This window comes from Rhamphochromis sp. 'chilingali', assembly GCF_963969265.1.
Source record: "Rhamphochromis sp. 'chilingali' genome assembly, chromosome: 9".
Lineage (NCBI taxonomy): Eukaryota > Metazoa > Chordata > Actinopteri > Cichliformes > Cichlidae > Rhamphochromis > Rhamphochromis sp. 'chilingali'.
In genome coordinates, this window is record NC_137936.1 from 9,031,678 (window position 1) to 9,153,573 (window position 121,896).

Below are 121,896 nucleotides of genomic sequence, written 5' to 3' on the forward strand. Positions count from 1 at the left end.
CCTCTTACGTTTTATTTATTTTTGAGTTACAAAAAAAAGAAAAGAAAAAACACAAAGTTTATATTTAGATTAATCTATGCACATTTATTTTAAGCACAGAGTTTTTATCAGTGCACTTTCTATGAAACATGAGACAATAATTGTAAGAACAGCAACCATGGCTGAAAAGCTGGAGCTGCTGATGAAAGGAAGTGGGTGATCTGACCTTGGGCCACTAATTTTACCTTCTTACCGGCATGTGAGAGCTCACTGTACATCTGTCATCTTGCCCAGGATCATTGTTATGATTTGAGAGTTGGATTACACGCTGGCAGTACCTTTTTCTTTGTTACTTTCTTCATGTGGGGCCCTAAAGTTGATACTCTGTGGTCCAGTCAGACCATTCTCATTCGCAGGGCATCAAACACTGCAACTTCAAAGCTGTATCACTGCGTTTAGATGTAGGATTACAGCAGTAAAGGGTTAAGCCACATGTGGTACACAAAGAGATATTAATCATTTGGGAAACAACTTGAGCCAGCCAGGAGTCGAACCTGGAAACTTCTGATCCATAGTCAGACGTGTTATCCATTGTACCACTGGCCCATGAGATGAGGAGCAACGCATCGCTCAATTAGCATCTACATCCTGAACACAGGCTATCCTGACATTTAGAAGAACTTTGTCTGTAGTTATAAAATGATATCATCCAATATCGCTGCAGCCAGTGCATCAAAACGTCAACAGACACCTCGTTCATGTTTCTGCAATGTCAGTATGAGACGTCTTTTTTTTTTTTTTGGTTTTGTTTTGTTTTTGTTTTTTTGGCTTATTCAAAAGGCCACCCACTCCATGAGCTCCATATGAGGAGCTTTTGAAGTTTTGCTTCAGTACATCAGTCTGTGTCTTTGTAATCAGATTGTGGTTTGAGCTGTGTTGTTACTATATCCCTCCGCAAGACTACATGTCATGCACATTATGTCACTGACCACAATTATTGTTTTACATCATTCATCCCTTCACTGTAACCGCTTATATTTGGGATACATTATCAGGCTGGAACAAAGAGCGGCTCGTGCGCGGCTCGTTTTAGTTTTAGTTTCTCTTTTTTTTGTTCACCTAAATAGAATCCTGCACCTCATCAATCTACCTCTGTCTGTCGTGTTCATTCAAAATGTATGTTTGCATGACGATAAGACAAAACAAAAGATGCGTATCTTTTTCACATGATCTCATCACAGTTCAAGCTGATTAGGCCTGTCCCCACTTTATCCATTTTCCCCCTGCAGACAGGAAAGTTATGTATTTTAAATCAGTGTCATCTTGATTACGAAGAGGAAGAATCCAGTCTTTCATCTGTTTGAATGACGCGAAGCAGACGCTATTGTGTGTCGTGTCAGCTGATATCAGTCGGGCCTCTGTAGCGGTCGGACGGATTCACCCTGTTTAGCTGAAGCTTTATCTCCCTGTCTCGTACCATCATTCTGGATCACTGCGTTACAAGACAACGTTATGTGGGTTGCCACTTCTCATTAAATGTGTCGCCACTTAGGGGAGGATGGAGATAAAAAGCGGCATGTTTTTGAAAAACTATCTGTGTACATACGCAAAAACATCCAGGGCGCTTACGGGGAAAACAAGTATGTACAGCTGCTTGATGGAAAAACAAGGTAATATGGAAATAAAATATTTTTAAAAACAGTGTGTTCATGTCTGCATGGTGAACTGCTTTCTCTAAATATAAAAAACTAAACTAAACTAAATATAACAGCAATTCTGTCCAATATTTGGTTCTTGGTTATGGAGCTAAAGTCTGGATTACCAAAGTTATTGAAATACATCCTGAGAGAAACATGAAAGTTGTAATGAACACAAAGGTTAACTTCATAATGGAATGATAGGAAAGTCATGTGAGAAGGATTTCTGTGCCAGTCTGTCATGTAGCTGTTACATGGACCGATTCTTAATTCTTAAGCGCTTTCTACTCTGAGTACTTAAAGTGCTTTACATAAATTGTACATTCACCCAATGACTTCTTCCCCCCTTTTTCCTACATGCATCGTAGAGCAACATGGGGTTAATATCTGGCGCAAGGATGTTTAGCATGCAGACTGGGATCAAACCACCAAGCTTCCAGTTAGTAGGTGACCTGTTCTACCATCTGAGCTACACCCACACCATAGCAACAGAAAAGCTCAGGAAGCATCATAGCTATATATACAATAGTTGTCAAGAAGCAAACTATTTAAACTTCAACACTGGGCTTGAGTGAGTCCCTTCTTAGATAAAACTCTGTAACTGTGTCAGATTAGATGAAATAAGACTCATACAATCAAGTATAGCTTGCTGTTCTCTACATAGGAAGTGCCAAAAGCCAGTTACAAATAACAAGTTAGTGAGCATTAGAATCAGTGAAACCAGCTAGATTTGTTTTATAAAAACCAGAAAAAAAAGAAAGTCTGATTAGGGACATATGCATGAGTAAAAAGGACCGTAAAAGGTTATTTGCCTTTAAGCATCTTTGAGTCATACTGTTTAATTTTGTTTTGGATCAAAATGAAAGTTTCAAAACCTTCTGGCATGCCAGTCCTTCTTTCTGGAAGTTTTGGGGGGTCCCACAGGCAGTGTTGGTCAAGTTACTTGAAAGAAGTAATCAGTAACTAATTACTGATTACTTCCCCCAAAAAGCAATCCCGTTACTTTACTGATTACTTATTTTCAAAAGTAATTAATTACTTAGTTACTCAGTTACTTAGTTACTTTTTTAAAACACGATTTACAACCTGAGGAGGTGATAAAGCGATAGATCTTTCAGCCCAATTCTACTTTTTCTGCATAATCCATCATACAAAATGTAATCAAATGGAAAAGTCTCTATAAAACTTGTTTTATTAGTTTTAATCTTTTAATTGTATGCATGAAGCAAAAATAAAATTATATGCACCATTCTCTGTCTTGAATAAATTTGTTTAACATTTAAACCTATTTTCTGCACATTCCAGCACATAAAATAAAATATTTTTTGTGTTTACACTCAGTCTTTCAAATAGATGCAAGTAAAACACAGCAGAAAATAAATAAAATCAAAGACTAGCGGTCCTTTTGCTCTATTTTCACCTGTAAAGCAGGAGTGGGGTAGGCGGAGGTTTACCCTGGTGCAGGTGTGCCGCGGTCAGTGGAAGAATCCGCGAGTTTCTCTGTGAGTTTCCCATTACCTCGTTGCGCACTCGGTGCTTGTTTAGGGTTTTTTTTTTCGCTGTGAAAAGAAGTTTTCTTCCCACACACAACGGACACTAATGTTTTTGCCACTTTTTATGGAATCAAACTCAAAGTAAGGTCAGTACTTCCACGCTTTAAACGCTGCACACTCATACTCTCTCCCACAATCGATATGTGATCCACTGTTGATCTGCACACAGCTGTTGTCATGAACGTTGCACTCGCTTACGTCACTGTCATGAGACATTCTCGCAAAAAAAATCACGGTTTTAGTAACGCAGCGTTACTACGGAAAGTAACGTAATCTAATTACCGTTTTTGCAATAGTAATCCCTTATTTTACTAGTTACTTGAAAAAAGTAATCAGATTACAGTAACGCATTACAAGTAACGCGTTACTGTAATCTGATTACTTTACTGCCCATCTCTGCCCACAGGGGCCGTTGTCCGATACACCAAGTCTGTTGTTGTACCAACAGACTATATATAAAAGATGGATTCAGTGAACATGATGTCACCCACTAGTGTGACTGCCACCTTTTTAAACTAGATATCACCGTAGCAAGAGGAGGATCTGACTTACCCGGCACAGCACATTCATACAATAGCAGCTCATAAATCATCAAGTGAAATGTCCCAGTGAAAACTAGAAACTGATTCAATGAGTCGTTACTCATTGAATCAGTAAATCACTTTCTCTTTTATGCAACTAAACTTCCTTTTGCAGGCTTTGTACACCTTTGTATACAGTCTATGTTACTGCCGGATACTCGTTTGCTCTCCTGCTTCACATCGCAAAGACTTCTCAAGACTCTGGTTGTTTTCACCATATTGTGCAGTGTGACATCAACACAAAGCAATAACCACGCCAGTTGTTGTTACTTTACTTATGTGAGAGATCATTGAGAGTCGTTTACACTTGCAAAGACAGAGAAAAAGGGAAAAAAGAAAAGTGACATTTGGGTTTTAGAGAATATAGTTAATCATACGGAAAAGACATTTGTCTCCGTGCACCACTGGAGTCACACAGCAATAACAAAGAACAGTTCAGCAGCTGTGGTCACATTTGGCGCATGATATGCCACTTTGTTTGTGTCCAGTATCCAACAGGACTACATAACTGAGTGAGGCGCAGAACAGGACCTGTTTTCATTAGAGCTTTTCCTGAAGGGAACTGCAATTTTCCTTTATTAAGCTTTAAAGTTAGAGATGAAGATGGATTGTGTTTCCTTCATACTGGGGAACGAGTGCCAGGCATGACTAACTTGAAGTCATTTTAAGGGTTCCCCCAGTGTGTACACACAGCATGTAGGCATGCACAATCTTGCACATACTGTGCGTGTGTATGTGCAGCGGAACATATTTAAATGCATATACACAAGTGGCAGCATTTATTTTCCTTTCACACACTTCGCACGCACGCCCAAAGCACTTCTGTTCTCTTTGAAAATCAAATTAGGGTTGTCAAAAAAACCAACCCCCCCCCCCCCCCCCCCCCCAAAAGAAAAAACAAAGAAAAAAACAGGCACTGTAAGTTAAAGAAGACTTTTAGACTCTGTGATGCAAAACAAATATCACCTTAACCTTTTCAAGCTGACAAGCTGTTTCAGCTGCACCTATTACTCTGAAAGGAAACCACATTTTTGATATTCATCTGACATGTGCTAATTTATCCGTCTTTACATGAGATGCAATGGAACATGATGCATTATTAACATGGAGAAAGGAGGATTTCAGGTTGGATTTACGCTTTTGATCCTTTTGGAGAGTCTTTTTTTTTTTTCATTTTCAAAGCCAGTTGAGGAATATTTGGGAAGAAAGGAATTTTAATTTCCAGAAATTCAAACCAACACACAAAGTGATATACTCCCCACTCCGTCTAGCCCCCTGCTGGTTAACTAATAGGTTAGGAGTGATTGACAGGAGAGATTCACGCCTCCTGCCTCTCATGCGTCTGCTTGTTAGGATCCATGGCTTTCTGCACATTTCAGCTTAAAATTAGGAAAGCACTGGGATGTGACCGGCTCTTTCTCTGAGATGCACAATTCAGTTTATCTTTTGGCTACCAACCTTTGAATCTCAGAGCTTTAATCTGAATTCCAGCCACTAAATAGCCATGAAAAGATATGATCTAGATTCCCCAAAGCGTTAACAACTATCTTCACGCTGTTTTACCTCTCATCGGCTTTTCTTTGCTTCCTGTGTAGCATGCTTCTGATCCCACATTTCCTGTTGTTTCATTATTATCCTGCTTCAAGATTTAATTCCCAGAAGGTTTATGAGCTCCGTACTCTGTTACCTGCTGACACTAATCTACATTGAAAGTCTCCAGCTGCTACAAGGCCCAACATCTAGCTGCAAAAAGCTTTTCAGGTCCCTCTGTACATCCACTTCCTTTCAGCTGAGTTGTAATGTGGCTTGTATGTCTGCAAATATGTCCTTGACATTGGTCGACCCGCTGGTGACATGCATGAGTGTGCATTTCCCTGCAGTCTGTGGTCTTTAGAGGATGAGTCCGTCAATAAAACAACAAATCTTTTTTTTTAAGTTTTTCTAACATTTGTTGAATGCACCGTACATGTGTAATTTTCCTGATGAAAGCCTTGTGCTACCTCTGGACTGGCAACACTGCCAGATTCTGTCCCGGGATAGGCTTTCAGCCCCCTCAGTGACCCCATTAAGTGGTTAAGAAAATGGACTGATGGAAGTGACCTGACAACATGACACAAACACCTTTAAATGCTGTTTCACAAGTGCTGAGCAAATTTTAGTGTCTTGATTTGTGCGGCCTTGTGTGACAGCTCACAATCAGCCTTGAGAAGACTTCACCGTGTCTCTTAAAAGTCCCAAACTTCTAAAAAGTTTTTTTTTTTTACCATGACTGTTATAAATATGTCAGCACGCACAAGTTGTGTGTACAGGCATCAGGAGACCCGATACTGATCGATGAGGAGAAAGCGTTGCTGTGAAACAGGAGAGCTCGTGCATCACAGTGATGTTACGTCATCACAGTTTGGACGTGTTTTCAAGCTCTGTTTGCAAATTCTGCATCATAATCATGTGCAATTTGTTAGAGCTGGCATGGAAAAAATGTCCTTTTGTCAACAAAGGCCCAAAAAAATCATCACGTTTTAGTTATACTGAATTAATTCGTAGCCAAAAGTTCACTAAACATTCTCTGATTCGAAGCCTGACGAGGAAATGATGTGACGACGGGCGACAAACATGGCAGACACGACGTCAGCTAGAATGTTTTTTCAACATTAGCTTTCATCAGCCAACCAAAAATACCCACATTTTTTGCCTTGAAAGATTACAGAAATAGCGCACAGGGAAACATTGCCCAGCATGTAGATTGAGTGATAAGCCATACAGTGAAGCCATCCTCTTGGGTATAATCACTGTAACATTTGCTTTATGGGCACATGCTAAAGCTGGAAGCTGTCAGCTGAATGGACACAAACGCAACTCTTTCAGGCCTAATGACTTGTGGAAAATGATGCTGACTTTTTTGAATGGGATACTATTTGAGGCAGAAAATATTTTGGGTGAGCACCTAGAAACAATCAGTAGTATTTCACTTTAAGGTATTTTGCCACCGGCTTCACTTTTTAGACTCGGTGACTACATCTGATATTTTAAACACAGTCTCTTTGTGCTATTCATTAGACTAAGTTGTGCTTTCACACATCCTTCCATGGCCCAGAAGTTGTTTCCCTCCACCATCATGGAGAATTTCCAATTTCATAGACTGTACCTTGAGGACAATGGGAAATACTATGGGAAGAGCTTAGAGTGAGGAAACAAAGGTGTGTGTGTGTGTGTGTGTGTGTGTGATAAAGTGTTTTATCGTGTGAGGTGACGTAGATATAGATTTATCAGCTTCTCCACAAAATTCACTCAGTGTGATTTTGATATAGTCAAATATGAAAATATAAATGATTACCAGAGTACCTGAGTATTTTTTTTAATGTATGATATTATCTGCAGTGGGGACATTTCTAGTTGTGTTTTCTTTAACATATAGGTGGCTACTCATTACTTTTTCTATTTCAGCCATTGTGTTGTAGATTTGCTACTGTTCTTGGGATCATTGGCCTTTTGCATGAACCAGTTTGAGCCAAGCTTTATGTGTCAGACAGATGGCTTCACGTTTGGCTCTGGAATACTTTGGTATTCAGAGGAGTTCCTATCCGACTCAATCACTGCAAGACGCCCAGGTACTGTGACTGCAATACAAGCCCAAATCATCATCCCTCCACCACCGTGCTTGACAGACGCTGTGAGGTGCAGGTGCTGATATGTTATGGTCAAGCATGGCCGCTTCGATCTCATCTGTTCAAATGACATTGGTCCTGATCTTACAGTTCGTTCAGATGTTGCTTTTCAAAGGGAAGTCTTTTTCTTTTTTAAGAGAAGATGTTTTTCTCCTGGCAACTCTTTCAAGTAAGGCATACTTCAGTCTATTTCTACTTGTACTGTCATGAACTTTAATTTTTAACTTGCTAACCGAAGCTTTTAGAGTCTGCAATGTAACTCTTGGGTTTTTTACAGTTTCTATGAGCATTACTCGGTCTGACCATGGGGTGATTTTCCTGGGACACCCACTCCTGGGCTGATTGACAACTGCAGTGAATGTTTTGCACTTAAAAATGATCTTTTTCACTTTATTTTACTAACACATGTGCTCCAGAATAGAAAAACTGCCATAACCCCTGCTTTTATATGCGGTGCTCACACTTTCTGATCATCAGTGCATTTGATTAGCAGCACCTGGCTGCTACTTATCCTTGTAATTTCTATGGAAGCAGTAAGGCTGTTCTTAGTTTTTGCACACACCGCTTCTGCACTTTGTCTGAATTCTTGGTGAACAAATAATGACACTGTGTAATATGCCATGTGTTGTGCTTCACCTCAGGATGCACCTATTTTTACCACCTAATTTTAAGGATCGGATTATTTTCATTATGTTCTTATACATAAAAACCATAGAATTTAAAGAGATTTACTTTCTTTTTACAATAACTATATTTTCACCACACAGCTTATTGCCAGTGGGGTTTTTTTGGATTAAAAAAATACCCAAAATAAATACAGTGAAGTGCTACAACAGTAATAGAGGCTACTGCTTTCTACATTGCAGTCTGAATGGTAAAGTGCATTTATATATAAATAGTCAACAGATTTGGATAATGGGTGCTTGCTTTATGGGAGTAAACGACTACACTAAAATTATCTTTTGAGCAGGGAATACCAGAATTATCGCTGTTGGTACTTGCACGTGCTTATTTATTGTAATTCAGGCATAAAAGTATTATAACACTTGCCCCAAACCATTTTAACACTCTCACTGGGCTCTTTTATTACATACATTATTAGGTGTATCTGCTGGGCCTGCATTTTCTCTCTGATTCCAAGGCTTCTCTTGGCACATAAATGTACCACGAGTCAAACAAACGTGGCGCAAAATGGATTAACTGTAATAATTTACCTGGTTTGAGCAATTTGCAGCAGGCCTCTGCAAGTTCATTTCCTCAGAGTAATCAAATAAAACAGAAACCAACGACTGCTTTTGAGGCTAAAAAAACACAAAAAACACAAACACAAGTTTGTAAATATATTACAAGTTTCGGAGAATAAATGGGAATATAAAGAATTTTTGATGTGTTGTTTAAACATGCAGGAGCACTGGTTTATGCAGAAAGAAAAAGTTGTTTGTCACTAGAGTATCTATGTTTTTCTCTGCTCATCGTGCAAATACAAATTGCTAAGCACACTGGGAAACTTCTTTGTGATTTATCATTTGTGCTTTGCGAACAAGCATGTTAGGATTTGGGAAAATGCATTTGTTGCTCAGAAACTGGCTGCATACTGTAGCTGCAATTAGAGTGTAATTTATCAAAGCAGAGCTCAGTCAAGCCATGGCAGAGGTAGTGTGTTGTACCCCCTGCTACCAGCTAAATTTCCACATTTTTGTTCAGCCAGAATGACTTCATCTGGATGAGGAAAAATATAAAAATATGGGGAAGGAACTCACTTTACTAGGCAGTCTTGGTAATTAAAAATGATTGACAGACAGCCAGGTTAATCCTTCAATCCAGCCTTTGCAAAAAAAAAGAAAAAAAGAAAACCTCCCCCAGAGCTGTTTTGGGTCCTGGCTTGGTTCCACCCAGGTCCTGAACACATGTGGTTTCCAGATGTGGCTCCTGGGATGGATGCAGTCAGGCACGTGGATGACTCTCTGTAGAGAAGCACTAAGGAGAGACTCAGTGGTTAAAACACTCACACATTTACATCCCTCATGTGTGTCCCTCAAGGGAGGATCCTCCTGCCAAGACACAGTGGTTTAAGGGGAGCTGCAGCTCTTATAATTGATATTTTGGTAAAAGCTCCCCCCCCAGGCTTTATAGAGCTTCACTGAGAGACTAAGTAACCAAATCTGTCATAAAGTTGTTTTTGGGCAGTTTAAATATCTGTGAAACACCACTGTAACACTACCCACTCACTGTCAGTCACTAGGTGGTTAAACTAGGAGAGCATACAGAGGTAAACATCTCCCTTGGGGGGTTTGAAGAGGACATCAACAGTTAAGGGATAGCTGGGTCCAGAAGTTTAATTTCCCCCAATTCTCTAGTCCTATTTTAGTTTTTTGTTTGACCAACATCCTTATCTCATAGATAAACCACGTACATTTATATGGCTTTTTCTTTCTTTCATGCTTTATATATCACTCTGGCATAGTGAACAGATTTCATCACTATAATACACACTGTACACGTTGTCCAGGACAACCTCTGGAAATGTAAAAAAAATGCAGTGAAACCCCAAACATCACTTTGGAGAAACGTTGCCAAACTTTTGACGTGGTTTGTATTTGATTAACTGGTGATTTTATACAGATGAGGACAAAATGATTACAGTCCCGTGTTCCACCCATTCAAAATTTCATTTTTTTTTAAAAAAGTTTTGAGGTTCTTTTAAACAGAGCTTAAAGAGAACACTGGTTTTCAAAAGGATGCTAACATTGTTTTACACAGAAAAACAAAAACTACCAGGTTTAAAATTATTAACTCGCCTGGTTCTAATAGTAAGTTGTTTTTCATTTTTTTACTGGATAACAGCCTGCAGTGATTTGTTATAGTTTTCAACATACCTCCTGAGCAATCCCAGCCCATTCTTCTTTGGCAAATCTTTCAAGCTCCTCCAGATTTGATGGTTATCTGACATGGACCTTGTCTTTAGTTCACCCCACAGATTTTCAAAGGGATACAAGTCAGGGCTTTGTGCAGTCCAGCCAGTAATGTTCACTCTGGTCTTCTGGAGGTAGTTTTCCACTAAGAATGATGTATGTTTTGGGCCGTTGTCATGTTGGGCTACAAAAGGAGTTTTGCTGCTGACTGCTTGAAGTTTTCTTTAGAAGTCTTCACACATCCTTCTTTCTTCATGATTAATTCAACTTTGACAAGGTTCCTGGTTGCAAATGTACTGAACCATCACCACAGCATAATACTCCCACCACCATGTTTCACAGTGGGGACCGTGCTCGTTGTATGGCTCTCTCTTCTAAACATAAGCAGGGTTTCTGTGACCAAAGAGCTCTAATTTTGTCTAATCTGGCCAAAGGACACACTTCTAGTATGCAATATCTTTCTCCAGGTTTTCCTTAGGATACTTTAGTCTGGCCTAAAAGGGTCTCTTCTGCAGACGGGGAGTTTTCTCAGCATGCAACCTCATAGTCCATTCCTGTGTAGAGGCTTGTTCAGTGCTGTGTGGCACTCTTTGAATTTTTGGATGTTATGTCTCACTCCAGTTCATCAAGTGCCCTGATAATTCGTTGTTTCTTTTCTGAAATTATTTTGTTACTGTGTGCAAATAATAATTTATGCTTTGTAAAGAAAACTAGTTTGTTTAGAAATGCTATGCTGAAAATCCCTCAAAAACTTCATTTTCAGAGGGAAACATCTAAGACAATATAACCTCAGCTTGTAGCCTGCCACCATGAGCGTTTGTGGACTGAGGGTGACAGGAAATACTTAAGGTTACATCTTACCAGAGTGGTCAAAAGCAAAAAGAGTGCTTTTCTTGAGGCCTTAGATGAAGGATGCTCCAGGCACAGAAATCATAGCTGTTATCTCTGGGACGAACGCATTAAAGAACTAATACTCCTTCCTCAAATTCAGACTTTTTAGTTTGGACAACTGGACAGCTCTCTCAGTTCAAGAGTTTGCAGTTCTGTTTGATCATTTTTTGAGTTTTTGCTAACCCTAGCAAGTCTTAGAGACATCCTCACCATGTGGCTCCATCACAGTTTGAGAGAAAAGAGTGCACATATCTCTGATCTCGACCAAAATCCCCAGAGAGCAGGTTTTCATCTCTATTCTTGATAAATCTCTGAACAAAAACAAGAGATTCTGATGTTCTTCAAAGCGGGCTGAGAAAATCTATAACCCGTCTGGGCGGAGCCTTTCATCAATATCACATGAGGATGTTAGAGCATTCTCATATGAAGCTGGCAAGGGGAGGTTTTGTTTCTCCGCTGAAACTCTGGCCACGCAATGCTGGCTTTTCTGTGTGGAGCTGTGGGAATGTGGCAGTAGAGGACACACTGTGGCCACTGAAAACCAAGCAGGTCTTGACAGGTTGAAGGTCTCGCTCAACGAGAGATTGTAAAGGTTTGCCTGCAGCTGTAGCTGTTTTAATTGGCTGGAACTTCCACGTGAGAAGAAGTAGTCGTCTTTTTCGATTGTCACAAGTTCTCCTTCAAAGGAACAGATCAAAGATCTTAACATACCTGCCTGTTGAGGGCTAAATGCTGGATTGATGGATGCAGACCTGTAACATTTACTGAAAGTTGTAGTCATTCAGTTTGGATTTCTGTACTGACAAGGAAAACAAAATAATTTGAATCATTAAATAAAATAAAATTGTAATTAAATACAATGAATTAAATAGATGAAGTCTCTTGGAAATAACCGCATTATGAATCCCCCCCCCCTCCCTTGTTTCTGGAGGTCTGTTGAATTTTTGTCTCATATTTCACTCTTTGGTCAGCTCTGTTTTGCTTCAACCTACTAAATGTTCCAATTATTTTGAGCAGCAAGTTGGAAACATCAACTGTCTTCTGTTTGGAGTTGGACGGGCAATTAACATTTAGATTTTACAGGTTTTCCAGTGAAAATAGGTGCAAGCAGAAGTTTAATGTGTGTCACAGGCTGGAAATTCATAACACTGAGCTGACATGTTTTGTAAACGAAAACTCATAATTAAATGTGCATTCGTTACCCTTTGTACACGCTTGATCCTTTAAAGTGGGATTTTTTGTACTTGTAGAGTTTTTGCTCTATATTAAAGAATCACTTTGCTATAAAAGAAACTTTCTCAAGTGGAAACTCAAAGCTCCAGCTCCCTCCACAGATTTTCTCCAGGATTGAGATCCGGAAACTGACTGAGCCACTCAGTGACCTTAATGTGCTTCTTCTTTAACCATTCCTTTGTATGTTTTCAGGACCCATCTTCAGTGTCCTGGCTGAGGGAAGGAGGTTATTGTCCAAGACTTCACAGTACATGGCCCCATCCATTGGTCCTTAGCTGTTATCAGAAAAACACCCCCAAAGCATAATGTTTGCACCTGAGGGGATGATGTTCTTTCCACCAAAGAACTTGATTCTGATTTCACTTGACCACAGCATTTCAAACCAAGCCTTCTCTGAATCATTTAGATGCTTAAGAAGGTACAGCCACAATCGCGTGCCAGAATTGTGGCTGAGTTCAAGGAAACCAAGTACTTATTTCACTTAAGTTTTTTGTAATGTGTGTTTTTGTGGATTTTTGTTTGATATTCTGTCTGTCTCTATTAAAATTAAAGTATCATAAAAATGAGAGACTGTTTATTTCTTTGTGAGCAAATTTACAAATTTAGCAGGTTATCAAAAAACTGATCTCCATGTACATGTTTACATCAGGGTCCAGATGCATAAATCTGTGTGGGGTTTTATGTATGTCAGTGGATTCACTACCCTTGCTTGCACTCACACAATCAGCCACAAATGAACATGTAAACAGCGTTGTGGCAGCTCTACCACTCAGACCTGTCAGCAGGAAAAACAACAAATGAGGTAGAGTCAACCACATTGTGTCTTCACATCACCTGGTAGATGTGGTTGTGGTTTGCACCACTAATTTATCACTATGCATGCCTGGTCCGAGGTCTAAGTGACTCATTCTTACTGTGATTATTTTATAAATGTTAGTTTTTGTGTGGGAAAAGGTGCAAACATGCTGTATGCTTCAAGTTTTCTCTTGAAAATGTACGAAACAGTTTTCATATAAGTTATAAACACATATTTATCTCACAATTTGCCTCAAAATAATAAAAACAACCCCAACGAACAGTTCCTATCAGCCGTATGAATGCCTTTCCTTCTCCCTGTCATCTGTTAGTGAACCGTTATCTGTCTTTTCATACTTGGCAGCACCGCTCATCAACAGCAGCCACACCTGTACGTCTGTCAGTGTTCCTCCCTCTCCACTGCTCTCCTCTCATTACATACAAAGCATGCACTGTATGAACCAGTGCCCAAGGAACAACCACCTTTATTCATCTTCACTCATCTATTTGTTCTTCTGCTCCTCTACCCGCTTTGCAAAACACAGACACCAGAAGAAGGTTATTATCTGGAGGAAGGATGATGAAAATCACAACAAATCTTTCATTTCAGCAGTCCCGAGGACTAGTCTGGGTCTCGCAGGCAGGACATTCTGATCGCTTGATCTGGAACTGATACTGTTTAGGGAAAAACATGGAAGGAAATCCTTGAGTCTTACTGAGACAAAGCGAGGGAGTGCAGCATAAAGACCTCGTGTCAGATATGGAACATTTATGTTGCACAAAATCCTTAAGTCTTCGTGCTTCAGAGCACTTCCTGGCATTATCTATATGCACTGGTACACACATTGTCATCTTGTAGATTAAGCCAGGAAAGAATAACAACGCCTGACCACACATTATATACAGTGTTGCTTTCTTACTGATGGGTCCTGTGACACGACGGGATAAAGAGGACCAAGTGCACTGGCCCTATTTGTGGTTGCACAGAGTCTGGTATGTGCAGAATTTGTCTGAAAGTTTCTGTGTCAGTGCTGTGGCTTGACCTCTCTCTGGGTCTCATCAGGGGTCTCTCGGCCTGAGACGAGGAGGCAGGAGGGGACTGGCACTTCACTCCAGAGGAAATGAAAGAGCCAAAGGTACCCAGTCCCTGCTGACCTCTTACCCTTTACATTGTCACTCATAGTGACCTCATAGAACCTGCCAACAGCTTGCCCTGTTTTAAATGCTGCTGATTTAAAATGCATACTGTGGTGCCTCCCAGTGATTTCAATGGGAGGAATGAGCCTGATGTCTGTCAAAATGAGCGTTTCCTCTCTTGATTTGACAGATGAAAAAAATAACAGCTATGTGACACAAAACAAACCCCATAGCCACCTTTTCAAACCATCAGGCATTTGGGTTGGTTGCATTTCCGACTCATATATAAAAAGCACCTTTCTGTGCCACATGTGCACGCACCATGACATTAAAACTGCACGTGTCCAGTCTAGCCAAAAGCACAACTCAGTTTACCATGACAGCGGCACCATATTTGCCACTCTGAATTTGTGGTCCTAGAAACTGGAAGTCCCTGATATCAGAGAGAAGGCTTACAAAAATAATAACTGGTCCAGGGAGCTTTTACTGTATTAGCAAATTGAAATTGAATGAAAATCAGTTTTCATTTGATCTTTGACATCATCCTTTTTCTAAGTTTAACATACAGATTTTAGGTCTGACCAACAGCCTCAGCTGTCAAAGATGATGTCTAGTGATAGTTATTAAAATATATATATATATACATATATATTATATGTTATTTTACATTTTTGAAATATAATTTATTATACAAATCTCACTAATCAAAATAGTCCCAGGTATAGTATTTGATGCATAAACTTAAGTGAGAAAACACAAAGTCTAAGGTCAGTGCAAGCTTTTGCCCCAGGTTGGCTAAACTCTTCAGTATCCTGAAAACTTCAGTTGCTGTCCTCCCTGATGGACCACCCTGTATGTGGCCTGCACAGAAAAACAGAAACATGTCCAAGTAGTCAGCTGGAACTTAATGATGCTCCTTTACAGAAACATGAATGAATGTCTACTATGAAATTTTTAAAAACCTAAATCATCTTAAATCAATACAACATACCTGCACAGAGGAACAGGAAAATGTGGCATCAGTGTTTGCAGTTTGAAATGGTAAATAGACTGGTTCTTGTATAGGACTCAAAATGCTTTATACAACATGTCTCATTAACCCACACATCTGTACAAGCACCTTTTTTTCTACATCTAAGTGCTTTCTATCTGATATTCTCATACATTCACACCCTGATGACTCAGGTCAACTCAGCGCCCTATATCTCACTCAGTTTTACAATGACGTGCAGACTGGAGCAGCCGGGGATTAGACCATCAGCCTTCTGATTAGAATATGCCCTGCTCTACGTCTTAAGCCACAGTGTTGAGTATGAGTGCAATCAAATACACCTGCCTTTGATTAACCTAACCCAAGCACATCCATTGCCCACAGCAATTGGGAAACACACACAAAACCACTCTCAAATAATTGACAATTTCCTGCTGCAAAACAGAAGTGAGGCAGTGTGTTGGTCTACCACGTTATATGACTTTAAAACCCTTTCACCCCATCACAAGGTAGATGTTGGCATTTTCACAAGTTGTAGATCCATAAAGAAGACACTGAAATAGAGCTGTAGCACTACAGAGCATCAATGTGTGAAAAAAACTTATCTCAGAAAAGAACATGGCAACATGGCAAAAACAAAACAACCAAGATTTCTTGAACAATGTCCTTTAGAAAGATGAGACAAAAGCAGAGATGATTGGCCATAATGCAGAGTGCTGCGTTTGGAGATAACCAACCACAGCACATCAGCACAAACACCTCACACCAACTGTCAAACACGGTTTTGGAGGGGTGATGATTTGGGTTTGTTTTGCAGCACAGGACCAGGGCATCTTTTAGTTGTTGAGCTGACCTTGAACTCCTCTGTATACCAAAATAGTCCATAGTCATACATGAGGCATAAAGTTTGGCCTAAAGTCATGCAACAGAATAATGATCCTAAAAGCAGCAGAAAGGGGGAAGAAGGCGTTGCAATGGTCCAGACCCACTGCTGTGGTGGGACCTTGACAAAGACCTGGGCATAAATGAAAGCCAGCAAACCTCGATGAACTGAAGCAGCATAAGAAGAGTGGGCCAGAGTTCCTCCACAACAATGTGAGAGACTCGATGAAGTCAAAAAGCTAAGTTAGTGCTGCTAAAGGTGGTTATACAAGCCTTTGAATCATGGTGTGTATTAAGTTTCACATGAATGTTTACCCCAGTATTAGTGACAGAGGAGACAATGAAACATTCAGAGGTCTGGTTCGATTTTGCTAGAATCCATTTAAAAATTTTGTGCATAGTGTGAGTTTTTCTGTCACTCTTGTGCGTTTAAATGAAACCGTGATGAACATTAAAACAAAAGTGACCAGTGTCTGAAAGAATGCTATCACTTTGCTAGCTTGAAGAGGCTAGCAGTACCACTGTGCCATGTCTGAAAAGGTCTACAGCAAGTCAGGTTAATATACTATAAACTGTTCCTGTCCTATGTCACAGGGTTAGTGGGGTGCAAAGAGGGTCTGAATGGAGCGTGTGTGTGTGTCCATGAGTAAACATGGAGTCATTAGCCACTTCCTCCTGTGTCTCCTTTGCACAGCCACAGCTACTTGACCCTCATAAAAGTGATTAACAGCGTGTCTAGAGATCCTTACTCATATGAACGCAGTGAAAGCTAAAAAAGTTTAAACTTTCACCCTGTAGGACACATTTACTGTTGGCTCACCTCATATTGACAGAGACAAACAATAACTTCTCAAACTCACATGACCTAACTCCCAGTGCCTCATCAAATCAGTCTATAAGGCTTCACGCACTTCCTTTGAGTCATGTAGAGGTTTTAAGATGTTTCAGGACAGAATAGCCCATCGCCCGACAAACATATGACATCGGTTAATGTGGAGCCAGGTTTGTTTCATGGGCTTCACTGTAACGTTACACCACAAGTTGGAGGGCATTTGCTGTGCTTGTGTGATTTTAATGGAACCAAGGGAGAATAGAGGCTCCGGCTTCCTACCTCAACTCTTCCAGTGCACAGACTAACAAGTTTGTTCAAACATTTTCCTTCCTTTCTCACAAAAGATGTATACAATTCCCGTTAGTGTCTGCTAACAATGACTTTTATAGATTATAGATGTCAGCCAGCACATTGGTTTCTATATTGTGCTGCCTCATTTTTCATTCTTTAAAGCCTGTCATGCAGTATGGAGGGATGTGGTTAAAGTTTACCGTTTACTATAAGCATGTCAGCGATAGTATATGGGTCTACTCTAGTTATATCAACTTGAGTAAGTAACCCCCTCAACAACCACACGTTATGATAGTATTAAATCTTGAGATCTGTAAGTGACATACAATACCAGAAGAATGAGTGTGGAGACCACATTTTTATGATTTTCTTCAATAATTAATCCTCCTAATCCAGCTATCATCCTGTTGTATACCTTGAAAACAATTTTCAGTCTTTTATTTGACTTTAGGTTTGTTCAGCAGTCGGCCTGCACCATCCACACCTAATTAACATCGTTCACTTTAACGGTGGAGTAACTCGACACTAAGCAGAATACCCAATAAAGGCAAAACATTCCCACCCTTACCTGATCCAATAAGCAAGAAGTGGTAGGAGGGCTCATTACGGCTCACACGGGGCACAGTGTCATAGCACGACTCATAAAAAAACATGGCCACAGCAGCTGTGGGGGCTACACAGCTCACTTACACAGGCTTTATTTGTGTTTGGTGTGTTTGGGGGGTGGTAAGAGCATTTTGGTACACTGTCTGTTATGCTGCTGGAGGGGTCCAACCTGGGCTTCATTTTATAAGTCCTTGGTGCCAGGGGCCCCTGCTCACATCAGCGTGGGAACGACGCCTAGGTTATGTGGAAGTTTTTACAGTGTATTGTCCAAAGGAGTTGGAGGAGGGTGCCTCAGAGACCATGACCTTTATAACATCCATATAGCCATACAAAATTGCTCACAACCCGAAACTCAAACTTTCCTGGTCTTTGTGTTAATTAAAACATAAACAGAGACGATGATTTATATGCATGTTAGTTGTCTTGATGGTAAGCCATAGTTTTTCTTGCTCATCTCTGCCCTGTAATGGATGTATTCAGCCAGGATGTATGTGAGCAATGCGTCAGTGGGCTTGACAAATCCACATCTTAGAGTTTTAGTTGTATTTGCTCTGGTCCACCACTGAATCATTGGTCTTTGGTTAATGAATCAGCTTTGACCAAAACCCAGACATGCCTTTTATTATGTTGTCCACATTTTCAATTTAAGAGTCATTAAACATCATAAGCAAAGAATGTTATTTTGTTTTTGCTCATTATAAGAGCAAGACAAGTGAATCCCTGGATTATCTAGGGTTTCATTTTTAAAAGTTGCACATGGTTCAGCTTTTAATATTTGTTACATAAATGAAGTGGGAGGTTACAGACCAAAGGAAGTAAGAAACTGCTGTGAGGCTGTTTCTCAGTTACAGACAAAGAGCTTTTAGATAATATACTAACTCATCATATAAGTATATTAGCTAAAAGGTTAGCTTATAAGCTAACTTAGATGTTAGCTTAAACATGATTTCAGTTTCAAAGTTGACCAGGATTTAAGAACTGCACTGCAGAATTAATGATAAAATAAAAAAACAAAGAAAGCATTAAAATATGTGTTGGCTTTGCCCCGCCTCCCGCCTGCCATGCTAATACATATTATTTTACTAAGGTGACAAGTAGGTATTTTCAGCCACCACACAGCTGAAACGACTCTACTGCGAGATTCTGTGCATCTGTGAAATACAGAGCAAAACAAGGTGTTTTACACTGGGATCCAATAACAATTAAATCCAGCATTGCAATAGAAATAACTGCAACCACATTGTTAAGGAATTTGTCACCATTTAGTTTGTTATTCGCACCGTAAATCTCATCTTTACCCACACATGCAGTTATGGCACATTATTTTATGTAGTGATTTATGTGGAAACAGGACATTTTACTGGTGTGAGTTAAGAGGACACAGCTTAGCGTGTATCCTAGCAGGTGTCTCTTCTTCCAGCAGTCTCTTATGTCCCATGTGTCCACTCCATCAAAGCTTAACATTTGAATGGACCTCCCTGTTCTCATGAATGTACATATATAGAATTAGGTTCCCAGGGTAGAGCATGAAAAAGCCTTTAGCAAGATGTGTGCATGCACCTGTTGAGGGGTATGCTGGACTGTTTGCGTGTGTTTGTGTCTGTGAAGTGTATGTATGTGGTCATTGAAAGAATCTGCTAAATATGCCAGTTCAAGACAGGCTGAAGACTGATGTTGGAAGACATTTGTTTCAGGATTTAGATGTTTTTTTCACCTGCTATAGACATTACTTGTGTTACAACTGTCTTGTAATTGCAGTAGAAAGAGGAACCTCCAGCATTTTTTCTATTTTTATAGAATCAGATTAAAATATAAATATTTGATATTTTTGAATATTTTGTTATAAAGTCTCATAATTTTTAGCAGGTAATCGAGCAACCCTGTTGCCTTAAAAACATATTAAAATGTCTGTAGGTATTGTTCAGTGGGGCTTTTATTTTGATGTACTTGACATACTTTCTATAAAAGTTGGGAAATATTTAATATGGCAATTCTTTGTAATTTATCCAAATTGTTGTATTTGGAAGTATTTGTTGACAAAAGGAATTATTTTTTGAATAATATTATTTTATTAATTAAAATTTGCATAAATTTGACTCACACATGGATTATGCCTTGTTTCCACAGATGTTTCACGAGTCCCATCTGGTGATCTATATTACATTATAATAATCCTGCCAACTGCCACTTATCTACTTCTTAGGCTAAACAATCTAAGATATCCCCTGAGCTTTTAATTCATCTGTGTTTCATCATGACATACATCTGGGACCAGTTGTTTGTGGCATTTGAAGCCTCACGATGAGCGGATGGAACCTGAGACTGTGTACGTTCCCATGAGTTCAGGATGAGCTTCATCTCCACTGCTCTGCTGTGCTGCTTCAGCCCAAACCACAACAGATGTTACTGAGTGCACATTAGTAAATATTTACCCTGGTGAGGAGCCTATGAAACTGAGGGAGGTGCACAGTCGATGGCGACGCTGACAGAGCAGCAGATTCTGGCCTCTGAATTAGCCCGGTGTTTTCAGTCTCAGAGGTCGTGTTGAAAACGCACTGTTGTTATGCAGCACGGTCCAATTTTGTAGAAAAGGCTCGGAGGAAGTCTAAACCCAAACTATGGGAGGCAGCCATTAGGGCTGATTTCAGAACTGGCAGAACATGCTCTGAGCTGAAGCCCACAGCCGGAGGAGACTAAGTGAAGAGAGCATTATGCTTCTGATAAGTACTTTCATAGTGCCCCCTATAGTGATTTCACATTACAGAGGTCCCTGCTGAGTGCTGAGTGGGGTGAGATGTAGTGATAAACTCTTTATGATATAAATCTTTGAGCTGATTAGGCTGATTTGAACAGCTAATGTCATGCTTACAAGGATTTTTTAATGAATGAAAGGAAAAGGCTTTGGAAAGTTTAAAAAAAGCGCTTTATTTAATATCTCCCAGGAGAGTTTTCAAGAAATATGTGCAATACATACAAGAAAAGGGAAAAAAAAGAAGATTTACTTTTAGTATGATATGAAACCTGACCTGCTGCCAAGTAATATCCCAGGAGAGGGGGGGTGTAAAAATGTGCCTCACTGCTCTCAGCCTCCTTCTTTCTAATGAAGATAAAACAGGCACGCTGCACTGAAGTCTGCCTGGATGCAAGTCATTACCAAAGCTAATTGGTAATTACTAGATTAATCAGCAAAAGAGGTACCTTTCAACATGTGGAAGTTTTGAATTGAGCGCTTGCTGTGTTTCTGCTAGTTGCCAGCATAAACGCATTGCAAAGTTAATGATAAGACAAGATAAAACAAGCCAGCGACGCTGGTTTTATCACATGTAAATGTGTACTGTGAGCATTTATATATGCAAACATAGGCTTCCGTGAATGTTTCTGAGATGATCCTTCTGCATGCCTTATGAATGTTTGGAGTGTTTCTGACATGCCTACATGGTGTTAGACATGATTTGCGTGTTGTGTCCATGTAGCCGGCAAAAAAACCCACTCCTCTGCTTCCCAACGTGTATCTCCAGAAGGGAATAAAAGCATTAATTATGCATTATTTGAATGATTATACAAGCATATGAGATTAGGAAGTGCAGTGATCTTCCATGTTGCAATAACAGCCTGTCTATGTTGGTACAGCTCGTCTCATTAGCACCATTCCCACAGCTGGATGTGGGCTAACAAGATAGCCGACGTTCACTCTCTAATTAGCTCCTCTGGCACCCCACATTCGCCTCTTGGAGCTCGGCACCGGGCTTTGCTATTGGAGGGGGTGAGAGATATTGATCGCTTCTTTAATGATAAATTCCCTTTGTGCTACGGAAGCCAGTTAGTGAGGTCTGTAGGACTGGCCAGACCTTTTCCCTGTAAAATGGTTTCGGTAAAGAATGAGAAAAATATCTTTGGTGTTCAGAATAAGGAAAATCCAAGGCACCTTTCAATGTGTTGTCTTCAGCTGGCCTTGAGTCCTGAAGCAGAGTGACATAAAAGGGAGGCGGGTCAGTAGTTTCCTCATATGCAACAGGCAGAACATTTGCTTTAATTTTGCTTATGAGTACTGGATTGCAATAGCTGATGTGTTTTCTCAGCAAATCTGCAAAGTTCATTCTTTCATATTTTCCCTATTACTTATCTGCATCCTTGTTAATGACCATGACATTGCAGTTAGCAAGTCATTGTTGGCAGGTCAAACATGTCAGCGGCACTGGGCAAGACAGAATGATAGGTCTCAAAGAGAAAAGGGAACCAAGGGGTTAAAAGGGCACAAGGATGGTCAGAAAGTGGGTACCGGGAACAACTCTTGGTAAGGAACCCTTTCAGCCATGGTGTAGGGTGTCTCCAAACTACATGCCAGTGGTTTATTTAGCACCAGGCAACAAGTTGTGGGGAAACCCAATCTCCTTGCCGGCAAGCGGCTGCTCCGTCTTCGGAAAGGGCCGCCCTGATCTTCGTGGCGTCTTCTCTCTCACTTGTCTGTCTTTCCCTGCATGAAGTCCCCCATTAGGTGACGTCTGAAGCCTCTTATAGCCCACCGCTCAAGCTTTTTCTCCCGTGGCCAAGTTGAAACCTCTCATATTACACTGGATGGTGGGTATCCTGTCAATGATGGCCCAAGGGCAGATGCAACGTTGTAAGGAGGGAGGGTTCATCTGTTGGTTTCCAAGTATGGTAGTTTGAAAATACTCCAAAAGAAATGGGACCTGGTGGTAGACCTTGCTGGTCTATGGGCTTCTGGACCAGGTTAAACATACCAGACTGTGTACTTTTGACCATAATAATATAAATATTTTGAAGTTATTTAGAGGTTCGTAGCTGACCTCTTTAATATATATCCAAAATAAAAACAAGCACATAGCCAACATTTATCCAGGACGACATAACTGAGTCAAAAGCAGTAGTGTTAACCAGCAAGGACTGGACAGGAATGACCGTTTGGATTACTCATATCTCATTAGCATGCAATGAGAACACACGCATGGTCATGGCTGGACAGCGTGATTAATGATGGGAAAGGTCAGTCAAACATGTTCCCTGGCTTTCCACATCCAGACAACAATTAAGGGTGTAGGGTTCACTGTTTGCTATCACTGGTGGATTTATCAGTACTACGCTATCACTGCTGTCTGTTGTAAGGGCCAATGATGTGGCTACAGCTGGTGCCCCTAAATAGACTTGTGACATGAAATTGGATGATCAGAATGAAACTTGGATGGGCTGACCTATTGTTTTAAGACTATCACGTCTAGATAGTATGTGATGTATTACACTCTGCTGTTATTGGAAAAGAAACGTCACTATTTTGGTCTTAGTCAATAATGGCCTGAGAGATTAGTTACTATCTGCTTTGAGAATTGAAACTATGCATTACATGTGCCAGGATACTGATATACTGCACAAGGGCAGTTGCAGACATACTGGTGGTCCTGTGCTGGCCCATGTGTGGACTACCTCTGGCAAACCTAATCTGGGTCACCAAAGGGCCGTCATTCTTTGCTGTATGTGGGCCATGTGTAAGTTGTGTGCAGCCACGGGCCAGTTGCAGACACACTGCTGGCCTTGTGCTGGCCCAGAACAGTTTTAGCTCTGGCCCCAGATGTCAGCCTAATGTGTACCTTCATCAAGCTATGTAATAACAATATGTGCCGGAACATGATAGTGCAAAAGCAACTCTGTTCAGACAGTGAATGGACTGATTCTTATATAGCGCTTTTCTACTATCCCAGATTACTCTATACAACATGCCAAATTTACCCAATCACACACTTTCTCTAAACTAAGTGCTTCCTAACTACATTCATACACATTCACACTCTTGACATGCAGATTGGAGGAGCCAGGAATCGAACCACTAACCTTCCGATCAGTAGGTGACCTGCTCTACCGCCGGAGCTACAGCCTCTCACTGGCAAAGACGAGTAAACCCTCACCAGGTTTTGGATAAAGTGTACACACACAAACCTGGCAAACCTGCACAGTATTGCAACACAACATTTGGGTCTTCTAATTAAAATAGGAAAATAGGAACATAAAGAGTGCCATCATTGCCAAACCTGGCCCACATCTGGTTGACATACACTGTACCATGACACCAGTCAGTCTGAATTGCCAGCTTGACGCCGGATCTGGGCCAGACCTTTTTTCTATGCCTGGGCCACATAAACCAAACCACAATCGGGCCAGTTGTGGCATGCCATCACATAAACAGTGCCATCTATGCCAGGCCTGGCCTATATCTGGATGACATACCACTTACCATGCCAGAAGTCAGCCAGGAGTGCTGGCTTGACACCAGATCCGGGCCAGACTTGTCTGTTATGTGGGTATCTGTTGCTAGAACAATAGCTTTTGGGGAACTGGTTACTCAAAGATGATGTAAGTATAACACATTCCAAAGTATTACTATAACTGTAACAACTGTTGAGGATTTCTAATAAAGGCACTACTTTTATTGTATGAATGGACAAGAGAACGATAGTGGTGTTCAAACATCGTCTAGGAAAGAAACATCTGCACTGCTAACAAAACACTGACTCATGCTAACACAAAGCTAGCAAAGAACCTAGAGCAGGGGTGTCAAACTCAAATACACAGTGGGCCAAATTTCAAAACTGGAACAAAGTGGTGGGCTAACATTAATATTTATTGAAAAAAAAAAATCTTCCTCCAGATATAAGAATGAATCTTTTCTAATGGACTCAAACACGTTTTGCTGAAAAACTGAATATGGAACAAGCAAAGCTTAATACTAAACAATATACTGTATATATTAGCTGTATAATACCAGTAGGCTAGCTCTAATAGTAATTTGGTATGGCTTCGCGGGCCAAATGTAATTAGGCTGCGGGCCAAATTTGGCCCGCGGGCCAGAGTTTGACACCTATGACCTAGAGTGAGCATATCCCAACCTAAACCCAAAAGCCAAAGTCGAATCTTCAACAGGTAACAAAGGCAATGATGAACAGTAATGTTCATAGCATTGTAGCCTCCATTTGTACATACACATATTTCTACACTAGAATTTAAATCACTTTGAAGTATCTTCAGGCTGGTTTTAAGCTTTACTTTGTGTTGTCAGCTTTGTGTTCAAATTTAAACATGTGTGCCATTAGTACAGGAATTTGATCCTAATGTTTATATTATTAACTTGTAATCATGTGCATTTCAGGTCGTGTTACAATGTAATGCAAAACCAATGAGTAGTGTAACAAATTACTATTTTTGGGGACTAATTAAGTACTTTAAAAAAAGTAATGTGGCAAGCTTAAGCATAAGAAGGAGACAGAGATCTCTATTCTGACTTCAGTTCCTGTGTTCCATACACTGTTCGGCTACAGGAATGCAGCTTTATTAGCATAACACTCCAAAATACAAACAGTGGTACAGCAGTCTCATTCGTGGTGACCATTGCTAGCAATACAGAACAAACAGCTACAATTTTCTTATAAATTAACAATAACAAGGAGAAATCAACATGAGATAACTGGAATAGCTGTTATAATACTGTAACTTAACACATGAACTTCAGCACGAACAGTCCCATGATTCTTTCGGCTAGTGGCCCCTCCCCTTGGCCCACTACATAGCACCCACCTGAAGGCGTCGGTCGTCCGCTACAGTAATGAGTAATGCGTAATTCATATTGTTTTGAGTAACGACCCCAATAATGCATGGAGTTGTTATCACCCCCCACCCATCCTACCCCCCAGAAATAAACTACTTCATGTTTTACAAAGACAAAAGTTTTCAAAAGAAAACAGACAAAAATAAAAAACATGCACATTTGTGTAAATTGCGTGGTGTTACTTACATGCAACTCAATAAACCTGGGTGGCCTGGGATAGCCCTGTATTTATAGAGTGTGATAATTGCTGTAGATTCAAATCCAATTAAATTCAATTCTGTTTTATTAGATAGCGCCAAATCACAACAACACTTTCTTCAAGTTGCTTTATGTTGAATGGTAAAGACCCTACAAAAATGAGTCTGCGCGCTTCAAACATTCAGTGTTTTTCCTGTCATAAAATGTTCTGAGCTTACAATGATTGATGCATGGCACTAAAGCTATAAATACTATATGCACAGTATTAGTAGGAAATAAGAAGCAGACATGTAACATCCCCAGCTTCCATTACATGTTGTACTGGAAATGTTCAGCATGGATATTTTCCTATTTTTTTCATGTTCAAAAACACTACTTCATCAGCAGTTTGCCATGAACCACACTTTTTCAATCATCCGCATACGACTTTTATTTTCACCTGATAATCTGTTAAGCACCGTTTGCAAATGTTGAATGGTGACCTGATACTGTGAAACTCTGTGAAAAAATCAAGCTTGAACAGCTGTCTGATGAAAAGCAGATGTACTGAAACAAAACAAAAAAGTGTGCTGTGAAGATGATGTACTATGTGGCAAAAACCCTTGCGGTCACATGACCCCATCTGACTGACATACAGTTAGCTTCTGAGCCAGATAACGGAGAAGCTCTGTGGATATGTGAGGCCTGAAACCTGTGTAAGAGTGCTTTAGTCAAACAGGGCTGCATGTGCAAGTGATAAGTGTAAAACCGTCTAAACAAAAAGAATATGAGACATATCTATCTGTGGGCACCTCGACATTCTAACAGTAATGATGAGCACTGGTTCCTTGTGTGACTAAAAAGTTGGGATCAGTCGTAGTACATAAGCCTAGGAACTCATAGAAGAATACACAGGCAGTCTGACATAACAATTAAGGATGATCTAAAAGAGATGTAAAGATACAGCACTATTTTCAGTATAACGAAGTTTAATTTTAGAGTATATAACAACACTGGTGGTATACTGTATGCTCGGCTAGGAAATTAATAACGCTTGTGCTGAAAGCAATGCTGATCCATGCATTCCACAGCAGAAAGCGATTGAGAGCTGCTGCAAATGGTGTGTAGCCACAGCCCACAAGCAATCATGGAGATCTAAGTCAAATACCCCTATTCCCTATCATGGCACAACAAAGGTTTTCCCAGCAGCCACTTGGTATTCCGTGCGGAGGACTTGTGTAAAGATGCCTCGACCCACAGTGGGGGAGAAGCCTCCCCTCTTTTATGTCAGGCATTGTTTTACATATGTCTGTTTTTTGTTTTGAAGTCCAGAGATTAAGGCTCGCTGTGAACAAGGCAGGTAATCCTCAAAGCAATACAGGCAATTAAGGTGATTAAATGATAAGATCAATTTATGAAATATGGTTGTTTAATGCCAGTTATCACGAGGGATATAACTGGCGACTCTGGAGACATGCAGGTAATTAACGGGGCATGAAGGGTGTAAACACCAAGTGGTCACGCGGGAGGCCTGCTCAGATGGAGCTGTGCTTTGTTCATTTACTCACACAAGCTCAAATCGCAGTGTTTTGATATCGTGCAGACCTCAGACATGGAGTAGGTTGCTTATTTGCTTTAAGCAGACGTTGTACAAACATTCACATTTGGTGATGCTCAAGTGCCAGGAAAGTCTGCTTTTGCAGAAGCCTGTCTTCAGTTTACTGTGCAATGAAGCAGTGGCAACTTACAGTGCATAACAGTAGTTAGATTCTTTGCTGGTGCAGCCCACCATACAGATGAAAGGTAAAAACCTTGGGATAATGTCCATTTTTGGACATCTATGGTTTATAATGTACGCTAGGGCAGTATTCATTTGCACCCTGTGCAAGAAACAGTGTGTATACATGCTTGAATAAGTATGAAGTATCCAAAAAAAAAAGTCTCGTCCCCCGTGGAGCAAGAAATTAATAATAATTAATGATTAATTTTAAAGTTGTGTACTAGAGTGAAAACGGGTGAGTGAATGAGTGAGTGGCGTTGTGCGCAAGAGTTAATTGTGTATCTCGTGAGGCACAAAAACCCACACTGAATCAGTGATGATGCCTAGCATGTTTGAATTGTTTTGACTGTCTTACACTGGTAAGTTGAGCAATGTGAGCACAGAGCATCCTGCCAGCCACTGAGTTTTCTTCTATGGCTTGGCTGTGTACAACTGTAGACATGGCTAAGGTAATAGGGAATGATGTCGCCACTACAGGTAGCTGGAATTGTGAAAGGTGGTAACACAAGACCAGCCAGTAACACACACGCAGCTTTGTTTGTCTAGATTCTACCTGCCTGCGAATTACATCATGCAAGAAAGCAGCGAGACAAAAGCCCTGTGCTTCTTTTTGTAGTCCACTTACCATTTGAGTAGTGTTCACAATTTCTGTCTGAGCAGCCTTTGGGTATCAAGAGCAAAAGAAGAACACATTGGCAAAATTTGATACTGAAATCATCAGCCTCATGACACTGTAAAAAACTGCATGCCGCAGCCTAAGCTGCATTTATTAAGCCATTTTCTACCTTCTTTTCACTGCGTTTGTCACTTTGTCACCATTAAAGATATGTTGGAGGATGCAGGTACTCAAAAACCTGCATCACTGAACATATTTGTGTTGTTTTTGCAGGTTGGGGCATGTGGATTGGTTTTCATCCCCGTGAGTTCTATTATTTAATAATGTTAAATTGGATAAATTAGCTCAAATTAACTCACAACAGATGGACATTTGTACACCTGCAAAGACCACCCACCTCAGATTATAGCAAAATTATCTATGATCAGAGAGTACAAAACTTACAATATTTTTAGAATAAGAATCCATCCAGATCATTAGGAATGTGCTCCAGTGGAGGTAATTGAACTTTGCATGCCAAGCATCATAAATATAGTAGCGTGAGTTGGATTTAGTCTTGAGTTGTTTTGCTTTCAGAGCACGCCTGACTGATAAGATTGTTGGAGAGATGGCGGTTGTGATAGCTAAAACCCTGTACTCCCAGTTTGGAGTTTTGCAACTTCACCTGAGTCATAGAGACTCATCTCGGCAAACTAGGAGCATTTACTCACTTTTCAGTCAGTTCTGTTCCGGGAATAACCTTCACACACTTGTGAGCAAACTCAGACACCTTATTTTCTGTTTGCTCTGGGAATGTCATTACTTTATCTGTGATTGAAATATGCATTATTTAGCACAGCACCATATATGTAATTCTTTGGTAAATATCTCTGAGGTTGCATAGGAGACATGGAGATTTTTTAATTTGAAGAGTATGGTGAATCATTTTATTTCCACAGAGAGAGTTAAAAGGTCTTTGTGTACATGTGTGTTTTCTCTGTTTGTGCATTTGTGTGAGTGGGTGAGAATGCATTAGCCAGACCCAGACCCATGGGTCTGACAAGTCTTTAGAAGGAACAGGAACCAAGGCCTGTCGTCACGGCACATTCAGCTGCCACCAGCTTACACTAAAATCAGCTCTGCTCTGCTCTACATCTACTGAGTTTAACTCTACAGGCTGCAGCCAAAGGTCAGTGTCTAAAAAGGCAGATATCCGCTGCACTGTAATATGATGAACTAAAAAAAAAAAAGTGGTCACCTTTTCTGTCAACATTAAACACCGAGACCTGCTTTGGCTCTTCTTTCTTTCCAGTCACACAGTGTGGAATTCACGCTCGCACCCTGATGAAAGGACGTGGAGGCTAACTCATCTAAATGCTAGGTCAGGCCTTCACTGTCAAGGCTGTTTTTCTGCTCGTTCCCTCATTGTGACCTGGCACCTTTCTCAAAGTTCACTTCTTTAAAAATCCCCCATTAAGCCCCTGCTGGCGTAGAATAGTTGGACCTCTACTCCAAATCACCCAGCGATGCCTATCCTCCACCTTTTATTTCATTCGTGAGTGACTCTGAATGCAAAGTATCTATTTATAGATTTGTCATTCATCCCTTTTCCTTAATCAAGCCGTGCTGTTTCGCCAACAGTTATGCTTCCCTACATCTGTTTCTAATTCCTTGGGGGGAAAGCGGGATAATAAATCCACCTCTATCAGTAAAGATTTAGCGAGAAGGGTTAATTGAGATATGTGGATATGGGCATCAGATTACTTCGCTAAAAGCCTTTATTTCAAGAAAGAATAATGGTTCACTTCAAGTACTTTAGTTCTAATTTTGATCTATGTATGGTGTTTAAATTATGTTGTTTGGGTTTTAGCCTTGCTGGAACTGCTGTTCCCCAAAATTCCTATGCTTTTCTTTGCATTACAATATGCTGAGCACTCACAAACAAATATGGTTTTATCGATCAGATACAGAAGCTGATTTATTCAATTAAAGTTCAGTTCAATACAGTGTGAGCTCCACTGTATAGTGTGAGTCAAGATATTGAGCATGTTAATAAAATTGTCCAGTATTCAGTCAACAACAACTCATAAACTGTTTGATCCATAGGTACGTGGGCATAAAAGACTCAATTAATGAAAATCAAGCAACATACCTGATTTCAGTTTGGCTGTCCACCCCTTCAAGGTCATCCTCTTGTGCACCTCTGCACTGCTGCTATTTTCAGATTGCTCTGTAAAATCCTGCTCTGACTCCTTTTACTTGTGCACCTTTGATCAAGGTTAGTATAATTAACTAAAACTAACAAAAAAAAAAAAATCAAAACTTTCCGTAACAGGCTTTGATAGATTTATAGAGATTTCGGATATCTACGACAGCGGTCCCCAACCCCCGGGCCGGTCCGTTAGTAATTTGGTACCGGGCCGCAAAAGTTGAGGCTCGGGTGTGAAATTCATGGTTTTCAGGGTTTTTGTCATTTTTAGCATCATTTTTTTAGCGTTTTTATCGCTAACTTGGTTTCCCTGGGTCCTTTCCCGTGTGTTATGAATGATTTTTTTTGGGGGGGGGACTTGGTTTTATTTTGTTGTATTAATCCGCGACACCTTAAAGGCGGATCCGTGAAAATATTGTCGGACAGAAACCGGTCAGTGGCTCAAAAAAGGTTGGAGACCGCTGATCAACGAGAGTGTGAGTCAAGTGCTTTCGAAAAGTTTGTGTTTTTATTGTAAAACTGATTTTCCTAAATCTTGACTCTGGCATATGCCCTACATCCAATAATAACTAAACTAAAATTAAGAGTAAAACTAATAAAAACTAAATTGAAACAAGCAAACTCACTCTGGAAACTTATTGAAATGAAAACGAATTAAAAGCAAATAATCAAAATGAACTAAAAATAAAAACTAATTACAGTTTATAAAACTTTAATAACTCTATTTGTGACCTCAAACTTTTGATTCAAACTGACCCTCCTTACTGTCACTGCCACTGCTTTTATAAATAAGATGTAAATCTTAAAAATGCAAAATTAAATTATCTTTAGAAAGCTGCAAACACAACTCAAACAGGACAAAGCGAGGCATTTGTTAGGGGATATTTATAGTACTGTTCCTTCAACAGGAACATTTTATGTGTGACTTAAGCAAAATAAACTGTTTCATCCCTCATTGTGATGAAGGAACACAGACTTCACTGTGTGTCATCCAAAGCACTGGGGAAATGTTGTCACAAGCTAAAAACAAGACACCTCCCTTTACCTGTTTCAAATTCTCTTGAGTCAACTGACCTTTAAGTTGACAGGAACCATGGCCTTATTCCTTCTTATTTATTTATTTAGTCAGAGGTCATAGCGATATTGTCCACTGGTGAATTATAAACCGAGATCCTATCAACCTAGCCACACTGGTCCCTCTCCTATCCCATTATGTCATATCTCTTCAACACACTATAACTCGCTTTACACTTTGCCTAGTAGTTTTTGTTGACCTGCACATCTGTATTTGATGATGTTTTCAAGCTGAGTTCAAAGTAAGGTCACTACAAATTACAAGGAAGGTCACCACAATGCTTTTCTGAAGAATGACACCTGGCATTTAAGCTGAAGAGTTACAACAACAAAGAAAAGCGGTTTTCTTTCAGGAAGATACCATCTTTGATAGGCTAATAGTCCACATTATTTCAGTGCATGGGACGCATTGCTGAAAAATGCTTACAGCTGTCACCACAGTATCCTGCGCATCTAACTTTGTGGAACAAGTGTGGATTTTAATTGCATCCAGGAATGGGGGGGGGGAGATAAATGATGTCAATACAGTAGCATTAGTTCGTACAGTCTCCATAACAAGTAATTTTAGATGACATCAGCTTGCTCCTTTGAATAAATTATTTTATAATCCTTTCTCCTTTGGACAAGGCTCACACTAAGCCTGGTGATAATAGGCTGCCATAAGTGAAAGTAGACAAGGACTGAGCTTGTGCAGATAAACAACCAGCTGAGGAAGACGGGAAAGTGAAGAAGGAAAAAGCTCTGACCAAATTCAGCACATTCAGCAATCTGCCTTTTGAGTTTCTTCATGTCTAAACAAGATCATTTTTCATATATACTCATGTTTATGCAGATAATAAATATAAGATAAATACATGCTTTTTTGGTACTTTAAGACAAGGATGGTCTCTCTACTAACATTATGGCCAGAAAAAGCAAATTGAAACGGCACGACCTGGATGAGAAACAATAGATTGCTCTTCACTGGTTTATTCTGTAGCTGGATGTACTATGGTTTCTATTTAATTGACATGTTGGATGCGTTAAAGTTAATGCTTTCACTTCAAAAATCACCACGGGCCAAAAATATGCTTTGAGAGTCTGAAATACAGAGAAAAGACACAGAAGCTCTATATTTATTGACATAACACTCAAACAAACCCCAGGCTGAAATGTTTCATTTCACTATATTGTTATAATGAAGACCAAAGCAAATCATCAGTAGGACTAAAGAACATGCGCATGAAGAAAGTTGTAACATAACAATAACACAAACAACACAATGGTTGTAATTTAAATCAACATCCTTGCTTTAGGACAGTGTTCATCCACACCCGTGTATTGATGTAGCTAGCTACACTAGGAATTTGTTCTCTCCAGATGATATTGTAACAGCTGTACTCATCTCCAGAGTAAATGTGTGAGAGATGCTGTCTTTTGAAGTATGAAGGATAGAGCCAGGCAGTCTTTGCAGGTCAAAGTAATTACAGAGCAACCTGAAGAGAAAGGCCAGAGAGGTCAGAAAGAGGTATCTGGTCTGGCCTCAGATTACCTGCTATGACCCACCACCCCTCAAATCTTATTGTTAACACCACAGATTTTATATTGAGAAATATATTTATAACACACTATAGCTTGAAAATCATGAAAAAGGCTTTTGTAAAAAGGGGAAGACTGTCTTAAGAAATTCCAGGGTTACCTTTTTTTTTTTTATAACATAGTAACCTTAATACAGGACTCTGTGTGTGAGCTGTGTGTTTTTTAGACTACCCACCTTTCTTTGTGTTGGTGATCAAAATCACACTTGCTGTCCACCAGAACAATCTTTTCCAGACAGCATTTCAAGAATTGTCTTTTATTAAATTCATCCCTGTATTTAATGGTTCTTTCCACTCATTTACATATCATAAAACATTCCTCTCAGCCCTGCTAGCTGCTTTAAAGGGCAACACAGAACGTTAAATTTACAATATCACATTTAAAGACATTTCAAAAAGCATACTTTTCTTAATTTAAGGAGATTCATAAAAACAAATACTGATATTACAACCCCAGCTGTCTTAGGGCAAGAGGCATGAGACACTCTGGACAGGTCATCAGTCTAACACATAGACACAGACAACTATTCACATTCACACCTATGGGTAATTTAGAGCTTCCAATTAACCTATCCCCACTAACTGGACATCTTTGGGAGGAAGCCGAGGTACCCACGCAAACACGAGGAGAACATCCGAACTCCACACAGAAAGACCCCGGCCTGATGGTGGATTTGAACTCAGGCCTTTCTTGCTGTGAAGGGACAGTGCTAACCTCCGTGGCACGGTGCTGTCCGACTAGTACAAATGTCCATACATTATTTTCCTAAATAAAAAAATGTAACTGTGTGGGTCTCTTTGTCACTCCTCCATGCTCTTGTCTTGCTGTATGTCATAATGGAGCTGCTGCTGTCTTCACAAACACATTGTAGACAAAAACACTGTAGCATGTAACATGTGAGCCAGCAACGAGGTCAGTGTGTGGGAAAACATGTCTATCTGTGAGTGAATGTGTGCAGAGGCAATGACCCTGACAAGCAGCATTTTAGCACATCCATAAATCAGTTACATCAATGTTTTCTTACGTGTGTGTAGAGTTGATCTCTTCCAACCAAAAACACACCATGCATATCTCTGTTTCAGCAAAAATGACATACATGCATAAATGTCTGGCTTTTATATGTTGACGGGGAGAAAGCCGTTGGTCGCCAAGATGACATCTGCCACCGGTGTCGCTGAGATATGAGTGACTCTCTGTCTCCCTTTTTCTGCAACTCTCTCTGTGTGAGACTGAGACCCAATGACGCCAAGATAAAAGGGGATGTCACTCAGCATCTGCAGCAAGGCTACCCACCTGCTCCAAATACCACACAACTCAACAGCTAATGAGATACCTGTCTGTATTAGCAGAGATGCTGGAATACAGTATTTCATTAAGGGTCACTGCCGGTTGGCTGATTCCAGCCCAGCTCTGGCATTGAGTGGTGGCAAGACATGGTTGCAGGACAATGAGGTGATTATCTGTCATTTGATAATGCTGCCAAATACCAGCAGTACCATGTTGATTGAGCTGCTATCAAATGCCAAGATCTGCGGCTCTGGGGAACAGGTGGTAAATAGTTATCGGAGCCTCATGAGACCTCCTCCACCTATAAACCCAATCTTCAGTTGCACATTAACCTTGCTATAAGCTAGAAATGTCATGGTCTTTTTTTTCATCTTTATTTTTTTATATATAAGCCTTCTTTTATACATATATTCTCCAAGTGTCTTCCTTATCCTTCCTGCGACTCATGTATTTCCCTTTTCTGCATCCCACTGTTGGCTCCGCAACATTTTTCTTGGTTCCTGTTTCAATTTCATCTGTTTCAGCTTTATTTTTTCATGGTTAGTCTGGTATTGTGCGTTCTTTACTGACGCTCTAGTTACTGAAGCTCTAGATGCTTCGAGTTTACCCGAGCTTTATTTTCCCTTTGCTCGACGTTTATATTTAGTCTGTGTGTTCTCCCTCAGTTTTTGTCAAGTTGTCATCTGGTCTGCTTTTTGTTACCGTTATCTTTTGAGCTTTACCAGCATGCCAAGAATGGTCTTCTCTGTTTTCAGATAATTCATGTCAAAGATATACCTCTAAATCTCGAAATTTCCACCAAGTGTTTTTGTGGTCATCGAATACAAATTCGTGTCCATGCTGTGTCTTCAGCTCGACTGAAACCACATCGCTTTGTGCAAAAAAAAATCCTATTTCCGAGACATCACCCTTTATGCCATTTATGCAAGTAGCAGCTTCCAAAATGTGACGGAGTGGAAGCTGGTTTTGCACTGTTTGAAGCACTAGCCGAGCAAACTGGCTAAACATGCTCAGACATGATATGGATTACGTATTGTGACTAACCAAAGAAATACTTTTGTAGTTATCAGCAACTTACTGCTTCAATAGATTTAAATGAATCCGAATGCCAGTGTCATCTGGGTGAAAGAAAAATGTTTCAGCACTGAGAAAACGAAAAGGTGACAACACACTGTTGACACAGCAATGGCCTAAGTTCAGAACAGATGAACAACTAAGCCTGCAGACAAGAACAGGTGGCCCAACATTCATGCAGCTCAGTCATGGACATGATCCTTTAACCCTCAGACCCTTGAGGAGACATAAGTAACCTACAGTTTGTTTCACATGTTAAGGAACAGTTGTCCTCTGTCAGCGTTCTTAGAAATAAACAGTTAACTATTAGATTGAAACATTAACTAAGAATAACCAAATCCCCTATGTTACTCTGTGTTTTATTGTATGCATTATACTATGTGAGTCTTACCTGAACCCCTTTTAAGCTAAACAAAACTAATCAGTGAATACATCCATAAATGAATTTTCTATTCTAGCAAAAATAGAAAGGCACTGAACTGGTTCAATTGGAGGTGTCATAAGGTCTCCAAACACAACAGAAAATCAAGATGACATACAAACAAGATGTTATTTGTTTGTATGTGTTGATATAGTGCAACAAATTAAGCATTTCATATTTATTAATGGACGGAGGTCTGCACAGATGCATACTATGTTGTAAAGCACTTTGGGTTTGCATATAAAATATATGATTTTTAAACAGTGTATCACTGTATAACAGCACCGTATCAAAAGGTTTCTCTTGATCTTAGTGATAAATATGCACATTAGAGCACAAGCATGCTCTTGGACGTGTCTGCTCACGGTCAGGTCGAATATTTGGCAGGTTGCTGAGGTGACAGCGTGGTGAATAATAGCTGTTTATGAGAGAGACACATCAGCTCTAAAAGTCACAAGCTGTAAATTATTATTGTTATTAGGAGGGCTATAAAGTCTTCATGTGAGTACAGGCCCTGTGAATTTGAAGCATTAGAACCACAAACTGTCTTTAGTTAAAGCATGGGATCCTGAGTGTGTGATTTACAGAACAGGTCATTTGGTGTGTATCACATCAGGACATTTATAAACACCCATAAACCCTCTCTCCTGGCTTTACATGTCTACAGAGAAGTTATTTATGGGAGCAGTTCCTTCGTACTGGTTAAAGTCTGATTTCTCTTTTAAAGGTGGACCTTTTTCTGTCTTCACTGGCTTATCCCATTTACTTTGTCATTAACAGTTCACATTTAATTCAATGATGTGGTGTAGTTTGGCAAAATGGATGTGTTCTTTAAAAAAAAATCACTCATTGCAGTTTATCACTATTTGTAAAAAGCAAAACAAAAAAACAGTTTAAATATTCATTATCTTTTTTGTTTTGCACATTTATTTATTTATTTTTAAATTTCCCTCTGAAAAATCACCATAAAGGACGAAAGATTTTATTTCATACCATTTATAATCTCTCTGGTTTATTGGCCTGCTGGTTTTGGCAACACTCTCTGGCATAGGCAATCACCAGTTGCTATGGACGCTTCACAATTAAAAGCGAGCGTGAGCTGAGTGCTGCTAATACTGCTCAGAGTAGCATTAGCATGGCTCTGATCTAGGACATGAAAGTGAAACGCGCCAGACTTGCTTCACCCAACTGGGCACATTTACACAGTCTGCACACAATGCTAGCAGAGAATCCCTCCCTTTAAATATGGGGCGGTTGCCATGGATACCACAGACTCAACACCAATTTCAATTACTCTCCATGTGGCACTGTGTGAAGGCCACACTACCTCAGAAATCCGACTCAAAGCAGCAGAAATGAACGCTTTGACCAAACTGACTGTTATTAACTTCATCTTGTCATTCATGAGCTGCATGCATATGGTGAAAAATTAAAGGCATTCCTGAGCTATGAAGGTTTTGGGATTTGTCTTAATCAGGCACATTGGTAACTCCAGTATCAGCCCATGAGTTACCACAAACCCTCATACACATTTATTCATGAGAGCTTTGTGCATAAATACAGTGTTAGGCACACACTACAACCTCAGAATGTTTCAATAATTCAAAACCAAAAGTTTCTCTGCCTGTGTCTCTTCTCTGTTTTTATCACATATTCCTTTTGCTTGGTTGCTCTCCTGGGAGCAACATGGCAAGGCTGGAGATTTTCAGTCTGGTTTATTCATTTTCCTCCCTTCCCACCTCGGATCAAACAGTGACACCTCATCGGTTCTAAATCACCCTACCTGCCATAACCAAAGACTTGGCTTGGGTGCTTTTGAAAGAATCGGACATATTTATTTTTCCGACCCTATCTTTGTCATTGATTAGAGGCCAATAAAACTACCACACTGGGTTGTCAGCATACAGTAAACATAATAATTTGACCCACATGTACAGACCTTGTGGTGATCCAAAAATGGAAACAAAAACATCTAGAATGGATTTGTGCCAGGCAATCAAGTAGATCTTGTGATATTTGACTGGATAAGGGAAAAACCTGGATGTGCTGCTATGACTGACCAGTGAAGTGATTCATGTTATTCTCTGAGGCGACTCAAACTAAACACTACCATGTCATGTATTGGTTGTCCAGGTAAAAGCTCGCAATAGGTGTTAAGGTCACCCAACTCTTTGATCTCTCAAATGTTACTCATGCAGCAGCAGGAGGGTAGTTACCAGCATGTGCACAGGTAAAAGACAAAAAAAATCCCTCCTGCCTCAGTCAGTATTAACTGTTCTCTGTGTGTTGCTGTAAATAAGACTATTTCCTGGTGACAGGCACATTTCCCTGACAACAGACCACCACTGTCCTTCAGCTTGTAATGTAAATACCCACTGTGGAAAACCCCCTCAGGGTGGGGTATAAGTATGAAAGTGTGTGTTTTTATTTGTGTGTGCAAATGTGAGGTGGTCTAGGATGTGGTTGTGTTTGCACTATTGTGCATAACAAAGAGAGTAGAAGAAAGAAAGTGAGCCTTCTGGTTGGGTCAAAGTTCACTGCACAGCTTGCTCATTACAACCTTCAAGGATGGTTCAAGCTGTTTGCTTGCTCAGGATGAAAGATTTATGGAAACCTTTTGAAATTCTACCTTCGGTGACTGACAGAGGTTATTTAACATGTATCAGATCTATAAATGATCATTCAACTCATAATGTTCATATCTGAAAATATTATGTTTGTAGATATAACTTGCTGACAAGCAAGAAGCTTCTCTAGTTCAAAAATACCTTTTTTAATAGTTTTACATTTTCATAATTGATTGATCCAGTCCTCAGTGAGATTTATGTAAACTGTCATGTAGTTGTAAAAAACATTACTAGCTGATTCAGCTGTTTCTTTTTATTAATGACAAGCAAATATTAGCATGCTAACTTGCAAAACTAAAGATGGTCAATATGGAAAACATCAACTTGTTGGCGTTGTCTTTTTAAGCATGCTAACATTAGCGTTTCCAAGCCTTGTTCCATACTAGTATAAGCCATATAAGGATTACATGTTGTGTTTTTTAAACTGCATCCATCTCTTCCACCTCTTTTGTCATGACATATTAGGTTTATTCTCCTCTTTGCTTATCTCTCTTCTCTTATCACTCAGCTGTGTGACACTATCCAGACCTCCATCAGAGAGCTGCTTGCTAATACTTGAGTGTACTGTTGGGCTGCCTGCTGGGATAGGGGGATAATCTGATCACCTGTTCCACGCTGCATTCCCTCACTCGCTATCTGGGAGAGCTGCAGGTTTTAGTTGCAGGTGGTGTTTTCTTCTACAGCCCCCCTCTGTTATATTTTTTCTCTCATTAGCTTTTCTCATTGAAAAGGTAATGAGGGTTGCTACTGACACCGTAAATGTCCATGAATCACCCCAGGTATTTCTCACAAGAAAACTTCTGATGTAATACCAAAGTTTCCCTGAGGCCAAGAACCATTACCACAGAGCTCAACAAATGACTGTTTTATCCTTTCCTGTTTAAGAAGAAAATAGTCTGCATGCCATAGAGATATTTACTATTATGCTCTGGTGGTGGGTGATTGTAGTATTTCCAGTATTTCGAGTAAAGATAAGTTAATGCTACATTTCAGCCAAATGGCAAACCCTTAGCTGGAACCATAACAGTTTGCTTTATTTCTATGTCACATATCTCAAAGTGATATTGCTGTCCAAGCTGGGACTGATCTCTCAAAGTCACACCCCGAGACATGCAAACTGTGATCGCCCGCCTTCAATGAGAATCAGACCAGCATGCTTACCTACTGGCCCGAGTCTGGGCCGTTGTGAGTTGGTCATTCATCACATAATAACTTAAAATCTGAGATCAGGACATTCTCTCTATACAGTGGTTTTATTTTATCCCTTTTCTTTTACATTTCATAAAGCGTTTATGAAGCAAGCTTATCCTGTCATCAATATTGCCTAGAGAGTACTAGCAACAACAAATCCACCCTTGGAAATATGTCGTGTTTTTAAAACTGATTTTAATGACCTGGCACCGGCACGACTGGGTGACATGCATATATTGTCCTCAGACTCCCTTCACACTCTATAACGTAATTAGATAGAAACTCCTGAGGCAGTCTCACAAATATGTTTCTCTCTTTATGCAAACCAAAGAAGCTGCTTTGAAGTAAGTTAGTATTTTTAAACTGCGGGTAAAAGAGCGCTTTCTGTTTCAAGTGTGAGTCATACTAACGTGACAAAAGTAAATTTTGTGCATGAGACTAATGTTGATGCCAGGGAGCAAGATTTGTCCTGGAAAATCCTTTAGAGGTGACAGCGCCAATAGGTCGTATTAGGAGAGCACAAAGGGTTTTCAGGGAAGGACAGAAATCCAGCCAGGCCTAGAAACCAAAACAGTTTGCGGTTCAAAAGGTTCATGCGGAGTACTGTTTGATGAAGTCTCCTGCTCTTGTTTGAAAGGAATGAAAGTCAGTATAATTTCCAGCAGTGTGTTACTGACAGGATTGCTGCGCTGATACTAAACTCGAAGCCATTAAAGACCTTGACAGATGGTGTCTAGTATACACAGGCCTTCACATACGGCAACCTGCTCACATATCATCTAGGTAGAGAGCTATTAATTACTGCCAGTAATTAGAAGTGCATAAAACTCTGTGACTTTATCACCCTTTAGAGCCCATCTGTAAGATATGAACATTTGGATGACATCTGATCATGATGTCTGTTGCAGCTGGGTCTCCCACGCACACCTGAGCAAAATTTCAGTGGCTCTGATAGTGCTGCAGATGGAAAATAATCATTCCTGACAGGAAAAGTCTGGCTGCACTTGATTTCTTCACTCAGGGTTTATAAAATAAACAGCAGCATGCCTTTAAAGTGCCCTTTAAACCTACACACTTCTAAGTTATTAGGAAGAACTTTCACTCAGTAATCAATCATATCCTGGTCCTTGAGTTTTAAGGTGTTCCTCTTTGTTCTGTTTTAAGTGGAAGAGCTGTTTATTTACTGCCTGAAGAATTGTGTAGTTGTAAGCTACAACATGACAAAGTTGTACCGCACAGCTGCATTGTCACTGACAGGAGAATGAAATCATTCTGGAAGTGACCTCTGTGCATCTTCAAGGCAGTCTGGTTGCACTGCTTGCATTTTTTATTTATTTAGAGCTTTTTAATCATACATCCCTGAGTCCTCCACGGCACTGCGAACTATACATTTGTAGAAAAACACAAATGTTGCTACAGACATCTAGGGGCACACAATGTTCAACCCAGCAGCCACTCCCATGACATCATGCAATCCCACTGAGCTCAGTTCACACCCAAAAGCAGCTAAAGATTAATGTGTAAAAAAGGATTGATCGTGTTTGTGTAAACTTTGCAAAAGTCAATTTTACTGATTAAGGACAAATCCAATCTTGAAGCTGTGTATCATTTGGCGATGTTGACAGTGTTACTTAGTTCCCAGAAAATTAATTCAATCCAGGCTTTGGCCTCCTGGCGCTGTGTAGTCTACAAACTGAGAAGCTGCGCAGCTCAGACATGCAGGACCCATAGCCCCTCCAGCACTATGGCAGACAACACAAGTGCCACACATAGAGAGCTGGAATTTTAACAGTACTTAAAACACAATGTCACTAAGTCTCTTGATAGTCACATGCAGGTATGTTTCTAAACTTTTCTCCACACTTTTGGCAATGGGGGGTTATTGTGCTCAAGCTGAAGGACATCAAAGTATTCACGCATCCTGCAAACGCTACAGTTGCAGATAGTTTCAAGATAATTTTGAGCATGACTGTGCACATCCTTCCTGTCAGTCTTCACTGGAATCTTGCTGAGATATTTATGGATGATAAGGGGCGTGCTGATATGTGCATTTTTGTTCTTTCTTCTGGCTCAGACCTACTGTATTCCAGTCACAGTAGCACGGTAACTAAGAGATAAAATTAGTCAGCAAATGTGGATTTGGCACAGGTGAGAGAAATTGGTTTTTGGGATGTCATGTCATAACAAGATATTCTTTTGGAATAACAAGTGAGTTTTCGTCATTACTGGGTGGTGTGCGAGGCAGTATCACCCTCACATGTATGTAAGGCATACCCTTGACCTTTCACCAGGGTAGTCGTATCCTGTGAGCTGGCAAAAGGAAAGAGACAAACGTCAACAGGGAGAAGCGAAACAAGGATGGTGCTTCAGCATCCTTCCTTTGTGTTTTGAACACCTTTTTGGAAGAGTAAAATCTGTTTATATGAGACCTGACAGCATTCTCACTTCACTGTTTGACCAGTTTTTCTCCCAAAGTACCAAGAAAAACTCTTTCCTAGTGGAAGCCATTGAGCCTGCCTCAGCTTTTGTCTACAAAAAGGCCAGAATAGACTGGTCTGGAAACTTTACCCCTGATTTATCCTCTACACTGGATTACATTTGATTTGAAAGTTTTTGTAATTACTTTCAGTCCTAATCCTACCGACATATTTAACATCCTTTGTGTCTCTTGCTTAAATACATCTTTAACACCTTTTCACTGTGGTATCACTTTTCAGTAATTTCAAGTAAACTGTGTTTGTGTTTTATGTATATGATGAAGCCAATTGGGGTCATAAAAGAATTTAAATGAACCCACAGTAAGCCATCCTAGATATGTAATCTCTCCAACATGTCCAGGATCGGCCTGGTTTTCATTACATGTTTGAAGAACCTCACCTAGAAGGGTCCCAGAAGGGATCCTGGTCAGGTGTAGTAGCATCTCTACTCTGAAATCATCCTAAATGACCAAGCACCCTATTTCTAAGGCTGAGAACAAACACTCTTTCAAAGGAACCTCATTTCTACTGCTTGCACCTCTGATCTCATTCTTTCAGTTGCTACCCAGAGCTTGTGACCATAGGTGAGTGTAGAAATGAAGATCAGCCTGTAAATCGATAAGTTTTCACCCAACAGACTGGTATAGCATGTGCATCAGTACCACGATGGCACCAATCTGTCTGTTAGTGTTCACTTTTGCCTTCTTTTGGGACAAAAGCCAGAGATACTTAAAGTCCTCCACCTGGGACAGCAACTCATTCCAAACCTGGAGTGGGCATCCAGGCTATTTCTCATGTTAGCTGATTCACCTTCAGCTAACAGTCACAGTCTTCCTTGGGGAATGAGGTAGCTTGCTGGATGTTATACTAATTTTGTTCTGTTTTATGGATGCCTATTCCTAGAGATCTGTTTATTGCCTGAGTATTGTTTTTTTTTAGTTTACATATTATTCTATGGAAAATACTTCATAAAAAAAAGGGACATTTGGTGATTTCTCAAAAACGTTTAAAAAATGGCAACAAGTGATAATATAGACTATATTTTGTTAATTAATTCACTCAATTTACTAAATTATGAACTGAAATCTTATACACTTCTTTGTGGAATCAGACTACATTACTCAGAATAAACACCTAAACTATCCAGTTTAGCCCTTCACCAACTCTTGCATCAAACCTTTCCTCCAAAGGGGCTCAGCATTTAGATGGAGGCAGCAATATGAACAGCAAATAGTTTACCTGTGAACACTTGACACATCCACCCATAAACACTAATATTTGGTCTATTAAAGTGCATGTGGAATGTAGCTGAAAAAAAATTTGATCTGGAAATGTCTCGGTACACAGACTGTTAAATCCTGCTCTAAAATGATAGCTGTAATTGCTTGCAATTTTGCCATGTATTTAATGTCTTTTAATGTTGCATTTAACTTGAGCTGGCCTACTCAAGTCAGCTAAAGTAGTTTGAGATACTGGGAGTGTATTTGACTTCATGGGTGAGAAAGGTGAGGATAAGGGTGTGGGAGAGGAAGGGAGTATCCTGTCTCTCCAGAAACAATACAAGTTACACAAGCCAGTATTGAGAGTCTGCAGGATCAGTTCTCTTAGGGAGTTTAAGATAACCCTTCAGCTCTGGCAGCGGCACCACCTCAACAACCAGGTTTACGTAGTTGGCATGGAAATGGTGAAACAGAAAAGTATCAACTCAAGGGAACAAAAGTGGCACAAGGTTTGTGGTTTTGCTGGGTGGATTCATTCCACTGGTGGTTGAGTATCGTGTTTTCATTATGTTTTGTAAATGAAACCCAGCCAGTTTGTTGTTAAGGAGGCAGAATGTAGAGATGGGTGCAACAATTTCCAAAACTGTACTTGACCTGAAAAACTAAAACAAAAAAAAAAAAATGACAACTTCTAAATGTATTGGTGAATTTAGCCAGTTGGAAGAAGTCACAGGTAGAGATGGGTATTGATAAGAATGTAGCAATGACGATTTCATCATTGATATTAATTTCTCTATTGATTCTCCTTGGATTCTCATTGGCTCTGCTTTGAGAGTTACCACCATTGCTAAGCAGTGTATCAAATCCTTAACGTGGTAACACTGTGTGATCAAATGTTCATTCATGTTGGAGGTATTTCCCCTCTTGGTTGCCATCGGTGTTGGGGTAATGCAATATATTACTTAATGACTCCCAGGAGAAAGTAATTTATTACAATACTCTGTACATTACTTTCACTCTGAAATATGACTTAAAACACATTGCCTCATAATTACCATTATTATAAACCTATAGGCTACAGCCTCACACACAAACACTAATCCCTATCCCACGGAGGACACAAATATGATCTTTCTCTCAGTATTCACATATGAACACAAAGCTGATAGCATGACACAAAATGGTAAATGGCCTGTATTTGTATAGCGCTTTACTAGTCCCCAAGGACCCCAAAGCGCTTTACACATCCAGTCATCCACCCATTCACACACACACTCACACACTCATAAAGATGAAAATCAGTACAAAGAGACTTCAAAGCAATCACCACAGTGATCCTACTATTTTAGAAACATGAACAGATAGAAACGGAGGCTGCAGCCTGACTGACAATCACTGATACCTGCTGAAATTCAGGGTCTGGTTGCTTGGCTGGGGCCAGCGTTCACTCCGCTTTAACATCATTATGAGTTCTTGGTTAGCTTAGCATTAGTGTCTTGATGCAGCTGCTTCCAAAGATCTGAAGTTGTGCAAGAAGCATAAAACTGTTTTTTTCCTCTGTATTACTCCTGCTGCAGTTTCCACTTTACAGTAGTGCTCTTATCTTTTTGTGCAATTAAAATAAAAGTAACGTTCACATCCATGATGTAGACGGTAGATTGCGACACTAATTCCTCCAACCGTGCACAAACTAATTGTAGTGCAAGTGGAACCAATAACAGGGATCGATAGGCAGGCAGACTAACAATTCCAAGGAATGGCATTACCGAACTGGATTCCCATCCCTAGATGCAGGTTTACCTCAGCCATAGACCTTATAGTTAAGGCTAGTAAGGCCCAGATACCTGAGGGACTTCATGCACTAACTGTTCCTTCTCCACTCATCTATTCTCACTCCCCACGTCTACATACCATTGCTGCATGTCAGTACATTTCTGTCTTCTGTCTCCCTGAGTTTGTGTTTTGTCCCGTCTCTGTCTATGCTCTCCTTTTCTGTTTTCTTCTCTTTCTTCTTTTCTTGCTGCCCTCACCTCGAGGTGCTTGTCGCATATGGCTGTCTAAAGAAGATCCTTTGATCGTTGGATTTTTCTCCTTGGCTTATAGTCTAAATCACTTTGAGGCCACTGTTGTTGTCATTTGGTTGTATATAAATAACCTGAATTGATTCAAGTTGAATCCAGAAACGGTCTCCTTTTTTTTACCCCTCTTCATAAAGTGCGATATTTTGTTTTGGGTGTAACCTGCTTGATGGGTAGAAGAACACAGAACATTACTGACAATCAGATGCTGACTGACCTGTTGTTGGTGTTGTCAAAGGAGCTGGCAAAGAAAAGCGTCTGGACTTCTTTAAGTTACTTGAAGACGTTTCACCTCTCATCCGAGAAGCTTCTTCAGTTCTAAGGTCAAATGGTGGAGAGTCCCAGATATAAACCTAGTGGGAGTATCCCCCCACAGAGGGACAAGAGGACCCCCTGATGATCCTCTAATCGCCTGAGCCAAGGTGTGAAACTGGGTGTGGGTCCCAATCAGCCAGAGTTTCGGGTGAGTTCATTGTGAAACCTGGCCCCACCTTATCATGCGAATTCCTGAGATCAGATGGCCCAGGATGTGAGTGGGCGTTAAGGCGTCTGGGAAGGGATCTCAAAACTGGATTATAGATGGCAGAGAGTTGGTGTCGTAAACCCCCGCCTCTGTTCAAAGATGGTCGCTCACAGTGGACATAGATGGCTTCTTTCACTCCTCTTTCAAACCATCTGTCCTCTCTGTTGTTGGTGTTAGTGTGTTAGGGAAACAGGATCCATAGTAAGAAACAGCATCTATTAAATTTTTGTGGATCAATTATATTGACTGGACACACTTGGACAACAGTGATACTGTCTGAGATTACTAAATGTAAATTATTGTAAATTATTGCTGGTGTCATTTCAGTCACTGGATATTGATAGCTGCATGTCTCCACTGCTATGTCCTGTATTCTCCACCCTCCCACATGGACTCCTTCATCTTCAGAAGTCTACAGTTCTTTCAAAGTTTTTTTCCCTGAAATTAAAGCATGGCAGGAAATCAGCTGGTATTAGAAGATGAGTGCAGCAGATGAGGTCATGACCCCCGTATCCTATTGAAAGGAAGGAATGACAACCCAGAGGAAATATCGTGCTATTACCCACTAGGAGTCCCATGACATCCTCAGGAAGTGACCACAGCACAGATTAGTGCCAAGTAAACACCACAGTAGACAGCAAGACACTGGGAGAAGGTGCAGAGCACAGACTGTTCTTCATATCGCTGGTCTCCACCCCTTGGAGTGCATTCATGTTCATCCATTATTATATCAGACACACTTAATATAGTTTTGTTATTACTTTTCTTGTCTTTTTTTCAGAGAGTATAGCGACAGTAACTACACATGCTGACAGAGGCATTGTTAGTTAGTCATGGATGGTTGTCTAATGAGTTTTGATACGTATTAAAGAGTTATGCTAACAAATAATGCAACTGTCACAACAAAGTAAGTGTCATGTTGTCTGCTGTTTAATTTCAATAAATCAGAAAGTATGAAGACACAAACTGATGATGTCCTGAATCTGAATTGTAAATTAATGATCAACACAACAAGTATTTATTAACCTGGCTGTATGTATTATGCATGTATTGGAACCAGTAGCTGGTTCACTTAGCTTTGCAAAACAGTGAAAACTGTGAGATGTAGCAATTTTTATTTTATTTTTTTTATCTTCTAGGAACATTACTTTTATCAGCCTACCAGGTCCTCTGACACTCACTAGTTAACTTGCTATATCTTGTTTGTTTAACTCATAAAAAGGTGTAAAATTACATGTTGTGAAATGTGGGATTGTTTCTAGCCTGGAAGCACTTGTTAAGTGTCTGACTGAGACTCCAAGATGCACATACACATACCTCCTATAAAACAGTAAATTGATACTTTTGCTCTTATGAATTCAAAAGCAAAACACATCATGTTAATTATTTCGGTTTAGCAGGGGATTATTGCTGCCTTTGGACATAGACGGGTTTTCTGTTTCCCTCTAAGCTAATGTAGCTGACTGAGCTAAATGTCTGTGGAAGCTCTGAGTCATGCAGGTTGTAGCAGCCTTCAGCATTGAAATTCACTTCAGGTCCAATTGCCTTGAATTTCAAGCACTCAAGACCAGAGATGCGTTATTGTAATCCGATTACTTTTTTCAAGTAACTTGAGCGACACTGCTAAAGACTAAGCTACCTATTTATTCTCTAAGCCCTTATCTTATTTCTTTAAAGCTGGGGGTTGGCCCTGCACAGACTCCCATTCAGCCCACTGGAGAGCTGTGATAAATGTGAAGGAAGACATACATTTTGAACTTTTAACTATATTTTAGAGTTTTACAGCTTTCGTATCGAAAAGACCTTGCTTACGGCCATTTAAAATACAGGGAGTGCAGAATTATTAGGCAAGTTGTATTTTTGAGGAATAATTTTATTATTGAACAACAACCATGTTCTCAATGAACCCAAAAAACTCATTAATATCAAAGCTGAATGTTTTTGGAAGTAGTTTTTAGTTTGTTTTTAGTTTTAGCTATTTTAGGGGGATATCTGTGTGTGCAGGTGACTATTACTGTGCATAATTATTAGGCAACTTAACAAAAAACAAATATATACCCATTTCAATTATTTATTTTTACCAGTGAAACCAATATAACATCTCCACATTCACAAATATACATTTCTGACATTCAAAAACAAAACAAAAACAAATCAGCGACCAATATAGCCACCTTTCTTTGCAAGGACACTCAAAAGCCTGCCATCCATGGATTCTGTCAGTGTTTTGATCTGTTCACCATCAACATTGCGTGCAGCAGCAACCACAGCCTCCCAGACACTGTTCAGAGAGGTGTACTGTTTTCCCTCCTTGTAAATCTCACATTTGATGATGGACCACAGGTTCTCAATGGGGTTCAGATCAGGTGAACAAGGTGGCCATGTCATTAGTTTTTCTTCTTTTATACCCTTTCTTGCCAGCCACGCTGTGGAGTACTTGGACGCGTGTGATGGAGCATTGTCCTGCATGAAAATCATGTTTTTCTTGAAGGATGCAGACTTCTTCCTGTACCACTGCTTGAAGAAGGTGTCTTCCAGAAACTGGCAGTAGGACTGGGAGTTGAGCTTGACTCCATCCTCAACCCGAAAAGGCCCCACAATCTCATCTTTGATGATACCAGCCCAAACCAGTACTCCACCTCCACCTTGCTGGCGTCTGAGTCGGACTGGAGCTCTCTGCCCTTTACCAATCCAGCCACGGGCCCATCCATCTGGCCCATCAAGACTCACTCTCATTTCATCAGTCCATAAAACCTTAGAAAAAACAGTCTTGAGATATTTCTTGGCCCAGTCTTGACGTTTCAGCTTGTGTGTCTTGTTCAGTGGTGGTCGTCTTTCAGCCTTTCTTACCTTGGCCATGTCTCTGAGTATTGCACACCTTGTGCTTTTGGGCACTCCAGTGATGTTGCAGCTCTGAAATATGGCCAAACTGGTGGCAAGTGGCATCTTGGCAGCTGCACGCTTGACTTTTCTCAGTTCATGGGCAGTTATTTTGCACCTTGGTGTTTCCACACGCTTCTTGCGACCCTGTTGACTATTTTGAATGAAACGCTTGATTGTTCGATGATCATACTTCAGAAGCTTTGCAATTTTGAGACTGCTGCATCCCTCTGCAAGATATCTCACTATTTTTGAATTTTCTGAGCCTGTCAAGTCCTTCTTTTGACCCATTTTGCCAAAGGAAAGGACGTTGCCTATTAATTATGCACACCTGATATGGGGTGTTGATGTCATTAGACCACACCCCTTCTCATTACAGAGATGCACATCACCTAATATGCTTAATTGGTAGTAGGCTTTCGAGCCTATACAGCTTGGAGTAAGACAACATGCATGAAGAGGATGATGTGGACAAAATACTCATTTGCCTAATAATTCTGCACTCCCTGTATAACAAAAGTATATAAAAGATTAACAGCTGTTTTTCACTTTTCACCCGTTTTTATTATAAAAATAAACAAACAAACAACAGAACATTTTCTGTTAATTAATAAAAATGTTCTGTTTTCTTTTTACAGGATGGTCGATAGTCTTTTTAGCTATATGTGAGTAACTAAGTAAAACATAATTAATGTTTCTGCTACAGCAGCCCTAAATTAATGGCATTGTTATTTATCCAGAAAACATACACACAAACTTTTTGATCAAAATGATATTTTTAATGTCTTGATCTCTGCTCAGTCATCCAGGTAAGGACATAACAAAAAGCTGATTATGTTCATCTAGGAAAAAATGCTATGTCAAAATAAAAGTATTCTTCGTATCCATGAATTTTAATGTTTTTTCTATTTAAAAAAAAAGCTGAAAAAATTTGATGCACATTGCAGTTTTAATAGGGTATTTAAGTATGATTAAGATGCCAAATCACAATTATTTACATTTCTAAACAGGAAACTTAGTTTAAAGGTTGAATGTTTTATTTGATTGCGCACAAATGCATTAATTCAGTTTGTTATTCACCTAATGAATGACAATATAAGTTTTTGACACATTTCTAAAATGTTTAGCATTTTCTTTTTTTTTATTATCACAGGTCGTCTAATAAATTTGTTAAGCACTGTATGTCTAAATATATCACATTAGTTAAGACGAAGCATTGGAGCACTGATATGAGAGGATTAGAGTCAGCAATAAGGAGCTCAAAACAATGTGTCTTTTATGTGGAGCAGCACAAGAATTTAGTAATTTTTTTTTTGCATCAGTTCAGTGGCTGACAAATTTCAAACTAACCCAAGCCTCATTTCCATTTTCAAATAAGAAACTCTTTGCAATAGTCCTTTTGGTGGTGTAACACTCTGACAAAGTATTGGGTAATGCAACATCAGTCAGAGGTAGCTGACAATCTGTGTGGCCCGTTCCCCTGTCTCTGTAGCTTTTATTGCTGCATTGTGTTGGGATGGTAGCAGGACCTCCCAGTTCTGCAGATTCTGATATATAATCATCGTATGTGTGAAAACGAGTGCCGTTTCACGCACATGTCAATACTTCAGTGGTTCAGTGATTCAGTCCTGCTTTTACCTCTCCCATGGGTAGCAGCAACACAACATCAACTCTGTCCTAGTATGGTACCTCCCAGAAAATTGGTGTGAAGGGGAAGTATGACACAGTATGAATCATGTTTGACCCACCTAGAGAACTTGTGTTTCTTTTTTCATAATCAAACCCAGCACTCCACTGAATGAAATCATCATTTATACTTTAGTAGATGGATTATTTGTTCAAATTCTGACACTCAACTTTACAGAGGTCGCCTGCCTCAGACAGGCAGTCTTGGAGAACAACGCTGTATTGAGAATCTTAGACTGGGTTGGCTATTTCTCCTCAGGCCGATGTGTCGGTTTGTGATTTTATTCAATTACAGAATATTTACCTTTCACATTATGTCAACACTGATGTAGAGCTGTGTTGTATAAAAATGAACTCACCTATTCCTCAACGCACACATTATATTATGCCCAACACACACACAATTCAGCTGACACAGTTATAAACGTGCACACACCCACACACAAACACACACACATACACTGTGGCATAAGTTTGTTTATTCAGCTAGGTCAAGCCCCGTGTATGGGTTTCTTTCCCTTGCCCATTTGATGTGTGAAAAGTGGAAGGAAATCAAAGTCATTTCCTTCGTTCTGGTTGCTGTGGGTTGTGGTTCCCCGGGGCAGCAGGGGCGACACTGGCAGTAAAGCGTCGTTAGGGCCAAAGCGTCTGGGAAGTGGATGGAGTTCCACAGTTAGCCAAAAACAACAGAGGAAAGTGTTACTCAAAGCCACCAAACACAGGTAGGGGAAGAGGAAGGTGGTCCAAACACTGAACTTTAATCATCAGTCTGAGGAGTCAAATCCATGTATTCATTATGATTAGAAAGTTTGAAATCCCCTTCTTTCCATCCCCAAAGTACGTGTTATACTAATTGACTCACACTCAGTCATTTAGCTCAGGAGATGAGAAAACTTTAGTCTACACTTTTCCAGTTGTTGAACAAGTTTTACTCTGTTGAGAGTTCTTCTGTGATCTAGATATGATACTTTTCCTTTCTCATTTAAATGCTAATAACTTTGAGGACATCATCTAGAGAAAGTGCTGGGAGCAAAGCTTTTCTCCTATCTGGCTGCAACACAAGGTGAGCTCTTGTCTGCTGAATTTGAAATATCGCTAAGTCGTGTTGTTGGAGAAACAAGGCAGTTTAAGTTCGGAGGCTTTGTGCATGTGTACGTGTACAAGTATGTGGGTGTGTTGGTAACACTGTGTGCTAGCTGCAGACCTAATACTTTTAAGGATCAGTATTATATCCCGTAAAATTAGGTAGAAGTAGCCAAAACAAAGAGCACTTTGTAATTTACATTACCTTTTTGTTCTCAAGAGGAACAGCACTTCAGGTTTGCAGAACAATGTGACTTAGTGACAATTTATAATGTGATAACGATGCACTTACATGATTGTTTATATTCCCAATAATTTGGTGGTCAGCGTGTTTGTTTTACCTGCAGGGAAGAACTGATATTGACACATTTTTCTCTGCATATGTTGACAGCACACATAAGTCAAAAAACACTAATAATGAGCATCTTGGTGTAGAGCCACAATATTAAAAAGAAGAAAACAACTTGAGTGTTGTTTATATGATTTAAGTCAATAAAATCTAAAAATCTACCAACAATTTATGAAATATTTTTAAAAATGCAAATAACACTGGGTAGCCAATGTAGCGGTTAGCACTCATGCTTCACAGGAAGAACGTCCTGGGTTCAAGTCCACTGTCCAGCTGGAGCTTTTCTGTGACAGTTAATATGCGCTCCCTGTATCTGTGTGGGTGCTCCAGGTACTTCAGCTTGCCCCCACCAGCCAAAGACTGGTGATTCAAAATTGACTGTGGTTGCCGGCTGTGTTAGCCCTGCCATATTATATGTCCCGGGTGCACCCTGCTTTTCTGTCAGTGACCTGTGAAATAAACTCCAGTCTCCCTGTGATATCAGGAATTGGGTAAATGAAAGAAAATGAATGGACAGATGAAATAAAAAGCAGCATTAAGAAATGTTATATAAAATACAAAAAAAAAATCACCACAGAATCCATTTAGTCTTGAAAGAAAAATGCACAAGCTGTATGTATGATAAGTTACAAAATTCCATTTTTTTGAAAATATTTTTTTGCATGTCTTTTTAAATCGATTTAAATTTGAGTATTGTTTCCATATTATAGCACTCAGTTCTTTTAAAAAGAAACTGCATTATATTAGAAATATTGCACTTTACCCACTAACATTCTGCATTCAAAACACATCTGAGTGTATACAATATGATGCAAATATGATGTTGTAAATGACGTTTAACAAATGTTTAGTAGCTTCTTCTCTAACCACCAGAGGTGGGACCAAGTCATTGTTTTGCAAGTCTCAAGTAATGTCAGGCAAGTCAGAGTCGAGTCTCAAGTCACTGGTGTAAAAGTCCGAGTAAAGTCACAAGTCTGAAATTTTGAATTTCAAGTCCTTTCGAGTCTTTAAAAAAAAAAAAAACGAAAAAATAATGTTGCAGTTATGCTAAATGTAAATATTAGACCATGTAATTTTTAAATCTGTGTTTTTCTCAACACATGACAAAATAGTGAACTTAGAAAATATACACAAATTGTGAAATTGCACCTCTTTAAAATGCAGCTCAATTAAACTTAGCTCCTAGAATAATTTTCACCGACAGTTCTGAGATAAGCTGCATGTTATTCTTGGATGCGCTTGTAGGACCGGCTTTAAAATCGCATGACAAAAATATCATACACATTAAAAAAAACTGCATCACCAACGTAGCCTGGAAAACATTTGCTAGTTAGATGAAGTCAGCTATCTCATCGTAGCATATTTATATGCATATTTATAATTATACGGTTCTTGGAGTGAGTGCACACACTCATGAAGTTTAGTAACTTCAGGTCACTGCAACAAGCCCAGGTACAGTTTACCGACGGATGGGTGCAGGACCTTGAAATGCACCGTGTAGAACGAAAGACCATCGTACCTATCATAAGTTTACCAGTCTCACAAATCGTCGTCATAAATACACATTCGTTAACCGTTTATTAATAGGATCTTTGAGCTCAACGGTAATTAATTAGCAGTGGAAATAATTTCTGGTACGCATCACAGAAATGTAGCAGTGACAATAATACTGTATGCTGTAATCGTACTGGGCAATTAGTGATACAAAAAACCTGTTTTATCCTGTGAATAAAAGCATATGTTTTTGTCAATGTACCATAATAACAGAAGCGAAACACAATATTGTGTCAGGACAATTCACTATTTATGCACAATAAATAAAGGAGCATAGTGCGACAATTTCTGTTCAGCGCCAGACTTGCTTGTAACCTATATCACCAATTATGTTATGAAAATGACGTATTAACTACTAAAAAACACTGACCTTCGTGTAAATGCTTGGAGCAGACTAACCTGTGAGCTGGAGGGTTCTGGGACGTTATATTTGATCTTTGAATGGCTGCAATCCAGGCCACCCGTCGCCTGTTTGTCACTTCGGAAACATGGCTCGAACAATTTCTCTTCAACGACGTAATCCGATAACAACCGATCTCTTTACCCGTCGGCTTCCCGTGGCTGTCATGCGACCGGCTATTGCAGTTAATAATACAACAGCTTCTTGGCGTTTTTGTGTTTCTTTTTATCGCTGTGTGACTGATTTCAATTGAAAGCCTGCGTGCGCTAGTACCTCTTGCCACGAGTTCCCAGAATCCTTTGCGGTTTTACCCCTGAATGATGTCACATTTTCAATCTCTATATAATATGCATGTTAAATTTTATATTTGGGGTGAAATATCAAGTCTTTTCAAGTAAACCGGTTCAAGTCCAATTCAAGTCCCAGGTCATTGGTGTAAAAGTCCAAGTCAAGTCACAAGTCTTAGAACATTTTTTCAAGTCAAGTCTAAAGTCATAAAATTAATGACTCGAGTCTGACTCGAGACCAAGTCATGTGACTCGAGTCCACACCTCTGCTAACCACGACATCAAGATGCTGCTTACATTTTAATGTATTAGTATAAATTATTAAACCAGTCCTGTTTGCATAAAAAGTAGAGTTCCTTTTAGCTTCAACTACCTGTTTATTAGCTTTTCTTTTACATAAGTAGAATTTTTATGGAATTAGAATATTAATTGTTTTTACTTGTAATGGATTTTTTTTTGTATTTCTATGTTCACTGAGGTAGAAGATCTGAGCACTTGTGAAAACTTTAGAAATATTTTGAGTCATACAGTCTCTTACTTATAGGTTGAATGAGAAACATAAAGTAAATCAACTTTATGTAGCATGTTTTGATGTGTTTCAATGCCATTATGTTATGTGATGAGTATTTAACCTTTCCAAACGTTGGGTTGATAAGAACATCACAATAAAACTAAAAAGAAGATTTATGGTCAAAGATTTGCAAAGTAGACAAAACAGAGTAAAAGCAACAGTCACGACATTTTTTTTAATCTCAGATATGGAACCTCAGATCTTTTACGGTTCAAAACAAGTATAAAAACCACAAAGAAGTGTCTATGGGGCATTCAGTGTGTCACATCTCTCCACACATGAACTTTAGATTGCATTACAGATGATCCCCTGAACAAATACTGATATAACACCTGGCATGTCTTCCTGCCCTGCAGGCAGAACCACCAAAAGCACTGTTCACACCTCACCTGAAATGCAGGGTCTTCTCCAGAACTTTAAAACAACTTCATGCATCTCTAAGATAGATGTCAGCAGCAACTTGGAATCAAGCACTGTCAAGATTTTTATCACAAATGTTGCAGTTCAGGGCTCGCTTAGAAACAATGTATGAAACTCGATGGTATGCATGCATAAAATATATGCAATCAAGCTGACAGATGATTGTTTTTTCCTTTCAACAAATTGGATAGCTTGTGTAGGATATCTTTGGAGAAGCATGAGGTCCTGGCTCGTAGAAAATCTGCCATGTCTTTACTGAATACCGAAGTTATTCTGAAGAGGAAGAAGTCTACTTGCACTCATCAGACTGATCCTTTTCTATTTGACCTCTGCCAAGTCACTTTAAAAAAGAACCTTTATGTTGAGTCAGGCTGCAAAATGAAGGCTGCAGAGCCAATGCCACGGCTTCATATGCGAGAAAAGTCGAGCGGGACAGCTTCTTTTGACAGCATTGAGCCAACAGCTGAATTCTTTTGCAAACTTTCAAACTCCCCGACAGGCTTAATGGTGACTCGCCATTAAAGCTCCAGATTGAATGAAAGGCAGATAATGCAGGTGTGAAAGGACACTGAATGGAATATGATTAAAAACTGGAAAATGTTTAATTTTCTCAACGAGCTTTAGAATATCTTCACAGGCGGTAACTCTGTGTTTGAATAGAGGAGTAAATTAACCATTTTAATGTCATTTTCCATGTACCATCAAATGAATTACATTACTCACCCTTTTTCAAATCAATGGGTACATAACGAAGATAAGAGTTTTAATTTCTGATAAGTCAGACTCGACAATCGCGACATTGTCTGTGCTCTAAGTCACAAAAAAATGGACTTGACGGGTCAAATATTGAGTAGAAAGAAATCAGTGTAACCCTGTAATAAACTTGCATGCACAAAACTTTTAGCTCGTGAATGGAAACTAATAGGAGTGATTTTTGTGTCGTTTTGATAAACACTTTAAAAAGTATGAGGAAGGTGAGCTAAAGTGTATTTTTGGGCGTGAAGAAGAATCTGAAAAGGATTTAAGTTAAAGCCGCTCACTTGTTGAAAGAAAAAAGAAGACATGTATGCACCATTTAGGCCAATTCCTCTTGAAAATTTTCCCTCCACACCTCATGTGTGGGTGGCAGATGGTGCCTCGTTGGTTGTCAGAGAGATAGAAGATGGAAATACAATCGACTGATTTAAAGGAAAGTAACAGCTCCTCTGTGTAAGACTCTTTGCTGTACTATAGCGGTTGTTGAAGAGATGGGAAATTCGACTCAGAGCTGTTCACACAACAATATTTTTTCCGAGTCGTCATGTGCAGCTAACTAATTTGCATATTAATAAACACAGAAGTGGTATCAAAAGCTTTACATCATCATACTTGACAATTGCTTACCTCGGTTAGCATTTGGTCTTTTCTTGGCAAACTGTTGTTGCTTCTGCTGCCACTTTTAAAAACGTGCCTGTCATCTTCTTCCCTGTACTATTTTCAGGCATTACAGTTGACATAATTTATAATTTTATATCACAGTTGACGAAATGACTTTGTGTGCTATGAAAGGTGTTGTTTGTAGTGACAAACCCACAGAGAATTCTCACTTTCTTTCATCTCATTGGTTTGTATTTACGGCCTGTGACAAGTGTGTTTTACAGGCTCCAAGTAGCCCAGCAGAGTGCAAAAAAGCCGACTAATTTTTAATTTACAAATACAACTGCCTGCTTTGGAAGTTAAAATTAAGCATTCAGGGTGACCAGTGGAATAATTAACTATAACGTATGCCAAGTTTTGAGCCCAAAATCATTTAATGTAGCTTTAAATTCCATGCAAAAAGCAGCAAATCTCACATCTACCTGCATTTAATAATAAAGCTTTTAAATGCTAACCACTGCTTTCTATGAATGATTATCAAATAACTTTCTGCAGCCATGCATTAAACACGGTTTCCAAGTAAACATAGAACACAATGCAGACAAAAGAATGTAAAACCTATCAAAACATATCTGTCATCATCTAAGTTTTTTGAGATTCTAGCTGGTCAGGTCTTCCTTTATTACGTTTTCTTTTTAAAATTGTGCCAGATCTCTTCGGTGGGTGCCCTACAGCTTCAAATCCATAATGTTGTAGTAAGAGGTTTGGGATCATCTTTCTGACTAGCCAAGACACTTCCTGACCAAAGATGCTGTCCTGATGACCGTCTGTGATGCTCCAAAAACTGTGTACACTCTTTAACATTATTGATGCCTCTGAATCTGCAGGTTACCCAGGACAGACATAAATGAAGCCTCATGCAGTCATGGATGATGGCTCTTCAACTGTGTGGTGATAGTAAATCAAATGCTCCCTCTTCTCGTTAACCTGGAAAAGAGAATTTCAGTTTTTGATTGGTCATCCCACAGGACATTTTCCCCACTTTGCCTCAGTGTTAGACACGTTTGGAGAAAGCAGCTCTATTTCTAGTTTTCATGTGATTTTCAAGTGATTCTCAGCCTCTTGTGGGATTTCCAAAAAGAATCCTACCTCTCTGTGGGTTATGAAAACAGTTTTGTTTTTTGGCCATGTCCCTGCCTACAGAGATTGTTATTCACTTTATGAATCTTTTAATTATGCAGTGCATCATATATGATAAAAACCCCAAATTCTTGGCAACTTTAGATGAACAAATCTTTATTTTAAACAATTTAAATTTAATATTAAGAAACTCAGCCCTGCTGAATTCTTTTTATGCCCAGTCTGTCACTTATCATCTTAATTACTGACAGATTCTGAAACAGGTGTTTCATAGTTTTTTCTTGAGCACTGCACAACTTCCCCAGTCTTGTATTTCCCTGTCCCATCTGTTTTTGAAGCATGAAACTGGCTCCAGCTTCGATGCATGTCTATTTTTTAAAGGCTGTTTTTCAACATTTGTCTTTTGAGTTAAATTTGAAATGATTTGAAAAGTATTGTTGTCTGATTTAGTTTTCTGTTTTACACATCTGTTTCTGGTTGGTATACAGCCTTTGAATTGCCAGTTTGTGAACACTTTCGGCTGTCTCATTGTATGACCGTATATCTATAAAAAGGACCCTAATCGTTATTTTCTACTTTGTTTTACAGACAAAGTAGAAAATAACTAATTATTAAAAAAAAGACTGATGACTTATTACACTGTCATAACACCACTGAAAGCCCATAGTTAACAAATAAAGACCGGCAGACAGTGGGACCTGGCGCAGAACACTTTGTCTCTGTTAGTGCGTTAATCCTGATCTTGTTTAAATAAGGTGTGAACCCCTGATAAAATCGTCACAAGGGGATGATCCTAAAACTTTCTGCTTTGATCTCTGTGTAATAATAAATGTTCCATGATGAAATGGTGATACAAATACACTTTCAGTCAGCTACGCGAGACCAGAGCACAGTATAAAGTCTATTCTCTGACTGTGGTATGATAAGGTAGTAAATCACGTCCGTCGTCCCCCCCCCAGGCTGGCAGGCTCACTGATGGGCGGCTCGGCTTGTCGCTGCCCGCCCTGTGGGTGTGTTTAAGGCAAATGGGCCTCTGCATCCACCTGCTAGCGCCCTGCTTCCCTACAGTCAGGAGCGCCCAACTTTCCGACGGAGCACACGCTACGCGTCTGGACACCGCGGGGACTTTTCTTGTATCGAGCGGCTTCCCCCCCACGAGATGTTGATTGTAGTCGTGCGACGACAGCATCCAATCGACTCGCACAAGGTTCAGTTAGGAACATTTTCTCCCTTTTTATTTTCGCGCAACTGTAATTTTTCTCATTGTGTTCACTGACAACTCCGGGGCCAATAGACACGCAGTGCGCACAGGTACAAAGTGCCCCCACCCCACCTCCACCCCACTCCTGAACGGGGTTCGACCAGAAAGCCGCGCCGGGATTTTCTATTGTTATTACTGCTTTCAACTTGGAGAGAGAGAGAGTGACAGAGAGAGTGATCGATCTGTTGGAATTGGTTTGTTCAATGACTTGCAAGGCTGAACTTATATCCGGAGACCCGTGAGGTAAGCCTGTATGGACTGTTCCTTTGTGATTATGTATCTATGTATTTATTTTACACTTTATTTCCTTATTATGAATATCACGCAACATGTTACCTGCATACAGGATCGCGCTTTTTTTTGTCAAATACTTGAATTTATGATTGGCACCACGCCTTACCGACTCTCTCATTTTCTTTTTGAAACAATGAAACAGAAACAGCAAATTATGATCATTATTAATTTCTTTTGATCGGAAAATCAATTCCAGCGCGAATCATTATCACTGTTTATTTAATAGCTGTGCAGTTTACCGTGCGCTCTAATACCGCACCAGACTGTTTACAGTTCTGTCGTCCATGTGTAGCCAAGACTGCCAGTCTGTTACACACATTTCAGCGTGTTTCAGCAACATTCAACATTTTTGCATGAAATTTGTTTTATTATTATTATTCATTGCCGAAGAACACATTCATACATGCACGTGAATAAAGTTGTATAGTGTTTTATTTATTTTTACATACAATACAACACTGAGGAATTTCCCTGTGTCACGGTAACTGTGAAATGTTTTAAAAAATGTTTTTAATCGGCAGCAAATGCAGATGGTTATTTTCTTGTCTGCTGGATTAAAGCAGCGCTGTAGCCACTGAGCCCTGTCCATCCAGATTTTACTGGTTTCCGTCTGTAAGTTTTAATGATTGCATTACATTTGTTCAACACATGTCAGTTAATAAACTGTGAAGAAGCTGAGACCTTTTCTTCTTTTAAGCTATTTGGACTAATATGATGTTTCCATGACTAAAAGGGTTTTTGTTTTTTTGTTTTTTGTTTTTGTAAACTTTTGTATTAATATTTCATATCACTGTCTATGACATACATATTTGTATTTTTTACTTCATGGTACGGTGTGTCTTTCGCAATCCTCGGTGTCATCTGTGAGCGGTGCCTTGTTTGATTTCATGCGCTTGTGCGAAGGAGTTGGCCTCTCTCTTAGAATAAACAACTGGATGGTTTACAAATTGTAAACAGCCGAGGTTTAAACAGCTGCTTTTACTCATAAATTCGCTTCAGCCAACCAGTCTGAAGACTGTTCTGCTCTGTTGAGGTCTCTGAAGGTGCTTTTGAGGTGGAAATTCGTCCAATGTTTGAAGTGTCAGTGGTTTGTGCGGAGAGGAGATATGCAGGCTGTAGGTGTCCGGTCAGTGAGCTCAGGGAGGCTTTATGGGAACAAAGGTGGAAAAGAAAAGTTTTGCAGGTAAAGAGGTAGCTGCATACACGAGTATTTCTTATGGTCAGTCACATATGTGTGAAACATCAGCTGCTTAAAGGTATCTATACTTCATCAACAATTAATGTCACCACCTTTTTTTTAGTTGTTCAGCTTTGAGGCTGTCATTACTTGCAGGCCTTTTCTTTAATCAACAGCTAAGACCTGTATTTGAGATGCATCAATCACAATGTTATTTTTGTGCTATTTTCCTTAAGTAAGTGTGAAGTTGTGGTATAGCCTGGCATTAGGTGAACCCAGTAATTACAGCGTGGTGTCATGATGCAGGAATGCATTTTGGTTGCGTGTAGAGGAGCAGAAGAAAAGCTTCAGTGGAGTCAGCGCGATCCTGCCATTATTTTGTCGCGCTCTGAAAAACAAACATAATTTTTACCAAATGGAAGCAATGTGCAAGTCTCTAAAAGTCTGGCTCCTTTCCATTAGGACTCATCAGTTTAATGAAGCTCCCAGAAATCTGGGCGTAAACTCTGCACCTCGGTGCGGTGTCGCCCAAAACTCGCAGTGTGATGGGGCCCTTGGGAGATACAGATTTGACGCGTCACATAAAATTATAAATGAAAAACAGGCTCACGGTGGCAGATTCTTTTTTGGTTTTAAGTGTAAAGTAGAGTCAGCATCTTCTCTTCTCACGTGTTTCTTTTTGTCCCTGCAGATTTAAAAAAACAAACAAAAAAAACAAAAAGCAGCCTTTGGAGCTACAGGAGGTTGGTCCACCATGCAGCTGGACGGTCTGTGGACGGTCCACACCCTCCTGGCACTGTGCGGCTTGGCTTTTGGGAACCAAGTGAGCAATGAGCCACTGGCCGCGCCCCGTGTCTTCATCTCTTTTAAAGGTGGGAACCTGAACTGCTCTCTTCTACCCTCATCTTCCCTCTTGCTTCTAATTCTTGGTTTACTCCTGGCTTTCCTGTGTTTTAGTCAGTGCTGGTTTTTCCTCTGCCATGAGTTTGCTCACCGGCTGACTGATGAAATGACAGTTGTGCAATTGGAGTGATTGTGGCTTTGATAAGTTCTTGAGGGTTTTTCAGAGGAAGAACTTAGAGCATCACCAGAGCAGCGCTGCGCAGACCACAAACAAATCATGCAACTCTCATACGCACGCTGCTCCCTTTCCTCAGACCTCCAGGCATCATAATAACCACCAGATGCTCCCACTGGCCTGTATTGCACAAATACAAACACAAACAGTGACGGAGCAGATGCACATATTGAGAAATGTGTACGTCTCGCCCATTTTGAGAGCATATACATGATTATTGTTTTAGTTAATCAAATGCAGTGTCTTTATCTTCAGTCTTCTTTAGTACTGAATCTCTAAATTGGAGCCACAAAGAGAGATGGGATAATAAGGAGCATGTAATAACTCCATGGCCATTATGTGATTATTCTCTGGTGAAGCAGATGCACTTTGGGAGGCGGGGGGAGGTTGTATTTGTGCGTTCCATCGGCCATACAGATTAGGTGAGATGGTCTTCCGGGTTCTCCGGGGTGCAGAGTGAGAGAGAGGGTATTACCAAGAGCAAATTGCCAGGATCAGCCAAGCAAAGCGACATCCCCGGGGCCTGTCCTGCTCGCAGATCAAGCCTTTGATTAGCATCCAGAGAAAAGCTCGGGGAGCAAGCGGCAGCTCCCCTGTTTGCTTTTGCTTTCTTCGTTTCCCAGCGCTCCCTGGTAGTACAAGTTGACTTAATTAAGTGGACTGGCACAGTTCATTGTCGAAGGCGTTTTCCTGCTTTAATCAAGTGGGATTTAACACACCAGTGAGCTTACATCCCGAGTTCAGCAGTTTTTTCATTTTCCAGATATCATCTTAGTGCTGTGTTGTTTTAGAGAGAACTGTGCAAATTGTTTGTGTGCGTGTTGTTGGTTTTTTTACTCTATAAGCTGTTCTGTGTCCAGTGAGCTTGTGTATAGGTTCATCTTTGGATGGCTGAACTTATATATTTGAAAGCGACAGACTACAGGCGCTGTTCTTTGGCTGACAAGGAAAAAGCTGGGCACTGCTGCTTACCTGTGTATGTTTGCCTCTCTAGTCAATATGAATTTCACAGTCTACTGCTACTGCCTCTCTCAGAGGAATGCACCCCCCTCTCCATTCAATATTATGACTCCCTCTGCCTTAATTGCTTTTTTGAGAGGGGCCTTGTAGTCCTTACCTTGGCAAGCTGGCTGCACTTCCCCTGATGCATCATGATGTGTAAAGTTTTTTGCTTGAGCTGTTTGGGAAGGCAGTTTGCCTCTGAGCGGCGGCATAAATGGAACACAGCTTGAAGACAAGTATGGGCAATATGCAGGTCTTTTATGGTGAGACTACAGGAGGGTATGAGTTAATTTTCAGGTCCCACTTCATAATTTTTGATCATTATGCCAGTGAGTCACCCTGTGAAGAAAAATCTTAAATTGCAGCTATAAAGCTGCTTGTCTGTGCTGAACTAAACACATGTTTCAAACTGATTAACTTGGTAGCAGAGCAGCGAGGTTAAGAACCATGACCTCTGTCTGGGAGGCCCTCACTTCCCTATTAAAGCAGGTAGAGTAAATCATGGGACCTAATTGCTTTTGCCTTTCCTCCATGTCGCGTGTGCAGCTTTTATAGCAGGAAAACACGTTCGGCGATGCTAAAATAACCCTCTCAGTGTACTTAGAGGACACGGGAAGTTGAACAATGTATCTGCTCATATGCATTTGATAAAAGATTTGTGTTTGCAAAATCTAATGGATAAAAAGTCTAACGGATAAACTTAGCAAGTAGACTTTGTTCAGGCTTATCAGCTGAGGAGAAAGGGCAACTCTGGCTGAAGAAGCCTTCCTCACTTTAAACAGCAAAAAGCTGTAGTCAGTGTCAGATGAGCAAATTGGGGACAAAGCAAACCCATAACAACTAATCAAGTGACTTTTTTTTTTAAGTCGACTGGCATGATAGACTCTTATCAGATAAGTAGCTTATTTACACAGTGAAAGTTTTGATATTAAAATATCTTCCTGTTTGGGGACTGAATCAATTATGGTTTCAATAACAGTTTTTAACACACAGTAATGCACGTTTTCTTCTGTTTTAATGATTTTAATGGAGACATGCATCCTGTGGAGATGAAAACCTGTCTATTGTAATAATCACTTTCTGGCATCTTTGAGCTAAGTTATCTTAAATAAAGCAACCAGTCTTCGTTTAACACCAGATACAGTGCATTAGTGAAGTGATGGGCAGAATTGTGTATGTGCTCCACCCTTTTCTCTGAGACTCCCAAGTCACGCAAGATCTGAGTTTCAACATTTTAAGAGTTACATATTTTCTTTTTTTTAAAATCTTTTAAATGTTCTGCTTATATCACGCTGTGTTGCAGAAAACATGGCATTTTCTAAATGGACAAAACACTCCAGGGAGGAGGGAAAAAGTCATGCTGCTTCTGTTGGCCCACATTTCTGCTATAACATGTTTCAGTTCCTGCATAAAGTAGATCCAAATCTAAATCCATACTAATGGCTCTGCTACTCTGGGCACATGAACTTTAGCCTCATCTGGGCTGCTGTGAGTTCATATGCTTAAAATAATCGCAGAACATCACTTAGGCTGTGCTGTGTTCTTCAAATGCTTTAAATGCAGTTGTTGACATAACGGGCGTGACCGGTGATTACGAAAAAAAGAGAGAAGAAGAAGCCTTTTAATGTAAAGTTTTTCTTAGTCTGCTTAATTGCTAAGGCAGACGGCAAACGTCAGCTCAGAACAAACAGAGGCACGGGGTCAAGAGTCTCCATGCAAATTTTCACTTTGAAAAGTCAGGCCAGCATAATCTACCGCTGAGGGTGGAGCCATGTCTTGCACCACAAAAGAGCACTTCAGAATTATCACCTTTTGGAAACAAGCTTCTCACACTTAACTTCAGCAATGCCACTCTGTCCCGTCAGTACAAGTAAAAAGTCCTTTAAATGCCATAACATCATCAGGATTACAGCACACTAGCCCCCACCTCCTCCCTCTGACTGCGCATGAGGCCAAAGCCACCGGGATGACGGCAGAATGTGGGTCAGCTCCGCTACAATAAACAGGCTCGCCACAGGCAGTGCAGGTGGCAGTAAGAGAAAGCCACCCTGGCTCATCATTAAGCCACATATTTCTCATCTGCACGCCCTCCTGTGAACGGCAAACAGCGGGCTACTATTTTTACCCTACAGGAAAGTCTGTAGTCTATATTGGGTGAGAGTGCATGTGTGTTTTGGTGGGTGGGTGGCAGCGTAGAGGGTTAGAAACTTCCCTTTGGGGTTAAATGCCAGGCATTCTGGTATGTGTCAACCCGTGTTATGGGGTGGTTATGTTTCTGTTTAGCTTTTAATTCCATCGAGTAACAACAGATGAGGATCAAATCTGAAACTGTCATGTAAAAAGCAGTGTAGCAGGGAAGTAGCTGCTTCGATAAGTCAGTAGTTTGGTATCGCTTCGACTTTGGGCTCGGCCTTTTACAACCAGCCTGTCACTTGTCTAGTAAATGTTTAAACTGTTATTGCTGTTGTTCACACAACACATTCCCATGGTCACTTTCTTCTTTGGAGCTATAGATTAGTTGCCCGAATGAACCCAGGCTCTTAACACTTGTGACCTTATCGGCGTGCATGTTTGAGTCTGAAGCCTTAAGTGTTTATTCAGCATTGATTGTTTCAGTGACAAATGCAGTTTAAACTTTTGATCTTTTGTATTATTACTTGTGCATTTGCTGACAGTAATAACAACCTGCAGCTTCCCTTTCAGTTTCTTGATGCACATCTGACTTGCTTCAAGCATACTGGTAGAATTTCACCCTCGCAGTAATATTGCAATGGTGCCCGACCGCGTGCATAAGCCACGAAACCACTGACCCTGTCGTCTGGGGCTGCTGCTGATGTTTTGCTGTGATCTCTAATTACTGTTTGCGAGGCCTGAGTCCATATAACCCCACGGCAGTAGAGTAATGACTGAAAAAGCACTGAAAACCACTATTACTTTGGCCACGTCCCAGACCTCAGCTTGTCTCCACAGCAGCTAAGCTCAGTTATATTTAGTGTAAAACTCTCTTCTCCCTCGGCAGCCACACAGAAGTCATTTGTGGCGCTGTGGTTAACCACTGAACGCAAACGGCCAAGTGGTGACGGTGGTTTAAGTGCAAGTGTAGTTTGGTCCGGAGCAACTTGTGCTCTGCTGCGATCCAGCTGTCAAAAGTGTCACTTAATTGTAACGTCCAACTTGGCCTGGAAACCACTGACTTTTAATTTAATGGAGTGGGTGTAGAGAAGAGTGTGTATATTAAAGAAAAAAGAGGCTGAGCCCGATGTTCCAGGAAATGGTGTTAATCCTCCGCTGCGGTGTACATGACTTCAAAACATTTGTATTTGTAACGGCCGCTCCTTAAACTTTATGGGGAAAATTTGTCTCTCATTTATAATCACTGCTGAGGACTTTAGAATTCACACATTTGTTTTAATTTATGGACATAACTTCTGTTGCGTGGTTTTCCTATAACTTCACACGTGTGAGGAAACACATTAAGTGGGGATTTGTGCTCAAGCAATTAAAAGCTGAGTTCATGTTAAAATGGGATGCAGCTCAGCCTGAAATCTATTTATCTCTCTGGCCAAGCTAATTTCTGAGCACAGCATGGTTTATGTTCACTTCATTGAGCTTCATTTAAATCTTTTTAGCAGTTGGCGTAAATGAAATGTGACTGCTGGTCTGCAGCAGTCCTCACCCAACTTTAGGCATGAATGCTTGTCTGGTCACAGGTAATCAGTGAACGCTTCACAGCGGTATACGTCCAACGGCCTCAGACTGAGAGGTCAGACTCTGGGATCGATTATCTGTCTGTCTCTGCCCCCCTGCAACCTTAACTCTGCCCCCTATTTGGTGGATGACTGATAGTACCGTGATTACATTTTATTTCTGGACCACTGAGTCTATTGTTTTGATTGGAATGCACTGAAGATGAAAAATAACAGCGTACTTTTCACTTAAAGCACAGTGTCATTAGAATTTGTGTCTGTGGATAATATTTTAATGTGATTCGCAATGAATCAATATGTGTTGCAGGTTCTAATTATTCTTTTCTTCAAGTTTTACTCACATCCGTAATGAAAAGTAATGTAATCTGTAATGCATAATTGCTTTTAAATGTGCTAAGAATTTATCGTCATAAAGTTTTGCAATTGAATTTATTCATCTGTTGGCCATAGACTGCAGTACTGCAGGAGACAGTGCTCCTGCCACCCTCACCCCTCTACTTGTCAGGTATATGTGTGGGACAGACGTGTGATATTCCCTGAAAAGATGAGTCTGTTGGCTCCTTTCAGCATGTTGCCCCTGAATCCAGCAGTAAGCTGATGCCCCGTCTCTATCAGTGCCAATTTCCTTCTGCAAATAAACTCGCGTTCACAGTGTCATCTCATAGCCAACCGTTAGCTCTGTCTGAGCCTCCCACCCGGCGCTGATGCTGCGCCTCCTGGAATATGTGTTTTATCCTCTCACTGCCAATCGCTGTTAAATGCGCACAGGCTTTTCTTTATGATGGTCCATGAATTGACTCATTGTGTTTCAGTGTTATTGAATATAGCCGCTTGGCACCTCTGCTTGATTCTAATGCCATATGGCTGTGAGGTTGTAAAGAGTATCACATGCTGCTTGGGTGGTCCTAAGGTTTGATAAAAGAGGGAGTAGTATCATTGCTGGGATTCTCTTTCTTCAGCATATGGTTACTGGATGTAGGGAGTGTGTGTGTGTGTGCAGGTGTGTGTGTGTGTGTGTGTGTGCGTGCAGGTGTGTGCAGGTGCAGAGTTGTTAAGAGAGAACATTGTTCTTATGCTTCTGATGATTGTGGGCAACCAATGAAGGTGACAGCTGATCCCCCACGCACCACTCCCATCCACAACCAGTTGTGCTGCCCCTCATTGAGTGTCCTTCCTGTTAAAAGGGGGATTTTTCATTCCCATTGTCATCAAGTGGTCATTCATTCAAAAAAATATATCCAACATGCTGACTTTCAGTTCTACCAAATTCTATCTGTGACTTTCTGCACATATTTATACTTCACACCTGCACATATGGATAGTATGCATTCAATTGTTTTATAGTGTTGGTTGTGTGTGTGTATGTATGTATGTATGTATATATATATATATATATGTATATGTATGTGTGTGTGTGCTTCTTTTCATGTGTGCCGAGAATTACCAAATTAAATTTCTTTACGTGTGAACATATAATCACAATAAAGGACTGTTCTTCTTCTTCTTTCAGTTAGTTGAATACATACATACACAATTTCTTTTACAATAGGTCTGTATAATATTAATTAATTTAATGGAATCTGATCAAATGAAATTTACTTGATCGGTATGCAGTTTATGCGAAGCATATTTTCCAAGCATATTGATTATTATTATTGTTTATTTATTATTATTATTATTATTATTATTATTATTATTATTATTATTATTATTATTATTATTATTATTATTATTATTATTTGAATAAATAAACTTTTGATTTGATATATTTCAGTTGCATTTTACTCTTAAAATTATTGCTTCATGTTTATGAGAATAAACAACATTGTTTTTAGGGTAGGGGTCTGATTGATAGGATCTTACAATATGAAGCACCTGGAAGTGACTGTTGTTGTGATTTGGTGCCATAGAAACAAAGTTGAGTTGAACTGAATTAAAAATGGTTGCTGTAACCAATTAACAGTTTAACTACTGGTCATATTGGGTAAAGAAAAGCCTGAACTAATTTCAGAAGCCTGAACTGGTAAATAACTCCACTCTAACCATAACATATCAAAATAGCTGCCAAATAGTCTGTTAATTTCAGCTCAGCTCTAATCGAACTCTTATGCCTTAATGTCCTTTTTCCTTCTACTACTTAGCTAACTTTCTCTGGCATCGGAACTACAGTAAATGCACGGGGACTGGGGTGTTTTGGATTCCTGGCGTGTCAGCGGCGCTCTCTTTTTGCATCTGCAGTATGAGATCTGTCATATCGAGAGCAGGGCGTTTGCGCTTTGGTCAGGGTTTCACCTGACGAGCAGCCTTCTGAGTCAGGTGACTCGCCAGTGAAACCGAGATGGTCTCTCAAAATGAATGAGGACCCAGTGTTGTCTCTCCATCTTGTCTTTCAAGGGCATGTTGCTGCATCTAATGCCGCCACCCTGACTCTCCTCACAAGACTGAAAAATACCACCCAAACTGTCCAGATATTGTTGTAATTTTTTCTTTCTTTCCACCAGTAGCTATCTGTTGCACATATGTTTTCTATTTATGGAACTGTACACTCTTCCAGTTTTTTATGAAATTGCCAAAATATGCAGGTTTAGAGCACTAGAGATCTCAAACCGAGCAGAGGACGTGGTTATGTCACAGTATGGACAAATGTGTTGGAGTCGTAAATTATTTTGCATGTTGAAACCAAGTAATGAGGTTAGATGATGTACTTTGTTAGTTTCTGTAATCACAACAAGCTGCCAGGGAAAGGTTTTACTGCCAACAGTAGCCCATCAGACTGTTTAACTCCTCTCTGGAGGGGAGAGGGAGGGGAAACAGGAGGACAAAGGAGGGAACAACTAAGCTGTAGTGCCTCTTCACCTCACTGTGCAATACCTTTTGTGCAATACTTTTGTAAATAGTCAACGGTGCAATAGACTCAATACTTGAAATGTGCAATTCACTTGTATTTTTATTTTTATTCCTATTTATTCTATTTATCCCCTTCGTATATTTTATTTATATTGTCTCTGTATTTATATATATGTGTGTGTGTATAACTCTGTAACTTCTGTCGGTGCTGTGCTTTTTTGGAAATCGAATTTCCCAGAGGAACCCACCCGAGGGATTAATAAAGTTCTATCTTATCTTATCTTATCTTATCTTATCTTATCTTATCTTATCTAAAACTTCTCAAAGGAGAAAACCATCAGTCACCCTTTGTTGTCATTGTACTACATTTTCCTTTGTTGAGGAAACTGATAATAGATAATGATGTAGCATTCCCAGCCTTGACATCTTGGTAACCTGGTTGGTATCTAGCACACCTGCCAGTCTTCTAGGCTCGTTCTTTCCAGGTGGCATAATTAAGACTTCCTGTGGGACTTCATGTCTTTTCTCACTTGTGAAAACAGGGCATTAGCGGAGACCGGATGAACAGGTTGAAGACTCAGACTAGCTTTGTCTTTGCACTGCTGCTGAGGCTGAACATTGTATATTCTTAGCACCAGTGTTTCTCTTGTGGCAGATTAAGGTGTCAGGGAGAATAATGGTCCAGACGGCTTACACAAGTTCTTGGATCCAGCTCAACCTGCGCCCAAGTTTCACAAAAGGTTTACGGTTTCGAATGTGGCATTGTGTGTTTTCCTTTAGGAAAATGTAACTCAAGAGAAACATGGTAAAAAAGACAGGAAGCTGTACACAGAGGTGTGGGAGTAAGATAATGAGACAGGTAAAATGAATTCAGTGGTTGCCCAGGTGAATGGCACCTGCTTTGAAGTGCTTCTTTGTCTTGTCATCTGGGCAGATGGATGACTTGATCCCTATCACGGTCTAATACTCACCAATTTCTGTTATCTTAGATCATCAGACAGAGAATTGTCGTTGCTTTTTGAGACTTAAAACTGTGGATGGTATTCAGGTTTGAGTCATTTATCTGCTCCTGAACACTTCCCTTGAAGCCAGCCTGTCAAAGCACTCTTTTCATTGCAGCTCATCCAGAACACTGAACCACCTTGTCTTCAACCTCTGCAAATTCACCCGCCACCCCCAACGCCAACCCCCTACCGGGGCTGTATGTAGACGTTCATATCATATTCAAAGCACAGTTCTGCCATACCAGCTTTTGAAGGTAACAGTCCCTTTCCTCTCCTGCCTTGTACCTCCTGGTCTGTGAATTTAGTCCTGCACACCACCCCAAACTTCCCCGGGGTAAGCTGCAAAAAGACACTTGGCTCGTTTTTTGCTGCAAACAGCCAAATCATCACTTGTTCGTTCTTGTTCCTTACTTAAGGCTTCTGAATGCTTACCTCACTCTAGCCTAAAGAGTACAATCAGTCCACGTCTGTAGTTGCAGGCTTTTAACGTTATCTCTTCACGAGGTATCTCATATCACCCTCATATCAAGACGCTAAGTATATAGGAGTTGCTCAGGAAGGTCAAGTGGGAGGGAGTGACCCAGACACGGGAGGTCAAGGCCACTGTCACCTTCTGATCTACAACCTCAACATTATTTCTCACCCTCTGACGCTGGGGGGTAGTATTTCAGATGCCTCTTGCAGACTTGGAACTCCTAAGATGAGCACTTTTTTCGTCCCTGCAGTAAATCCACCATAGCTGAGATGGTGCAATGCACTGTGACGTCATAGACTGCATATTGCCAGTACAGATTAAATGCTGCACTGGACCATCAGTTTGTTAACTGTCAAGACAGAAATGCTGATAATGTTAATGGTATGTTTTCTATGCTTTTGCTGTGTAAACATATTTACTGTGATATCTGACAGCTTGTTTCAATGAGGCCCCAAATTGCTCCCGATGGTCAGGCCGCTACCTTTCATAGCAGCTCTCTGTGTGTGAGGTCGGTCCAAGTACTTGAGCACTTTGGACAAGCATAGGTTTACTATGTACAGTATGAAATGATTTGTTTTACAACTAAAAGATACTGTAGACCATTTATTTAAGTAGAAGCACTGATAGCACCCAGTTAGTGCTCAGGTAAAGTATGTATAGTAACCATGATAAGATAAAAATATTTTAAGTATTAAAAGTGATTGCAAATCGATTATTGTTTCTCATTCATTGACTTTGGGGCAGCATTTTACTCTTGGAATTAGCTGAAGTGGAACAGATTTTTAAAAAAACAAGAGTATTTTGAGATTTTTGTGTGTTTTGCATGTAAATTAAATAATCTGAAAAGCACCTAGTAGCACAAGCTGTCATATAAAATCTACTGGAATGAAAATAATGTTTATTTCTGATATGCTGTGAAAGTGGAAGTAGCTCAAATTCCAACTTAAGAACAAACCATAAAATTTGCAAATATATTTAAAGGTGGCTACTTTTCACCAATTTATTTTTCTAACAATATGCTATATTTACATTTGATCATATGAGGATTAGTTAGACTGTTCAACAAGCAATAGAGATTAATGTTGAAAAAAGGGTTTTGCAAACATTAGGTCATGTTAGTGAAGCTGACGTAATCGCTGCCATGTAGTTTAAGTCATAACACAGAGTTTTTAAAGTGCGGTGTACAAGAAGAGCATACATCCATAAATATCTTTTTCAGCTGAAGCCCCGGCTCCATTCATGATGTTTCTAGTTGCTGTGTATCAGTGCAGCTGGCCGCAGTGATGAAACTGGATTATTTCTGCTGCGCTGTGACTTTTTATTGGGGTTTCAGAAAATTTAAAAAAAGTGATAGTAAGTAAATCCAGGGCAATATTTGACCTCTTCAGATTCGCATTTAGTGACAAACAAATGTTCATTATCAATCACCAGTCACCCATACTGCTAGGACAGAGAAAGTCGTCTGTGAGATTGGAGTGCAGAACACAGAAACTGTGCGCTATTCAGCTCATAAACTGCAGTCAGCAGTTCACCTCCCGCCTAAAACCTTTCACCATGTTTAGACCCTGCTTCCCACCTCTTCATCCGATCACTGATGAGGTCATACATTATTCCACGTTGGTAAGGGGAAATGAGGCCGTTTGGAAGACACACTGAAGAGTTTAACCCATAAGAGCACTCGGGCATAATACAATGCATGCACTTTGATGTCTTTGTTGTGGTGTGGTTTTGAAATGCTGATTTGGAGATTTCTCTTTTGCATGTTGGTGGAGTAGGTGTTAATTGCAGAGTGTGGGGACGGACTCTTGATCCCACCCATTGAGGATGGGCTGGGGCCGGCAGTGACCCCCTGATAGGCTTGTTTTTTTGTAAATGTCCCCCCTGTGGTGTTGTGTCCTCTTGATTGGTGAGGGAGATGAAAAAGGGGAGACCCTGGCATGCAAGTCCCCTTGTTGTTGTTGTTGTTTGGCGTCGCCCACACACTCTTCCCCCTGTGAAGGTCCTATAGCTGCAGGGGTGTTTGTGTAGGTTTGCCTCTTATTCATAGAAGTTCATTCACATTCTGGGAGACCTGGGGGTGGACGTCAAACTGGCATCAGGCCTTTTTTGTCAATGAATGCCGCACACAGGATCCCCGCAGGCCTTTTACCGTGCTTCCTATAGGATTCCTCGGTCCGGGTCCGAGGAGCACCACTGTGGCGCTCCAAAGGGAGGACAGCAATTTAGAGTGGAGGTGAAAAATGAGGTCCTCAGATGGGAAAATGAAAATCAACAAGAGGAAAAGAGACTGTTTACATCCTGCACTCCACCTGGCACGCTGCCAGACCAACAGTGGGAGATGTGTTGCAATATAAAAGCAGAGAGGATTATGAGTAGTAAGGGAAATATTTGTGAAACTATTTGGTAATGCCCTGGTGTTGCTAACTTTGTTCTGTCATCCTTTTCTTTGATTCTCTCGGCGAGATGTACATGCTCATGAGCTCTCCAAGCCTCTTATTGTTTTGTAAATCTTCAGATGAAAGAGCGTGGTGTTACTGTGTGTTCTAAGTCCCTGTTTGACTTCTTAACTCAGTTGCTTGTTTTCCTGCTTAGCCCTTCAATGGTGGGTTAATGAATACTTTATTGCCACTTTACTGTGTGGATCTTAGTGGCCGTATTTAATTTCTCCCCCCTCGAGGGACGTCCTGTGGCGTTTCCCAGAGTTTCGGCGCAGCCTACTTTGCATTTCTTTTCTGCGAGAAGACAAACGCGCCTAGAGTCCAAGATGAAGCGCTCTGACAGAGGGAGGCCGGGACAGAGAAAAGGGGATGAGAGGAAGAGAGGCAGGCACAGAGTGAGCTAGGATTTCACTCCCACTTCTTTCCCTCCGAGCTCTGAATCAGTCCAAAGTTCCTCTCATGGGCTACAGTGTGGATCAGGTTTTACCCCTGCTTGTCTTCTCCTACCTTCCCAAGTTTTGACATGCTTATGTTTTATCTTTCAGGGTGGAATTAAAAGCAGCACAGTAGGGCTGCACAGTCAAGAATAGAGTTGCAGAAAGTTTGTTGGATGAGCTCTCCAGGATAGACACAGAAAAAAAACATAAACACAGAAAACCCATTCAGTAATCATACACCATGGGATGTGTCCATATTTTGTCATTTAACTGGAGTTGAGCTTCAGTGGTGTGGATTTCAGGGAGCAGTGAATGCATTTCTGTGTCACTGTAGTTGACACCTAGAGAAAAAAGACAAAGCTCTCAGGTCCACCTCATGTGGGTCACCACTGATATCATAGCCCACCTTGAAAGTGTTTCTTCTCTTCACTCAAAATGCTGTCAGACAGATCTCAGTAATCCTGCTCAACTGTGATGAGTGTTTGCTGTTTTAAAGCCTGTAATTAAGTCAGTTAACCTCCCCTCTGTTCCAAGAGGTTCCAGAGAGAGAGGTTCCAGGGGGTCCAGGCGCCCTTCTCTGTCACATGCTGAACCCCGTGGTGAGCGATGGGTTTTTAATGGAGGCCTCCCAGCACAAAACCAACCTGAGGGAATATTTAAAAGATTGGCACAAAACAAAAAAGCGCAGGAATGAATAAACAGCCCCTTCCTGTCCCCGTAAATTTGGAAGCCTCCTTTTTCCAAAGGTAATTGATTGGAACAAATTAGCAGCGGAAAGATAAACTATGGCTAGGTGAGATGCTGGGCTTCTGGTGATACGCTCTGGGCATAATTAACTGTTGCGTTGAGGCCCGTGGTAAAGCTCGCCCCTGTGTTTGCCGTATTAGCACTAGTGCTGGACTCTGTGGAGACGATCTGTAAATCTACTCTACGTTCAAGCAAAGTGTTTGAGTTGTTTTAGGGGATGCAGTTTGTTTCCACAAAAGTATTACGCCAGAAATAAGAAAAAAAGTTGGGCGTTGCTTAGACTGGCAATGATGTGGGAGGCACTTGTTGCACATGTGCTATTGTGGTGGTTGTGGTCATCAGTTTGGACATAGGGTATTGTAGTTGCACCTCATATTGCACCTTAAAAAAAATCCGTAGTGGCATCAGAGACTAAAATCACAGTCAGAAGTAATTACACCATGACTCAGTTTATTATGATTTGCATGGTTAAGGGAAAAGCAGGAGTGTCTTTTAGCTAAAACTAAGGCAACAGAACATGAAAGCTCAGTGAAATAAAATCAACAGAAGATGATAAAACCTGGCATATTTAAATTATACCTAGTTTAAGTTGCACATTATCGGCTTTCCATTCTCTTTCTATTCTTGCCAAAGAAACTTGCAAAATCTAACAACCAAGTTACGTCAAGTTCTGAAACAGCTTTTAACACGCAGACACCAGAGTTGCTGATAGATGCAGCGATGAGTCTTTTCACAGCTCAAGCCTACCTCTACCTCTGTGTCGTTCCAGGTTTAACACATCCACACTTCTTTCTCTTAACAGTGTGCTTCAGCTGCTCGGCAACGCCTCTCGAGATGTCAAGAAAATTCACTTTCATGCGTTAATCAGACGGGAAGTCTGAGCGAGCTCTGAAAAGAGCTGTCATGACCCCAAACAATCACTGACACACCTGATACTTTACCTGTCACAGGGTTCCCTCTCCTTTTTAATTCTCCTTTATGAGCCGTGCCTTCATTGTGAAGGATGCTTTCATGTGCTGTTAAATGTCTGTTGATATGCCTGCAGACATTTTGTCCTTTTGTCGTTAGGGCTTCACACACAAGGTCTGCTGTTAACATTCTCTAATAATGTCATCTAAATTAGGGCTGATATAACGATATATATCGAATGACAATATAAAAACGTCTATCGTTTCATTTTACGCTATCATTTGTTTCGTGGTGTCGCAAAATAAACTGTTTACGGCAATATTTTTTCATCGTTTTAATGGTCACTGTAGTGACTATATTAATTTCTTAAGTATTTCTTAATTTCTAAGCAAGTGCGACGTTCGTGACAACAGCTGTGTGCAGATCAACAGTGCATCATATATCGAGTGCGGGAGAGAGTATGAGCGTGCAGCGTTTAAAGCGTGGAAGTACTGACCTTACTTTGAGTTTGATTCCATAAAAAGTGACAAAAACATTAGCGTCCATCGTGCGTGGGAAGAAAACTTCTTTTTACAGCGAAAAAAAACCCCTAAACTTCCAAGCAAGCACTGAGTGCGCTACCACGTAATGGGGAACTCACAGAGAAACTCGCGGATTCTTCCACTGACCGCCGCGGCACACCTGCACCAGGGTAAACCTCCGCCTACCCAACTCCTGCTTTACAGGTGAAAATAGAGCAAAAGGACCGCTAGTCTTTGACTTTATTTATTTTCTGCTGTGTTTTACTTGCATCTATTTGAAAGACTGAGTGTAAACACACACAAAAAAAAAACATTATGTGCTGGAATGTGCAGAAATTAAAATATTAAACAAATTTCTTCCAGTCAGAGAATGTTGCATATAATTAAATTTTTGCTTGATGCATAAAGTTAAAAGATTAAAACTAATAAAACAAGTTTTAAAAAGAGACTTTTCCATTTGATTACATTTTGTGTGATGGATTATGTAGAAAAAGTAGAATTGGGCTGAAAGAGCTATCGCTTTATCACCTATTCAGGTTGTAAATCGTGTTTTTAAAAAGTAACTAAGTAACTAAGTAATTAATTACTTTTGAAAATAAGTAATCAGTAAAGTAACGGGATTACTTTTTTGGGGAAATAATCAGTAATTAGTTACTGATTACTTTTTTCAAGTAACTTGACCAACACTGTTTGAGGTTAGCAACAACAACGGTAACAGCATCGCGTGTCTGCTTGATTATGTTCCACATAAACCTTTCACAATAAAGCTCAAGATCTTGTTGAGACTTTTCAAAACACCGCTTTTTAGTAAAGCTTCCATCTGCAGCCTTGGTTCTCAATCTGACTCTTGCTTGTTTTGATTTAAAAAGGGCCTTGAGGTTTATTGTGAGAAATAACATCTGACAAAATGAGGTGTGCTCATTTCTGCAACCTAGACAAGGTTAAGGGGAAGATGACTGATAGATGGATATTTCTGTAAGTTTCCCATTCTTTCACTCAATTTCAATCAATTCAGTTTTATTTACAGGGCGTGAAATTTAAAACAACAGTCACCTTCTCCCCCATGAGCAAGCACATTGTGACAGTGGGAAGGAAAAAAATCCCTTTTGACAGGAAGAAGCCTCCAGCAGGACCAGGGGCAGCTTTACCAGATTTGTATGCTTTAACCAGAATCCTTATATCCTTATTATAATTATTTTCTATTACTTTCTTTTACCCTACTTTTTAAAAACATGCTGTTTACAATGACACAAATTGTTTACTTAATTACCCCCCTTTGTTTTTTAATGTCACATAATCGTGACACTCATGCTCTGGTAACTTCAGGTAAAGGTTACAACATGTGACATGAGACGAATCTTGATAAAAGATTTTTGTTTGGCGGCCTCAGGCTACGTCCACACGTACATGCAGAAATGAAGGAAAACGCTGCCAGGAACATGCCAAAGCAACAGGTGGCGATATATTCCTAACCGTGTAGAAATGTTGGCCAATCAGAAGTGTAGAAGCCTCAGTGGGAAAAAGTAAACAAAGCTGGGGCATAGAAGCAGAACCGAGTCGTATGTGTGGAGGGACAGTAACTGTGTGTGTATATGTAAGCATTTAAACACTGCAGAGAGTAAAATTAACAGTAACAGTATTGTAGAAATTCATTTCACGGAAACAATAACGTGGCGCACAGTGTGACGTCAAAAAATGCGCACACCTTTGATGCTGCGTTTTCTCCGTTTTTCTCGTCCACACGTAAATGCAAAAACTGAGTTTTCGAAATTATCCACCCTGGCCAGAGTTTTTAGAAATCTCCGTTTTCAGTGACCGAAAATGCCGTTTACGTGTGGACGAAAGGTGCAAACGCATAGAAAAATCTCAGTTTTCAAAAATACCCGGGTACGTGTGGACGTAGCCTCAGTTTTAGAGCAATTACAGCAGCTGACCTGCTGATCTGAAGCAAGTCTTTCTGGTTGGCGTTTATCTAGAAGTTGAATGTTTTTCAAATATAAACTGAGCATTATGCGTAATAATTTTCACATAATATTGTTTCATGTTTTCTTACTTAAAGAAAACCTTGAGAAGGTTTAAAAAGCACTGATAAATGCAAAATAATCTAACTGCCTGCTTTTCATGTGTATGTCAAACATGCATAATTTGTTTTATACCGGTTAAAATCCGGCACGACCCTTTAATGCTGATGTACACTAATTAATCTCCCACTACTCCCAGCGGTGATACACTGCAGTTAACTGCACATTATTCCCAAATATTTTCTCTGCAGTGAACTCTCCCTGGCTGAGATACAAGCAATATATCTTGGATGAATACTCCACATTCTCAAGATAAACTTGCCCGGGGAAGCAGATTACTCTGCTCATATAGAGGTTCCGCAAGAGCTCTGTTTTGACTTGTCTGGCTTAATTGCTGCGTCAATTAAAATGTTTTTCAGAAACACTGTGTGAGCTGGGCAAGGGCCAGGAGAATTGCTAGAGGCTCCGGCTTGTTCACAGCTGTGTGTTGCCTGCAGTGTTGATGAAGGGAGAGTGAGAGGAAGTGAGGCTGAGTTGCCGAGGAGCTCAAGCGGTTAGCAGCCAAACAAAGGCATAAGGTGCGCGCTCCTGCCCGCAGTAAACAACGAGCGCTGTTATCAAAATGTAAACACAAACATTGGGATGTAGTTAGGCTTTATAGCGAAAGAAATAGACTAAAAAGTCACCTAAATACAAAAAGCATCAGTTGTAGCCTTATGATTGAAATTATGTTCATTTTGTTAATATAGTCACCATGGCCCTCTGCGAGTTTATTATTAAGAGTGGAGCCAATGACAACATACGATATTAACAGGATTATAATTGGAGCTGAATCTTGTTCTCTTTGGCGATGTGTAATATATTAATGTGGTCTCCTTTGGGACATGAAGGACGTGACCCACGATGGGCTTCGTACGAAATTAACGGGTAATTGCCGGGTGCTACAGGGCCACAGATGACTGTGAGAACAAGGCCGCTTTCCTGCACAGATATGCTGGCTGAGAGCATCCTCCCATGAAGAACAACAGCATCAGGACATGTAACATGAACCAAAAATGACACGAGTGACGTAGTGCTCCAGCTATCACGTTAATCATGTTGAGCAATGAAGGAAGTCAGAATACATTATTAAAGAGCGACAAAGTTTGTGTATGGGGGAAGCTAAGCTGGATGGATGGACTGCGTTACAGTCTTGGCCCATCCATCCAAGACTTGTTTTTTTTAAGCTTGGCCAAGCTCCTTCCTAACCTTAACCACATGTCTGGAACCTTTAAGAAGCAGTCGCTTCAATCCATAAAAAGGATGTTTACCTAAACCTCAGCAAGACAAAAGGAGTGCCACCTTAAGGAACAACTGTTTAGTGTTTTAAGAAGTGTAGTAAGATCAGTGTCTGTGTTACAGAACTAACAAGCTTTCAGATAAAAACCTTCAAGTCGAAGACCCATCACTCAAACTAATTCCTGAATTCACAAACGCTGAACCTCCAAAACAGGAGCTCTCAAACTCAGTAAAGGTGAATGGTGCCTCAAACAGGAATCAGCTGTTGCTAGCTACACATGTCGTGGTTACACTGGGCCCCTAAATGTTTTCCAACTACCATAATTTATTTTTCTCATTTTCTTATTCCAGTGATTATTCGCCCATTATTTGTGTCTGTTTCGCAGCAATCCCGTGAAAGCCTTCCCACTCGGCTTCCTCCCCTCTGCTTTTCTTGTCTTTACCATCTAGGAATTCACTCTCAACAGTGCAGTATTTTAGCCACTTTGTAATCCATACCTCCGACCTCTCCTGTAGCTTATTACCTACTGCCAAGACTGTTCAAGAGGACGACTGCGGGGTCACAGAACAGGATATCCTGCATGTCAGTCAAACGTCAAGGCTGTCAGGTGTCTCCGATTTTAAACCCAAATCGGGGAAAGCCTGACTGGTCATTAAAAATCTCCCAGGGAGGCTGAGTTTTGAGTTTTGCCAAAGCTCAGTATACTTCCACAGCTGTCAAGGTGTCTGTATGTCTGCTGCGTTGTGGAGATGTCACCTCAGGCACTATTCAGTCAAGTAAGAAAGAAACAGGCTTCCTCTGGATTAATGAGGAAGGGATATAATAATGTTGGGATATAGATGAGTTGAAATGTGACCGGCTCTTCTTTTACGTGTTGTTTTTTTCTTCTATAGATGACTTCACTGTACTCTCCCAGGCGTGTTTCCCAGTGCGTATCCCATATATGGGACTGATATCCAGGCTTTTGGCTGAATGAAAAGAAATTTTTATTAAATAAACTTCCACAACCTCAGGATATAAAATGATTTTAAAAGAAATGTATTCTCATGGTCAAGAGACCCCAAAAGGAGTATAATATGGAAAATAAAATCCTGCTCCAGTTTTTATCTGATGCCGTACAGTATGAGATTTATAAGTTTCAGATTTTCTTTTGTCAATTTTGCAATCTCAGTGGTATTGGCCCATAGGGAGTACAGGCAAAGGGAGCGTGCTAAGGAGCATGTATAGCAGTACAGTGAACTTGTTTGCTCCATTTAGACCATTCATTCACTCTTCTCCTCCCCTCCCGCCTACTCCCTGCTGATTTCTGCTGTCATGCCAGCCTCAAAAGTTATAAATCACTGTGGATTCTGCAGCCTTTTCATGGGTTTGTGTAGGGGAGTCCCTTTTGTAAGCTTCAGATGTTTGGGGTCAAAGCCAGGCTATCAACCAAAGCAACCAAAAGAATTGTTGATGTGTGAAGTGCGAGTTTGTAATTGAAACGATAAAGGAAGTCCTATAGGGACTGTATATCATCCCACTCAACAAACACAACAAAGTGTATTAGAGGGATTGTGGACTTCTCAAATGAGGAGGGGGGTGTCTTCAGAAACAACACTTTTCACATTCTACATTTTTCTTCCTCCCGGTTGTGGTGTGGGGCTGCAAGAGCGCAAAAGCGCCGACCTCTGAGTGCACTCAGGCTCTCGGAGAGATTGCAGCCCTGTCAGAGAACACGATGCCGCCCCATTAACTGAGATAAGGCAGGTAGGGATTGAGAGGCTGAGATCAATGAGTCATTATGGGGAGTGCAGAGGATTCGAGGCCCGAGTGGGATGGTTACATTCATGGCTTAGCAGTAGGACGGCCCAGCATTCCCATAACCACTTCCTACCAATCCGTGGAGCGACCATCAGGGTAGGAAAACCCTGCAGGATTTTCTCTGGATTAACAGTTGAGTCCATGTCAAATATTCTATCCAAGAATAATGAGGCAGGGCACAACCTTTTCACCTGACACATTTTCATATCTCCAGAGCAACACATTTATGGATTCTGCTGTTCTGTGAAAATGCTTCACGGCCTCAGGTCTTTGTTCACGTGAAGAAGATTTAGCTCTTAAAGTAAGATAAAATATCGTACATCCATTTTTCTCCAACTGAATGTAACTCTTATAAAATCCTGGAGGTTAATTAAAGTCAAAATGAGCTCAGTTTGAACATTTGGTTTGTTTTCCATGTAATATTGTGAATAAACTTTGGGTTTGTGAGATTTATGAATCTTTTTTTAAATTAACATTTTTCACAGCATCACAGCAACGTTTTTTCTGAATTGGGGTTGTAAAAAACAACAAAAACAAAACAAAAAAACAACATTATCTATCTCACTTGTGATTTTATTATGTTGATAGTTGCGGCAAAGCTTCAGAAAGAAGTATTTTTTAAAGAAATATGTTGGTGCAGTTTAGTGTGGTTTGGTTTGTGGTGTGATCCCATTTTTCTGTTTTTCCACTACCCATTTTAAATGCCCACTCTTACCTGAGGCACAGTGCTGACAGTCCTCTGTGTTACTCTCTGACTACATTTTGGCTGATATTGATCAAACTTGAAAGGGGAGCCCTTAAGTGAATGTGTAAAAAGTCCTGGTAATCAATGATTGACAGTTGGCATTTCCCCTCATCAAGGTCACCTTGCCAATTTCAGCATGTGGAAGAGCTGCAGGACAATCAAGAGATGTGAGAAAGAGAGGCTGTTTTGTTTCTTCAGATTTGGCTTTACCAGAGGGAGGTTGAGCGCAGAGCACGACTTTCAATCACAGAAGTACTTCAGCTGCGAGAGCTCGGTAGACCACAACTTAAAGGAGAAAAGGGAATATCGATCTTTGTGCCACTAGCATATCTGCACTCCGCTAGACATGTAATGCTGCTGGGATGGACTTTTTCGGTCTGCAATTACAGCTACAGCTAATTCACCTGGGACACCACAGGATATTTTTTTTTTGGTTTTCTTTGCAGTTCAGTTCAGTCAGAATCTATAAAACACACTTTCTTGGTGTGTATTTCTCACCCATTTGATTATTGCACTATACACCTATTGCTGAAAAGAAGATGTATAGCCATGTAGTCAGGGCTTAGCCAAGACAACCTGTGGACTTGAAACTTCAGGGGGCGAAATTCTACATGTGATTTTTAAACCTGGTTGCACCTGAAGTCATTAAATATATTTTGACAAGCATGTTTTATGTAGCATGTGTAAATAAAAGCTTGCTTCTAAATGAAGTCCTGCTGGGCTGGAAGTGAAATGTAAGACCACTCAAGTTCACAGCTTATTAGCTCCTTATTACAGGTCACATACTGGTAGAGTTATGCTCATAACATCCCAGCTCTTTAGATTAATTCTGTTTGGCTGGGAATGTGAGAAAAAACAGGAGAAGGCTCCCCTGATTTAGAAAGCATGTTTCCTGAGTTCGGAAAGAAATGAAGTGTTTATGGTGGGGCAAAAAGAGGCCGCACTGAGGGGGGGTTATAAAGGAGGAGCAGTACGAAGATGCTTTGGCTTCACGTTCCTCTTTTCGCCTCTGGGGCTGAGGTTTTGGTCAACACTGCCAAAGCAAACACCTCCATATTCCACCACAGAGGACCCGATGTGAACCTTTCACACACTTCTTGGTTTCGCCTAATCAGCACCTTCCATCTGGAGTTGCCTCATTTATCCTTAGTTTGCATTGTGGTTTTGCATGTGTAGAGAAACTGCTCTAATGGAGACTCTTGGTTCTGTATCCATTACAGCGTTGTTGCATCGTTTGATTATGTTGTGTGCAGTGATGTTTGAAACAACATGACACACCAGGAGTGGCCTCCACTTGCAGGCCAGGGCACCTCCCCTTACTGCAAAAACTGCTCAGAAACAGCTCAAAGAACACAAGAAACATAACCAGGGCTATTGACCTGACCTCTCCACAACCCCCAGATCTCAGTCTGATCAAGCATGCACAGAATTATTCAGAACACATCTGATCTTCTGGGGCTCCAAACAGCAACCCCAGAAACCAAAAGATCAATTTCTAACATCCCACTCAAGTGGATGAGAGACACCACAGGACACCCTGAGATATGTTTGTGTCCATCCGCTGAAGGGTCAGAGCTTTTTTGTGAGGAAGAGGAAAACCTAGACTACTTGAGCCAGGTGTTGTCAAAGTTGTGGCCCATCGTGTATACGTGCATGCTACACATGTTATCAGTATGTTTGAAAGATACAAAGGGAGGAGGCTGAACACATCACTCTCGCACCCACTTGGTCTGCTTCACTCTCTATCCATCTCAGCAGTTATCAGGCTGATTTTAATATCCTGTTAGCTGCCGGGAGATTACCAGTGACAAACTGGGATGGCTAAATCGGCTTGGTAAACTCGCTGACCCTGCAAACCACCACCCACCCTCTGAGCTACTATCTCCTTAACACCACCTTACATGGGAATAGAGCACGGTTGGCCAAAATAACAGTCTGAACACAGATAAAGCTCAGAGGAAGCATGTAGGAGAAGACTGCAAAGAACTAACTCCCTAAAAAAGTCGATCAGGCCAAGTAGGCATGCATACAGTACAAATTCATTGACCAGGCGACGTGAAATGAACTGTTCCTGATATCATAATAACTTGTTTTACTTATTTATTCATTTCTTTTTTTGCCTTTTTGACGTAAAATGCAAATTGTCAGTTGGGGACAGCATAACCCACCACACTGATTCCTAGGGTCCTAAGGGAACCTATTATCTTGTTATGACTTAGAAGCAGGATAAGATTGCAGAGCCTTAGAAGCCCCTTTAAAACAACACGGTTTAGGAACAGCAGGCTTATAGCACCAGAGAGCATAATGAAGTCACAGTTTAGCTTTTTGCTGACTTGTAACTTCTACGCGGGTTTCCTTTAGTGGCCAACAAACTGTTAGTTTAGTTCAGAAGGAGTTAGCCCTGTGACCCTTGGTTCCCATGGGTGCATGTGTTTGGGGTACAGCTCATTTAAAGCTTAGCCTAGTGAACGGTCCCAGTGAGGCAGTGGCAGCCGAAAACACAAAGCTGTTTATAAAGGCTAATCGCCTTCATTTCAGATGAGCGCCCTTTAAATAGAGAAAGTAAGTGATTAGGCAAAATGCAATGAAGCTGCTGACATACATGTGGAAAAACGGGATTTGTTCACTAATCCCACTTCCTGTCCCCAAGGCCTGGGAATCAGGGGCACACTGGAACTCAGCTGATCATTTGCCCCTGTTCAAAGAGGCGACGGGGAGAGGGGGGACGTCCTGCTTCTATCAACATCATGTGGCTCATGTCGAGGGTGACTGATGACTATACAGGCTCCAAATGGCAAAGAAAATGGCAAAGGCTTTCCTGCCTACAAGTTCTGTTTAAGCCTGCCCACCCAAGAAACAGGAAGACAAGCACTGAGGTGGCACCGTGCGCACTTACCCAGGATGAGGGAGCAGTGGGAGACTGGTGGGAGGAAGAGACCTGGAGCAGAGCCACAATGGCTGCTGTCACAATCTGTCCTGCCTTCATGTCATTCTCAGGAAGGGGCAGGAACAACTGGCTTCCCACACGGTGACCCCACACTGGCTCGACAAATAAAGCATTCATAACCACGGGGCATGTCAGCGAGACACTGGTGTCAGATACATTAGGTTTCTATATCCTGTGCCTGTTCAACTGTGAATCTTCATGTAGCCTGTCAGGATGCACCTGAGAGAGCTGGGACAAATTGTTGCACTGAGACGTCTTTCTGACAGTTTTCTATGTGGTGGTCCTGCTGTGCTCTGAAAGCCCTTTTCAAGACAAAGTTGTTCCCCTGCTCGTGCAAATCAAATTATTGGCTGACTGGATGAAAACTACTTGGAAATATGGTTTATAAATTGGATATTTATAATTGAGCTATTATATATAATAGAGCTATTTTGTTATATTTTGTAATTTTGTAATATATTCTATTATATAATTTAGTGACTTACTGTTCTTACTGTCTTGGAACAACTGCGACCACATAATTTCCTCGGGTATTAATAAATTATTCTTAATCTGATGATTGTGATATTTAATGGTAAATCTGCAGAAGATTTACTTTATAGCACAGCATGAAAAACATCAGCAACAAAAAGAAAATAGAACCTCCTAGCTGGAAGTCAGCCCATGGCAGCTGAAACCTGAATTTTGATGCCCTTTGATGCAACTGCTTGTGCCTGTCACACTCAAAATATTACACACATAAGCATTTAATAATATTTATTATGAGGAACTGTGTCATTCACGATAAGAAAAGTAAATAGTTTTTTAGTGAAACCTCTGGGCAGATTCTTACAAAAACGACAGATCCATCACAGATTCAGCTTCTTTAAAAAAATCTCTTTGTTCGTAAATTTGACAGCAGCTTTCAGGATGTTTGAACAGAACTGAACTTCAGTCTGTAGAACTGAGTGTTGTGAAGCCTGAGTTTCTATGGGCTGCTGTTCTTTAACCGTACCTGTTTCTGTTCTACTTCTGCTTTTGGTGAAGCGTGGCACACATTCAGTAAAATTAATTTCAGCCTTCTCACAGAGACTTTCTACAACATTAAACAGAGAGTGAGACTGAGACAGATCCATCTCCATTACATTAAGGCCGTTCTGGTCTCGTAGCTGACTGTTTCTCCCAGGTGCACACACCGTCTGGCCGCAGACAGTAGAACGCTCAGGCAGAGTGTGTCTCTGCCTTTTGAGTGTGTCCAGCACCATATGTAGGGATTATAGGCTGACATGAATCTGAGGTATGGCAGATTACGATACGGTAAGGCTAAAGGTAATGAGGCTCCTTCAGTCAGGGTTTCACGTTTAGTCTCTGTGGCTGCTTCGCCCTAAATTCCTTTGCTAATTCTGCAGTGGGCTGTCTTTGTTGTTCTGTTATAAATGCGTGTGCTCTGCCTTCTCCCCTGGCCTTTGTACAAAAAGTAGTGTTAAAATGAATTTACCATGCTAAATGTCCTCAGGAAACCAGAAGGTATGCCAGAAGGTATGCACATAACTGTGGCTAGACCACAACCCTGTGATTCAGTGGTTCTCCGGGTGTAGTAATTCAGAGCTTTTTGCAATTCTTATCTCCACTGAGCTGAAGCTGGAGTGATGGCAGAGAGGTTACAACCCCGAGCCCACTGAGCCATTCTCGACATACACACTCCCTTTTTTTCCTTTGCTCCCGTTCAGTGGACTCATTGAGATTCTGGACGGGCCATCGAGTAATGCCAGTTTACCCGAGGCAATCCCAGTTTCCTGATTCCTCTCAGGCTGAGGAGAGATAACCCTGACCCTGAGCTAATCCCAGATTAAACCAGAACATAAAGCACTGCCACTGCTGTCCAGTGACCTCTGACCTCTGCACGTCTCCCAGCTCAGGCTGCAGCAACACTGCTAAAAGGAGCTTGCAAAGATTTTAGCCAGGTATATTCCAATGAGGGCTTCTTTATCTGTGCTGCTGAATAATAACCCCAGAGATAACTCAGAAAGCCAGACTACTTAAGTAACCAGTAAGTTATTAGGTGACAGTTTTAGTTTATTTGGAGCAAAACAGGTCTGCAGAGCTTGCCAAAGTATTGCAGGAACTGACGCGCAGGATGGGTCAGGCGCATTGATGTGTCAGAGTTGAGGTAGAGACTGATAATAAAACACATGTCTGTTAAAACAGAGCCCTGTTTGTGCAGATGTGTGTGATTAGATCAAGGCTCTCCAGAGAGGATCTCCTTCCCTACTAGTTCTCCACATTTGACATCATCCTCAGCCAAACCTCTGCTTTCATGTGTTTCATCTAGACCGAGAGGGAAGGACATTCATTTGTTTGGAGAGAGAACGCAGAGTCCAAAAGCAGATCCTAGTTCGAGGGAAGATACAGAGTCAGACTTACGGATTCTTCATTGCCTCTGCACCGTGAGCACATCTGTCTGCTGTTACAAGAGTTTACATGAGAATGGAGATAAATGTGTATCTCTTTCCCCTCAACCACAACCCTCCTCACCCCTCCCTCACCCGTTCTGCTTGTCCATCAGCACGCCGGACTTGGCAGGGAGCAGGAGAGAGGCTTAGGTGACGGGAGCCAGAGGCTCTGTGATAAGGCCATCTCTCCGCATGAGAGCTCATCAGAGCTGACAGTGAATACAAATTGATGCCATTAGCGAGGAGGGGGTGTGGATGTAGGAGGGGTGGGGCACGACAGTGGCTCCTAATTATATAGTGGGTGAGCCTCCCTAGGTCGACAGGGGCACGGGGCACGGTAGTAACGAGGTGACGACGGTGGGGTGTCACGGCTCCCGCCGACACAGACGATGGCGGTGCGATTTCTGGATACTGTGAGGACAGACGTGGTGGTTAATGATGTGTGATATGGGATCGCTGTTAGTGCGTATCCATTATGACGGATCACATTCAACGTATGTCGAGACAAGAGGGGGGCACACCTTTTCCCTAGCGAGGGAGCTCGCAGCAACAGAATACAAACAGCATGCCATGAATAGCCAAGTAGCTTCACTTTGTTGTGGTTTTAATGGCTGGAATCACGCCAAAGCTCCGCACACACTCATTTGTGTGTTTTTGTTTTTCATGGCAATAATGATTTCAGATACTTTTGTGCACACTCCTGTTTCTACACTGTAAAAAAATTGTAATATAAAAGTACTTCACTGTGTGTTTTACAGTTTTGTACTGTTCTGTACCATTAATAGACTGTGATTTTACATTTCAAACGTAAATTAACATAAAATCACTGTAAATGTAATAAAACATAATTTTCTTGTTTTTTAAATGTATTTGTCTGTACATATGCATATTTAGATTGTTAAAATACGTTCACAAATGCATCATAATTTCACAAATATTTGTCCGTTATTTGAAAGATTGAACTGTTAAATTAAAATGTAATGCTATGGAAAAATATATAAAATGAATCTTATAAACTTTTTATACATCAAATAATAATAATTATTATTGCCGTGGTTCAAGAGTTGGCAGTTTGCCTTGTAATCAGAAGGTTGCCGGTTCGAGCCCCGGCTCGGACACTCTTGGTCGTTGTGTCCTTGGGCAAGACACTTCACCTGCCACCTACTGGTGATGGCCAGAGGGGAATTATAAAGTGGGATTGTAAAGCGCTTTGAGGGTCTCATAAAGCACTATATAAATGCAATCCATTGTTATTTAAACCAACTGTTAACTGTATATTTCTGTACATTTAAGTATTATTATTCATATTGCCACATTCATTGACCTTGTTTACAGGTAATTTCATTGTTTAATCACATTAAAATGTTCCTAATTTAATGCTTAAAAGCACTTGAAAAAGGCAAAATCCCATGTAAAATTAGGGCAACAAACTGTATTGTCATTACTTAAAATAACCGTATTTTCATGAGAAAGTTATTTTGTTATTTTATGGTATTATTTTGGCGCCCCAGCTGCCAGAATATTACTGTTTTTTTAGGATTTTTTTTTCACGGTGTAGGATTAATGCTGCTTATCCGGAATCAAGTTGTTCAAATACAGTGCTTACAGTAACAGCTTTTGAATTCACAAAAGAACACCATAAAACTTGCAGAACTTTGATTTTCCAGAGAGAGGAAGCAAGGATTCAGAGCTTTTGTATCCAGATGCTTTCATGACCGACAGACAGCCACGCATTTTAACTTGTCTCTTTAATTCCCCTTTTTCCTTTAAAGTTGCATCTATTTGAGGTCTTTGTATCCACAAATAGATTTAACGCTATAAACATGAGTGCAGAAAATTTGTGTATGTAATTTTGTTCTGCTGTCCTAACTTGAACCCATATTCCAGTTCTGCCGTTAGCTTGATCGGATGATACGGGGATCGTGTGCAAAGTATTCTGAGAATTTTCAAAATGTTTTGGTGTTTGCAACATGTACGAGAAAAGAAGACAACCAAGACAACAAGGCAAAAATAACACGACTGCTAATGACTGATTTGTCATCTTAATGCCATGCCTTGTCAGTTTCAAATTTGAAGTGAGATGATGGCAAGCATAACCGCTTTTGGTGATGCTTTGCACATATGGGGCAGGTGTTTGTACAGGCACGCTGTGTTGTCTGTGTTTTCTTTCCTAGTAGCAAGCTGCAGAGCCTGCCTCTCCACAAACACACACACACGCACAGGGTGCAGTGAAGCTTTGAGGCCATCACAATAGATTACCATTCCTCTGCGGGTCAGACTCTTTGGCATTACCAGTGGGTCAGATCATATCTCTAGATTCTGTGCCCTTGCATATTTGCTATCCGCTGAATGATGTCCTATCTGATGTGACACAGTGGCCAAGCCTTTGACCGCTTTTATTATCCTCTGCCCTCACAGTGACGGAGCCAAGACGAGCAGCTGCTGCGTTCTCATGCTCTTATCGTTCCTTTTCCTTTAGCAGCCCAGCTCACCTCAGACCCACTCTCCAGTAATCACACAGGCATTCTTTAACAACTCTGTCACTCCTCTGCTGGCTTTGAAGCATGCAGCTCACGCAAACCCAAATAAGTCGTGTAAATGTTTGACATGAAGGGAAGTTGAAAGAGGCCGTCGAAGGAGAGAGAGAAGGCGCTCTGGGCCCCGAAAGTTGCTGATTTAAAGTGAGTCTGCTGAAAAGACGGCAGCGCAAGTGGCAGTCAGGCCCTCCAGTGGGCACCCACTTGTCCTAAAGCAGAAGGGGGTTTCTTAATCTCCATCGCTATGTTAGTGCCCCTATATCAAGGCTTCCTTATTCTATAAATACAGGAAATCGCTGTGAGAAAGTTGTGCTAGATTAAGATAAGAGAGGAAACACGGCCGCTCTTGCATACAGGCATCTGGATATCGGCCAACTCTGCTCACAACTGTGCAAATTCAATCATTTCTTGGACTTTTTCTTACAGAAAAAACTCCCATGTTAAACATATGCGTAAAACAAAAGTCTGAATGTGTTGTTTGTGGCTATTTTGCATAGAGGTGCCAATTCTTTTTCACCAAACAGTTAAATACCACATCGTAACTCAATAGTTAAACAGTAATGTTCCAGCTTAGAGGTAATTGCTCAAATAAAGTGCAGAAAGTGTTCTGAACTCTTTCCAAACACATGAACACCCTCATAGAAAAGGCAAGCATATTCTCCTGACTGAGAAGATAAACAGAAATCTGCAGGAGCGGCATTAGGAGGTCATGCTACAGCAGGATGAGCATAGATTGACACAGTCCTCTTAGACAGATAGCAGCTTGTTTGCCCAATCGCCACTCTTACTCTCAGCTTCATCTCCACTTTATTGGCAAACATAATAAACAAGGTGCACAACCATGCCCGAGAGAATAAAATGCACCTTTATACAGCTCAGCAGGGAGTGGTTCTTATGAATATTTCAGTGACTTAGACTCATACAAATTAATGAGAATTGTGTCATGTCGAGCAAGTCTCTTAAACCTGTGGCACTGTCGCCTGTGGCGTCTCAACTCATTAATGCGCCTTGTTAAAAGTTGACCCAACTGCCAACTAGGAAACCCTGCATTTATTTTCCTTCACCCCCCAGAAAAGTCTCTGAAGCTGTTTTGTGCCGCTCCATCATTGCAACGAAGCGTGCCTTGTGAGGAGTAATAAGAGTGTCTTAACTGGAGTTTTCCTTCTTTGCATTGACAGCATTCAAATATTTGGCTAGGATTCCTGACAAGTGCTGCCTTTGATGTGTGAGAGCATGCAACCTCTCCCACCCCCTCTTAATCACCCTAATTATCACCTGTGTGTGTGTGTGTGTGTGTGTGTGTGTGTGTGTGTGTGTGTGTGTGTGTGTGTGTGTGTGTGTGTGTGTGTGTGAGAACCGACACACCTTTCTGACGGGTTGGAAACTACCTTGGGGCAATGCTCAGGTAGTGCAGCTTGTTTGTGATATGCCAGGAGCTACTGGGGTATTTCTGCACTACCTATTATTGCACTACCTCAGAACATTTAATCCAAGCCTATTTAACCCTACTTATTTTAATTTACACTTGTTTGATCTGCATAGATCATAACCAGCATTTTCCATCTCTAATCATGCATCGCTCCTTAGACAGAAGCACAGGGCGCCGCAATAGTTTCTAATTAGCCACAAATGTTCCCCAATTGAAAACCACTGAGCTGTGAACTGAGTAGATCATTGCTCCACACAATGCTCGTCCGCTTTGTTCATTGCTCCCTTCCTGCTCAGTGTCAAAGCAACGGACTGCAAAGTTTTGTCTTTTCCCATCATCATCCCCCTCCTCCTCCTCACCTCCCATACTTCTCTACAGGGAGTACTGCAGGCTTCAAGCAGCAACATGCACTGACACTCACAGTGGCCTCCACTTTTAATTTACCCAATTTGAAACCAGAGAAATATGCAGTGGGGTGGAACACCCATATCAGTGTCAAGTAGCGAGTGGCCACTGCGCTGTCAAGTGCCAGGATGTGTATTTAGGCCCTCTCAATTCTCTCGCTCACTGTCACTGTTTTGTTTAAACACACAGTCTGAAGTTTTCCATGATCCAATCACTTATCCGACGCTTGCTGCGAATTTGCCAGGAAAGTTATGAGTGGGACGGGCCGCGTACTGTTAAGCTACGCTGGATACAGTAATGAGAGGAAGTTCTTGTGTTACCGAAGCACACTGCGAGGTAGGACGCATTAAAAGCTGAATATGATATGTGAAATCCCGTCTCCTCTGTCCCTCGTGTACGGCATGGTGGGAAATCACTTCATATAAGTCGGCATTAACCACTGCGCTTTCTTACTTTCTTACTTCTGGAGATGAACTCTCGTGAGTGCGCTCCATGCCTGTCCAAACATATTTCCAAAGTAAACTCGGCCCGTTGGCTATTAATTTAAGATCAGGAGATACGCTATAACATGCAGGCCTGCAGCCCTGGAGATCACCGTCAGCAGCCAAGTATTCTCTCAGGAGGAAAAGGGCTGGCTCCATCTGACAGTGAGGCATGCTTCTCCCCCTATGTTTCTATACCTCATTTAACCAGGTAAGCTTATAAAAATACATTTGTACTTCTAATGGTCTGAGGAAAGGGTTGCGGTCAAGGTACATCCACTATTCTCCAGAACAACAACTGTATTGTATTGCAGTCTGCAGAACATGTAGTCACCTTGAGTGAATGAGGAACTCAGGTAATCAGTCACAGCAACCTGCATTTAAACTCGGCTAATTAACCTGATGAATGCAAAGAGAAAGAAATAAAGAATCTGTGCTTTGTTCGATATATGTCTTGCTTTGGCACTTTAGTGCAACGAAACACAATTTTCTTCCTAGCCAATCACCCATTTTAGAGTGGACTCACATTGGTAGTGAAGATGGGTTTTGTAAATGAAGTGCTCTTTAAGGTTTTGAGTTTTTACAGTAGAGTCTGATGGGAACTGCATGATGAAACAACCACTAATAACATCACTGTTTCTAACTCTAAGTACTGAACAATGGCAGTTTTGCAGGAAAATGCTAGAATTATAAACTCGATATCAGTTTGTAGTGCAGAAAAACAAACAAAAATAAACAGAGGAATTTTTTTTTGTCTGTCTGAGGTAGTGCTGAGCTTCTGCTCAGGTTTTGGCATTGTTGTTAAAACAGAGTTGGTAAGAAAGGCTCACACTTTCAGCTTCAAACTACACCTTTAAAAGAAACAGAACACTTAGGCACAAATAATTGTGCTCCGCTGTTAAATTAACACTGACTATTAACATTACTGACCAGCAGCACTAATAATGTTTGCTAAATCATTTTGTTATTGGTCATAGTCATTTTTCTGCTTGCCACTACCTCAATGGTAACAGCTGGTTAATTTTGGTATTAGGTAATTGCTAATAGTTAAATGGCTGACACTGACAAATGTACAGCAAGATTAAAACTTACAACTGTTTAAAGTCCAGTGGTGTTCAAACAGGAGCTTCACTGAGCTTCAGTGCTACTACTGCTAGTGGCAAATTGTTTGGTATATTAATCTGCAGAATGGTCACAGAATTTGAGTTTTGACAAGGATGGTTGTACTGATTATGTCAAATTCACACAAAACTGAATAGTACTTTTTACTTTCTTGATTTGGGTAGAAGTAAATATTTTTAATACTTAAGTAAATACTTGGTACTTAAGTACAATAGTTTTCCATAGGTCATGACCCTCCAGAGAGGGGAGAATATCTTAAAACAAAACTAAAAAAAAAAAAAGAAAAAGTAAAGTTTGCTACAAAAATCTTTTGACATTTTCAAATCTTATTCTTTTTTTGTAAACCGCTGGATAGCTTTACCTCAGTTATTTAAAATATAATTAATAATTAATTCATATCTACAACATTTTTGCACACTTGCATTTTATGTGGTCCTGTGCCAGTTGTCTGTTATATGTAGCACCATGGTCTCGGAGGAACGCCGTGTCATTTCAGTGTGTACTGTACAACTGCACATGGTTGAAATGATAATAAAGCCACTTGACTTGACATGACAAGAGGTCCCAGGTTGCCACTTAATTTCTAACACTGCGTTCAATCTGTGCTGTCGCTGTAATGTTGCTGCATACCATATGACTCGACCTACACCATAGCCTGACATTCACCCGCGCAAGCATGTAAAATTCAGCTGCATGACCACAACAAGTGTGATTGGCCTACTTGGTAGTAATATGCCATGTAGACCAAGTATATTGATCTTGGTATACTGAGCGTAAGGATAATGGCTCCGTGATCCAAGATATAACTGGCTGTGATTGTATCTTGCTTGTCTCCAGTGCTAATGCAGAAACCAGTAATCCCAAGCGCTTAGAGTCAATGCGTAATCTCATTTGGTTCTGAAGTCTTCATTCTATCCTCCATTTTTAGCTCCAACATAAATGTATAAATGCAAAAAAGGCTGTTATCTATATTGATATCTTTACTACTTTATGTCAAATTATAGTAAGTAAAGTAAAGTATAGTAACTACAGCTGTCTCACACAATTAGTGAAGTACAAAGTACACTGTTCCCTTACAGTTAAAATATAGTAGCAGTTAAAAAAAAAGAGGGGACAGTATAACTAAGTCGTGACTGAGTTTAAGTGTAGTACTCGTGTCAAGATACACATCATATCAACTTACCAAAAGTTTGGTAGTAGATTTTTGGCCTTGTATTGTTGGTAGATCTCCAGCATCTTTAGCAGGTTGCTCTGATGCCACTAAGCTAGAATTTCTTCAGGTCTCGTTCAGCTCAGCATCCAGTTTCTCAAAGATCAGCAAAGGGCTTTCTTGAGGCCAGAGTGCAGCGAGTAGCAAGAAACGGGCAGTGGGCTGTTTGAGCCAAGAGCACCTTGGGTTCCTTGGAGAGAGAAGCGGATTGTCTGTGTTCAGCAGACTGAAGAGTGTGGACCGGAACGCCACACACAAAGGAACCGAGATGCCTGAGGTGACTACTGTGAAATAGCTGAACTTTCTGCCTTTATGCTACACCTGCATTTCTTTCATGAACAAGAAAGACTGAAAATAGGAAAAATGTCATAAAGTGACCTTCTCTCATTTGTGCGCAGGTGCAGGCATGCTACTGTAAAAACCCAAGTGAATGAGGAATGGGATAGACACTGAGCTTGAGGATCAGGTTGCCCCACCGGCTTACTTTCACCTCCTAATAGAGCCATTGCAATTTCACAAGGGAGAAGCAGTGTGGTCCTGAAACAAAGCCCCTGCTGTGTGTGTGTGCGTGTGTGTGTGTGTGTGTGTGTGTGTGTGTGTGTGTGTGTGTGCGTGCGTGCGTGCGTGTGTGTGTGTGTGTGTGTGTGTGTGTGTGTGTGCGCAGACCCCCCAGAGTGGGCCTAAGCCATACAGGCAGTAATGGGCTACTATGAGTTTATCTGGCTCTGATAGACATATTCACACTCTGCTCCCAGCCTTTCAATCTCTCGGATAAGTCTGCATGTGGAAAATGCTGTCATGCTCTAATGTGGCTGACAAAAGAGCACAAGTAGTTCAGCCTCTCTGAGCCTGTCCTGTGTGAAACTGTAATCTGCGGCTGCAAATCTGTAAGTAAGTCTGGGAAAACAGCTGATTGAGTGTGCAGCCTAATATATCCGAGCTCAATAAAATGTGACTGGTTGAAAAACATCGGGGGATTGTCTGCAAATTAGATTCAGCTCAGTGCCAGAAAATTAAGACAAATGAGTCGCGTAGCAAACATAAGATTTTGTTACTCTCTGGGAAATACACCCCAACCCCACAAATTCTCCTTCATCTTTTAGGTATGGGCATAAACAACAAAAAGAAAAAGCACACACACTCCAAACTGGCATTCTGCAAAAGTGTAGCCTCTCTGCATGTCTTTTCGAGCTGATTGTGATTGAGTGTTTGCTTGGCACCAATCTCAGCCCAGAGACATGCTGTGCGGCCTGACCTCTGGAGCAGAGTTGCAGCCAAGCTCAGTCTGCTGCCATTATACGTCCTTGATCAACATGTCAAACGAGCACAATGCCATGTGGCCCCGCCTGAGGTGAAGTTTGACTTTGGGATTGAGTTAAGAGGGACTGACAGAAAAGACAATGATATCCAGTAGGTGGAGTGGCGCGCCTTTTTGTAACCAGGTTCTGTTGTAGTTAAATGGATTTCTAAAAGGTGATGTCTATGGTGGAGACCACATTACATGCAAATATGAAGGATAAGTCACGAGGAAAGGCACAACATTTGGGGTAAATTCTACCTGTGACATAGAATTCAGTCTGGCCTGAGATTAGAGTACATGTGTTTGTTTCTTAATGTGCGCCTCTCAATAGGGCGTGTTGTTGCTTTGCGCTGTTCACATTTCCTATTCGGCTGACAGATGGTCCCGTCCAGCTCCTCTCTGACAACAAACACACACTGAGAAGTCGCTGACAACCTGCTTCAGAAGGGGGGGCGCCCCGACTGGCCCTCGGAATGTGTGTGTATATGTGTGCGTGTGTGTGCACAATGCATTCTTATCCAGTGTGCACTTGGCCTAGAGTGTATGGGGACTCATCATTCAACTTAAGACTCAACACAAATAATCACAGGGTCCAGCCACATGTTGCAGCTCCTCTACGCGGGGCTGACAGCTGCCAATCACTCTGCTGACCTGTAAACGTTCCATTGGTGGGCACAGTTATTAAATCAAACTGTATAAATATAGAATATCTAATGCTATTAATCTTTGCTTATTGACGTAACCCCCGTGCTAAATTTAGATCTGGCTCAAAAGACTGGCAATATCAGATTCCATAGGGAGTCTGTTTAAAAAGGTCTCTAGATGGTGTTTATTTTAAGGACCAGTGGTGGACATGTGGATGTCTTTGCATGCTTGGGTGGCCAGACCTCTTCTTCAGAAACACCTAACAACCTCGTAGTAACGTCAAACCCACAATACATGACTACACATACAGAGCTTGTTAAAAAAAAAATTAAAAAAAATCTTAAACTGGCCATTATAAAGCTACAGTGTGTTTCCTTCAAGGTCTGATATGCCACACTGGCTGTGCGTTCGCTCCTTTAATAACACGCCGGCAAACCAGTGTTCAACTATGTCACATTTAACCAGTCAAATGCAGCTAACTGCATGTAACGGTTTATCCTTTGGTTTCCTTCTGCCATGTTTTGGTGGCTAACTCTGGGTTAACCTCAAATCCGTGCCTGTGATCTCTCGATTATAGAAGAAGGCTAAATGGAGGATGGGAACTTTCCTGCTGTTTGAGTGAAACCTCTCTGTTTGTCCAACAGTATCTGAATGCCAGCGTCTAAGGCCTCTTACCCTATAGATTGCAAAGGAGTGTGTTTATGTATGGTGGGACACGGGGCCTTTGTTGTCTTAGCCGTGGCCTTTTGCTCTGCCTGTACTTGGTTGCTGAACGAAGCAGAACATATCAAACAAACACTCCAGCACAGAGTCTATAGGGAGATTGGGTTACTGTAGACATGCGAGGACGTGTCAACTGCATTGTGTTGCTGAAAGCGCACACTTGTCTGACCTTCAGAGAATGGTGTCCAAGCATGCAATGAAATGTTGTGCCTTACCCTATTCCATGAACTATGTAGTATGAACATCATAGCTAACTGCTGGTCTACTGTTTCTGTGTTTGCTGGCTTCCCACAGACTGCCACTAACGAGTGACTTTCTAGATCCTTTGATCCACTCAGGAGGTATTAAGCCATCAGTGCTGTTTGACAGACACTCAGTAGCACTTGTCTCTAATGAGTGGTGTTCTGTTACACAAGTGTCGGTGAAAAACCATCAGATAAGTCCACGGAGGAGTGGCACGAGGAATGTGTCAGTTGCCCATGCATGTGTGCGCGCGAATATGCGCACATGTAGCTGCAGCTGTCGGTAACCAATGCATTTCTGTTTCCATACAGAACTGAGATCCACTGGTACCGCTCATCACTTCGCCTACCTCATCAACACATCTGACTATCGGATCCTTCGTATGGATGAGGACCATGATCGAATGTATGTTGGGAGCAAGGACCACATCCTGTCCCTGGACCTCCATGACATCAACAAGAACCCACGTATTGTAAGACCTTTCCCATGCTTTTCTCCCTTTGGGCCTTAAAATGGGCTGTTACCGTGGGATAAAGCCAGCACCTTTACTGCAGTTTTACCCAAAGTGAAATGTTCCCCACTCTTGCCCCAGCAGCAGACATTTCGGTTTGCTCACATCAAGTTTTTGTTGGACTACTCTTCTTCTTTTTTTGTTTCTGGTGCAGCTCATTAAAACCCTGTAACTGGTCTATGACAATCCCAACAGGACTTATATTAGCCTTGGTGGATATCCCTTTTAAAATTTTAATCCAAATATGCAATAAATGCCAGTGATGTATAACGGTTTGGGCTGGAGCTATAAAATGTCCCGCGTTCCCACTCTTGCAGATCCACTGGCCAGTGCCTGAACAAAGAAGAATGGAGTGCCTCGTGAGTGGGAAAGATGCCAATGTAAGTATGCGCGTTGAAAATGCACATACCAAGAGCAGGATTGCCCGAGTAAAGTTGTTTCCTTAAACTTGATAGCTTGAAAAAATAAAATATATCTTTTTTTTTTTTAAATAAATTGCATTTAAAATATATAATTCCCTCATCTGTTCACATCAGTTTTAATGTGATGAACCTGTTAAATGGAATTACCTGCGGAGTTGGACCTGGCCCAGTAAAATTCTGGTTCCCTCGTGTCTAGCCAATGAGACAGGAATGGAGCAGAGAAGCCCAGAATCCTTCTTTGTGCCAGCTTGAGTTCGGGAACCAAGCACTGCTGGCTGATAGTTTGATATATTGCCAAAATACAAATAGAAGCACATTATTACTGGCAGATTTTTAAGTTTTAATAAGAATCAGTGAGCATTCAGTAAATCAGCAGGAGGTCTGGCAGTAAAGATTAACTATGAACTGCTATTTAATTTCCTTCAATGTCTGTGTTTCCAGGAGGAGTGTGCAAACTTCATTCGTCTAATTGAGCCATGGAACCGGACTCACCTGTACGTCTGTGGGACAGGAGCTTACAATCCGGTCTGCACCTTTGTCAACCGCGGACGCAAACCTCAGGTTAGAATTACAAAGGAATGTAGAGGCCGAGAAGTTGATCTTAGCAGCATTAAAAACTTCCTCCATCTACATCATGAATGATATGGTTTGCCTTACTCTCCATCCGCCCTACACTAAGCTCCCTTTATGATGATTTTGCTCCATCATTAAGCTTGCTTGTGGTACCCTGTGTCCCCAGCAGCCAGCACACCAGCCTCACCAGCACACAGCTGTTGTCCCCAGTGTGCCGTTAGAGCTACTCTGTTTAGTCTCAATCTTTAATGGGACCTCTTGAATTTCGTAAACCTAGCCAGTCCGCTTACGCTGCCGTACTCCTCTTTAACACCTCACTTTCCTTTAAATATCACACTCGCTCCCTAATTGTGACCAGGGGACTTTTATAAAAGGCAATAAATAAAAAGTAAATTTCCCATTTGACTTTCCCTTGTGATCACAGAGAAATCGCAACAGCGAGCACAGCTTGCTCGAGCCCCTTGCTGCATACAGCTTGTTACTAATGAAGGGCTTCCACCCAGTCACTCACCTATCCTTCCACCCCTTCATGCATCCATCCAGGCCACCCGCCAGCCTCTACCATGTGAGATGCTGGGTAATTGCAAGTGGGAGCTCCCATTATGGGGTGCAAGTGGAATGTTCCAGTTCTAGTGGATTAATGAGAGGGCTGTTATTTTCTCTGTCACACTGACAGGTCCAAATCATACACCCCTGAGCACCTTTCTCAGCTGGTCTGTGGAGTTAACCACAACTGTAAAAACAAGAGGGGGTAAACTCTGCACGGACGCATGTACACACACATATCCTGACACACATACTGTAGGAACACTTGTAATTCTTAATTCAGATGGATTTCTATCAATAGATTTTACCATCGCAAGAAACATTCCTAAGATGCGCTTAAAGACTCGTAGCTAAATGTTTTGCAGTGCCAGCAGATTTTAGGGGTGTGTATGTGGCATACTGTGACAGCCTTTACTGACAAAACCACAGAATAGAGGACTGTTATTGTTGCCTTTTCCACCATCTGGTCCAATAAAGAAACCCGCATTCCCTGCACAGTCTTGCGTACATATTTCTTTATCCTTTCCCTACGCGCTTGTATTATATTGATCTCAGAAGTTCAGGGTTTAGGGAGTTTCTCATGTCTCATGTCTGGAGGTCAAAACAGGCTCAAGCAATCTGCAGCAAGGTCATGAAAGGCCTTGATCCCTCCTCATCAGTAGTGTAACGCCGAGAATGTATTGCTTTTTCCTGTTTTAGACGTCCATGTATCTGCAGATGGCCCAAGCCAGAGGAAGGGCTAACCGTGCAGCTGAACCCAGTGCGGTGCACGAGACACTCGGACTCAAGGTGCGATGCGGGCCCTGTCTGCACGAACCGATCACCAGCAGCATGCTCCCCTTTTTTGTGTCTGTGCCCATTTTGTCGATACCATCTTTAACCTGGCCATCGTTTGTTCATCTCTGTAATATTTTCCATGCACTGTTTTTCAGTCCCTGCACGATCTCGACATTTTTAGTGTAATTTGAAAATGCATTTCATTTCACGTCGCTTCGTTTTCTCCTTGTTTCATTCACATTTCCTTTGTGTAAGTCTTGTTGTCTGAGCACCCTGTCTTATTAGCCTTTGTCCTTTTGGTGCTTTGCCTCTGTGTTAAATGCCACATTTTGCATGAGAGCTGGCTAATCAACTGGAAATGGCTGATCCGGCTGTAAAAAAAACAAAAGATACACGGCCCACGTTTAATTAAACAGGCTTTTGCTGCTGTTCAATGCATGACACGGTCATTTCTATTTAGCATTTAGCTGGAGCTGTAAAGAGCAGATTTCCGAATCATTCTTCTTCATCATATCAGACATTCGAGGGTGTCACACCCAGCAGTTCTTCACCCCAAAGAGCCCTCCGCCTTCTGTAGGAATGTTATTCAGGCTCTCCCACAGAGGCGACAGGACTAGTCAGCATCTGACCCACTCCCACAGCAGGCTCTGTTAGCTTAGAGCAAACACCAGCCATCTGTAGCCAACTAGCTATGGAGCTGAGGAAATAAAAGAGTCACATACTTCAACATGTCTTCTCTGTTTGAGCTCTCCAAGCACTTTAAAAAGCAGAGAGGGACTTTTGAAGGACAACAGGGCTTTATGTGAAGTGGGACACTTTGAAAGTGTTTCAACTGTTTTCTTTTTCAGGCCGATTCTTTTTCTACACGTGTTTCAACCTTTTCTCAAGGGTCACATTTTATAGCAGGGTTGTAAAAACACATTCAGGGCACAGTTTCCCTCCGGTACACATAAATGTTTGTGACCGTTTTTGGGTTTTTCTCCAGAATGGCTTTGAGTAAGCTGCCATCTACTTATCGGCGCAAGTGGTGATTTTAATCAAAGATGATGTAAAGGGTTGCGTGTATGATCTAGTGAAGGGAGTTTGGCACAGTGCTCCTAAATAAGTGCTGACGGACACCGACACAGATGTCTTCATCTCGGCCTGCTGGGAGTAAAAAAATAGGGATTGGATGTGCTCTGGTTTTTGCGGCGGAGCTACAGGACATGTCATTGCGTGCCACTGTTTCATTTTCCCCACTATCATACGCAAATTCCTGCTAATCACCTTTCAGTGCTTGCGTGCTGGGATGCCATGAGCAGTGAGCATCAGTCATCCAGCCTCCATCGCAGACTTGTTTTCACTTTGCTGGATTGCAGGTGTCACGAGTCGACCTGCACACCCATAGGCACAGAGAAGCTGAGAGATATTTGGCATGCAGCTTTATTATGCCGAGAGAAGCAGCACCGCAGCACATTGTTTTTTACAGTGGAGTGGCATGGAGATGGATTAGAAATCCATCGCTTTTCCTGCATGTGTTTTTTCTGTATGAACACACACTCATTATTTTGATACTTCATCCCCCATCAGGACCTATAGGTCCCGCAGGAGTCAGAGGCAGCGCATATGCTGCCTCATTTTCCCTACACAAGGGAATCACAGTGACAAGATGGAGAGTGTTGAATTTATTGCCATCTCTGTATGATTTTTTTTTTCCATTTCAGGAAGAAATCTTCCATTTGGAACCGGGCAAAGTAGAATCTGGGAAAGGAAAGTGCTCCTATGACCCGAAGCTCAACAGCGTGTCAGCTTTGATCAGTAAGTATCATCTGGGTTTGGTCACATGGGATTGCAGGCACAGGCACGGTCCAGCACAGTTCCTTCTAGCAACAGCAGTGTCATCTCATATGGATTCTTCATCTTTTCTTCCATTTCTCCTTATATGATCTTCAATGGGCTTATGTTTGGCATACTTTGTAAAGAGCTTTTTATTGTTAGCCAGTGATAACCACAAGGTCAGGTCAAGTGTCCTTGTCACTTTGCCTTTTTCCCACAGTTTAGCTAGAATCACTAGGAATTTTTCCTTCTTAGGACTGCAATGGGCTCAGTAATATGTGACTATTAATATTTATATCCTCCACTGAGGAATTAGTGGCTTCAAGTCTAAATACGTCTGACATGCAAAAATAAAAAAATAAATAGTTATTGTATTACCATTTGAAAAACTAAAACTTTGACTTAATTTGGCAGTGTGCTGATATGTGGGATCAATGCCTCAAACAAAGTCAGTGAAGCAAAATATTAACAAAACGATTGTGTGCTCTCGCTTTTTTCACGTTTCAGCCGTTAGATGATTTTCAATTTTCAGTGAGATTAGGTTTGGATGAAATGTCTTATCATCTGTTGTTTCACTCATGAAGCCAGTGTCCTCTGTGCCACTGCCCAAGGTCATTTAGTCAGGTCCAGGCCGCACAGTTGCCACCAGTGAAAGGCGATCTTCTCTCTGTGGGTCGAGGCGGCGGGTGTAAATCACTGGCACTGTTTTCCCGCATTAGCGCAGTGCCAGATGACCAGTATGGAACCAGTACTGTCATCCAAGATGGATTTACCTCCCACATCCACCAGTTAGCGTCATGTAAGGGACACTGTTGTTAGTGTTGATAAGGATTAAGAACCCTGTACCACAAAAATAGATTCACCATTGACCGCTGACTGCTCGATGCGCCACCGCATTAGGTATCCTATCATCCGTGGACATTTTAATGATATATCATCAATCTCCCTATAGTACTGCCGGGGACCATGACATTGAGTATAATGGTGGTACAACAGTGTTTCCTGTTCCTACTGTCTCCATTCTCCATCTCTGAGAGCCCTGAGAGGCACACCTGCTCTCCAGTGGGGCCCACACAACAGCTGGAAGACCAACACCTTTCCTCCCTGTGGCTTAACAAAGCTGTTTTTATACATTTGTCAGTCTGCACACACGGGAGTGCTCATATCTCATGTCTTAATGAAGTGCATTTGATGGCTGTTTCAGGAAGTTTGAAGTTTGTATTGATAGGAGCACACAGTTAATACCCTGAAATAAGAGAAAATATGAATGAATTTAATGTTTTAAAAATAAGAAATTTTTATAGTGGATCTGACCACCATTGATACAGTTGCATTTATGACAGTGTCGATTGTTGTTTGTGTTCAGCGGATCAGCAAAGTGTTTGTTAATTTGCAGCTGAAAAAATCCCCAAGAAACGAACTATATACTCCTATTTTAGTAATTTTTGCTAAAAGCTGTAGAGCACATCAATTTTAGAGAATTAAAAAGACATTTGTAGTGGGCTGAGGTCTGACTACCACACAAGAGGCCCAAAAGTATGTAAATGAGAATTTTGTTGAACGCTTGAGTATCTTTATCTCCTTCGTGTCATAAGATAATTTTCTTTGTCTTAATCCTTTAAACAAGCACTTTGTACTGGTACAAGAATACAAGCTACTTATAGTGTTTTAAAGCAGTACAGCCCCAAAATGCTGACATATTATTAGGAGACAATGAGAACAGTGGAGGCTTACCTTGTTTATCAGCCATTTAAATGTCAGTTGCTTACGTCTCAAGTTGCAACCACGTCCTGACCACTCGCATGTGCAGATGATGACTTTGTTATGCTTAGCTTCTGTGTTGTGAAACTGAAGAGCGTCATGATTTTTCTAAATATACTTTTTGAAATAAAAGCTGGTGGTTCGTGCCAAGGGTGGTGCTGGAATAATGTCAGAGTCGAGGAATCTCACGAAACTCAAGTGTTTTCTCTCTTTCTCAGATGGAGAACTGTACGCTGGGGTCTATGTTGACTTTATGGGAACAGACTCTGCCATTTTCCGTACTTTGGGGACAAAGACTGCCATGCGAACAGATCAGTACAACTCCAGATGGCTGAACGGTAACAGTCCTATTTAGCCTATAAATGATACACAAGACTGATCGCGGCCTTTTGTGCACAGCTCCTTATCGTGCTATCCAAACAAGCTTATAAAATATAGCTAAAATGTAAGGATTGCTGTTTTCTGAAGATGTTTAGAAAGCCTCAGCAAGTGATAAACAGGAAAGGCTGAAAGTTTAGAAAAGATCTCAAACCAGATGTTTTCCCCAGATCACTGTCCACATAAACATCTCACCACTTCTTCTCCCCACAGACCCCACTTTTGTCCACATACACCTCATCCCGGATAGTGCCGAGAGAAATGATGACAAGCTGTATTTCTTCTTCCGAGAGAAGTCCTCTGAGATGGGCCAGACTCCTGTGACCCAGTCCCGTATCGGACGTATCTGCCTGGTGTGTATACACTGAGGAGCATTCTTCCACTGAGGTGTGATCCTGATGAAAAGAGAAACTGCAGCGTGATTAATAAAAGTCTGGAGTCTCCCAGTGAGAAGCACCCACTGTCTTTAAATGTGTATGGGCTAAGGACTTGTATTTACCTCTTGTTAACTTGCTGGACTCCACATGTGTCTTTAACCTTCATGCTAACAATGGATCCCTCTGTATGTCAGATTGCCCTCTGACCTCTGATCACAGGATCTCCCTCTGCACTGATATTGTCACTAGTAGTCCTAAAACACAGGATCACAAGGCCTGCACACTGTGTCATCTTACTGAGCTGGTTGTATTTACACATTAAACGTTCCTGTCTTACAAGTTTGCGTGCACGTGTGAGCCTAACAGCAGGAATATGAGAACGGTTCGGAGTACAAAACGTGCGCCTCAGTTCAAGGTTCAAGGTTCTTTATTTGTCACATGCATAGTTATACAAGTATAACACACAGTGAAATGTAGCCTGACACGCTCCTCGACATGTGCAAAAAAATTGGGGGGGGTGTAGAGGAAAAACATTATACATATATATATGTAGTATATACATTGGGTGAATGTGCAGCAGTAGCAGCAAGCAGGTGAATTCTGTACATTAATATGAATAGACATCTGTTGTTCACTGTTGTATTTATTTGGGGTCAGGTGCTGACCCGACAGACAAACACTCATCCCCCTCTTGGTGGGCTATGGAGACCCCAGCCTGTCACACTTACTTCGCCACACATCTGGATGCTCTTTGCATTTCTTCGCACCGTGCATACCACCAAAACTACACTTGGTTCATTTATGGTAGAGAGTATGAAAACATTTCAACTTCCCAAATGGGAAAGCATAAAGAGAGTGAAGGTTGGCCACCCTTAAAAAATTACTATAAAAAAGACAATTTCTTACAAAGTGTGACACATTCTCGAAATATCTTGGTATGGATTCTGGCTTCACTCCATCGCAGATGGGAGAGCCTAAATAGGAGGAAACTGTGTTTACCTAACCCCATCAGCACCCCCCCTTAGCTTCCTGTCTTTGCAAATCAGAGACACGTATGTGTGGGTGGCTCCACCTGGGCTTTTTTTATTTTTAAATCAGGAGGGGGTGGGGTGAGGGCTAATGAGGATGCAACTGATGGAGAAACTGTATTTTTGTGTCCACCCCCACCCTTCCCAAAAAATAGAACGACGACGGAGGTCACTGCTGTCTGGTCAACAAGTGGAGCACCTTCCTGAAGGCCAGGCTCATCTGCTCTGTGCCCGGGGCCGACGGCATGGAGACACACTTTGACGAGCTCAGTGAGTACAAAGGACTGTAAACCCGCATCATGCTGTGTTTCTTTCCACTGTTTTTTGTTGATGTGGAAATGAGTAGGTTACATGGTGGGGGTGGGGTGATGTTTTATAGACTTCCTTGTCAATCAGATGTGCTGCAAGCTCCGCAATGCCTTCTCTGTGGGCGGTGGTGCTCACTGCTTATTTTTCAGTTTACATCCTACACATTTGGGGCTGCTAACTCACAGTTATTTTTTATTAGCAATTAGTCTGCAGATTAGCATCTCTATCAGCAGTGTAGCTGTGTGAATCAGAAAAACACATTTAAATCTCACGTAAGTCTTTTGGCACTTTTCAAGTAATATGAGGGAAGTCATTAACTCATGATTGAAATAGTTAGTGCACCTGATGTATTAAATCAAGTTGTAATTGTTGTAATCGGTCTAATTACACACTGTAAAAATTAAATGTGTGTGTTTGAATGTAGTCGTTTTGACACTGAAATTCCACTTTTTCAAAAAAAAAAAAAAGAAAAAAGTCAGCATTACTTACGCATCCTCCCACAACTTTAGTTACACCCGACGTTTTGACAGAAGCCATGCTTCTTCTTTGTGCAGTTAATCATTCTGACAGTGGGTATTGAATGGCAAAGGAAAAAATGGCGTGACTGGATTTATTTGAGACGTGCTCATTTTCATTTTCTGTCATGTACAATCGCAACTGAAATAGTGAGTAGACAATAGTTCTCTGCAGGGTTTGGTTCTATTGCAGCACCTGCCAAGAGTGCAAATACACCCACACACATCAGTCTTTGAACCATATGGTAGGCCCATCCACCGTATTGTAATAGGACTGACACCCATAACCCCGCCACTGTAGTTGTCATTTACTTTCGAGATTTTTTTTTAAAACAAAAGTAAGTGTATGTGTCTGTGTGCATGTGTGTGTGTGAGTGAGGAGACGGCGGCCTGATGGTGGACGAATGGGGTCACCGAGCAGGAATGTCTGTGACTGTGAGACTATTAGACTGTCTGAGGGAAACTCGTCCTCTGTCTGTCACCACTGGTTGGAAATGGAGACAAAGACTGATAGGGGGATTTTCTGTGTGCCCGCTGTTGCTTTTGAACTAATTTTAAGAAAGAACAGTGCTATGCCATGCTAGTTTTTTTTTCTCTTCATTGCAGTCCTTGCTTTTATCATCACCTGACTGCAGTTAAAAACAAACAAACACCTATTTGTTTTTACTGTTGACATTTATTTTATACCTCTGAACGATTTGGAAAGTGACACTTGAAAACCCGGTGGCCTTTTTGTGTTGTGCAGCCTCTTCCCCACAAATCACAAGTAGGAATGAGCTGCCTTTGCAGTTACAAACAAGGCTTCTGTCTCTACCTAGTTCAGTCGGTGTTGAAACAGACACTGTGCATTGTAGAGCGGTTCTGTGAGCCGGGGAGCTGTCAGTGTTTGGCGCCGATGATGAATCTTTTGGATATTTCTTGAATAAGGCTGTAAATGTTTAATGGAACAGGCTTGTTGAATGAACAAGGACGGGCATGCCAGAGTAGCCCAGAGAGAAGGAACGGCTACACAAAGCAAGCATCCCTGCCAAGGACTCCTAGAGGAGACAATAAATGGGACACAATTTTTTCATGCAAATGGCATCACATTTACTGTCTAGTTTGAATGTTTGAAAAGCTCTTTAGCTGGAGAGTTAGTCTTTGCAGACAAAAGCGGCAATTTTAGGATGTTAAGAGGGCCTTAAACTACTGAGCACAATGGAGATCATTGGGAAATACAACAAAATGTTCTCTTCCTAAAAGTTAGATGAGAACATTTGTGCAACTCTCATGAATGAATATGACATCCCCTTCTATAACAGGCATCTTCTATAATCGTGAAAAATAAATAATTAAAAAAACAACAGGGAAAGTAACTAGCCTGCCCAAATATCCACTTACTAGAACCACTAAATACTAAACCCATCCATTTTCTTCAGTTTTCATGGGTCATGTAGACCCTGGACACCTCTCATCTGTTGCAGGGCTAACACAGAGGGACACCTATTGACGCTCACATTCACACCTACAGCCAACAGTTAAGGTTTGAGCTGTTAGAGGAAGCTGGAGTACCAGGAGATAACTCCTGCAGGCACAGGGAGAACATGTAGTTTCCATTCAGAAAGGCCCAGCACCTTTTATTGTAGAGCTCGGAACATAAATCTAAGAATCTCAAGTAAATGAAACTCTGCCGCACAGCTCTTTTAGTTAGATGACTTCTCTACAGATCCAGTTGCAGTTATGTAATAAACTCAGATGAAAGACTCCTACAAACATCTGCAAGAAAGAAGAAAACCCCCCCCACAGTTCATTCAGTCCCTGTTAACATTTTGTCAGATCCAGATTTTATTTATGACTGCTGGACTGTATTATTAATGTCTTCCAGACATGTTTCTGACTACAACATAAACATCTAAACAATGTCTTTTTTGTGCAGTGTGTTGTTTATTTACCTATGTTGAGGCTACCTCTTGTGTGACATGAAAACTTTGGAAAAGTCTTTTTCCAAAGTTTACACAAACATCCACTATCATGTCGAATAAAAGCAGTACTGTAACTGCGCATCTGAAAATGGTTTCAAGCTGGGACACGTTCTCAGTTCAGCTAGATATCCTTGAGTGAGGAGACTCTTAACCCTGCCATTCTCTAAGAGTCTTTAAAATATGAATGTATAACTTATTATTACCCCGCGTAAGTACCGTTCCATTTACTGAGGAGTTTTTCAAACATCCAGAGCAGCTGTTGTCTTTGATGTAGAACGTTTTGGCAAATCACGTCTGAGACCTTGGGAGTTTTTGCAGTTGGAACATGTAACATTTTCTTTGCTCTGTCTTTCAGTTTTTACCTAAATGACCCACAATGATCTAAAATAGTGTTAACCATTATAAAGCTTCTATGTTTTATACAGGCAATGCTTTAAAATGCATTTCTTATCAATAGGTAGGGAGAAGAAAAGCCAGAGAGCAAGAGGAAACGAGTGAAGGAGTGAGATATGCTAGAGAAGAATAGTAATTGTTCACTCAAACAGAAAACCTTTTCTTTTATTTTGTTTCTTTTTTAAATAAAATTGGATGCGTGATGGCTGAGATATTATTGCCAAATGAAAATAAAAAGAGCTGGTTGTGGTATGTGGATCCTTTCCTAGTTGTTATTAACATGCTACATTCCCTGGAGCAAACTCATCCCTGTCCTGTCAGACTAGCTTTTATTGGAACTCACGTAGCTTTTCTCCCCTGAAGCCTTGATCTGTTTTTAGCGACTGTATAACTCTACTGTATGTTGGCCTCGGTGCTGTCTTGTCTACATGTGCACGCACTTGCATCTCGTTGCGTGAAAGTAAAACAGCACCAGCTGGGTGTCACGACAAGGATCATCTGCTGTGTGACACCCGTGACGGCCCATCGTGCTGTGAACGCGCTAAAGCCGTGACCGTTCCCTGCTCTGCCTCTGGCAGCTGTGGAAGATGGCGTGGCGATGTGGGTGTGTGGATGGGTGTGAAACTGGTAGCCACTCAAAAAGAAGGGCAAAGTGCCCGCTATCTTTGAGCTGTATCCTTTTCCTCCTGAGATGAGTTCACAGCTGCACGCAGTCCCCAGAGGAAGACTGTACAGCCTCGCTAATGTGGACAAGCCCAAAACCCTGCAGTTCAGATTCAAAGATAGCTTATCTCACCCATGTATCATTCTATCTACATAACAGTCTGACAGCTAATTTCTCATGCTGGTCTATATGGAACCGAGAGTGCATAAATCTTGACTGGTATAGCTTCTTCTATAGTTCACCCTTATTCTCCCACGTTGCAAGCTCTAACAGCCACATTTGAAGATTTTTCCTAGTCGTTTTCAGCTAGGTTGGGAGTGCATTCTCTTTTTCAAACTGAAGGCCATTTCCTATTGTAGACTGAATATGCCTCCTGGGACTGTTATTTAGGCCAGGTACTAAAGAGCAGAGAGACTCATCACTAATCATGCATTTACTTCCTATTTGTTGCTGTCAGAGGATTGGAGGTGAGCATCTATGATTTAAATACCTCTAAAACTGGCCTGAACGCATACTGTATGATGCAGTTCTCCTTTGGGAGAGAAGAGATATTTCCTTTCTCTAAAATTGGAAAACGTGAGCTATGGATGCTGGAAAAGGATAGAAAACCGTGTATAAATTTTACTGGGAAATCTCTCGGGGTTTAGCAATCCTCCAGTCTAGACTGTAGATATCCAGACTGTTTGCTTTCACAGCTCGACTTTAAATGCCTGTTTGGGGCTTGGATTGTTTCATATGGGATGATTAGGTGATAGGTTATAATATTGTGGTTGCTAAAGTTCTTTGAAGCTGTAAAAAGCTCCCGCAGTTTTGTAAATACTACAGTAGATTCATTTCCTGTGTGTCATTTTATTTGATTACGTAAAGGCTGGATGTATAAATGCATGCAATATAAGGCACCGGCACAGATTTTCCAGGTTTATGCAATAAACAAATAACACATCATGTGCACTACTAACATGGATTTTATAGATGTCTTAATATCAACTATTATAGCCATGCTCAAGACCTAAAAATGCAGTTGTGTATTTTTTTTTAACACAAGCTGGTTGGTTTCAAATCTCAGCCTCCCCACTAGCTGAGAGTGACTGGACTCACTGAAACAACTGTAAATATTAGTGAAGAAGAGTGCTTGCGCTTTGCACTGACCTGACTTCTCTCTTTTTCCATCACAGGAGATGTTTACATACGACCAACACAGGATATAAAAAATCCTGTCATATATGGAGTCTTCTCTGTCTCTGGGTTAGTGCACCACACCAGATCCTGAGCAGGCTCTGTTCCTGCTTCTTTTTTAAGTTACCCTTTTTTTTTTGTCTTTGGCTCACTTTGTGTTTCCTCCACAGCTCTGTGTTCAAAGGCTCGGCAGTTTGTGTGTACTCTATGGCTGACATCCGGATGGTCTTCAATGGCCCCTTTGCCCACAAGGAGGGACCTAATTACCAGTGGGTGGCCTACACCGGGAAGATACCCTACCCTCGACCTGGCACGGTGAGCTTCACCTCTCGCTGACCCTGGACATAAATCCCATTGCAAGCTGGCATAACAGGGCCTTCTATCTAACTTAAGAAACAGCTCGAGTTAGATGCAAGCATCAGCATAAGCAAACTTAAAATATTACTGCAGGACAGGCTCTTCACCAGGCATTTTTTTATTTATTCACATCAATTTTTTCGGCTTGTGGTACTCATGCAGAGAATGTTATTGTTTCCCTTCCAGTGCCCCGGAGGTACGTTCACCCCCAACATGAAGTCCACTAAGGACTATCCAGATGAAGTGATTAACTTTATGAGGAATCACCCTGCCATGCACAACGCAGTGTACCCAGTGCACAAGCGCCCCCTGGTGGTTCGGACCAACGTGGACTATGAGTTCACCACTATTACAGTGGACCAGGTGGCAGCTGCAGACGGCAACTATGAAGTGCTCTTCTTAGGAACTGGTGAGTGCTTTTCTAAAAGTGCAATAACTTTATGTGTTAGAAATGATCCGTGGAGCCAGTTCTCCATTTGTGGGTCATTTGTAACGAATGTGTATAAATGAAGTCAGTCTGAACCCGCGACCCCTTTGATTAGAGTCGGGGAATGGTGACTGACAGTGTCAGTGGGACACTGAATAATGGAGAGCAGAATGCCCCAGCCCCCTGGAAATAAATCTCATGTAAGTGGAGGGCTTGGCTCCCCTGCAATCATTTATCATTAGGAGAAAAGCATTCTTCCCCTTTTGTGCTGGAGTGGAACTTTAACCAATCAAAGGGCTTTTACCTCGCTGTCTTCTCATGGAGTAAACAACAGGAGATTTGTACCTGGAGGGCGGGGGTGGATCAGCAGCGGGGGGGGGGGGGGGGGAGTAAAGCGGAGAAACAGAAAAGTAGGGAGGAAGGAGGAGTACAGTGAGCATACGCATCACCTTAATCTTGCCCACTGGTGTCAGAGAGATTTGTCTGTGAGCCTTTAATAAGGCCCCTGTGTGACAGCCGCCACAGCTCAGTATGCTGCCTTTACATGTCGTGTGTGATGCCTCCTTACCGGTTTCTTTGTGCATCTGTGCATTATGAGGAAGAGACTAATGGGCCTGCGTGTGACGGCAGCCACTTTGGAGGAATGTGTGTCCTTTCAGCCGCTGTCAGAGGCAGCCTTTCAGTCCTGCACCGGGGCTAGAGCAGAAGTCATAATAAATCTCAGGTGTCCCCTCTCACAGGAACTCTTTGTAGAACATCTCACGGCATCCAAATGAATAGGTCAAGGCAAGAATGACGGGAAAGGTTTGTCATGGCGGCAGCAGTCAGTGTTCCAAGGAGAACAGAGCTTCGTGTCACTGAGGGAACCAAAGAGAGCCGTGTGACAGAAACACAGAGTACAGTGCGGCCTGTTGATATGAGGATTATCTCCTGTTAAAGGTTGCTGAGAAAATAAAATGGAAATCCAAGGGCCCGTTGACAAGCGGCGGGGGTGTGAGGATGTCGGTGTGTAACTGACGTGTGTGTGTTGTGGTCCACAGACAAGGGAACGGTACAGAAAGTCATTGTGCTGCCTAGAGATGACCTTCAGACAGAGGAGCTGGTCCTGGAGGAAGTCGAGGTGTTCAAGGTCAGCTTTGATTGCTCTCTCTCTCTCTGTCACCCTCCTTTTTATTTCTGTTTTGCTATGTGTGTCTGTTGTGCTTAAACTGACTGTAACACACTGTGCTCCCCATTCTCATTTTCTACATCAAGGTCCCCACTCCTATAACTACAATGAAGATCTCGTCCAAAAGGGTAAGCCTGTCTGCACTAACTGATTTACCTAACCTTTGCTCACACAGGAGAAAAGGAACCCGCCCTCCAAAGAAATTAATGATGTGATTCGAAAAAGGTCACAAGCTACATGCCTACAGCTGTATTCCCGTTATTTTTTTCCCCTTCCCTCATAATTCATAGAAAAGTCTGGGAGACAATGAAGAAAGAAAAGATGGAAAAGACATTAAAAGCTCCGTATTTTCTTTCAAAATGATTCAGATACTTGGCCTCTTCTGCACGTTATGACACGAGTCTGCAGATGGAGTTAGGGTTACACAAAGCCTGCCAGACTGATGAATGTCAACAGCTGATCATAAAATTATGATGGCAACCTGATAGAGATGAGCTCAGTGTTGCCCCCGATGATCCAGGGACTGCTGCTGTTTTAGGATGGATGCTCATCACATCCAGCTGGGTTTAGGTCTTTATGTGAAAGAAAATAAACGCTGTCACACAAATTATTCTTATGCTTTAATGTTGGAATTTCAGCAGCATTTACATTGAAGTGTAGTTTTCTAAATATAGAGCACTTTTTAAAAAACATACCTGATGTGTGTGATTTGCAGTTCTCCTATAAAAGTCTAAATACCTCTCTCGCCCTCTTTCTTTCAACAGCAACAGCTGTATGTGTCATCTGCAGTAGGGCTGACCCAGTTGGCTCTGCATCGCTGTGACATGTACGGCGAGGCCTGCGCTGACTGCTGTCTGGCCAGAGATCCTTACTGCGCCTGGGATGGCAAGTCCTGCTCCCGTTACTCCGCCTCACAGAAAAGGTAAGCACCAACAGCGCTGTTAGCATGAGCTACGCTAACTTCATAACTAACTGACTGACCTAACGTGCGTGTTGAGTGGCGCTCAGTTGAGATTGCCTGGATGGCTGAATGGCTGTTTCAGTGGCATTCCTAATCAGTTGTGTTCATGTCCCGGTCTTTGTGGCTGATGACACTAATAAATCATCTTCTTTTAACAAGTAAAAACACACAACACAGATGTTAAAGATGTTAACATGACGATAGTTTGTGATAATTTCAATGTGCATTGAGTACGTTACTGCATTTCTGTATTGTCAAACAGCTTTGAATGGCTTGCAGTTGCTTTATGATGTTTTTCTCTCCTTATTTGGCAATACTGGTCTGACCCATTTAGACGTAGCCGGAGGCAGGATGTCAAGTACGGGAACCCCATCCGCCAGTGCAGAGGCTTCAATTCCAAGGGTAAGACATGTGTTCCTGTGCCTCCTGGGTTGCTGTTACCTTATTAATAAATTTAGACAGTTGACATTTTTGCTGCTAACTGTATAACTGTATCCCGGCACCTGTTAAAGTAATTACAAAGGCAGGATTTTTTTTTTTTCTAATTTGCCCCAACTGAGATTTTGGTTCCACGGAGCTCATGGTAATGAGTGTTTTGGTTGCCATGGAAATCTCTCTCTGTGCCCTGCAGCCAGTAAGAACACTTTGGAGATGGTGCAGTACGGGGTGGAGGGGAGCAGTACCTTCCTGGAGTGTCAGGCCCGCTCTCCACACGCTCTCATCAAATGGCACGTGCAGAGGGATAACAGTGACCGCAGGAAAGAAGTGAGCGGCCTAACAGTGTGTTTCTCAATTTTTCTTGTTATACAAGCAGATTATATTACAGGGTAGCTCACTCAAATACATAATTATCCATTTTTAATGTCACATAGACTTCCTGAATCACTGAATTTGCTTGGATTTCCCTTCATTGGTAACACATGAGCAGTTCCACAGATTTCCTTTTCGATATGCTCACCACAATGTTTAATTTCTTCACTATGTTGCTGTGGAGAAGAGGAGAGATTTATGTGCAGTGTGACACATTTGAAAAATAACTCTAGTCTAATTTCCTCTTGATTATCTGTTAACGTGATTAAGTGTTTTGGGCTGTGATTGAACGATGCCTGATTTCTTGCACAGGCCTCCAGCTGTCCTGAGGCACGGAGGGAAGGACACATAAAGGGGAGCTGTGAAAAAAAGCTCTCTGTTGTGATATACAACCCTCAGGATCTAGTTAAAGTTTTATTGTGAAGCTATGTAATGTTGCTGCCTCTCTTTTATTGACTATTCTGTTGGATGGTATCTGTTCCCAAAAGCAGAGCAGTCTTTGCTGCTGGTGAGCAAAAAAAAAGAAAAGAAAAAAAGCTCCCCTCATCCAATCAGATTTCTATATGTAGATATACATACAGATGTAGTTACAGTTCATTCACAATTTTTGATGGCTCTGTTTTCTTTTTACCTCATGACCAGAATTAATGGTGAAGACACCTGATGTAAAAATACAAACAGTGAAGCTCAGATCAAATGCTGGAACAAATAAATAGAATCAGCTTCACACATTCAGCCTGAAGTGCAAAAGGGAGAAATGCAATTAATAACGCAATTAAATCAATAAGATATCATGTCTGTTGTACATGATAGACTCAGCATATCATAATGGATCGTTTCCACCTGTTACATTTTAAAGGATAAGACCTGTTTCTATTAATATTTGATAAAAGCCTATATTTAGTTATGCTGAGAGTATCAAATTCTATACTTATTAGTCCCAGGAAGATGAGTTTGCTGTTATTATGTGACACTATAACATGCTTTCAAATTTAAGCGTCTTCATTTCTGCTGATTATGTTAAAACCTAAAACAAACACATTAATAGCACTACCTCCAGCAGTCGCAGAGGTTTGGAGCAATAGGTGGAGATCAAATTGTTCGATATACTGATATGAACATACCTACTGTCTCCCATTGGTTTGTTGACTGCTGTTTTGAAGCCTTTCTAATTTTGGCCTCTGTGATTATTGTTATCAGCTAAGGCTAGCAGGCTTTATTAGAAAACTTAGTGTATTGATTTTGCTAAGTAACAGGCAAACATAAAACAAGAGTTTTGCCCTCCAAAGCCAGCGCATAGACTTATTTTTTTTAATTGTAAGAAAAATTGTTTCAAAGGACACCAACACCACAAATACACTCAAAAGATCTGGCTTAGTGACTTGAAGTAACCGAGGTGAAGCCTGGCAGACAGTTAACAGCCTAGTCTGCACCTGTAACTGAAAAGACCCAGATGATGCAAAACTTTGAATTTTCAAAGAATTTTAATTTCATTCATTTAAAAATTTTTTTTTTTAAGCTAAGGTCTAAAGGTGACTCACTTTTGTAGACAACCTCAAGTGGCCACTAGAGGAACTGCATGTTTGGCACTTGGCCATTTCGCTACTCCTACAAATTAGACAATTATACATGTAAGTAACACAATGGAAAAAAAAATTAAACTACAGTTATTAATGAAACAAAAGAATGATGACTACAAATGACACAATCTAGATGATGTTGGTTACATCTACTTAAACATGCTACATAAACAAAACCTCATTAAGATATATGTAGCACTATTTTTGTGAATCAAGTAAATACACATGTATCTTTGCACAGGTTATTGCACTACTTTTGCTAATGGACTGTAACCCTTCCTTTGCAGATGCGCTCAGACGGTCGGATTTTGAAGACAGAACAAGGTCTGCTCGTGCGATCTCTGCAGCCCTCTGACTCTGGCTTGTACCAATGCACGGCCACAGAAAAGAATTTCAAACACACGCTGATCAAGCTGCAGTTGGTGGTGTTGTCAAGCCGGGCTGTCAACAGTGCACTGGTGGAGGGCGGTGCAGGTTTGATGGCATCTTCTTTCCACTCCGGCAGCACACAGTGGACCCCCAGCGCAGGCCAGTACAAGGACCTGCTGACCATCCTGAGCCAGCCAGAGATGAGCCTGATTAATCAGTACTGCCAGGACTACTGGCAGTTTGGAGACCCGCTGCTGGGCCCCCTTAAGGCCAAAGACCTGAAAGAGCTCAAGGAGCAGAAGAAGCCCCGCAACCGCCGACATCACAGGGACGGGGAGGAGGAAAGGGAGCAGCAGGGAGTAGAGACATGAGGAGCCCGACTTTGTGTCTGAAGCACCCCCCTCAAACCCACCCCCAAACACAACCCTCCCCCACCCCATGAAAACTGGGAGCGACTCAATGAAAGTAGCAGCGTGAAAAAAAAAATATCCACAAACCGGAAAAAAAAGCTGAGAAACTGACAAAAAAAGAGGCTTACGAGTAAACCCCACTACACCCAATACATCCATTCAAACAGTAAGATATATGATACACAGTATTTATTGTAGGTTGTATATAGTATCATTCTGTGGATTTCTTTGTACTTACAGAAAAAAACATGCTCTTTGTGTATAGGTACCTTTGGGGCAAATATTGTTATTATTGATATTGTTAATTTTATTGTTGCTGTTACTGTCATTACAAAACTCATCTGCCAGCATCGTATGACTTTGGCAACTCTTTGAAACGTGTTATGAGGCTCTTGAGCTGTTAGGGTAGAGCTACAGCTCTGAGTAACGGGGAATTGAGCTACCTGACGGGAGGTGATGGGATCTCTGTTGTTTTTTTGTTTTTTTCGCTTGCTTTGACTAAGTACCGGGAGTTTTGTATATGCGGACACTGCAGGAACACCTGTGATGCACGCAGACAGAGACTTCATATTGCAAGGGGACCACTGACTTATGGTCCTGGTCATTGTGGAGAAACAGTATTTTCTCCATAGGAACCCAGACTTACAGAAGACTACTCGAATATTATCAAAGTTGTAACTGGGTCATTTTACAGGAATCTTGTGCTTGCCCTTTGTTTTTGTTTTGTTTTTTTCTTCTATTTTCTTCTTCCTTGGAGGACGGATTGTAAAATATCTGCAGCACCACTGCTACACGCCAGCAGAGACACTGATCATGCTGAAAATGATTTCCATTTGTTTAGCAGTGATAATAATCTTACTGTACTCTACTCTCAGTAACCTGCAGTTTCTTCTGGCTATGAATCCAAGTTTTTTTTTTAAAGTAAACAAAGCAAAAATCAGATCAGTTATGTTGCGAGTCTATTAATAAAAATACTTTTTCTTCCCGATGCAAACCTCCTTTGAACTGAGACCGAGGTGCAATACGGGGTTGAGGATTTTGCACATTGGGCATTATTCTTTTACATTTCAGGGGACATTGGCTGGGGCCATATGCAACAAGCACACTCGGGCACGGCACAATTGTGGAAGAAACAATTGCAGTGCATTTAGGGGAAAGTGCCCGGATCAGGCAGCAGTTGTTAGCAGTTCTTGGCACACAAGACATCTTTTTTTTTTCTCTTTGACATTCATGTGTGGAAAAAAAAGTAATAGCCCGTATACACAACAGAGCATTGTAACAATGTTGTGACACTAACCAAAATATTGAATATTGGGAAGCTGGCTTTCATTGTGTGCATGAACCTGTATTTGTACTGTAATTCTGAGATAATACGATAGTGTGTGGTTGTTTTGGATTTTTTCTTCTGTTTTATTTTCATCTCTGTGGGTGTACAGTGCAGTCTGACCAACTTAACTACAGCAAAATGGGGAAAATAAATGCTTTAAAGATGCCGTCATTTCAGATATTCCCTGTAAAAAGCACGATACATCTTTTTATTGACATTGTTATAGATCTTGTCAAAGTGTAAAGTAAAATTATGTTGCTCATAAGTTTGGATAGGATATATGTGTGAGAGTCATTTAAGTGGGAATAGAAAGCAAGCATCATATTAATTACACAGAGCCTCTATTAGACAGTTCTGGTGAAAACGTTAATACAGCACATCTACAGGAAGTAAAACTATTGGAGTCTCCTCTGTAAAAAAAAAAAATTAATTCCCAAAAAATCAGAACAAGTTTAAAATATATTATTTTCATGTTACTTTAACATTAAGGGGCTTCCAGTATATCTTCTTTTTAGGCAGTGTGAAAGTCAGTGTGGATGCCTCGGGGAAGATGCATCTATAATTCATACATGGGTATCTGTATCTGCTCCTTAATTTGGGATCTGTCTGTATTCCCAGGAATCAATCAAAGCTCCTGATCATCTTGTTTAAATGAGAGGAGACGAAATATGAAAAAAATGCAAAGAAAGGTTGTACCATTTTTGTTGAGTATTTCTGTTTTTTTAAAAGTGTCTTTAGTTTTTGAGTGTTTTGTTTGTTTTGTATGTTTTTTTTTCTTTCTGCATCATCCAGACTTTATGAAAAAAAAATTAAGCAAAAAAAAAAAACAGAAAAAGAAAATGCACAAAGGTGATGTTATTGTAATGACTCGTGTAAATTACTCTTATCCTCCCTTTCCATTGTTGTTGCTGACTAATAAATTAAAGCTCTATATTTTATAAGAATGGAATGCTCCCCCCCTTCATTGTGATTCGCTTGATGCTGAATGTTTTCCATGCTCTGCCTAGAACCCTCTGGATCCTTGGAATAAAGTTGTACCTGTAAAAGAGATATGTATGCACATTTCTATAAAATGTACGCAATTCGTTTGAGTTTGCAATGAAGTACATTTGTCCTCTGTTTATATCTGTGCATCTGTACCTCAGGGCCTAATAAGTATGGATTATACAAGTTCCTAATCCGCATCGGTTAATATGTCCAGGCTCGATCAGTACTTAAAGGCTAGACAGTCAACAACACTGCAAGCGCCTTAAGGGGTTGATAATCAATGCTTATTTCCTGAGAAAGACAGACACTCCAAAACAAGGTTATTAAAGTTAGGAAAAATAAAAATATAATCTATTTTGGGGAAAGAGGAAAATCAGAAATAGCTTTAGTTAAAGGCTTTGGTCACATCTGTGAGCACAACCTACCTGAGGAGGCTTTGGTGAAATTGTTTATTGAGACTTGAGGAAGCCTGCATGACTCTGAGTCAACTGCCTTTACAAAGTGTGTCTATTTGTATTGTAACATGGCTTCTGAACTTCTTAAATCTGCCACTAACAAATACCCCCCATATTACAAGTAAAAAGACTGAAACTAGTACGGAAACCAACCAGTAAACTAAAATTTGAATTTTCAAACAATAATATCTGAACTTAAATGAGAACACCCACCAATTTGCTTGTTTAAAATAGCGCATTTGACGCGTCACTGTAGAAAAAAGCAGATGTGTGAACAGTTTAATGATGGCTGCTTTCTATTTAGCCGATTCAGCGGCTCATTATGATACTGCTCTGAGTTAAGAAGCTTAAATAGAGCTGGACAAAAATACCTGCTTTGATAAAGGCTTAGTCCAACTTTATTCAAGAAGGTTGCAGAGACCGAGTGGGTCTGGGTCTCTCTCTTTAGAGCTGTAGTCCTCAATGGATCAATACAAAAGTATGAAGCAAAAGTAAACTGAACTAATATGAAATCTGAAGAGAAAACAGACAAAAATTTACAGATGTCATCATACTTTTTCTTCTAAACAACAGCTTGGATCTTGCTTCATGTCTAAAATTGTGGAAAGTGGAGGATGGAGAGAAAACGTTTTGGGTGAAGGAAGGCATGGCAGAAAAACTATGAGAGCTAAGAGCTAACTTCTCTCATTTCAAAACATGAACTTGTTCAGGACTTAAAATATCTGTAACATAGTGCAGTTTGCTATAAAAACTGATCTAAGAATGTATATTGCAATCCTTTTTATTTTTTATTAACTACTTTCTATTTAATAAATAAGTTGCAGCAAGATTTCACCTTATACAGCGAGCTCATCGTGTAATGATAAGTTCATGTTTGAGTCAGCTGTGTTTTCAGCAGTGTCGGGCAAGTTACTTTGAAAAAATAATTAATTATAGTTACTAGTTACTTCTTTAAAAAAGTAACTGACTTAGTAACTGAGTTACAAGATTCTAAAAGTAATTAATTACTTGAAAAGTAACTAATGCGTTACTTAAAAAAAACCCCTCTGTGGTCCAGGGTATAATTGGCCATTTTTAACTACTTTTGATTTTACCTTTGAAAACGATTTACTTTGCCTTGTTTCATCCTTTTCAGCACAACCTCGCGTGTCTGAATTTACAGTTATGTTTTCATTTTGACATACTGTAATAAAACAATTGATCTAAAAAACATAAAATCCGAGTAGAAAAAGTTATATTTTTTACTGTAACAACCACAAACATGTTTAATGAATCATAACTTTAAATGCAAATATAAATTGACAATTTTAAAATTATATGCACAAATTTTACAAACAACATCACAAGCCTGATACCTGCAGGTCTGACAGCAGCAGGTGCATCACTCCTGTTTTCTACCTGGAGACAGCAGTCGCCTTGTTGTTCTTACACACAACACAAAACTATCCACAACACTACACACTAACTACACAAGACAACACATCACTCCTAAAACTTCCACCTCTTCCTAAACAGCCAAATGTCATGTTGCCATATCATTCTTTGACTGGTGACATGGTGCATTTTTCCACCAACACGAAAGGGCAGGTTTGGGGTTTATTTTGGTCATAAGCAGAGACTGCTTGCTAGCGCTGTCCTTAGACAGTAAACGTGATGAAACTATTGAGGAAAAAACGCTGCGTATATATAGTTTGTCATGACTCTGGTTTTACGTGGCCTATCAATACAATTTAAAAACTGGTACATCTCACCTTGTTGCTTTGTCTTAAAGTGGTCGTGTGATTGGCTTACCACGACTACTTTATTCTTCCTTAATCAAACAGCAGCACTCATGCCATTGTTTTGCCCCCTCAGCTCCAGGTGTTGTGCCAAAAAGTGATCGTTGGGCAGAAAGCGATTGCCGTCCGCGGGAGCGCGCGCAGCTGCTTAAAGCTGTAGCGCCCGCTTAACTTACATAGACAGCAACTTCCGCTTAACTGATATAAGGTACGGTAAGCTGAAGACAGCTTCAACCGTTAGTAACGCCGTTACTTGTAACGCCGTTATTCCCATCACTGGTTTTCAGACATTTTAAGGGATGTGGCCAAACTTCATATGACATGATATGAAATCTTTGGTCACTAGCAATAATCAGAAATGACTCTCTTGCCCTTTGAGAAAAGGTTTCATCTAGAATTTTACCCTTTATTTTTCAGACCGCATGAGGGCATTATGAGCTGCCATTGTTCTGTGTTCATCTGTTGTGCAATCGTTCATTAAATGCAGCTCTCTCAAGTCCCCTCACTCAGCACTAATATTTCCATCATATAATGACTCAGATGTTACGAGGTAATGGAAGTTCATGGAGGCAAACTGTGACCCACAGCACCCAAGGGGAACAGGCCAGAGCGGTGTCAGTTACATCAGACCAGAGTTTCTGCACCTCATAAAAGCCTTAATGGCACGGCTGACCTCCGATCAGCCCAACAGTGACTCGCTTTTTCTCTCAACAATCTAGGTCAGAATAAAGTGGCAGTGGAAGAAACAGAGATAGGCAAAAGAGGACAAAGACTAAAAGCCACTGGAGGAGCTGGCAGGTAGCTGGAAGTAGATATAATAGAAGAAGACAAGAAAATAAACCCAAGACAGAAAATGACTGTCTATACAAACAAACACAAGACAATTAAAAGCAAGTAATACAATAACTGGATGATGAAAACCTCTCACATACATCCTCACAGGATTTGCATCCATCCATCCTCTTTTCAGCTTCCCTGCTTTTTGATGCTAAATATATAAAACATGGAAAGTGCATGAAACAACATTTTATTTTGTAAAGGACAGAAAATGATTTCCAACATCACACACTTAAGGAATTGTGTCATATACTTGGTTTGTGAAGTTAAGTCATTTACTGTGATGTACTGAGAAACTGTCACTTGGGTGGGT

The 121,896-nt window shown here is 40.9% G+C and overlaps 1 protein-coding gene across 7 annotated transcripts; it reads left to right on the plus strand.

The window, feature by feature from the left end:
* Nucleotides 1-58,751: 58,751 nt before the first annotated feature.
* On the plus strand, nucleotides 58,752-118,576 carry sema3fb (sema domain, immunoglobulin domain (Ig), short basic domain, secreted, (semaphorin) 3Fb). 7 transcript variants are annotated; one of them, XM_080891159.1, is made up of 19 exons: nucleotides 58,752-59,198; nucleotides 61,118-61,298; nucleotides 97,223-97,383; nucleotides 97,740-97,802; nucleotides 98,286-98,405; nucleotides 99,663-99,752; nucleotides 101,444-101,537; nucleotides 103,535-103,654; nucleotides 103,908-104,047; nucleotides 105,255-105,369; nucleotides 110,117-110,186; nucleotides 110,288-110,432; nucleotides 110,661-110,883; nucleotides 111,942-112,030; nucleotides 112,156-112,197; nucleotides 112,834-112,991; nucleotides 113,365-113,432; nucleotides 113,662-113,810; nucleotides 115,708-118,576. In XM_080891159.1, exons 2-19 carry the CDS (start codon nucleotides 61,181-61,183, stop codon nucleotides 116,158-116,160), a joined length of 2,418 nt encoding a protein of 805 aa, XP_080747285.1. In that variant the 5' UTR covers nucleotides 58,752-59,198; nucleotides 61,118-61,180; the 3' UTR covers nucleotides 116,161-118,576. The 7 variants fall into 7 exon arrangements, with proteins under 7 accessions (XP_080747285.1, XP_080747286.1, XP_080747282.1 ...); XM_080891160.1 differs by having other exon boundaries at nucleotides 113,662-113,795; XM_080891156.1 differs by having other exon boundaries at nucleotides 112,834-112,990; nucleotides 113,340-113,432.
* The last annotated feature ends 3,320 nt before the right edge of the window (nucleotides 118,577-121,896 follow it).

Excerpts from the sequence above, each read along its gene's own strand:
- sema3fb (XM_080891156.1), top strand. The coding sequence starts at position 61,181 with ATGCAGCTGGACGGTCTGTGGACGGTCCACACCCTCCTGGCACTGTGC. Across the intron at positions 105,370-110,116 it reads GACACACTTTGACGAGCTCA|GAGATGTTTACATACGACCA; the intron begins GTGAGTACAAAG and ends TTTCCATCACAG. Across the intron at positions 113,433-113,661 it reads CAGAGGCTTCAATTCCAAGG|CCAGTAAGAACACTTTGGAG; the intron begins GTAAGACATGTG and ends TGTGCCCTGCAG.